At 40.8% G+C, this 107748-nt stretch overlaps 2 protein-coding genes across 2 annotated transcripts; one reads left to right on the top strand and one right to left on the bottom strand.

The window, feature by feature from the left end:
* Nucleotides 1–6455: 6455 nt before the first annotated feature.
* Nucleotides 6456–24401, bottom strand: PPP1R14D (protein phosphatase 1 regulatory inhibitor subunit 14D). The gene is made up of 4 exons (XM_060760560.2): nt 23936–24401; nt 16470–16571; nt 15822–15854; nt 6456–11168 (listed from the first exon to the last, which is right to left on the bottom strand). The coding sequence occupies exons 1-4, from the start codon at nt 24176–24178 to the stop codon at nt 11100–11102; spliced, it is 447 nt and encodes a 148-aa protein (XP_060616543.2). The 5' UTR covers nt 24179–24401; the 3' UTR covers nt 6456–11099.
* A 10546-nt stretch (nt 24402–34947) lies between these two features.
* SPINT1 (serine peptidase inhibitor, Kunitz type 1) lies at nt 34948–81598 on the top strand. The gene is made up of 10 exons (XM_060760485.2): nt 34948–35676; nt 63861–64015; nt 69135–69270; nt 70993–71163; nt 73219–73245; nt 73562–73687; nt 75201–75251; nt 77006–77176; nt 79203–79259; nt 80149–81598. Exons 1-10 carry the CDS (start codon nt 35238–35240, stop codon nt 80355–80357), a joined length of 1542 nt encoding a protein of 513 aa, XP_060616468.2. The 5' UTR covers nt 34948–35237; the 3' UTR covers nt 80358–81598.
* The last annotated feature ends 26150 nt before the right edge of the window (nt 81599–107748 follow it).

Raw genomic sequence — 107748 nt, 5'->3', positions numbered from 1 at the left:
ATTTCTAAATAATTGTCTATAATTGCATCGTATTACAGGGTGATTGATCTCAAAATCTGATAGTAAAAGTAGTTTTGTGTCTTCTTTTCCCTATGTCAGTCTTTTGCTGAAACAAGAGCTTACAGTAATTGTTTTTAACATTCAGACATTTAAGAAGACCCTGTTGAATCTTAAGTTTAGGAAATAACGTTTGGAACAAAACTCTTTTGTTTTAGATGCATGCTCCCCTCCTTCCACTGTAAAATTTTGATAGAATGGTTCCTTCTAGAAATTCAGTAGGCCTAGTCACATATCAATAACTTGTGGTTTGTGTTGCTTCAGCTACAAATTGCACTAAACAAACCATGTCTGTCTTCCCCGTGCCCACTCCACCATTTTTGTCAACTTCTGCCAAGATGGGCAATTAGAAAGCAGGGATAAATAGCAGTTTCAGTTTTGAACATCATGACAAGCCAGCATTTGACCAACAACAACTTGTGGGCTCAAATTGTGGTTTGTGGCTGGTTAACAAAGCACAGCTTGACATCAGTAGAGGACTCAAGCAAATTTCAGCAGACTCTGGCTTGTTTCAGTTCCAAATAAAGTGTTTTTCCAATGTCTTTTTATTAGAATTAGCCATATTTCTGCCTTACTGTGAATAAACAAATCATAACGCAGTTTATTGATTGGCTTGAACTGGTGCCCTAAATCTAGCACATTCTTTTTGTTTAATGTAAACCCAACCTTGTACTCGTGGGCCAAGTACATGTCTGAACTGAGAACAAGGAAAGTCACCAAAATGGAATTTCTTCCAGATCTATATGCACAGATGCCTAAGCAACTTTGTCACCCCTGGTCTAACCAGTATTTTAAGCACTAATGATTTTGTCCTACAACTCCCTGAATCTTCCAGCCACTGTGGCCTTCAGCACCACACTATATCTGTCACCCAAATGTGATGTATTCTATTGTAAGCCATGTGCACTAATCACTGTAAAAATATAAATAAATTAAACTAAAATGAAATGACCCAAGCAATTGAAAGGGTTGCAGGGTTTTCTGCAAAAAATAATACATTTTCAGGTACAATCACAGTACTGTTTTAGATTAAATATTTGCCCTTTGCATATGTCTTCCTCAAAGGTAAATGAAAGAACCTTTTCTTTTGGGTAGCCAGATATTTATCAGGAGTCTTTGTTCAGGCAAGTGAGCAGACAAAACATTACATTACAACCCAGTCTGCCTGGTAATTTGTACGTCATTAGAGCTGGAAATAACCTAGCGCTTACCAATGCTATTGTAATGTGTGCATCATCGAAATTTGTGTACCAATACGTCCTCCTCTTTGCAATGGCCTTATTTTAGGGAATTGCCTTTTGGTTTATATAGCTATGAGCTAGATTCCTTTCAGTGTAGTTTTCTGTTTTGCCAATAAGAGGAATTTTTTGGAGTGACAAGCAGTTTGGGCAGGGAATTGGAAGAGAAATCAATCTCTTTGGGCAGAGAAAGTTGCATTGTTGGTTCCCAAGCAGCTCAGGAACAGGCAAGACAGGTTTTTCTCTTGACAGAAATCTGTCAAGATACCATTCCTTTACCTTGCTGTAGCCATTTTACCCTTGTCTCTGCTCCACTGCCTATATCACCTCCCAAACCAGTGCATTTATACTGGCAAATAGGATTGTAGACACAATGTGTTAGCGAGTAGCAGGATTAAAACAAAAATAAACACTTACTAGACAATGCTATGACACTGTAGTGGAGTTTAGCTTTATTTTTGAAGTTCTTTGTTTAGTTCCATAAGTTGCCTAAATACTTGATAAATTAAAATGATTTTATTTATTTTATCAGAAACAAACTGAAGGTACAGTTGTAATGTAGTTAAAAAACACAAAGTTGAAAAAAAACTTGGCATTATACTAAATGTCCTTTGACCAGTAGCTGGCCACTTGGAGTGCCTCTGGTGCTGCTATAAGAAGGTCCTCTATTGGGCATGTAGCAGGGCTCAGGTTGCATTGTAGTAGGTGTTCTATGGTTTGCTCTTCTCCACATGGATGAAACTTATGAACAAACTAGAAAGTTCCATGGAAAAGTTCCAGGACAAAACTCCAAGGTGACCAACTGGTAGACTCTCTGAATAAATTGTTGAATTGTGACTAACCTTTATATAAATGCCATTAATTAAATATTCTTTACTAGGAACAACAAATCAGATTTAGGCTTTGGGTTGCTTTTTAAACAGTTAACTGCACCTCCCTATTTTTTCAATCTGTCTGTGAAGGAGTGACAATCAATGTGACATCAAGCTTATTGTTCCATGAATGGTTTCAATAACCAGCTTTTCAATTTTTATTTTTAGCCATCTTGGGCCTTGCCCTTGGGTTGAAGTTTTTTTTAATGTCCACCTGTGTGTTTAATCTTTTTGATCATGAGGTTTTCTTAACAGGTGGAAAGGGAACAGGCCAAATCAAATGACTCATCAAAGGCTTCAATTCAAGATAAGAAAAATAAACATTGTTGGAAGAGAATAATAGAACAATAGAGTTGGAGGATACCACATGGACCATCTAGTCCAGTGGTTCTCAAACTGTGGGTCCCCAGATGTTTTGGCCTTCAACACCCAGAAATCCTAAACAGCTGCTAAACTGGTTGGGATTTCTGGGAGTTGTAGGCCAAAACACCTGGGGACCCACAGGTTGAGAACTACTGATATAGTCCAACCACCTGCCATGCAGGAAAAACGCAATCAAAGCACCCCCAACAGATGGTCATCCAGCCACTGATTGAAAACCTCCAGAGAAGTAGTTTCCACCACACTCAGAGGCAAAGAACAGCTCTTATTGTCAGGAACTTCTTCCTAATGTTCAAGTGGAATCTCCTTTCCTGTAATTTGAATCCATTGTGCCGATTCCTAGTCCCCAGAGCAGCAAAAAAACAAGCCTTATCCTTCCTTATGACATTCTCTCAAAAATTTAAGTATGATGATCATAACCTTTTCTTCTGCGGGCTAAACATACCCAGCTCTTTAAGCCACTCACCGTAAGGCATGGTCTCATTTTAGTTGCCCTCCTCTTGACACATTCCAGCTTGTCAATATCCCTCTTGAATTGTAGTGCCCAGAAATGGACACAGTTTCCCAGGTAAGGCCTGACCAAATCAGAATAGAGGAGCACCATGACTTCCCTTGATCTAGACACTATACTCATTTTGATGTAGCCCAAAATCCCATTGCCTTTTTAAGCTGCTGCATCACACTGTTGGTTCATGTTCAACTTGTGCACTAAGACTCCAAGATCTTTTTCACATGGACTGTTGTTGAGCCAGGTGTCACTCATTCTGAATCTGTGCATTTAATTTTTTCTGTCTCAGTGAAGTATTCTAAACTTCTTGTTGAAACTCATTTTCTTAGTTCTGACCCAGCTCTCTAATCTGTTGAGGTCATTTTGAATTCTGATTCTGTCTTCTGGAGTATTAGCTACTCCTCCCAATTTGGTGTCATCTGGAAACGTGATAAGCACGCCCTCTAAACCTTCATCTAAGTCATTAATATAGATATTGAACAGCACCAAGCCTCAGACAGAACCCTGCCACACTCCATTGGTCACATCTTTCCAGGATGAAGATGAACCACTTGTGATCACCCTTTTTATTTGGTTGCTTAACTCAAGGGTTCTCAGACTTTTTCAGTTGTGGAGCCCTTTTTGAAACGAAGGTTTCTAGCAGGGCTCCAGTAAATGTTTACATAATATCTATAATATTTTTAGTATAATGCTAAGTTTTTCAACTGTTTTTTTATTTTAAAAATACATTACAACTGTACCCTCAGCTTGCTTCTGATACGATAAACAAATAAATAAAATCTATTATATAGTATATATGATGTGTGTGTGTGTGTGTGTGTGTGTGTGTGTGTGTGTGTGTATATATATATATATATATATCTCAGGCATGGGAAAACATCTGGACACGGGGGCCGCATTGCCCCTGAGAGTTAGAACCTCACTCAAGCAACTTGTAAAACATATAATACTTCATGTTACATAGCTGGTTAGAAAAGAGACAAACAATTAACAAACCGTTTTTATGTACTTATTCCAGTTTACCTGAATAATTGTGTTGCACTACAGTACATGCATCTGCCTTATGCTTCTATCCCTGCTTTTCTGTAGTCACAAATCCGGTGCCCTGTAAATGTGCTAGACAATATCCCATGTCCCCTAAGCCACCCTAGTTGTGGATTCCTGCATGCCTGGAGAGCACAAAGTTAAACAAACCTGCCCAGGGTGTTTATTTACTTAGCATATATTTATTAAAGTGATTAACAAGTAGAACTTAACAGTTAAAGGAATAAACACAGTATTTCAGCACCTGCCTTTCTCAGTTGTTTAAGCAGTTATTCACCTTCAGCAACAGAGGAAGGCATCACTTGAAATGTTTTACTTAACAATTGAACAATTATGTTCTGTTGATTGATCACTTGTGTGTTTCCCTCTCTCTAAATAACTAAAATGGTATTTACCTGACAATGAGAAGACTATTAAAAATGAGCAAGTCTCTCTAGGATGTCTGCACAACTGAATGCCACTACCAAGATGGCTCTCCTTAGTAACTGCCAGCCTTGCTTCATATTTCTCTAGCAAAGTACCAATTAGAAAACATGCTCTGAGAATAAAAGCCCAGGAATGTCTTTAAAGGAGAGCCAGTGTAGAGTAGTGATTTGAATGTTGGACTATGGCACAAGACTAGAGTTTGAATCACTGTTGTGCCACAGAAACTCATTGGGCGACCTTGGGCAAGTCACCTTCCAATCACAGAGAAAGGCATTGGTGAACCCAATACCTTTCTCTAAACAAATCTTGTCATGAAAACCCATTGATAGGGTCACAATAAGTCAGAAACTACTTGAAAGCACACAACAACAGCATCTTAAGAGTGTGTGCTACTGTAATCGTTGCATGAAAGTTCTGTTGGAAGCCATTACTTTGAATGTCTTACCCCTTCACCTCCACATCAGCTTTTGTTCCCATATGTAAGCTAGGAATAACGAGCCCTGTTCAGAGTTGTTAGAAAGGCAAGTAAAGAAGTGAGCATTTGGCAAATGCAAAGTTTAAAACCCAGCATAAATGATAAATGGCCTTTAGGGAAGAGAAGCAGCCAAGAGGCATATTGTATGCCAAGTGTTTGGAAATCTGTCCACACCTGTGCAGCATTCTTTTGCAAATAGATGACATTAGGTTTTCCTTTACTTGCTGTGGAAACAAAAAGACACTTGGGATTTAATCAACTCCAAGAGTCTTCAAAGTGAATCCAGCAACCAGTCACACGTATAAGTAGTTGCTAGGAGAGGCACATAAACCACACATAGCTAATAACTTGGGTCTATTTTGATTTCAATAGAAAGATAAGGTATGTATATTTCCCCTTGAACATCAGCCAGTGTCATACAGGCATCCAGTATTGATTTATGAGGACAGGGGCCAACGGAGAAGCTCTGTAATTTGCTAAACATTTCTTTGGCTTTAGGGGTAACCATTTTTTTCCTTACGGGGTGACTTTTCCTTTAAGGGCACTGAAGTATGGCATGTGTTTTTCTTGTTGTTGTGCACCTTCAAAGTGTTCCTAATTTTTAGTGAGCCTTAGGGCAAATCTTCGGGGTGAGAAAACCGGTTTACAAATGTTGTAAATAAATAAATCTGTCATGGGACTTTCTCGGCAGAATTTGTTCATAGGGGGTTGCCTTTGCCTTACTCTGAGGCTGAAAGAATATGAATTGCCCAAGGTCTCTAGTATTTCCCTGTCTGATTAGGGATTCGAAACCTGGTCTCCAGAATCCCTCCATGGTAATGGTTCATTCAATCCATTACACTAAGCTGCCTGTCATATTTTTCTTACTTTTCTTTTGGTCTCTGTATCAAAATGACAGTTAACTTGATAACTGAAGAGTTAGAGTCTTATGACACTTCGAAGACTATCAAAACGTAAAGACTCTTTTTGTCTTGGTGTGTTAGCAGTTAAATCACATTATGACCTTATTTTATCTCAGTTTATGTAATAGCCTTTTACAGCCCCAGGATGGTATTAATATCAGTGATGGGAAATGACTGGTACTGTTTTTGTTATTCTGGACTTCAGTTACCAGGATTGCTCACTGCTGCTCAAGTTGATGAAAAATGTGGTCCAAAATATCTTGAAGGGACTGACATAGGTTTCTCTCTATTCCCAGTATAACAGGGCAGGCAAGAGAAAAGAACAAGTTATTTTCCTAGTCACAATCCTTTGTCTGGTAAATGACGTTCGAAAGGACATGCTTGAGCCATAGAAATTGAATATCTTAAGCAACTCTTGAGAAAACAGGACATACGTAATACAAAATGATTGCAGTAAAACAACCTATTACTTTTCAGTATTACTTTCTAACACAGCATGAACAAACACATTTAGGGGATAAAGAATGAAAGACAAGTCTCTAGAAAACTTAACCATTTTGATCACATTTATTGCTATAGATAAAGAGATGGAGCCAAACCTAGAACACTGGCTTTCAGGAGAAGCTGAACTTGAAAAAGTTATTTTGGGGACCACAGCTCCAGAATCCCACATCTATTGGCCACACTTGCTTGGGAGTATGGAAGTTGTCATTCAAAAAGTAACATTTCAAAGCGTTGGCTGGTAATTTAATTCTCACTGTTCAGGGAAAATGTATCCTGAACACTCAGCCCCTTAGTCATGAGTGTCTATTCCTTCTCATAGGAAGTGAAGGGAGAGGAAACCCCACCTTGTAATTACCTGAAGGAACATGTGCCACTAAGGAAGATTCGCACTTCTAAAGCAACTTGTTGGGTTTTTCAGCCTTTTCCTCTTTTTTAAGTTTTACACATATCTACACTAAAATGCCTTTGAATTCAAAGCTCTGGTACCTCTTTTTATAGAGCCACATGTGAAAGATAAGATTATTTCATCATAGAGGATGGAAAACCTATTATAGCTTAAGTTATTCGCCCATGTCTGACCAACTTTTTTTTTTTTTTTTTGCTGAAAGATGACTTGTTTATTCCATGCTTTGTGCATTTGATCCATAAACTTCTGGAAATACTAATCCATATGGGTATGTGTTTTGAATGATGTGGTGTTATTGTCATTATCAAATAATGAATACCAACAGTGATTATGAATAACAACATTGGGTTTTTCTTTGTTATCTTCTCTCCTCCTTCTCCCTCTGCCCTTCTCCCCAAAATAGGGGAATCTTATGTCATGTCCATTTTTTCTGAGTGGACAAGGTTAGTAGAGGAGTTTGAGGGGAAATGGCAAACATCCTATCTTGAGCACATGGAGGATAGTGGTCTGCCTTACACTTTGGTGTCCTTCAATCACTGCATGCACACACACACACACACAAACTCAATACACCACTTGTCAAGCTGTGGAAGGGACTCAGATTGTGCTTACATATTGGTATGGGAGGTCTGAAGAACAGCTGGTCTGAGTTCAACAGGGGAAGAAATAACAGTGTGCTCACAGATGATGTGCACCCTTCTTTTCCTCTCCCAGGGGCCCTGGGAAGATTCATTGTCTGAATTATTTTCTTTTATCCCCCTTTCCACTAATAATCCGGTTTCCCCTAAAATAAGACGTACTCATAAAATAAGCCATAGCAGGATTTCTAAGCATTTGCGCAATATAAGCTATACATAGTGATAGGCATGGCTACGCAGCGTACTAGGGCAGCTTCCCCGTCAGGTCCCGGTCATTCTGTGCATGCTGCAAGCTGAGATACAGAGGGAGACATAGAAAGTGAAAATAAAAGTCTCAGTGAAGTGAGGAGCTTTATGTATTGTGTGTCCTCGGGGAAGAAGTAAAGATGTGGCTGCCATTTCAGCATTGTGCGTTTCTCTCCCCCAGCACCAAGCAGCAACACTCTGTGGTCTCTCTCACCCCCCATAAACACCAGTAAAACTGCTCCTCCCCAGCACTGACCAGCAACAGTCTGTGGGTTTCTCTCACCCCACCCAATCACCAGGGGATAGGGGGAAAGCTTCAACAAGCAGTCTGCTACTGAACCCAGAAAGATCATCCCATAAATGCAGATTGCTGTACCTTACTTAATAAAAATAAAACATCCCCTGAAAATAAGCCACAATGTGTCTTCTTGAGGAAGCATATAAGACAGTGACTTATTTTGGGGAAAACATGGTAAGCATCAACAACATCAATCGGTTCTCCTGTGGTTTGACAGCCACTTGAAGAGGAAACCTTTCTGTGGAACATGAAGGACTAAAGGTTAATTTGCTGTGCCTTGCCCAAAAAGACACACACACACACCTACACTCACACACGTGTATGTTAGTAACAAGCTACTTCCCAATTAAGTGTTTTGACAGATTAACCAACCAGAATCTGAGTTATAGTATTGTTAATGAAAAAATGTGGAAGCTTGGGGAACTGAGACAAATGCCTGATTATACTCTGCCAAATGTCCAGGTCAATTGCATCATACAATTTTTTTCAGTTGGTTTTGATATGTTTCAGTTTATTTCACCTCCAAATTTGTCCCCAGTTTATTTCCATTCTTAGAAACTGAGTTCAAAATACAGAAGTAGTTTATACTCAGTTACCCAGGACAGGGGCTGAATCTTGTTTTTCCCAGTATTTCTCACCCACACTCTCCCTGGATTCAAACCTGTGACCTGTCAGTCTTCAGTCCTGCTGGCATGGGGGTTTAACTCACTGCGCCACTGAGGGCTACTGTGCAAGTTACTGCTGAGGCGCAACAAGAGAGAAGTTGGAGAGGACTCCTCCTAGCCAAGGGAAACATTATTTCCAAACCCTTTTTATGTGTAGTGGTTGTTTAAGTAGTCAATCATGGTCTGATAATATAGAGTTTGGTGCTGTGGTTTCAGCCATCTGTCAAGGCTGCTTTGATTGAGCTTTTCCTGCATGGCAGGGGGTTGGACTAGATGGCCCATGTGGTCTCTTCCAACACTATTATTCTATGATTCAGGCATCTCTGTGTGTGTGTGTGTGTTGGAACATATCTCCCATGGATAAAGGTGGTTAGTGTATAAGACATTTTCTTTTACTGTTATCTCTGTCCAGAGGCAGACATTAGGAATGTGCAAGATAAGCAAGGACTGAGAAAAATGAGGCAACACCAGATAAAGTCAAAGCATAGAACTGCAAATAAATGATTTTGTTCCTATTCACCAATGAAAATACAAAGCCTTGGTGATTTCTGAAGGTGTCCAGTGTCATATCAACAATGATTATGTTTATACAGATATATGTAAATGTCAGTAATAGTGAACAACATACATGTACACACACACACAAAACTAATTGGAGGTCTAACGAAATGCAAAGATGACACAGCTTATGTATTAATATGCGGGCAATGCCTTTCTATATAAAGCAGGACTGGGAATTATTTAAAGCAGAATTCTTTGACTTGCTCTTTCCAGATGTTCCTTACCTCAGCTTTCATAATCACTGGCCATTGACCATGTTAGCTGGTGGCAATTGCAGTTGAAAACATCTGGAGATCACCAAGATGGGAATAATTGTTTTATGGTAAGGAAAAATGTTAGAATGAGGTGCTGAACCCTTTTCCCAACTATGCTTCAACAATACATGATGTTTACTTCCTAGCTGATTCCTTAGCTGCTCTTCAAATAAAGGGGCTTACTTTCAGCCTTGTGAACCTAGCTAGGAAAGGGATTGAGGAGGCAAAGGGTGATTCCAGACCAATTTTGCATAAACTTTGGCCCACAGCGCTATTTCAAGTCTCTCAAGGTACCCAGAACACGTCAAAGCATATTTTAAACAAACAAATCAGGTGAATTTTTCTCTTTAAAATGCACCTAAAACTGAACAACCATCTCCAAATGTTGTGGTTTTCTCTTTTTTTAAATCTCCCCCCTCAGCTCTCTGAAAGTGGATGCAATGATAACAGATAAGCACAGTGGTGCTGTCCCAGGTGTTACATTGGGATGAAAACCTGGGCATAGTTTTCCGCTTATTACTTTGCACAGCCAGCTCCTAGCACTACTAATCAAAACAATAAGAACCTATTCTGTCTTATCAGAATTTCCTGTGAAAAGAAGAAAAGTGAAAGAAGGGTGGAAGAACATAGAAAGTTTATATATATATGAGTTGTCTGGAAATTCCTCTTCAATAAAGTTCTGCAATTGAGGCTAGGAGGCTGTATTGTCTGAAAACATCACAGAAACTTCTGACAGAAGAATAAGGTGTGGGGATTCAGAGCCCCATTCAGGAATAGGGCCCCCTAGTGCTGCAGCAGGTTAAACCACTGAGATGCTGAACTTGCTGACTGAAAGGTCGGCCGTTCAAATCCAGGGAACGGGGTGAGCTCCTGCTGTTAGCCACAGCTTCTGCCAACCTAGCAGTTTGAAAACATGCAAATGTGAGTAGATAGATAGGAACCGCTTCTGCAGGAAGGTAATGGCACTCCATGCAGTCATGCAGGCCACATGACCTTGGAGGTGTCTATGGACAATGCTGGCTCTTCAGCTTAGAAATAGAGATGAGCACCACCCTCCAGAGTTGGACACGTCTAGACTTAATGTCAAAGGAAACATTTACCTTTACTATTTGGGAATAACCAACATTTTCCTATTTTATTGGACTATAATTCTCACAGTCTCTTACCAATGCTATGCTGTCTAGGACTGAGAGGAGTTGTAGGCCAAAATTATTGAAGGGCCACAGTGATCCAGACCTTGTTGATAAGGTGTGGTCTTCAATATGTTGTTTGGAACTCCACAATTAGTCTAACCATTAGTGTGTTTTACACCATATTCTGCTTTGATAATCTGCAATAGCTTTCCAGAACTCCACACCCTGTGCCATGATTACCAGCTAGAAATGTTCAGGTAGAACTGAATGGGGACTTTGGACAGGACAGGCATCTGATGTACCACTAAGCTATAGCCTCTACCTCACACATAGACCATTGCTAGCAAGTGGAAATCCAAAAGGGAAGCACAATGGTGGATTCTTTAAAATATGGAGGCATCTTATCAAGCAACGTTGCTGGATTTCCATTTCTATTGAGAGTTCTCTTCAGTAAAATAAAGCATTTTGTGGGGTTTGTTTGTCCTGTTGAGTCATTTCTTCTGAGGATTGGCCACCTTCCTGAGACCTCTCAGCCGACTGAGCAGTTCTGCAACAAAGTCCTAGATTAAAATGCAGAGAAAAGGAAATTTGGACTCAGGCTGCGAATTGTGTAAGATGTGCATTTTCATCTAATATCACTTTGCTCATTCCACCTCACATTGATGATGATCTTATAGTCCAGCGGTTCTCAACCTGGGGATCGGGACCCCTTGGGGGGGGTCACCAGGGGGGTCTCAGAGGGGTTGCCAAAGATAATCAGAAACACAGTATTTTCTGTTGATCATGGGGGGTTCTGTGTGGGAAGTTTGGCCCAATTCTATCGTTGGTGGGGTTCAAAATGCTCTTTGATTGTAGGTGAAATATAAATCCCAGCAAATATAACTCCCAAATGTCAAGATCTATTTTCCCCAAACTCCACCAGTGTTCACATTTGGGCATATTGAATATTTGTGTCAAGTTTGGTCCAGATCCATCGTTGTTTGAGTCCACAGTGCTCTCTGGATGTAGGTGAACTACAACTCCAAAACTCAAGGTCAATGTCCACCAAACCCTTCCAGTATTTTTGTCCATCATGGCAGTTCTGTGTGCCAAGCTTAGTTCAATTTCATTGTTGGTGGAGTTCAGAATGCTCTTTGATTGTAGGTTAACTATAAATCCCAGCAACCACAACTCCCAAATGACAATATCAATCCCCCCCAACACCACCAGTATTCTAATTTGGGTGTATTGGGTATTTGTGCCAAATTTGGTCCAGTGAATGAAAATACATTCTGCACATCAGATATTTATATTGCAATTCATAACAGTAGCAAAAATATAGTTATGAAGTAGCAATGAAAATAGTTTTATGGTTGGGAGTCACCACAACATGAGGAACTGTATTAAGGGGTCACGGCATTAGGAAGGTTGAGAACCACTATTAAGTCCATCACAGTATTTCTCAAATGCTGTTCTTCTGTGTGTTTTGGACTTCAGCTCCCAGCCAGTTAACCAGCTATTAGGAATTGTGGGAGCTGAAGTCCAAAACCTCTGGAGAAGTCTGAGAGACAATGGTCTATCACATTCTTCTTGCATAAGCTTTGGAAGCAAGTCAGTTATGAATAGGAATACATTTAGGTAAAAAAAAAAGAAAGAAAGAAGACAAGACTGAGGTGTTCAGAACCAACAATACCTCAGCTGACTTCCATAGTATTGGGGACTTTGAATTTGCTCCAAAATCAGAAGAAACAGTAGAAAAAGCTATCAAAGGAACCAAATCTTTTTTTGGATGTAGGAGCAACACTGTAAGCAGCTCTTCTAATGTTCATAGTGAAACCTAGAACCGAATTCATCACCACACTGGTATCAAAGCTGCTAGTAGCCATTAAAGAGAACTGTTATATTTCTAATAGTTGTGCAAAAAAGGAAGCTTAATGGATTTGTTCTATTCTCATCCATGCTTTCATTAATTTTATTTCCAAAACCAGAACTCAAAGTGATTTACAAATTTAAACAGATGCAAAATTGTTTTTCAAGTATATAGATATTTAGGAAGCAGGAGCCCTGTACTCTATTGACTCTGCTCATCCTGCTCATCATGATAGTATTAAACTACAGCACCTTTCCTTTTTCTGAGTTACATTACAACTACCACGCTCTTGTTACACTCAGAACTGATTACTGCAATGCACTCTACATGGGGTTGCCTTTGAAGACTGCTTGGAAGCTTCAACTAGTCGAGTGGTTGGCAGCCAGGTTGCTCACCAGAGTAGAATGCAGAGAGCATACAACCCCTCTGTTATGCCAGCTCCACTGGCTGCCAATCTGCTACCAAGCACAATTCAAAGTGCTGATTTTAACCTTTAACGCCCTGAATGGTTCTGGGCCGGCCCATATTACCTGTCCGAATGTATCTCCCATTATGAACCATCACAAAGTTTAAGATCAGCTGGGGAGGCCCTGCTCTTGATCCCACCATCATCACAAACGCGGCTGGTGGGGAAGAGGGACAGGGCCTTCTCAGTGGTGGCCCCTTGCCTATGGGACTCTCTTCCCAGTGACATCGGATTGGGCCCCTCTCTCCTGACCTTTAGGAAGACACTCAAAATTTGGTTATGGGTTAAGCATTTGAACTGTAGAGGAAGCCATTGAGAATAAAACTCAAGTGATATGAATGATAATGGACTGACCTGGGCTCTAATTTTAAACCTGTCTGATTTTAAACAAATGTTTTACGACTACGTACGATCTCTACATGCAAGTAGAGACTGAATTGCTGAATGAATTGGATGCATGATCTTTTGTACAAAAGGAAGAGCAGAGGATATCACACTCCTCTTTCTGCACTGTACCATTTGGACTGCAGATGGCAACTCACATTTAGTAGATGATTCCCTAAATGAAGAAGTTAATTGCTCAGAAAATTTATTAGAAGATATAAGTAAGAAGGTATTTGGAATAGTCTGTCTCTTGACCAGAGTTTGGGAAAGTGATTGTTTGCATAACCATTATCCAGCAGTGTGGATGGTGGCCATGCTGGCTGTATTATCCTAGGAGCTGACATACTTCGAAGTACCTTTTCATTGCTCTGCCTTTGACACCTACTACTACTACTACTAATACTACTACTACTACACACACACACACATTATTATTCTTTCTAATAATCAGATTAGAGAAGGAATTGCACATACTGTTTTTCAACTAACTCAGGATAATGTCCAGCTAAAAGCTGCGTTGTAGGCAGGTCAGATGAAGGACTTTTGGTGCGAGCACTTGTAAAACTTTTAGAGCACATAGCTACAGGTAGGTTTATGTATGTTCTTATGTACAGGACTGTCATATCTTTGTTATTTGCTGGTAAATCATTCACCAGCCCATGTTTTGCTGTATGTCTTTTATGAGGTTTGGTCAGGTAACTATGGCAATAAATGTTAATGAGGCAAAGGTGATCAGTTGCTATGTGAATGACGGTAGGGGAAAAGCACATTTCGTAATCGTGGAAAAGGGGAATTTTGCCTCCTTTGTGTTCAGTCTAAATCACCCTGATGGTACCAGATCCTGTCTGATCCTGGAGGGTAAGCAGGGTCATCCATGGCTAGCACTTGGATAGGGGACTGCCAATATATACTGTGTCTTTTAGACTAGATTTCAGAGGAGAGCACCACTTTCAAATATTCAAATAGGTTGCTGTAAGTTTTTTCGGGCTATATGGCCAGGTTCTAGAGGCATTCTCTCCTGACATTTCGCCTGCATCTATGGCAAGCATCCTCGGAGGACCTCACTACCTCTGAGGATGCTTGCCATAGATGCAGGCAAAATGTCAGGAGAGAATGCCTCTAGAACCTGGCCATATAGCCCGAAATAACTTACAGCAACCTAGTGATTCTGGCCATGAAAGCCTTCAACAATACAGTATTCAAATAGTCGCACATCCTGCAGTTTATCCCATACCCCTCTTTTCATTACTGCAGCTTGCACTTATTTTATTCCTAATATTTAGAACTCGGCCATGGTTACAGTAATTTACCGTTATGGTTAGAGAATCGCAGCTTGATTGAGTTTGAATTGATGATTCTATATGTGTATGTATTTTATATTGTGCTCACTTGTATGTATGTTTTTAGGCACCTTGTGCCATTTGTAAGCTGCCACAAGTCCCTTTGGGGAGATGGTGGTAGGATATAAGAAGTTGTTGTTTTCTTTGTTGGAGTATGCAAGCAATCAGTGAGTGTGTGTGCCAACTGTAAAATAAGATGCATGAAGCTGATTGGTCAGGCAATTCACGGGTTGATGGCTGAGCCTGGAACTTTTGGATACTGTTGCATTTTTGTTCAGGTGCGAGCTATGCATGTGCAGAGAGATGAAGAGAGAAGCAGAGAGAGTGAGAGAGAGAGCGGGGGGGGGGGGGGGGAGAGAGACTGGTTTGTTTCTTGGCTGCTGAAATGATCGTATCTCATATGGACACAGAAAGGACCATTTTAAACCTCTCATACAATTTAGTGAGTTGATGCAATTGATCATACTGTACACATGTTGTTCTGAACTAATAAGAGTAAACTACTTGTTCTTTATTGTTCATCTGTGTGGTATATTTTCTTTCCCTGGCAAGGCAGTGTGTTGGTTGATCCAACGTGAACTACACATGGTTTATTTTATATTACGCCACATTCTTTGCCTAAGAAAACTATGAAAAAATCATGATGTCACCATAAATTAACAGGTGACTTAAAGACACATGCACACACACATTTGTAGCAAATAAAAGAAACATAGGAAGCTAACATTGATTTAGACTAGCTCAGTATAGGCAATTCTAATGGGCATAAATGCCTCTCCATTGTTTCAGGCAACCATTTTCTTTAATTTTTTTCATTTTCCTTTCTTCCCATTCCTAGAAATCCTTAGTGTTCTCTTGAGGTCCTAGGTGTTCCCTGGAAATCCAGTCAAAACCAGGCCAAACCCTTCTTAGCTTCAGATGGGATTAGGTATGTTGAAGGTGGCTAGGTTAAGGATAATGTTTCACAAATAACAGGTATGAATTTGGATGTTTGCCCTCCTATTATAACTACATGTTGATATACAGGGTTAGTCAAAATGCATAGGCCAATAAGCCATTCAATTGAATGGCTTATTGGCCTATGCATTTTGACTAACCCTGTATTTCCTCTGATATGATTTCTCTTATTCTTGTTCATTTGAGTCGAAATAGTCATTTCACAAACTCTGCTTACCTCTGTAGGTCTGGAACACTCATGAAGTATTCCCTAAAAGGGAAAGGAAAATCTTTTAATGCTTTTATTCTTCATTTTATTTTTCATTGTGTTTCATTAAGAGTCAGTTGCCATGTATTGAAGGCTTTCATGGCCAGAATCACTGAGTTGTTGTAGGTTTTTTCGGGCTATATGGCCATTTTCTAGAGGCAGTCTCTCCTTACGTTTCGCCTGCATCTATGGTAAGTATCCTCAGAGGTTGTGAGTTCTGACCAAAAAAACCTACAACAACCCAGTCAGTTACCAGTCTGCTTGGCTTCTGGACACAATCTTGTATTTCGCCTCTGACTGCCAAATGGGTCAGCTCTGCTCCCAGGCTTGATGGACTAATGCCATATTCAGAACTCTGCATCGCCAAACCACCTTACACTCCATTTGAAATGCAATGCCAAATACCTTAACTCTCTGGTGGAACCACTTTCAAAATGGGTCTAATATTTACCCTCTCTCACAGCATTTGGATAAGTTATGATGAAAACCTGTCAAAACAGCTTGTGGGTGAGGTGGGGTTTAGCTATAGATGTCTTGCTTATTTGCATGATCTGGACAGGCACATTTATCCTGCAAAAAAATGTTCTCCAAATCCCCCCCCCCCCCCCCCAATCCAACCTGTAATTTTGATTTCTGCTCCTCGTTTGAGATGTCAAGAAGATCTTCAATGTCAATCTCTGGTTCAGGGGCTGCTGTTGCATCTGTCTCCTCCTCTTCCTCCTACAATTAGAACACAGTAAGCCATAGTGATTTGGGTGTTGGATAACGACTCTTGAGACCAGGTCTTGAATCTTCCCTTAGCCATTAAAACCCATTGGGTGACCCTGAGTAATTCACACAATCTCAGCCCCAGAAAACCTTGTGATAGGTCCTCCTTAGGGCTGCCATATGTCAGAAAGACTTGAAGACATACAAAGACTATCCATTCTCAAATTACAGAGCCACACCTTTATTTTTGGTGCATAGTAGTGGTGTGGTGGGCAGCGAATGTGGCCCTTTGGATGTTGTTGAACCACAGGTCCTGTACATAATGGGGTTAGAGATTTAAGGGCCTGCCCCCCTTTTCCATTTCTCAGGACAAAGAGGAAGAACACTGGAGTGAAAGAAGCATCTTGGAAAAAGTGTGTAAATACTGTATATACTATAAGCCGAGTTTTTCAGCCCTTTTTAAAGGCTGAAACAGTCTCCCTTGGCTTATACTCAAGTCAAGGTTATTTATTATTTTACTCTGTTGTTGTTATTATTATTACATTTATTATTTTACCCTATTTATTATTGTTATTATTACATTTATTATTGTACTCTATTATTATTGTTATTGTTACATTTACATTATTGTACTCTGTTATTATTACATGTATTATTTTACTGCATTATTACTGTTATTATTACATTTTAATTATTTTACTCTATTGCTTTTATTTTTATTACATTTATTATTTTACTCTATTATTATTGGAAGGATACAAAAACACATTTACATTGAAGAAGGTTAGAATAATGGTTTAATCAGACTTGAACAGTCTTATTTTAAATTACAATTTTATGTAAATATTCAAAAACATTTGACCTATGGATGCCTCAGTTAATGTAATTTTATTGGTATCTATTTTTATTTTTGAAATTTACCAGTAGTGGCTGCATTTCCCACCCTTGGCTTATACTTGAGTCAATACGTTTTCCCAGTTTTTTGTGGTAAAATTAGATGCTTCGGTTTATATTTGGGTTGTCTTATACTGGAGTATATATGCTTAAATTGTCATGCTTAATGACATCACCATGGGCAACCTTCAGTGATAACACAAGCTATCTCAAGTTTTGGTCCTAAAATCTACCCTGGCAAAATTCAAAGGCCTGGATAACTTAAACCTACCATGTGTTCTGTGTGTCTCTTTGCCTGCCTGAGGCAAGTCCTCAGTTTTGCATTGCTTTGTTCACTTTGCTAGATCCAAAGATTTTCTGCTTTCCGCACTACCAAGAAAGAAAAACAAACTGCAAGAAATACACATCTGGAAATTATATGAAAGGGCAGGACAGTCCCTTTCCAGCTCCAGGCCTGATTTGTCAGGTCTCTAATTGTAAGGGACAGCCTACAACCGACTTAACTTTTAATAAACTTTTAATGAGCTCTCTCACCTTCCTTCACAATCTTTCAAAATCCCTTTTACTCATGCTTCACCACTTCCTTTTGGAGCAAAGAGAAAGAGCTATGGAAATAGCAGGAAATCCCTTCACAGTGAAAAACACTTGAAGGGCACAATTTCTACACACCTCTGCAGTAATTTGACCAGACATTCATTAGAGATTCCTTTGTATTATCCATGTGGCTGCTGTTTGGTGTCACTTTATATAAGTCCAGTTGGCATAATTACAGATGCAGGAAAGAGGAAAATATCCCACGGATTTTCAGGTGCAACATTTGCTGACTCACTTTATGGAAGGAAGAAATCCAGTCCAGTGTTCTACATTGGAGAACGGCAGTGCTGAGAAAAGCTCTTTTTTTTTTTGACAATAACCCCCAGAAGTCCCCAGCTAGTATTTGAATTGTAGTCCAAAAATAATTTCCCCCAAGATCCTTGTATATTGGTCTTGTTCTGTAGAGAAGGAAACAGGGTGTAAGCCTAAAGCAGAAGTGGGTAACCTGGGTGGGTCTTGGAAATTAATTTTCTGCCCCTTGTTGCCTCCTTTACCTTCTGTACAATGAAATAGTCTACAAGGCTGGTGCGAAAATGGTTGGACTTTATATTCTTGCAAAATGCACATACAAAGCCCTCCTATTGGAAGACTGTATAGCCATTTTATCTTATAAGTATGCATGCGTGCACTTTCAGGTCATCTGTCAACTTACGGTGATGCCATGAATTTTATAGGGTTTTCTTAGGTAAGGTGGGGAAAATAGAAGGAAAAAGAGGGATCGACCAAGGACAAGATGGATGGATGGTATCCTTGAAGTGACTGGCTTGATTTTGAAGGAGCTGGAGGTGGTGACGGCCAACAGGGAGCTCTGGCGTGGGCTGGTCCATGAGGTCACGAAGAGTTGGAAGCAACTGAATGAATGAACAACAACAACAGGTAAGGTAAGGTACAAGAGTGGGTCGAAAAGTAATGCCTCCATCGCTCTAACTTTTATTTCTTTCACAGCTACTGGTCTATCTATGATATGATAGAAGTAACCTTACTCTACTGATATAGTTTTTTCTTGTTCAGATTGACTGATTAGAACCATGAATCTGAAGCTCAATGAAAGAGTCGTCATTGAATTTCTGGCAAAGGAAGGTTGTGCACCCAAGGAAATCTATAATCACTTGAAGAATTTTTATGGAGATGCTGTAATGGACATCAGCAATGTGCGGCATTAGGTGAAGAAGTTTGAAAGTTTCAGATTCAATAAACTGAATGACCAAGAACAAGCCATGAGAGTAAAGACAAAGATCCACCCAGAGGAAAAGTGTTCTTGCCATACATCAAGGGAACCACTGACCGCATAGGGAAGTTGATGAAGAAACACAACATACAAACTATCGACAGACCCACCAAGAAAATCCAACAAATTCTACGTTCAGCAAAGGACAAGAGGGATCCTCTCACTTCTGCAGGAGTCTACCATATACCATGCAGCTGTGGATAAGTCTACATAGGGACCACCGAACGCAGCGCCCAAACACGAATCAAGGAACATGAAAGGGACTGCAGACATCTCAGGCAGAGATGTCAGCCATAGCAGAGCACCTGATGAACCAGCCTGGACATAGCATATTATTTGAGAACACAGAAATGCTGGATCACTCTAACAACCACCATGTTAGACTACACAGAGAAACCATTGAAACCCATAAGCATGTGGACAATTTCAACAGAAAGGAGGAAACCATGAAAATGAACAAAATCTGGCTACCAGTATTAACAAACTCTAAAATTACAACAAACTCCCACAACAGAGAGGAAACAATCAGGGACAGCTAAAAAAATTGCCCCAAGCACTAACAAGCCGCACCAAAAAACCTCCAGGCCATCAAATGCTAATCAAGGTCAGTTGAAACATTCACACCTAGCTCCAACAGACAAGAGTTCTTTGTCTGGTCATTCCACAGATATATAAACCCAATTTTCCTAGCTCCAACAAACCTCACTACCTCTGAGGATGCTTGCAGGTGAAATGTCAGGAGGGAATGCCTCTAAAACATGGCCATATAGCCCGAGAAAACCTACAACAACCCAGTGATTCTGGCCATGAAAGCCTTTGACAAGACATTAAAACAGCTTGAAAATCATGCGTCACAAAGCAAAACTGAATTTTTCCAAAATGGTTTTGATGCCTGGGTTAAACGCTGGCGCAAATGTGTACAAATTGATGGCGACTATGTTGAATGATAGTTTTGTGTAGAGGACAGTTCAGGCTATAATCTGTAGCAACATCTTCTATTACATGTTCATTTATAATGTTTTTAATGACACAGGAGGCAAAACGTTTTGACCCACCCTCGTATATTCGGAGGTGGTTTGCTAATTCCTTCCTAAAATATAGCTTACATCGTTTGGTATTCCTCAGCAATCACTCATTCAAACACTAACCTGGTTTCAGGATCAGATGGGATCTAGTGCCTTTGGAGTATTTTGGCTGAGATGTGTAAGTTTAAATAGTTGAATATTCCTTACCCTGAAATCTAAAATACTCCAAAATCATCCTCATAGGTGGCTGAATTATTTATCATCACCTTCTTCATTTATATTGTGCCTTTCTCCCCATGAGGACTCAAGGCAGCTACCAAAATCATGACACAACCCACTACACCTTTAAATCAAGGCAGATACATTTAAAACAATGCTTGCATTATGACTACAAAGTTAAAATACAGTTAAAACACAGTTAAAATTTCATTTAAAAACCAAACATCTAACCCAACACCTCACCGACAACATCCTGAGCAGCGTGCTCCTCATCCTTCCCCAAATGCCTGATGGCAAAGAAACATATTTACGTGCCTGCAAAAGACCAGCAAGAATAGGGCATTCTTGGTCTCTTTTGGGAAGGAAATTCCAAAGTCTGTGAGTAGCCACCAAAAAGGTCCTCTCCCTTGTTCCCACCAAATACACTTGACAGAAAAAAGGCCCTCCCCAGATGACCATAGATTTCTAAAAGGTTTGTAACAGTAGTGACACCTTTGCTTTCCAATGGCTCAATGTACACAGGTTTTATTTCACACCCAAAATATTAAAATATTGTGCATAGAAGTACTTTCAGACTATGTGTATACGAAAGATAAATGAATTTTTTGCTTAAGCTTGGATCTCATATCAAGTAGAGTAGAGTCTCGCTTATCCAACATAAACGGGCCAGCAGAATGTTGAATAAACAAAAATGTTGGATAATAAGGAGGGATTAAGGAAAAACCTACTAAACATCAAATTACATTATGATTTTACAAATTAAGCACCAAAACATCATGTTTTACAACAAACTGACAGAAAAAGCAGTTCAACACACACAGTAACGTTATGTAATAATTACTGTATTTACAAATTTAGCACCAAAACAGACAAGGATTCTTTCTTTCCCCCAGCCTGGACATTATTCCAGGCGGGAGGCAGACTGCGTTGGATAATACAAAATGTTGGATGAGTGAAGGTTGGATAAGCAAGACTTTACTGTATATGCAAGTGTTGCAAAATCCAAAAAAATCCAAGCCCTTCAGGTCCCAAGCATTTTGGATAAGGGATACTCAACCTGTACCTGTGTGTGTGTGTGTGTGTGAGTGCATATATTTGTTTGTGTGTATAATTTATATTCTACCTTTCTGCCAAATGACACACAGTGAGGTCTGCTGTTGCCAATGGGCACTTCACAATAACCACAATAATCCACTGAGCTAAGTTTGTTTGTGTGCCTGCCTACCTAAGTTCACTTATAGTGAGCTTAAAAGCTGAGTTGGGTTTGACTTTGAAGACACACATTTAATCACTGTGTACATGGTCTTTGTTGCATCTGCTGCATATCTCTGTGTTACATTGATTTTTCTTTATCTAATGGAAAGTAGTTATGTGTTATGATGGGTTTTAATTGTTTAAATCAAATGGCTATCAAATGGTTGCTTGCAGACCGAATCAGGTAAAAACACAAGAAAGGCAGAATATGAATTGTGTGTGCCTGGATTACTTTGTTGTGTAGCAGGATCAGATGGGATCTAGTCTCATTTCCTCATGTTACTCCATGAAATGACAGAGAGCTCCAATGCCAGTTTAGAACTGGTGCCAGCTGTCCATCTGAATTGTCTTATAGATGCATACAACGCAGGATTCTGTTGCAGCAAGCTTCATTAATGGACCATAGTGAGGGTGATTTGATATTTTCTTTCCAATGAGGTATCCAGGACATTGTCAGGTGAATAGAAGTCATGGTTTCTGAACAGGGATTGCCATGTGCACAGAGGCAAACACTAGCAATCTCACATTTCTGTACTTGCAAGACTTGCTGCTCTGGTTCCATTCAGTTGATAGCTAGAATGGTGTAATGGTTTGAATACTGGTCTACAAATCTGGAGGCTAGTCTTCAAATCCCTCTTAGCCATGAAAAGTTGGGCATGTCATACCCTCCCAGTCTCAGAAGATAGCAAAGGCAAACCTCCTTTGAGAAAATATTGCCAAGAAAACTATGATAGGGTTGCCTTAGGGTTGCCATAAATTCAAAATGACATGAAGGCACACAACCACCATTCAACTGGATCTTGGCCTCCATATCCCACCATATGGTAAAATCTCTATCTGAAAATTGGTTCAGATTTCACCCCCACATTAAACAATATACTTTTGTTAATGTGGGCCTGTCAAGATCTTCACTGTCTTCTGTCTTTTGCTTATTTTCAACCTTAAAAATTCTTTATGATGCTATAGAGCAGGACTCTGCTCAAACAACACATCAAGCCAGAGACACCTCACTGGCCTCTATGTTATCTTCCTGAGTCTATAATAACAGGTGTATGTGTGTACATGTGTGTGCATGTGTGACCAACCTATAATATATAACTCACAATTTAGCAATGCATGAACTTTCCAATGAATCTCCTGTCAGCCCTAGCCAGCTTCGTTAATGGTGAGGGATAATGTTATTTGGAGTTATTTAGTGATACTTGGAAGACCACACATTTCCTACATCTGGCTTAATGGTGATCATTATTGTGCTTGGTTCTGTTCTGTTTTTCTCCCTTGGCGTCACCCAAGGAAGCTCTTTTTATAATTTTTTGTTTTTGTTTTATTAGGCTAATGCATTTATTGTGAAGGAAGACTGACCAAAGGAAAGTATAGAAAAGTAATGCTCACTATGAGTAACACAACAGAGTATTTTTCCAATATTGTTTCAGTGACAATAAATTGCTTTTCAAATACTGTAGCAGATAACCAAAAAGTCGTTTTTAAAACAGAACCATTCCAAGTTCTGAACAACTTTTAGACTGGAGTGGAAACTATGATGCCTTCCAGATATTGTTGTAGCTTCCTGTAGCTTCTACCCAGCTTGGCCAATATTAATGAATACTAGGAGGTGTATTCTGACAACATCAGAAAGATCACACAATTTCTCCTTGATTTAGACAGTGACACATTACAGAAATTTACAAAGATCTCTGGAAGAAAAGATGGGCATTCCCTAGATAACAACATAGTCAGGTGCCTGGCAGGAATGCAACAGCAGGAGACAGATGGCAATGGTAGATTAAGAAACATTTGCTGAGGGTAAGAACAGTTCCTCAATTACAGGAGCTACTTAAGAAGACTGTGGTATCTCCAGCTTGGAAATTTCCAATGGGCAGGTGCTTCCAAGGAATTCTTTGGATAATGGATGTCTTTGCTTCGGGGCAGAAAGGTTTATACCTCTTCATTTCTAATCACTTCCACTAATCACATGCAGACACAATGGAAACAAGAGGACCGGAGCTGATTGGAGCTGATGGATGGACCTAATTTCCTTACTACCAAAGCAGACACTGCTCCACTCTACTTTTGTATCCTTTTGCCATGTTACAATCACACAGCACAAATAAAATGATTCAGATCTGTACACCAATCCTTCATTTTCCTTGATAATTACTCACCTGATATAGATACAGCTTCTGCAGTTGGGTGTCAATCCACTCCTCCAGGTCTAGCCACCTTTGAAGATCTTTTCGGTTATATTTGACTGTTAACTTGGCTAACTTTCTATGGGGTGGTTCCTCTTCTGATTTCTCCGGAGCGTTAAAGGTGACCCGAGGATGGTTACCTGACCCCTGAGCTTTGCTCACTAAACTTCCTGCTTCCTCTGTGCTCTCTGGCAACAAAGTTCTCTCTTCCAACATGTCGCTTCCCTTGCACCTTGCCTATTTCTTCCAAAAAGTGATCATCCTTTCCCTTTTTGCAGATAGAAGAATAAACTGCCTGGGCTTATTTCAGAGGAAGTCCCTAGATGAAAGAGGGGGAGAGGGAAAGGTAGAAAGAGAAGCAGTCATTCAACTGTTACAGGAAAAAGCAGCTTCGGTTTCACTGTGGGAGGGAGAGGAGGCCGTTGTTAAAAGCGGCCAAGCTGCCTCATAGGCCTGGCGGACAAAGTCCATTAATGTTTCATGCAATTCACTTCCTGAGAAGAATGGACTAAGTGGGGATAATTGAGAGCGAGGGGGCAGGATTGCATTCCATTTCCCCCTAAATAAGCAGTCACACACCACTGGTGCATTTCTGGCCTGTACGTTCTGTTGTTATTTCAAGTATACAGGTATACCTCAAAGTTAATGAAGCAGATGCGCTCCTGGGCATTTCCTCTTTAGGAAAATACTTAGTACCAGAAGTAGAAACAGAATGCAAGGATAAGAACATGGTTCTACACCTTGGAAGTAAGTTGCAGTTAAATGTCTTTAAGTTGTCTCTGACTTATGGCAACCACATGGATGAGAACCCTCCAAGTCATCCTGCCATCAACAACATTATGCACCAAAGACATAGCTTCCTTGATTTGGTCTATCCATCTGGAATTCAGTCTTCCTTTTTCCTACTGCCCTCTGCTTTTCTAGTGAGCACTTCAAAATGTTTAATCAAACGATTTATTCAAAACTAAAAATATTTATATCTGAAATGAAAGGTCTGATAAGAGTTTTTCCAGAATAATATGAAGGACGCCTTTTTCTTTCACCACCCTCCACTATTTTATTGTTTCCATGTTGGTGATCAAACAAATAGAACAATGTCTTTTGACATATTGGGCATAGGTGGCCAGGTAAGGTCACCTGCTCTCACCCCTTTCTCTTCTTTCAGCTATTCATATTTGCTCAGTAAGAGATTTTGGAGGCAGCTGTTGTTTACCTTGAATGTTGTTTATATTGCTACAGTAGGTTTGCCTACAGCTGAATCCTGCTCTTTCCCAGTGTAAGCTTTGCTTATTGCATTGTTTTTCATGGACATGCTGCCTTAACCCAACTCTGAAAGTCTATGTTTCTCCAGCCTTACATCTCCATTCTCCCAATGCAAAAAAAAAATGCTAAAAACTCCAACTAAAAAGAGGCTGAGAAGAAAAGCAGGAGTAAATGATTTTACAATGTTTATGTGTTATAATTATTCCATGACCCACCTCGAGCCACAAGGAGAGGTGGGTAAGAAATAAAATTATTATTATTATTTGGTACACAAAAAGATTAGTACACAGCAAACAAGATCATTATGCTGGCTTTTGTACTGGATCATACATCGGACACTTCCCAAGCACTATGTGAGGTATCGGAGAATAATGCATGCAGATTTGAATAGGGTAGCCTTTTGCAGCTGGCAGATGGTAATTCTGTCAGCGCCGATTGTTTTCAAGTGCAGGCCAGCAGTATTATGCCTCTGCTTGTAGTCCATCTGCACGATCTTCTTGCAGCAACTGAGGATGTGATTCATTGTATCCTCTTCTTCCTTGCAGAATCTACACTTGGAATCTATAGAGTTTTCAATTTTGGCTTTGATGGCATCTTTTCTATTTGCTTGTTCTTGGGCTGCGAGAATCAGGCCCTCAGATTCCTTTTTCAAAATTATTATTATTATTATTAAATGACGTAAATCTAATATTAAGCACTGAAGAGGAATCAGGTTTGACAGCTACGGTGCCAATTAAATATTTGTAATACACTCAGCAAATATTTACATAACTAGAAATATAATCCAGAGAGCATTTGACAATATTGCTCAAAGAACAATACTTATAAAAATGTGTATGTATGAAGTAGTTTCTGTTTTACATCATATATACGTGTGACTAGACTAACAGTAAACAGATTGGTTGCTTTACTGTATTGCCCTGCTATACCAACTCCAATAGGAAGAAGTGTAGATAACGGAAAACAGAGTGTTCTTCAACTTCTTAGTTAGACAGTAAAGAAACATACTGCTGTGAACTTTCTTCACTAATGTACCACAAATGTTAATGTTTGAACAAAAAAGCATTAGGAATCATACTGACTAATTAACAAACTAGTACAGCATACAAATATAGGTTATGTCTTCAGAATTTATTAAAATCGGATCTAGGATTTGCATTTTCTATAGATACAAACCTGCAACTGTCCTTCAGGCACTTTAGAAAAGAAAGTTTTGTTTTACTGCACTTTGCAGCAAACAGGACCATCTACCAGTGACCTTCATTCATTTCTCTGTCAAAATGGACAGCTGTTACATGCACACTAAATAATTCAAGAACCTTTCTAAAGAGAATCCGGAAATTGCAGTTGCCTACTGTTGAACTGAAAGACACTGCAAGACCCATGTAAACTAGGTTCATTATTCCTAACTTAACAGTTTAGATAGAGTGACAGTTCTTTCAAAACTTGGCTCCACAGAAACAAAACTCTGATATAGAATTCATATTGTTTGTAGCAGATGCCATCCCTTAGATACAGTAGAAAGTAAATACCTCTTTCTGTTCCTTCTCATCCTTTTTTAGTGACACAGTTAAATAGTGGGCAAAGACAGGAAAGTTACTCCTCCCATGTGAAATTCACTGCTCAAGTCTCAGCAAAGCCATAGCATGTAAACCTGGATTGACCATTGGGTTGATTGATTTTTATTTATCACGTCATCAGCAACCAGACATTGTATTACATTTTTAACAAAAACAAACAAATAAACAGACAAAACACAGAATTTGCAAGCTTGGTAGTTGATGAAATGTCCTTTGACCAGTAGCTGGCCACTTGGAGTGCCTCTGGTGTTGCCGCAAGGAGGTCCTCCATTGTGCATGTAGCAGGTGGTCTGTGGTTTGCTCTTCTCCACACTTGCATGTTGTGGATTCCACTTTGTAGCCCCATTTCTTAAGGTTGACTCTGCATCTCGTGGTGCCAGAACGCAGTCTGTTCAGCACTTTCCAAGTCGCCCAGTTTTCTGTGTGCCCAGGGGGGAGTCTCTCATTTGGTATCAGCCATTGGTTGAGGTTCTGGGTTTGAGCCTGCCACTTTTGGACTCTCGTTTGCTGGGGTGATTAGATGGGTGGAATATTTGGCTGAAAGTGGGCTTTACTGAGTATTTAATATACATGTGTTATTGTGATAATGTTATGCTTATGTTGTTTTGTTAATTTTATGTTATGCTGTTTACTTTGTATGTTTCTGTGATGTTACTTGGAAACCGCCCTGAGTCCCCCTCGGGGAGATAGAGCGGTATACAAATCAGGGCCAGCTAACACCTTCCAACAAAGGAATCCCCAGATAGCAACCAGCTAGGCTTTGAAGCTGCAAGACCATTAAATGCTAATCAAGATGGCCAATTACAACATTCACACTTGCCTCAAGCAAACAAGAGTTCTTTCTCCCACCCTGGACATTCCATAGATATATAAACCCCACTTGCCTAGTTTCCAACAGATCCCTCAAACTCTGCTAATGCCTGCCATAGATGTGGCCGAAACATCAGGAGAGAATGCTTGTGGAACATAGCCATTCAGACTGGAAAACTCACAACAACCCAGTCATTTATTTATTATTTATTTACTTTGCTTATATACCACTGTTCTCAGCCCGGGGGCGACTCATGGAAGCCTTCGACAACACATAAGCCAAAACATCTGCATAATCTACCACTATTTTACATTTTAATGAGTTTTAGACTGATCCTCAGTCTCTGCAAATGACACATTTTTCTACCCTGTTATTGGCTGTTTCCACGTTGTCTTACACAATATCAACTTTGCTCCTAAAGAGTAATGGGAAATCGTATTTCTTCTCTGCCTCCACCCATCAGGTTAATTGCCCTGGGTGTCAGATCACCCAGGCTGAAGAAAAGGGTGCGGTTGTCAGCCAAGACAAAGAGGTGGCACAGGAAATACACTGAGGAGGGATTCCAGAGTTCAACAGAAAATGACTAACACTCAAGTAACCAGTACTGTAAAATGGAATAAAGGAATGAGTATTCCAAGTGCACAGAGAAATATTTTGCAATGGTATTTTCCAAAATGTTTCAGTGATTTGTTCTCTAGATTTGCTTTCTAATGAGCAATTGTCTTTTGAAGTTCATCCGTAATAGGTATTTAATATATTTCAAATGAAGGAACTAGCAAAGCCATGCATTCCTTGCCTAAGAAAAGTCTATGAAATTCATGGGGCCACCATAACTCAATAGGTGACTTCAAGGCTTCCATAGTGTCCCTTACCTCATGTTCTGATGCAGAGGCGACCCTAGGTAATTTTCAACGGTAAGCAAACAGTATTTTGGCGCCCCACCCAACCAATCACTGGTATATATTTTCTGTTCGTCGTGGGAGTTCTGTGTGCCATATTTGGTTCTATTCCATCATTGGTAGAGTTCAGAATACTCTTAGATTGTAGGTGAACTATACATCCCAGTAATTGCAACTCGCATATGTCAAGGTCTATTTTCCCCCAAGAGTGCCTCAAGAGTGCCCCTGGGCAAAATCAACTGTACTGCAAATGCTTACTTTGTGTAATGGGTTGAGCCGCCCCTGTTCTGATGTCATAGTGACCATTTCCTGCCAGTGGCAGCCATTGATTAATGTGCATTGTGGGTGGGGAAAAATAAAAGTAATAATGTCAGGGTGCACAGTAAGTTGTGTTACGCCTAAAGGAAGAGAGAACCAAATAACTCAGTTCAGACCTTTAGGAAGTTGCGCATTTGGACAAATGTTTCCAGAATTTTCCAGACCATCTGGCTGTTGGCTGTGCTCCTTGGAGGAATGTGGGACTCATAATATTTTTGTTCCTGCATCCAGTCCTTCAAAACAGAGTTGTGCTACAAATAGTATGTGAGAGGATGGCAAATTGTGTAAGCAAAGGATTTCCATAGGTTTTTGTTCTCTAGAAAATAACATGGTTTGGCTGAAATACAAAGGAATTCTATACGAGTTTATGTGGAAATGTACTGTGCCCAGTATTTCCTACTACAAGTTGGGAAGATTTCAGACTCAAGAATACAGGGCCCAAATTTCCTCGGTTGTTTCAAGAAGCATTGGGGTTCCTGTCTCTATGCAAAAAGGTTATTATAGTCAATTGAGCATTGGGTTGTTGTAGGTTTTTCAGGCTATATGGCCATGTTCTAGAAGCATTCTCTCCTGATATTTCACCTGCATCTATGGCAAGCACCCTCAGAGGTTGCGAGACCTCTGAGGATGCTTGCCATAGATGCAGGTGAAACGTCAGGAGAGAATGTTTCTAGAACATGGCCATATAGCCTGAAAAACCTACAACAACCCAGTGATTCCAGCCATGAAAGCTTTCGATGATACAATTAAGCATTGTTGCACATTTTTCTTAGTCAACCTATGAGGAAACGGTGATTGGGGGCGGGGGGCGGGCACTGACCCAACTGTTCTCAAGACATCGCATTTTCTTCTGATTTCTAATAACTGGTAACACCTGTGGAGTTCACTGCCTGCCTAGCATAGATAATAGATGTGGAAAGTCAAGCAATGTAATAAACCCAGTATTTATTCTTGATAAGAATGTGTGTGTCATTCTCCTGAAAGAGCAAACAAAGAAAGAGTTAAGAGAGGGAAGCAATACACAGATGAATTGACTTTAGATAAGTCAGCATGCTGGACTTACCGATGCCACCCTTATTAAGATGAATATCAGATGTTTATGTTTTGGATATAGTTATTTCTTCTTGCAGCCCTAATCTCACCAGTAATGCTCTTTATACTGAAAGGCATCACATCCCAACTGATCTTGGAAGCTAAGAGTGAAGAGGGGGAGCCAGGAAGAAAGAGTTCCACCATGTCTCCTGAGTCATCAGTTGGAAGCTTCCCCCCCCCCCCCCCCGCAACAATATAGTAACATATAATACTAATATTGTGCTGTGCTAATATTATAATATATTTTATACACATATAATATTGATAATAATATTACAATGTAATGCAATATAATACTAATAATACAATATAATAATTATATATTTTATATTACATGTAATATTACTAATATTAGAGTATAGTGGTATAGTACAATATAGTAATATATAATACTAATATTGTGCTGTGCTAATCATATAATATATACACATATAATACTGATAATATTATAATGCAATACAATATCATACTAATAACACAATATAATAATTTTATATTTCATATTACATGTAATATTACTAATAATATTAAAGTATAGTGGTATAGTACAATATAAGGAAATGGTAAAGGTTTTTCTGACATTAAGTCCAGTCGTATCCGATTCTGGGGGTTGGTGCTCATCTCCATTTCTAAGCCGAAGAGCTGGCATTGTCCGTAGACACCTCTAAGTTCATGTGGCCAGCAAGACTACATGGTGTGCCGTTACTTTCTCACTGAAGTGGTACCTATTGATCTACTCACATTTGCATGTTTTTGAACTGCTAGGTTGCCAGAAGCTGGGGCTAACAGCAGGAGCTCACACCGCTCCCCGGATTCGAACCTGTGACCTTTCGATTAGCAAGATCAGCAGCTCAGCAGTTTAACCCACCACACCACTGGGGGCTCTCATATTACAATATAGTAATATCTAATACTAATATTGTGCTATTAATAATATAATAAACCACTTGTAAACCACTCTAAGTCCCCTTTGGGGTGAGAAGGGTGGTGCATATAAATGTCATAAATAAAATAACAATATAAATATAAGCAGCGTTAGGTCCTATTCATACTTGGGTTGCAGATCGTCAAAGAACATCAGGTACTGTAAGCTATATTTCAGAGGAAGAAAATAGCAAACCCACATCTGACTGTTCCTTTCCTAAGGGAACCCTATGAAAACCTTTATGGGGTCACCATACGTCAACAGGCCACTTGAAGACACATATGCACGTACTCATATCCCTTGATGGATGTGGTTGACAGTTCTGCTTTGTGCATCAGATCAGTATGCTGATAAGTTTGGGGAAGAGATCTCAAGTTGTCCCTGCATGCCTGGTATTTTTCTGCAGTATCTTGTGTCAGGGCTTGGACAGGCTTCAGGCTCCTGCAATCTACTTTTCTGTTTTTCTTTGCTGAGACTGAGCAGCAAAATAGTGGTTACGAGCAGATTAAAATGCAAGCAGGATTATAGAAAAGTGGTGCCTCCAAGCATAGGTTGAAGATCAATTTGATTTTGGTATACAAACTGAATTTGTCGAACTTTTTACAGAAAAATCTTTTAAATTTTTTTTCCCACACAACCATTCCTGAGAGTTTTAAATTTTCAATCAGCTCAAGAAAGGTGGGGAAACAATTTTGCTATTGGGTTAGTGTAAGTTTTCTGGGCTGTAGGGTCATGTTCCAGAAGCATTCTCTCCTGACATTTCACCCACATTTATGGCAGGCATCTCAACATGTCAGCCTCTAAGGATGCCAGCGAAATGTCAGGAGAGAGTGCTTCTGGGATATGGCCATGTAGCTCGGAAAACTCACAGCAACCCAGTGATTTCGGTCATTAAAACCTCCAACAATACAAAATTTCTATTCCTGTTGTTAAACGGTGTTGTTGTTCATTCGTTCAGTTACTTCTGACTCTTCGTGACTCATGAACCAGCCCACACCAGAGCTCCCTGTCAGCCGTCACCACCCCCAGCTCCTTTAAGGTCAAGCCAGTCACTTCAAGGATGCCATCCATCCATCTTGCCCTTGGTCAGCCCCTCTTCATTTTTCCTTCCATTTTCCCCAGCATCATTGTTTTTTCTAAGCTTTCCTGTCTTCTCATGATGTGGCCAAAGTACTTCATCTTTGCCTCTAATATCCTTCCCTCCAGTGAGCAATTGGGCTTTATTTCCTGAAGTATGGACTGGTTGGATCTTCTTGCGGTTCAAGGCACTCTCAGAACTTTCCTCCAACACCACAATTCAAAAGCATCTATCTTCTTTCGCTCAGCCTTCCTTATGGTCCAGCTCTCACATCCATAGGTGACTATGGGGAATACCATTGCTTTTACTATGTGGATCTTTGTTGCCAATGTGATGTCTCTACTCTTCACTACTTTATCGAGATTAGTCATTGCTCTCCTCCCAAGAAGTAAACTTCTTCTGATTTCCTGGCTGCAGTAATCTTTGCACCTAGAAATACAAAGTCTGTCACTGTTAAAAGGTAAGGAGCCAGTAATGGTCATTGGTCTGCTTCCAGTACATTGCAACTTACCTTTGTCCCATCTCATTTTAGGTCACCATGTTGTAAAATGTTTGAAAAATACTTCCGATGCTACTTTTTTATTATTACAGTTAATGCCCTGTGGTAGGAAAATAAAAGAAAGTAATCATCTTGGAGTTTGTTTTGTACTAGCCATTGTCATTTGGTCACTGCCTCAAAGGGCGGCTGTAAGGAGGAAATGGAAGAGGAAAATAACTCACATCACGTTGAGCTCCTTGATGAAAAAGGATGGGATAAAATGAATGTTTTAAAATAACCTTCCCTATTCCTTCTGAGCTCTTTGCAAAGTATAGGGGATTTTTTTTGTTCCCACTTTCTTAATGATAAGCTTGCCTTCTCTTTAGTGATGATGTTAGGAGTCCCCGGTGGCACAATGGGTTAAACCTTTGTGCTGACTGGACTGAAGACCAACAGGTTGTAGGTTCAAATCTGGGGAGAGCGCGGATGAGCTCCCTCTGTCAGCTTCAGCTCCCCATGTGGGAAGAGAAGCCTTCCACAAGGATGGTAAAAACATCAAAAACATCTGGGTGTCCCCTGGGCAACATCCTTCCAGACGGTCAATTCTCAAGTCGCTCCTGACACGAAAAAAGTAATGATGTTGACTAAATTGGAACATAACTCCTATAATTTAGTTACCAACTGTGTCTAAAGTATTTCATTCATCCTTACAGGCATGGAAACTTGTCTGTGAAATGGAGACAATTATATATGTGCATGTTACAAAGTTTCTGCTTGGGGAAAACAACCCATCAGAAATTTTGTAACATGGATCAGTTACATGATAACCATCTTTAAATATCAGAAGAGATATGTTAAAGATGAGGTGAGTTTGTTTTCTGTTGCTCCAAAGACCATAAAAACAAACAAATTCAAATTACAAGAAAGGACATTTAACCAAATATTGACATGACCATCTCAGACAATGTATCTAGTGCAGGCATGATCTATCTATCTATCTATCTATCTATCTATCTATCTATCTATCATCTATCTGTCTGTCTGTCTGTCTGTCTACCTACCTGTCTCTCTGTCTATCTATCTTTATCTAATCTATCTGTCTTATCTATCTGGAGGATTGCTGGGAGTTGTGGTCCAGAAATAGGAAATATGCAGGGACTGGGATGCTCTCAAAGAAATCCAAGGAGAAGAAAGCTTGCATTTTGGAAGCAGTACATTTAGATCACCCTCCTCTCCTAAAGGGCCTGGTCTAGGGGATGCTGGGAGCTGTAGTCCAGAAGAGAGTGTGGATATGCTCTTGTGCATTTTGTTTGGCAGGGGGAGTTGTTTTTGCACATGCACTGTAGCTGCTATTGCCTTTTTTGGCTTTTAAAGTCCTTCTGCTGTGTTTTTCAGTGAGTGATGGTCACTCATTGGCCTGATTGCTGTATTGTGTCCAAATTTGGTGTCAGTTCGTCCAGTGGTTTTTGAGTTATGTTAATCCCACAAATGAACCTTACATTTTATTTATATACTAGCCCTCCCCTGCCATGCGTTGCTGTGGCCCAGTCTGTGTATATGTGTTTTGTGTGTGTATGTATATGTATATATATCTCCCTGTGTGTGAATCATATATATCTATCTATATCTAGGGCTGGATGGCTCTTTGTCAGGAGAGCTTTGATTACATTTTCTTACCCTGGTGAAGGGAGTTGGACTCGATGGCATTAAGTGGGTTCTGTGTGGGAAGTTTTCCCCAGTTCTGTCATTGGTGGGATTCAGAATGCTCTTTGATTGTAGGTGAGCTATAAATCCCAGTAACTACCACTTCCAAATGTCAAGGTCTATTTTACTCCATCTGTGTTCATATTTGGGCATATGGAATATTTGTGTCAAGTTTGGTCCAGATCCGTCATTATTTGAGTCCACAGTGCTCTCTGGATGTAGGTGAACTATAACTCCCAAACTCAAGGCCAATGCCCACCAATGCATTCTGAATTTTTTTTTTCTGTTGGTCATGGGAGTCCTGTGTGCTAAGTTTGGCCCAATTCCATCATTGGTGGAGTTCAGAATGCTCTTTGATTGTAGATGAACTATAAATCCCAGCAACTGCAACTCCCAAGTGACAAAATCAATTTTTTTAGTGAAGGACATACATTGGGTTGTTAGGTGTCTTGTGTCCAAATTTGGCGGCAATTCGTCCAGTGGTTTTTGTGTTATGTTAATCCAACAAACGAACATTACATTTTTATTTATATAGATCATCATTTTTAGTGATCTTATAGTTTGACCCCCCCCCCCCCCCGCTGTCTCCCAACTTGGGGATGGAGTCATCCGCCCAGGTAAAGCGGAAGAGGCAGGGCGGTGGGGTGGGTTCTCCCTTCCTCTCCCTTGGCTTTTCTTCCTTCCTTCCTTGGCTCACCTGGCGCGTCCGGCGGCGAGGAAGGAGTTAACCAGGTGTCTCCTTCCGCCCGGGGAAGGGCCGCACCCGCTCCGGCTGCAGACGAGCCGATGAGTCAGTTTCACCTGAAACTCTCCGCCAGGTAAGGAAAGGGACGCACAAGGAGACAGGCAGGAAGAGACGACATACACACACACACACAAAAGGAGGAACACTCGGAAGTCCCCAGAAAGAGGAAGAAGAAAGGAACTTCGACGCCTTTCCGAAGCTGCGGTAGAAAAACCTCGCACTCTCTGAAGAGCAGGCAGGCAGGCCATTGCTTTTGTGGGCGAGTCATCGGAAAACGCTCCTGAATCAAAGTTTGGGGAGTTGAGTTTCCTCAAAGGAGGGGATCTTCACGTCCGGAGGAAGAAGAAAGCCCCCCGAAAAGTCTCTCCTCTGCCTCGAGGCCATGGCTGGCAGTCTCGGGGGCTATCTCCTGGCCGGGCTCCTGGTGGCCGGGCTGTCCCTGGGCCAGGAGGAAGGCGCGCCCGAAGGAGGCCTCCCCTTCGGGGAGCAGTGCCTGGCCCACTTCACGGCCGGCTTGCCCGAGTTCGTGCTGGACCCCGACGCCTCGGTGCAAAACGGGGCCACCTTCCTGGACTCCCCACCGGCGGAGAGGGCCCGCGACTGCGTCCGCGAGTGCTGCAAGCGGCCCCACTGCAACCTGGCCTTGGTGGAGGAGGAGCCCGGGCAGGAGGGCCAAGATGGCATCCGGAGCTGCTTCCTCCTCGACTGCCTCTACGACCAAGCCTTCGTCTGCAAGTTCGCCAGGAAGGTCGGCTTCCTCAACTACGTCAAGAGGGACGTCTACGACGCCTATGTGGCCATGAAGGAGCAAGGCACCAACGGTAAGGAAGGGAGGAAGGGTCGGGACCCTCCAGGAGGGGGCCAGGGAAAGGGAAGCTGGCCATGCATTGTCTCCCTCTGGATCAAGGCCTCTCTTGGGGTTCCATGCCTCCATCACCAAGGTTGCATCTACACCAGGCATGGGCCAACTTGGACCATCCCTCCAGGTGTTTTGGACTTCAACTCCCACCATCCCTACACCTCAGGCTCCTTTCTTTTCTTCCTCAGCCACTTAAGCCCAAATGCTTGGCCCCAAAGCCAAGACCTGAGAGATTCTTCCTGAAGGAGAGGAGTGAAGGAGTCTCCCTGATTTCACTGGGGAGTGCATTCCACAGATGGGAGGCCACCACCACTAAGGCCCTGTCTCTCATCCCTGCCAATCATGCTTGCATTGAGAGCAGGGCCTCCCCCAAAAATTGTAAAGTGCAAGGTGGGCCATAGAGGGAGATACATTCAAACAATTGGGTTTATATATCTGTGGAAAGTCCAGGGTGGGAGAAAGAATTCTTGTCTGTTTGAAGCAAGGGTGATCAATTGCAACATTCACACTTGCCTTAAACAGACAAGAGTTCTTTCTCCCACCCTGAACACTCCACAGATATATAAACCCCACTTGCTGAGGGGGGAAAGGGCTAGAGGCTGTTAGGAATGCTGGGAGTTGAAGTCCACAACACCCAGAGGGAGGGCTCAAGTTGGCCCATGCTTGATCTGCACTGTAGAATGAATGCAATGCATTTTGTCCCAGTACATCCTGGAGTAGGGCATTCATTGGGGTTCCATAACCACATCCACACTGGGAAACTAACTAATTTTGGTACCATTAACTCCCATGACTCCATACCCCATGACCTTCAACCTCGATATGAAACCATTAAGAGGGATTGTAAGGGCTTTTGGAGTATGTGGCATAGACAACAGCCACCCTTACTTATCCTTGAGGGTTTTCACACTGTGGAATGAATGAGGCTTGATCCAACATGAACTGTCCCAGCTCAATATCACTCAACATCTGTGAAACCACTATGGCTGGATCTACACTGCCTTATACCCCAGGATCTGCTCCCTGATTAGAATAATATTTATACCCCACCACCATCTCCCCGAAGGGACTTGGGGCGGCTAACGTGAGGCCAAGCCCAAGTAACTGCAATAAGACAAAAATAAAATACAGACAATAACATCAAATATAATGCTTAATAACAAAATAATACAATAAAAGAATGCCAATAATATAATAACACAAAATAAATAAAAATAAAAATGATAAAAGAAATTAAACAAGGCGAGCTGGGCCAAATGCAAAGGGTAAAATTGTAAAACATCTGGGTGAGATAGATAAATAGTATCCTGATTATCTGATTATCCCAGATTATCTGGCAGCGTACATTCATAAAATCCAGTTCAAAGCAGATAATCTGGGATTGGATCCTGGGACATAGGGCAGTGTAGATCCAGCCTACGAGAAGTCTTAAAACAGTGGTTTTCAACCTGTGGGTCCCCAGGTGTTTTGGCCTACAGCTCCCAGAAATCCCAGCTAGTTTACCAGCTATTAGGATTTCTGGGAGTTGAAGGCCAAAACATCTGGGGACCCACAGCTTGAGAACCACTGTCATAAAGGCCTTTGGAGGTGTGCAGCATAAGTATGCTGATGGCAGCCATCTCTAGTTATCCTTGGGTGCAACTATACAGTAGAATCAATGCAGTTAAACACCACTTTATGTGTCATGGCTGCAGCTGTGGAAGCATGAGATTTGGAGTTTGGGGAGCATTCTTTGATAGAAAAGGCAAAAGATCTTATGAAACTACACTTCCCATGATTCCATAGCATTGAGCCATAGTATTTAAAGCTGGGATCAAACAGCATTTTAGTAGCCCTGGTTAGTGGATCTGAGTATTGATTGGATTGAGTTTTAATGCTACTGTTCTATACTTTTATGTCTGTTTACTTGTTGTTAACTGGAGTCTTATGGATATTGGTTCCATGTAAGTTGCCCTGAGTCCCTTTGGGGGAGATGGTGGCGGGGTGTAAGAATATATTATTATTGTTATTATTATTAATTCTACAGTGTAAGTGTACCCCCAAGTCAATTTCACTTGCACCCTGCCCTAATATGTCATAATATAGAGTGGGATAATGTAGCATGGAGTAGCAAATTAAGTGCCGGAGAAACCTCTGGAGACCAGGATTCAATTCTTCACTTGGCTATGGATCATGGGCATGCCCAACAATCTCAGCCTTAGAAAATAATAATAATAAATTTATATCCCACTTTCCTTTTTTAAACATGACTCAAAGCAACTCAGAACATCAAAAACAATGCAATTTACAACCTAAATAGAGGTAAAGGTTTCCCCTTGACATTAAGTCTAGTTGTGTCAGACTCTGGGGGGGTGGTACTCATCTCCATTTCTAAGCTGAAGAACCGATGTTGTCTGTAGACACCTTCAAGGTCATGTGGCCAGTATGACTGCATGGAGCGCTGTTACCTTCCCGCAGAAGCGGTACCTGTTGATCTACTCACATTTGCATGTTTTCAAACTGCTAGGTTGGCAGAAGCTGTGGCTAACAGCAGGAGCTCATCCCACTCCCTGGATTTGAACCGCCAACCTTTTAGTCAGCAAGTTCAGCAGCTCAGTGGTTTAACCTATGAAGTATAAATATTAAAACTAAACCTAGAATTGTTAAACCAGTTGAAATCACACAAAACTGTAAAAATAATTAAAACACTACAAAGAAACTTCGTGCTAGTCATGGAGTCACCATAGGTTGGAAACACCTGGGAGGCACACAACAACCTTTTTATAACAATAATTATAGTTTGCAGCAGAAGCTCTCTTTATTGCTCAGGGGGTGACAAGTCACATTAAGCAGCATAGCCTACAAATACAGGAGTAGAAATACTCCGACCTCTATCCTATGATACTATCCCAACCCTTGGCAGGGGCAATACATTCAGGAGCTGTACAGCCTTCTGAAGGACTGAAACCAAATACCATTAAGCTGACTGGTCTTTGACTGGAAAGGGAACAGATATGTACAGGGTGGCCAAAGCTATTAATGGCTATTAGTCACGGTGGAGGCGCACAGTCAAAAAAGTATGGTGGTTGGGCCTTAAAGCTCCAGAGCTGTAAAATACAGCTCAGTGATCTTGGGCTGGTCTCTATTGCTCTTTCTCTGCATGACCTTTCTCACAGGGTTGACGCTATGAGGACTAAGTAGGGAGGAGGTGAACCATGTGTGTTGCCTTGATCTCATAGGAAGAAAGGAGGGATAACAATAAATGGATAGTCTCCAGTATCAGAGGCTTTTTGTATGCCTTTGAATGCCAATGGATGGGGAACAACAAAGCTCATGTTCTGTTTATGGACTTCCCACATTTTGGTAGCCTCTGTGGGAAATGAGCTTCTGAACTAGATAGACTTCTGTTCTCACTCTTTAAGGCTCTTGTGCATCATTTACTACAGTTGTCACTCCACATTTGCAGTTTTGGCTTTTGAAGATTTCATTATTCGTGGATTTGATTTAAAATGTACTCTTTGAATATGTAGATCTTCCAGTGTGACTCTGTGATCAATTTATCCCAGTCATGTTGGAGGATCACTAGAGAAAACACCTCTTTAGGGATCTCCCCTTTCTCTAATGTAATTGTATGATCAATTTGCGGTTGACGTTGACCATAGACTTCAGGGGAGAAAATTGCCATTTAATTTGCAGTTTTTCACTTTCACGGGGTTCTATGCCTCTAGCCCAGGCATGGACAATCGTTTTAACTTGAGGGCCGCATAGTAGGCCAGAGTGGGGTTCTTCCAAAGTTCCCTCTCTGTCCTTTCCTCTCCTTCCTCTTCCTTTTTTGGAGGCAAAAAGTGAAGGAAAGATGGGAAACATTTGAATCTTGAAAGGGTTGGTCTTGGCCAGGATGAGATGGTGGATGGGAGAGAAAAAGTGTATCCATTAGACCCCATATTGCCTATTCCTGATATAGAATCCTAGAGTTGGAAGAGATCGTCAAGGGCCATCTAGTCCAATCCCCTGCCGTGCAGGAAGGCATAATCAAAGCACTCCCAATAAGCTCCTGCAGAAAAGGAGGCTCCACCACACTCCGCCAGCCTATGCCACTTTCCAGGAAGTTTTTCCTAATCTTTTCAGTCAAATCTCTGTCCCTGCCCTTTGAAACCATTGCTCTCTTGTCCCCTAATCTCTAGAGCAGTAGAAAAATCACATTTTCCCCTCCTCCTCAATGGGACACCCTTTAAAAGGGTTCTCATGTTCCCTCTCTAACTTCTCTTCTCCCAGCTAAACATCCTTCAGGAGGAAAGGAGGAAGGAAAAAGAGAAGGAAGGAAGAAAGGGTGAAAGAAAAGGATGGATAGAATGGAATGGAGGGAGGGAGGAAAGAAGGAAGGAAAGACAAAACAGAAAGAAGGAAGAAATTGTGGAAGGGAATGCAGGGAGAAACAAGGGGGAGGAAAGAGAGAAGGAAGGACAAGAGGGTGGAAGGGAAGGAAGGAGGAAGGGAGAAAGAGGAAGGGTAGAAAGAGACAGAGGGAAGGAGGAAGAAAAGACAGAAGGAAAGGATAGGATTATGTGAGAGAGGAGGGCCTGAGAAAAGAGGCATGCGGCCCCTGGGCCTGGGTTTGCCCATACCTGCTCTCGCCTCAACAAATACAGAGGGATGATTGTATTTCAGCTGGTCCTGCTGAGGTTCTGATGGCTGTCTAGAAAAGGATTATATAAACATGAGAAGGACATGAGAAGGACAGATCTGTTACCTAGATAGTTAAATAAAGCCTCTGTGTATAGGAGGAGCATACCTCCTCTTGGGTACAAACTATAGGAGTAATGCATTGCTTTCATGAAAATGAATGTCAGGAACTTAACATATGCTTATCACTATTGATAATAGAATGTTGTATCTGATGGAAGTTGGTCAGATCTAGCAAGACAGTTGATCTGTATAAGTCAAGCATGACTGTTTAACCCAGGCATGGGCAAACTTCAACCCTCCAGGTGTTTTGGACTTCAACTCCCACCACTCCTAACAGCCGGTAGGTTATTCAAAACACCTGGAGGGCCAAATTTTGCCCATGTCTCGGTTAACCTTTGCTCTTCATTAGTTAAGAAGGTCCCTTGTTCCTCAAAGCATGGTGCTAACCATTGTTTACATGTCTTTTTGTGTACTAATACAAATAATTCACATGAAGAAAATCCATCCTGCATCCCTATTCGATCTGGAGGGAAGATCATGTTGAAGAGTATTTTCATGAACAAAAATGTCTTAAGGCCTTTCCGTGCAGATTATTTTTACTTCACAAATGAACAAATTTTGAATGCATTCTAGTGACTTGTCCCTCAGGCCCTGCTTGTATTCTGGAGATGTTACATTTTCGGTGGACAAAAACTGATGTAATTTTTGCTGGGAAGTAAGCTGGACAAAAATCAAATGGCACCTCAGGCAAAGGGCATCTTTTGTTTCTCCCTACTTTTGTTTGTTTCCATTTTCATGGATCAGAACAAAACTATTCAAACATATACAGTTTGAGTGGCACAAAACTTATATCATGTCCCCTTTGAACATTCACAGTGACAAAAAACCACAAAGCAAATGTTAAAGCGGTTTTCCCTTGCTAGTTCCCATGTTTTAATCCTGGCAAAAGTTTGTTTTGAGAGAGTACTTGAGTAGATAGTCTTGAGTTCTTTTTGGGAGTAGAAAAAGCACATTATAAATAGAGTAAATAAATAGGGAGGAGGGAGCAAGCTTGTTTTCTGCTGCCCTGGAGACTAGGACACAGAACTATGGCTTCAAACTACAAGAAAGGAGATTCCACCTAAACATTAGGAAGAACTTTCTGGCTGTGAGAGCTGTTCAGCAGCAGAACTCTCTGTCTTGGAGAGTGGTGGTGGCTCCTTCTTTGGAGGCTTTTAAACAGAGGCTGGATGGCACTCTGTCAGGGGTGCTTTAAAAGCGATTTTCCTGCTTCTTGGCAGGGGGTTGGACTGGATGGCCCACAGGGTCTCTTCCAACTCTGTGATTCCATGATTCTAAATAAAATAAATAGTCTTCATTAGTGGGCCCCAGGCTATGGTGATCTAAGTATTTTCTTGGATGCAGGTCCCTAGACCAAAGATAAAGTGTTTGTGGCTCTTCCAGAGCTTTCAGAAATTAGGTTTTTGGACAGCAGTTCCCAGAATACCCCAGTTAACATGCCTGTGGACATGCTGACTGGGAATTCTGTAAGTTATATTCCACGAAAACAGCTTTCCCAACTTTTGGGACTGAGGAGAGCTGGAGCCCAGTATAGGTTGGGTATGTAAAATGCTTGGGACTAGAAGCGTGTTTGATTTTTCTGGATTTTGGAACAGCTGTATTTGCATATATTTGCATAATGTGATATCTTATTATAATAAATAATAATAACACTTTATTTATAACCTGTCATCTCTCTCCAAAGGGATTCAATGCAGTTTCCAAAAATAACAAAAATGGCAAACATTCAATGCCCAAAAGCAGACAAACAACAGTAAAGGTGAAACATGAAATAAAATGAATTCAGTAAACAACAGAAAAATAACCGAGGATTAAACTAAATAAACATAATATAACACAAGGAGTCAAACCAATATAGATGGGATGCAGGTCTGATCACGAAATTCATTTATGTTTCATATACCCCTTATACACAGTTAAAAATTAATGTATATATCACAAAGTTTGTGTACATGGAACCATCAGAAATCAAAAGTGTCACTGTCTCAGCCACTCATGTAAACATTTTTAGATTTTGGAATACTTTGGCTTTTAGAATTCCAGAGGAGGGATGTTTAACCTGTATCTGGCAGGTTAAGCGTTTCCTATACCCCACCTCCCAATAGTGTGGTGATTTTTATGATCCAGTGGTTCTCAACCTGGGGTGCCCAGATGTTTCTGGCCTTCAACTCCCAGAAATCCTAACAGCTGGTAAACTGGCTGGGATTTCTGGGAGTTGTAGGCCAAAAACATCTGGGGACCCCAGGTTGAGAACCACTGGGCTAGGCTATAACAATGGCCAACTAGGCATAGACAGGCATTAGTTCTCATTCAGTGTGTTTTTCTGGTGATGGTGAACTACTTTTTCAAAAAGAATGAGGAACAGCTTGATTACCATTTGCTGAACCACAAGAGCTTACTGTCTGTTACGAGATTCCATTAATCTCATCTATGACACAGTGATGTGTTATAATGCTACTTGCCCTAGATCGAGGTTATGGGAGTGTCATGTTAAATATAAACCTGGACTGCTTCATAATCATGTGGAAATTCCCCAAGAGGTAGAAGAAAAGAGATCTTGTCGAAGGCTTTCATGGCTGGAATCACTCAGTTCTTGTGGGTTTTTTCGGGCTATATGGCCATGTTCTAGAGGCAGGAGAAATGCTTCTAGAACATGGCCATATAGCCCGAAAAAACCTGAGAACTGAGAAAAGAGATCTTCTTTTGTTTTATATCCTTTGATGAAGAGCAGCTTTAAAATAGTGCTCAGGGAAGGGTAAGTGAGGCTAGATCTACACTGTCATATAATCCAGTTTTTGAATCCAGATTATCTGCTTTGAACTGGATTGTATGAGTCTGCACTGCTATATACGCAATCCAGTTCAACCCAGAATATATGCTTTCAGAAACCGGATTATATGACAGTGTAGGTGGGGCCGTATCGCTGTCTACGAACCCACACGCTCACTCCGGTCATCAGGAGAGGCCTTGCTCGTGATCCCGCCCGCGTCACAAGCGCGCTTGGTGGGGACGCGAGACAGGGCCTTCTCTGTGGTGGCCCCCCGCCTCTGGAATGCCCTCCCGAAAGATCTCAGACAAGCCCCTACTTTGGCGGTCTTCAGAAAGAATTTGAAAACCTGGCTGTTCCAATGTGCCTTTTCAGATTAGGAACCCCACTACCAAATCCCAGAAGCACTTTAGTAGAACCAAGATCTCCGCACACTGCACACCGCACTTATATTTTAATCCCATATCCCTCTGACACATCAGCACTTTTAATCCTGTACCCCTACTCCGGCCGGCTCAGTTTTCATAATGTCTTGTTGTATTGCTATTGTTTTTATTGTTTTTCTGCTTAACTGTTTTATTTGCTATGTGTTGTATTGTTGTATTGTGTTGGGCTTCGGCCTGTTGTAAGCCGCATCGAATCCCTTGGGAGATGCTAGCGAGGTACAAATAAAGTAATAATAATAATAATAATAATAATAATAATAATAAGAGGTAGTGTGACCATCCTTCTGAATCATCTAAGATACCTGTTGAACTGACCTCAAGTTTGAGAAGGGTTTCATTTTAAACATACTGTTACGTTGAAGCCCATACCTTCTGTTCAATATGTTTAACTTGCCTCCAGCGTGACACAGGAATTCCAAGAATTTTCAAAGAAATTTAAATGTAGGGCTGGAAATGCCATTAGACTCAAGTCTGAGCTTTCTGGAATAGCTCATCCCTGGGAAATAAGGGATAGCTTTGTATTTGAAGGGGACACTCAGTGGTAGAGGACGTGCCTTGATCTGTGCGGAAGAAATTGTGAGCAAAACATAGCATTGTGTTGCCAAAGGTTTTCATGGCCAGAATCACTGGGTTGCTGTGAGTTTTCTGAGGTACGTGTGAATGTTGCAATTTGCCACCTTGATTAGCATCGAATGGCTGTGCAGCTTTAAAGCCTGGCTGCTTCCTGGCTGGGTGAATCCTTTTTTGGGAGGTGTTAGCTGGCCCTGATTGTTTCCTGACTGGATTTTCCCTGTTTTTTGAGTGTTGCTCTTTATTTATTGTCATGATTTTAGAGTATTTAATACTGGTAGGCAGATTTTGTTAATTTTCATTGTTTTCTCCTTTCCGTTTTAGCAAAAAAGAGGCCATGAGACTAGCTAGGAATAAGAAAAGGGTGGAGTCATCTACTGTAATATTTGAATCTTAACCACTTAGTTTTGTTACTAAAGTGTATTCATTAGAATTCCTTTCAGTGTAACCCTTCCCCCCACCTTTTCATTTTTAACACTACTCCCTCCTTTTGGGGATTGAACATTGAGAAAACTGAATACTGGTTGATGAATTCACAGGGAAGCATGAAAAATTCCTGTAGACGTACTACACATTCCCCTTGCATATTCAAAATCACCCTAGAATTCCCCAGTGATAACCAATTCAAATGTAATTGCCACTCTTATAGTGGGGAAATTCCATGAAACTGTAACAATGGTGCTGGTGCCTACTAATACATATAATGAAATTCACAAGTTTCATTTATGTTGCTGGAATTTTGTTGTGTTGTTATAAAGACAGAGAATAATTAAGATTTCTTATATAATAACATGATTTAATTTGGAAAGATGGTATCTAGATGTTTCAATGAAGTTAGATTATAATCTCAGATGCTGTGTTTTCTGTCTGTTGGGTTCAAACCACCCTTGTTGTTTGCACAGATACTGTTGCCAAGCTTGGACAAGTTACTTTTTGGACTAAAGCTTCACAAATTGCTTTGCTAGCATGACTGTGTAAATCATGTATTCCAAAAGGATTACTGGTCCAAACTCTGTATAGTGGAATGCCTTAAAAAGACTGCTTGAGCCTGCTCTTTGACCTTTAATCATGAATTGTGTATAGATGGACCTCTGAGCAAGTGTGCAAATGATAGCTTGATTTTAGCTTCTTATGATTTCAATTTTTTGTTTTATGTTTTCATTCCTTTTATGTTTGCATGCATGCATTAGGTGTTTTGAAGCTGAATGGTGGATGTGTATCTGAGAAAAAGAAAATAATTCTAAAATTGAGGAAAAAGGATTTATGTTTATCTTATAAATGAATTTTAGATCTATGATGTAGGAACTAGGTCAGGATGTGGTAGTTTTCTGGAGAATGTGAGGATTGTTTCAGCAGGGCAGGTGAGTACATTATTTCCATTGAGTGGCTGAAAAGAGTGAGGCTCTACAAGGCCTGTTTCCAGGGCCCCTTCCACACAGCGGAATAAAATCCCACATTATCTGCTTTGAACTGGAATATATTGCTGTGTGGACTCAGATAACCCAGTTCAAAACAGATACTTTGGGATTTTCTGCCTTGATATTCTGTGTTATATGGCTGTGTGAAAGGGCCCTAGGACACAGAATTAACGAAGTCTCTGAACAGTGACTTTGTTAATTCTTGGAGGATACTTCAGCATTAGTGCCTTCATTGCCAAGTAGAGGAGTGGCTCTGCTGGCATTGATATCCTTCACTAGACCATCCTGTGACAACAGAAATAACATGTCAAATATAATGTGACTCTACTATAGTATTATCACTTTTCTTCTCCTGTATGATTTTTAACATCTTTGCCTGAAGAAGCATCCCATGAAGCTTTGAAAGTTTGGCTGATGTGTTTTCCATATTCTGCTTGGTAAATAAGCCAGTTATGTGGATTTTTCTGTATTCAGTGTTACTCCCACTTACCTTTTGTCATGAACTTCCAGCAGGCCTTCTCCTCTGCTGTATCATAGGGAATGAAATGGGCAAAGCTTCAGTGTTTTTGTCAGAATATGGACAAAATATCTTGGGACCACCACTTCCAAAAAGCCCCCAGCTGCATGGTTTACATTAAGCACCCCATTTTCCTTTCAATACCAAGGAAAACAGTGTGCTCCTAAATCGTTCTTACCTGTTGAAATACAACTGAAACAGAAGACAAAGGAATATTGTGATAGATCAATTCTCTATCTAGTCTGAGGGCCAAACAAACTGTTGCACTAATTGCCCAGGTTTTGATTTTAATTGTGGAAATGGGATTAATGTGATGCTTGGAAGTCTTGAGCACCCTCAGACCATAGAGGAATTGAAGGGTGGGGGAGTTATTCCTCTCCCCTTTTGTCATGAGCCTAAGATGGGGGTGGGACACAGACATTTCTACATGAGTTGTGCTTATTTTGAACCAATGGGAAACGGAAACAGCCTTGGTCGCCTTGGTAGATGATCTTCGCAGAGAGCTAGACAGGGGGAGTGTGTCCCTGTTAGTTCTGCTGGACCTCTCAGCGGCCTTCGATACCGTCGATCACGGTATCCTTCTGGGACGCCTCACAGAGATGGGACTTGGGGGTACTGCTTTGCAGTGGCTCCAGTCCTTTCTGGAGGGACGGTCCCAGAAGGTGTTACTGGGTGACACCTGTTCGGCCCCACAGCCATTGTCATGTGGGGTCCCTCAGGGATCAATTCTGTCCCCAATGTTGTTTAACATCTACATGAAGCCGTTGGGGGAGATCATTCGGAGTTTCGGACTGCGATGTTATCTCTATGCAGATGATGTCCAGATCTGTCACCCCTTCTCACCTGTCACCAAGGAGGCTGTCCAGACCTTGAACCGGTGTCTAGCTGCTGTGTCGGACTGGATGAGAGCTAACAAATTGAAATTAAATCCAGACAAGACAGAGGTCCTACTGGTCAGTCGTAAGGCCGAACAGGGTATAGGGTTACAGCCTGTACTGGATGGGGTTACACTCCCCCTGAAGTCGCAGGTTCGCAGCTTGGGAGTGATCCTGGATTCACCGCTGAGCCTGGAACCCCAGGTCTCGGCGGTGGCCGGGAGAGCTTTTGCGCAATTAAAACTTGTGCACCAGTTGCGCCCGTACCTTGGGAAGTCTGATCTGGCCACGGTGGTCCACGCTCTTGTTACATCCCGAATAGACTACTGCAACGCTCTCTACGTGGGGTTGCCCTTGAAGACTGTTCGGAAACTTCAACTAGTCCAGCGAGCGGCAGCCAGATTGCTCACCGGGGCGACATACAGGGAGCATACCACCCCCCTGCTATGCCAGCTCCACTGGCTGCCGGTTCAGTTCCGAGCACAATTCAAGGTGCTGGTCTTGACCTATAAAACCCTGTACGGTTCCGGTCCAGTGTATCTGTCCGAACGTATCTCCCGCTACGTCCCACCTCGGAGCTTGAGATCATCTGGGGAGGTCCTGCTCTCGACCCCACCACTCTCACAAGTGAGGCTGGTGGGGACGAGGAGCAGGGCCTTCTCAGTGGTGGCCCCTCACCTGTGGAACTCACTCCCCGGGGAAATCAGAGCATCACCATCCCTCCTCTCCTTCAGGAGGAGGGTGAAAACTTGGTTGTGGGACCAGGCCTTTGGGCAACCAGGCAATTAAAGACCAGCAGGATGGACAAAATGGTATTAAAAACGGAACTATGAGACAGCAAACACTGACAATGTAAGGGAGGAATTTAGGTTTGTATTGATTTTATTGATTTTATTGATTTTTACTGGAATAATGCATGAAGCTGTTAGTAATTGTGAAATTTTACTGTAAGTTGTGATGATTGTTGTGATGCTGGCATCTAATTGTTGCCTTTACTGTGTAAGCCGCCCTGGGTCCCCTTCGGGGTGAGAAGGGCGGGGTACAAGAACCCCAAATAAATAAATAAATAAATAGTCCAACTCTTGCAGCGGCCATTACTACATGGAGCATTGTTACTTTCCTGCCGAAGTGGTACCTATTGATCTACTTACATTTGCATGTTTTTGAACTGCTAGGTTGGCAGAAGCTGGGGCTAATAATGGAAGCTCACCCCATCTGCAGATTTGAACTGCTGACCTTCTGGTCAGCAAGTTCTACAGCTTAGCAGTTTAACCCGCTGTGCCACCGTGCCTAGTACTCTCTGTTATAGTCACACAGTGAATCTCCTGGCTAGTTTGAATGGAGGGAGGATAGACATTGCAGAGAGGATGGAGACAAAACATTGAAGCAACTGGAAGAAGGTACCTCTGGCAGGAAATAAAACAGAGTCTCCTTCTTGCTATGCAGCCAAACCTGTGTGTGGGCTGGGCCACTTCAGGCTGCAAGGTGCTATGGCTGGCAATTCAGAGTACAGTATTATCCGCCTGCCACCTGCCATTGAGGATCAAAGGGCGGTGTGACTGTAGGCTACAAGAAAGAATTAGAAAGCTAGCAGGCTGCATACAGATCCTATACATTTTGGCATACTCTACAAAAAACCTTATTCGATTCTCCTTGAAAACAAGTTGCACCCCTGCAGATAGTTCTAGTAAAAGGAATTTCCCTTGAACCTGAAGTAAATGTTTTGTCACTTCTGTTGAAAGAATGTGGTAGTGCAGGATGGAAGTTGTTGCCCCAGCTGTGCACATTAAACCACCAGAAAGCTCCTTCCTATTAAACATAGACTGGATTGCCATTTTTCATAGGTGTAGGACTAGATGCCCCATGTGGTCTCTTCCATTATTCTATGGTTCTGTGAAAGGTGTCACTATCTCAACCACCCTTTAGATAGTTTTGGATTTTTGAATATTTTGGATTTTTTAATGTTTAACCTATACAGTATATCTATTTATTGTCTTCTGCCAGTTCTTATAATCTCAGAAATGAAGGTAAAGTTAAATAAGAACATGATTGTGGAAGCCCAGATAAAAACATGTATCCAGAATGTCTTTGTGGGGTAAGAAGTCTTGCAGTTATTGTACTTTTATTAGAGAATGGTAGAGGGATTTAGAAATGGGATCAGAAGAGACCGTATGGAGAATAGTGTTTTGAATTAGGATTCAGGGAGACCAGGATCTGAAACCCCTTTCAGCATTGAAAACCCATTGGGCAATTTACAGTAAAAGGAAGGCAATGGCAGCCCTTCTTTCATTTACCTTCTGCCAAGAAAATCCTACGATATGATCACCATAAGTTGGAATGAACTGCAATAACAACAGAAACAATTAGAAGTTAATGAGTACAAAGCAGATAATTTTAATTTGCCCTCTTTTCCCAGTCAAGCATTAACTTAAAGTTCTGATTTTAAGGTACAAACAAAACGATTGCAAAGGACTTTGAGTGTACAGGCAGTTTCCAGGTTACATAAAATATAGGTTCTGTAGGTTTGTTTTTAAGTTGAATTTGTATGTAAGTCAGAGCAAGTAGATTTTTAAAGTTTAACTCTAGCCATATGTATGTGTGTGTAAAGGTTTTGAATGGTATAAGAAAGGGTTAACACCCTCATGGTTTTTGTTTTCTGTCTGTGCCTCTGTTCAGAAGATTTCACCTCACTTTCTGTCCCTGTGATAATTGGATTTTGAAAAAATTATCTTGTTGTAGAAGTAAGGATAGGTGAGAAAGCTTCAGTGGAGCCACTTTTCCCCCATGATGACAGGAGTGAATTTCCCTCCAGAGTGTAGATTTCTCTCACTTCCTATTGTCTCACCCTCGTTCTTAACTATGTCATATGAGTCAGGTGTCTGTAACTTGGACTGCCTGTACTTCAAAAATAATTACTAATAATAGTTTATGTGACAAACTGCTACTGGTGCATATTGGGAGAGTGGGGAAACCTAGCAGGCTTACCTGGGTTAGTAGAACATTAAAAATATAGATTTAGGATGAGGAGGATGATAATACCCATATTTACTTGAGTCTAATGTGCCATCAAATCTAATGCGCACCCTAATTTTTAAAACCCTGAAACCAAAAAAAGAATTTGCTGACAAATGTAATGCACAGCAGCAAAAGGTGCACTCTTGGTAATTTGGCCATTACAGTTGCTTCGTGCTTAGAATTCCTTCTTTAAAAACAATTGTGTTGCAATGCCAAAGCTTTCAGCAATGGAAAACAAACCTTGGGGTGCATCTATACTGTAGAATGAATCTACTTTAAGTGCTTTGGTTCAATGCTATGGAATCATGGGGACTGTAGTTTGACAAGGCCTTGAGCCTTCTCTGCCAAGGAGTGCAAATGCCTCATCAAACTACAAATCCCAGAATTACATAGCATTGAGTCAATGCAGTTACATTACAGGTGACATCCCTCAAATAGAAACTCCAGATGCTCCTGAAGCAGCTTCCCCTATTGCTTTGGCTCAGCACTAAGATTGCCCTGTTACTTCAATCGAATGCGCACCCTAATTTTGGTAAGGTAATTTAGCCCCAAAAGGTAAGTGTTAAATTTGAGTAAATACAGTAACAATAACAATAGCAAGCAATGGACCCACGGTGTCACACAGAAATTGGTTTCTCAGTCCCATTAATTCACTTTGCTTCCCTTTTCCTCATTCTGTAGGCCAAACACCTCAACTGGTATGTCCAGTGTGATTTCTCTGAGCCCTGCCCAGTTTTGGTGTCAAGCGTCTACCTGTTTCATGTAGAGTACTGTTGACCAATCAGGTCACAGAACATTTCCACATCTCATTGTTTTCTTGAATTTGCTGTCAAATATACACTCTACTCAAGCTGTGATATAAAATTACAATACTCTTAATGTTGTATCTATTCTGGGCACAGAAACTCAATTTACACCTGGAATTCTTCAGTTTTCTGTCAATTGCCATAAAACAAAGGTGGAACATCTCTTTCAGTCCTAATTCAGTTTCAGAGAATTCTTAGGGACCACATTCCAGTAGGAGATGGAGTCAGCCAGGATGATCCAGTCAGGATGTCACGGAGGGAATTTATGATGTCTTCATGCCGTCAGAAATTGACTCCTGACACCCAGTGCCCTTCATACACTCCCGTCAGTTTTTCTCCAATTTTCCACTTCTAGAACCTTGTAGGGACAGTAATTTTGCAAGAAAACAGGGTGTAAACTAGAAGTTGATTCTTTAATTCCCCACAACCATTTTCAATACATTGGATGTTTGAATATTGACCTTTATATCCCTTAATTTGTCCATCTTTGTTTTAGCCTGCTTAGGTATTTTGTACCACAGGCTAGTAGCTTTTCAAGATAATAATAACAACAACAACAACAACAACAACAACAACATTACTGGGATCTGCATTATTCACCGATACATCACACAGTCCTAGACACTTGGGAAGTGTGATCCAGTACAACAGCCAGCAGAGCGATCTTGTTTGCTATGGATTCATCTTGTTGTGTTTCAAATAACAACAACAACAACTTTATTTTTGTACCCTGTCTCCAACTTCCAGAAGGGACTTGGGGCAGCTTACATATGACACAAAGTGCCTAAAATAATGCATAAAATGAACACACAGTGCAATACAAAAGTAAAACCAATCTATATAAACAAAAATGTAATGTTCGTTTGTTGGATTAACAAAACTCAAAAACCATTAGATGAATTGACACCAAATTTGGACACAATAAACCTACCAGGCCAACAAGTCATCATTCATAAAAACACTGAAAAACACAGCAGTAGATACTTAAAAAGCCAAAAAACAAAAATTACAACACATGCACAAAACCACACACACACACACACATTTATATATACACGCAAACACACATATACACATATTCACAAATATACACACACACACACACAAAACACATATACCCAGACTAGGCCACAGCAATGCATGCCAGGGGATAGCTAGTAACATATAAAACCAAAATTTAAAACTCAAAACAACGCTCAAAAAACCTATGATGACAACTGCCATAAAACGTGGCCAAACTGTAAACTGACAAGGGAATGGGATGGTGCAAATTATAGCTAAGGAACAAGGGCATGGAATGAACGTGCAACCATGGCTGTGTCTCACTGCTACAGTGTTTCTGTCATATCCATAGCTCTCTCCAGAGGGTCCCAGAATGTTAAAATGTTAGGCCCTACAACAAGAGTTATTAATTTTGGTGTTTTTTTTCTCAAATATTTTTATTAAATATTTACTACGAAATTATCACATGTGTGGGACTTTAGTCCCCACCATCCCCCAACATGAGTCATACTAGCTAGTGTTCCTGGGAACTGAAGTCCAAAAGAGATGGAGGACTAAAGGTAGAGAACCATTGTTTTACAATGTCAATCTGCTTGTTACTATAAGCAGTTGGTGCACTAAAGGTGCACTTTGAAACATCTCTTGATAAGGATAATGGGATTCAGTCCAAAGACTGGGTTTTTCCTGAGTTGTTTAGTTGTTCTCCTGCTTTGTCATAGCTACTACTAACTAGATTTTTTTGAGAATAACTGGCTACCATTCTGAAGAGTTATCAAGGCTCTAGCATAAGCATAGGCAACTTTCCTACACAACAGTGGCTGTACATTGCAATCCTATCAGCCCTAATCATCATAGCCAATGAAATGGGATTATGGGATATACAGTTCAACAGTTATCGAGGGCCATAAATTGCCTATCTATTTCTTCTACTGTTTCTTCTAGTTTTCTTTGTAAAATGGAAATACTGTATTGTACCTCTATGTAGAAGGGCAGGTCACATTTTTTTTTACTGGCAGCACTGTGACCTGCTGTTCAAATTATGATTTCATGGGTTTACTCAAGGTCTAGGCAAACCAGTTCAGTGGGAGCAGAACAATAACATCCTTGAATGTCTGCCTGTTTTTAGAACTGCTCCTTCTTCTAATATTGTGAAATACTTGGACTCGCAGTCTACTTTTTAGTTTATGTCATAAATGTTATGGGCAGGGAAGAAATGCTGGTTAGAATGTTAGACTATGATTTAAGTGGTCCGGGTTCTAATGCTTACTGAACCATGACACTAGGCAACCTTGGACAGCCTGTGTTTCCACCAATTATTACAAGAATAAATATGTGGAGGACAAAAACATTCAGTACCTTGGAAGAAAGGTAGAATGTAAATGTATTTAAATATTTAGGTGATCCCTCGTAGCTCGAAGATGATTTTCTTCCAGATGTGATGTCTTGGCAGTGGGTCCATGGGTGGCTGTGGAGCCCTATTCTTGATCTGCATGTTCTCCTGCAGTGAGGACATTGGTTTCCAGATGGAAGGTGGTCCCGGTCAGGGTTGGCTTGATGTGCCTTCCTCTTGGCACTTTTCTCCCTTTTACCCTCCATTTGTGCCTCTTCAAATTCTGTAGCACTGCTGGTCACAGCTGACCTCCAGTTGGAGCACCCAAGGACCAGGGCTTCTTAGTTCTCGGTGTCTATGCCACAGTTTTTGAGGTTGGCTTTAAGCCCATCTTTAAATCTTTTTTCCTGTCCACCAACATTCCATTTTCCATTCTTGAGTTTGGAGTAGAGTAACTGCTTTGGGAGACAGTAATTGGGCATTCGGACCATGTGGCCAATCCAGCGGAGTTGATGGCGTAGGAGCATTGTTTCAATGCTGGTGGTCTTTGCTTCTTCCAGCACGCTGACATTTGTCCACCTGTCTTGCCAAGAGGTTTGCAGGATTTTTTGTAGGCAGCACTGATGGAATAGTTCCAGGACTTGTGTATGACGTCTGTAGACAGTCCATGTTTTGCAGGCGTATAGCAGGATTGGGAGGACAATGGCTTTATAAACAAACACCTTGGTATCCCTACGGATGTCCCGATTCTCAAACACTGTCTGCTTCATTCAGAAGAATGCTGCACTCGCAGAGCTCAGGCGGTGTTGTATTGCAGTGTCAATGTTGACTTTTGTGGAGAGGTGGTTGCCAAGGTAGCAGAAATAGTCAACATTTTCTAATGTTACACCATTAAGCTGTATTTCTGGCATTGGAGAGGGATTGTCTGGTGACTGCTGGAAGAGCACTTTGGTTTTCTCGATGTTCAATGACAGGCCGAGCTTCTCGTATGCTTCTGTGAAGGTGTGTAAAGTGGCTTGTAGGTCGTCTTCTGAGTGTGCACTATTTAAATAAATGGGCACTGGCTAAGGAAACACATTCTACTAAAACAAAGTAGGGATTTTCCTAAAAGTAAATATCCTAGCACTGGGAATGTTCTGGTGCTTTGTGAATCTGTACTCTTTCCATCATCAGTATCAAAATCATTCCAAGGGAAGGTGATGTATGTTACAAATAGAGAACTTGAAACTTTTCTGACAGGTGATTCATCCTTAGTGCCAGTAGCACAAGATGCAGAACTTGAAGTCATACATTTTTTCAGATGAATCCAGACTTGAAACTGAGGCAGAACCCCTTTCCATATCAGACTTATAGTTTCTGTTTCTCACCTTGTCATTTTAACCTCAACATCTTTCCTAGCTCTGGTACTCAAGCCTCAATGTGACCATTATATAGGAGAAGTGGCTGTGTGGTCCAGTAGATTCAGTATGATACAACATGACAAGTTCTCTCTTTCCCTTCTCAAATGCCATACACAGCTGAAGATAATAAAGCCTGTAAATACTCATTATAAAGCAAATAAGTTAAATGTGGACTCCTTCAACTATTTCCACATTCCCATTTCTGAAAATCCTGTACAGATCTTCACCTTATCTCTAGCCGCCCTGTCTCTTTTACAGAAAATCCTCTGGTTTTTAAAGCGGTGGCCCTGTTAGTCTCTAACAACAAAAAAAGGAGAAGGGAAAAAGCGGGAAAATGAAACATGGCAGCACTTTTAAGATATAGTTGGTTTTTATTTTAGCATTAACTTTCATTGATGTATAATCATTTCTTCATTGAATACTGATTTTTTTTTTGCTGGCCACAAAAGATTTGTTATTGTTGTTGTTCATTCATTCAGTCATTCCCGACTCTTTGTGACCTCATGGACCAGCCCACGCCAGAGCTCCCTGTCAGCCGTCACCACCCCCAGCTCCTTCAAGGTCAATCCAGTCAGTATCAAGGATCCCATCCATCCATCTTGCCCTTGGTTGGACCCTTTTCCTTTTTCCTTCCATTTTCCCCAGCATAATTGTCTTCTCTAAGCTTTCCTTTCTTCTCATGATGTGGCTGAAGTCCTTCATCTTTGCCTCTACTATTCTTCCCTCCAGTGAGCAGTCGGGCTTTATTTCCTGAAGTATGGACTGATTGGATCTTCTCGCAGTCCAAGGCACTCTCAGAACTTTCCTCCAGCACCACAGTTCAAAAGCATCTATCTTCCTTTGCTCAGCCTTCCCTAAGGTCCAGCTCTCACATCTGTAGGTGACTATGGGGAATACCATGCTTTAGCTATGCAGAACTTTGTTGTCAGTGAGATGTCTCTACTCTTCACTATTTTATCGGGATTGGACATTGCTCTCCACAAAAGATAGTATTCCCAAAAGGTTTTCATTTGTTTTTTAAAAACAAGGATTTTGAATGGTCTCTTCTTTGCCCCTCTAAACACGCATTCATTCTGTTGTTGGAGTCATAGGTTTGAATTTCATCATTTATTGTTTAATCTGATTCATAGTCATGGCTGACTAACCTAAGTCCAACTGATTTTCATCAACCTGCTCTGATTCAGTTTGCATCCAGCCCATAATCATTTTAATTACAGATTTTGCATAATATTTTGTCTTTCCCAAGGGAAAGACAAAAGGGTTTGTTTTATTTTTATGTTATATTTTTTGACCACATAAGTCCCTAAAGCAGGAATGAAGAACCTACAGCTGTGGGGTCAGATTAAAAAAATTCTGCTCACATTTAGTGCTGTGATTTTGAAGCAGCACGTTTTGGCATCAAAAATTGCAAATAAATTTCCATGACAGGTTACAGCTACAGCTGTTTGCCTTTCCATCCTCATTCCCCTTTCTTAGTGAAGATAACACATCCACACTCATCCAGTCATGGAGGTAAGAGAAGGGGAGGATGAGAAAACCGGTTTTGCCTCCTGCTGTTGTTTTGTTTCCTCAACCTTGTTTCCCAGCAACTTTGCCTTCCCAGCAGGCTCATACTCATTACTCAGCAAAGACAATACAAGAAAGATCCAGGGAAGAAGAGGACCCTTGGAAAGCAAAGCAGCAGTGACAAAAAATGCATGCATGACCACCCCAACACCTAGGGATATTTTATCTGTGGTTCATTTCATTGCCAAAGGGCCCGCTATAATAATGACTGAGTAGTATGATTGTCTTCCATAAGTAGAGTTTTGGCAATGGGTCCATACATAACTGTGAAAATCTGTTCTGGATCAACACGGACTTTCACAACAAGGACATTGATTTCTTGGAGGTTAGCTGTTACTAGTGGTATATGGATGAATAAAGGTTGAAAGGAAGAGACATGCCAAGAGGAAGGCGTATCAATCAAACAATTGTGGTGTGTCAGAGTGGAAGGATAATGATATACAAATGCTTTAAATAAACTATAACAACAAAAATAAATAACTCGTTTCTCTATTCACTTGTTGAATCTTTTTGAAACCCTAGTAAGTCAAGATTGAAGGGCCGTCATATAAGCTAATTTGAGAAACATTGCTCTAGGGCAGTGGTTCTCAACCTGGGGTCCCCAGATGTTTTTGTCCTTCAACTCCCAGAAATCCCAGCCAGTTTACAAGCTGTTAGGATTTCTGAGAGTTGTAGACCAAAAACATCTGGGGACCCCAGGCTGAGAACCACTGCTCTAGGGCACCAAGCTATCTTATCTCTTTTGCTTGACCTTACTGTGAGTGAGGGCGTCTACATAAATTAGACATTTCAAGATGTTCAGTATAACAGTTCTGATTACTGTGAGTTGTTCTCTTCTCTATTTTAAAACCACACAATGGATTAAATCCTTGTGCCAGCAGGACTGATGACCAAAAGTTTGGAGGTTCAAATCTGGGGAGCGGGGTGAGCTCCCATCTGTCAGCTCTAGCTTCTTATGTGGGGACATGAGAGAAGCCTCCTACAGGATGATAAAACATCAGGGCACCCCTGAGCAACGTCCTTGTAGATTTTTGAACTCCACCAACAATGGAACTGAATGAGACTTGGCACACAGAACTCCCACGACTAACAGAAAATACTGGAAGGGTTTGGTGGGCATTGCTCTTGAGATTTGGAATTATAGTTCACCTACATCCAGAGAGCACTGTGAACTCAAACAATGATGGATCTGGACCAAACTTGGCATGAATACTCAATATGCCCAAATGTGAACATTGGTGGAATTTGGGGGAAAATAGACCTTGACATTTGGGAGTTGTAGTTGCTGGGATTTATAGTTCACGTACAATCAAAGAGCCCCTGTTTAATGATCTTTGGTGACCCCTCCCCCCAAAAAAACCATTCTCGCAAACCCCCCAGGTTGAGAAACACTGACTTAGGTTTTACTTCTATCATCTCCAGTTCTTAAGTGTTGGGACAGTGAAACCATTATCAGATACCTTGTAATCGTCTGGAGGAGCCAATAACATCTTGAATTTATAACTTGACTGTATCTTGGGGTAGGATCTAAAAGCATTACATCAGATGATGTTTAATTGTAGCTCCTTTGCCATGCCGGCTGATAGCGAAGAAATGTGTAGTCCAGCAACATCCAGTGGACCACATGTTCCTGCCTTGAGGAACTGTTGTTAGAAGTAAACAAATGTTGAACAAAATGAGGCATAATATGATTTTATACAAGACTGTTTAAAAGAAACATACAACGTCAGATTTTGAAAAGACCACAAGGGGCCATCCTATTCAACCACATTCTGCCAGGCAGGAACATACAAACAAAACACTTCTGACAGATGACCATCCAGCCTCCAGAGAAGGAGACTTCACCAAAATCTGTCAGCATATTTCATTATCAACCAGCTCTTATCATCATGAAGTACTTTATAATGTTTAGGTGTTTCTAATGTTTCTATGAGGCTTTCTTTGTGCGTATTTCAGCTACAGACATTAACTTGGGTAATCCAAGCCCCATGAAGGAACTTTTGGAATGGGCGTTCTGTGATTAGGCTAAGACTCTTTAATAGAACGAATTCCTTTCATCTTTGTGAAACTGAAATTACAGGTTCTGAAAATAGCATTGTTTAATGGCCCAGCAGCCTCCCTTTCTCCAAGCAACACATTTCTGCATATACAACATAGGTGTGCCCCATTTGTTCTTTTAATGTCACTGTTGCAGATGAACCCTTCTGAAGGAGCAAAGGTCAGTGTTGCGGGGCTTTTTAAATGTTCTTTCTGCAAAAGTGAACTTTGTGCACTCAACTCCAGTGCTGTCAGTGCTGTAAAAGTTGAGCCAGTTCTAGTGATTCTGCCTTTTGATTGCTTTTCTTCATGTGTGGCTTAAATAAGATGTGTTTGAAACAGAATAGCTATATATAATAGCAATACCATATACTTCTTTTCCCACCTCCCCCAACAACAATCCTATGGCCACCGGGCATGCTCAGTTAGCATTGGGTTTATTTTTTCCCCCTCCCTCTTAGGGTTTTCCCCCTATAAAGTATTTTGAAGCAAACTGACATTTCTACTAGCCTTTTTATGCCTCTCTTTTATGGGTAGGTGGTATTATTCTGGCTGCTTAAGGATTCCTTCATGAGCAATTGTATTGTACAGAGGAGAGAAAAAACAACCAATCACATAAAAACATGCAAAAGTGTTTTGAAAAAGTGGTTAGTAGTAGTAGTAATAATATTAAAAATAATAACAATTTAATGCTCAGTCGGTATAAGCAGCTTATTGCCAAATGCAGAATTGCTATAGCAAGGTCAAACGACAGCAAAAGATTACTACAAAGATAGAATAGGTTGGAATGTGTAGAAATGATTCATATGGCCTATAAATATGAACTTGATGAACCGACCTGGACACAGCATATTATTTGAGAACACAGAAATGCTTGACCACTCTAACAACTACCATGACACAGAGAAGCCACTGAAATCCACAAGCATGTGGACAGGAAGGAGGAAACCATGAAAATGAAAATAATCTGGCTACCAGTATTTTTTTTTTAAAAAACCCTCTAAAATCATAACAGTCAATAAATAACAACAATCGAAAGCAAGGGAATTCCAGACAAGAAACAATCAGGGTCAGCTAATCACTTCCCAACAAAGGATTCCCCCAGGCAGTAAGAAACCAGCAAGGCCATTAAAAGCTAATCAAGGTGGCCAATTGAAACATTCACACATAGCTCCAACAGACAAGAGTTCTTTCCCTCCCCCTGGACATTTCAGAGATATATAAACCCCCTTTTCCTAGTTTCCAACAAATTTCACAACCTCTGAGGATGCCTGCCATGAATGCAGGCGAAAAGAGCCATACATGGCCATACAGCCCGGAAAACTCACAGCAACCCACTGATTTTGGCCATGAAAGCCTTTGACAATACATGTGAATTGTTTGTTAATACCAAATCTTGAAATCATCTTCCATTAGGATAAATTTAAGTAATAATGATGTCATATTTAATTATCATTCCCTACCCTATTAGTCATTCTGTGTATGCTCCAACTTGTCCCTCTTGGTAGCTAGTGTGACTGATATCAATATGAGGTAAGTGTCTAGCGGGAGCTAGCATTTTTGCAATCCCAAAGTAAAGGTTGAGAAAGATTTGAGCAATTTTTTGCTGTTCTCTACAAATTTTAAAAAAGTATCTTCTGTTATTTTTTGTTTGTTCTCGATACTTCATTATTTTTTGTTTCCTTCAAAATAGCATTACAAAGTGTAGCAGACTTTGAACATTTCCTATTAAAATGTCTTTAAAAATAAAAGTAAAATAACAAAATTATCTCTAGTTTAAAATAACTAAAATGTTACTTGCTGCACACAACTGGAGAGGGCTCCTGTAATGGTTGCATAGAAAAGGTATAGTGGTCTAAGTGTTGGACTAAGGCACTGGGAGGCAAGGGTGTGAGCCCCCCAGTCAACCAATGGAAACTTAGCAGTTGGCCTTGGCAAGAAAATCCTGAGATAGGTTCCCCACAGGGTCTCCATAAGCTGGGAATTATTTGAAAGCACATAACCATAAAGAAGAGGGAAATTCAGCAGGTCTTGGGTTGTTGTACGTTTTTTGGGCTATATGGCCATGTTCTAGAAGCATTCTCTCCTGGTGTTTTGCCAGCATCTATAGCAGGCAACCTCTGAGGATGCCTGCCATAGGTGCAGGTGAAATGTCAGGAGAGAATGCTTCTAGAACATGGTCATATAGCCTGAAAAACCTACAACAACCCAGTGATTCCGGCCATGAAAGCCTTTGATAATACATTCAGCAGGTCCTGCTTGTCACTCAACAATTGGTGAAATTCATTCTCCACATTTATCAAAAGTGCAGCAGCTCCCTCTGATTCTCAGTATGTCAATACTCAGGCATGTAGCCGGGGGGGGGGGGGTATTCTCATGGTGGTCCGCGAAAAGGCCTTACTGCTACATTATTTAAACTGTTATGTTTATTCATATCATGATCTGATCACCATGCTCAAAATATCCCATATGCATGGGGGGGGGGGTATTGGGGTAACGATACAAAAGGTTTGCTAGGGTAGATCCTCTTTCACTCAGACTCAGCCTCCCCCCCCCCCCGAACCAAACTCAGCCCTCTCCCCCCCGAAACAAAATCCTGGCTACGGGCCTGGCAATACTGGTTCCCACTCATTGGTATGCTTTTGAAGTGTTACTACTTTGTTCTTTGTTGCTCTCCTCTCCAAAATGTGAGCTGATTACACAAGACGACAATCCTTATTCTTTCTAATAGTTCTTCGGGGTTTGCCTGGTAACTAGAAGTGTGAGCAATGCCCTGGAAGGAAACTAGAGAGGATGCAAAATAACAAAGGATGCATACTGGGGTTGGCAATTATTTTTTCCCCCAAAAGCTCAAGTTCTAATTTCACCAACATCTCAAGGAACCAGTTGGAGGGTGAAGGTTATGGAAGTCAAGGCAGACCAAATTGTATAGCAGAAGTCGGCAAAGCACAGCACAATTCTGTACACGATTACTCAGATGTAGCCCTAGTCCAATGTGTTGTCGAAGGCTTTCATGGCTAGAGTCACTGGGTTGTTGTGAGTTTTTCGGGCTGTATGGCCATGTTCCAGAAGCATTCTCTACTGACGTTTCACCTACATCTATGGCAGGCATCCTCAGAGGTTGCGAGGTCTGTTGGAAAGTACGCAAGGGAGGTTTATATATCTCTGGAATGTCCAGGGTGGAAGAAAGAACTCTTGTCTGTTTGAAGCAAGTGTGGATGTTGCAATCGGCCATTGAAATCCACAAGCATGTGGACAATGTCAACAGAAAGGAGGAAACCATACAAATGAACAAAATCTGGCTACCAGTATTCAAAACCTCTAAAACCAGGACAGTAAATAAAAAACAACACTTAAAAGGGGGGAATTCAGGACAGCTAATACCTCCCAACAAAGGATTCCCTGGGGCAGGAAATAGCCAGGCTTTGAATCTGCAAGGGCATTTAATGCTAATCAAGGTGGCAACTTGCTACATTCTATCTGAGGAAATGCTGTAAGTTGTCTCTCCATATTTGCAGCTTTGACTTTTGTGGTTTTGCTTTAAAATGTTCTCTCTATGAATGTATATGTCCCCCAGTGTTATTCTATGATCAATCCCCTCCAATCATACCTCTCTAAACATCTCTAGATCCTCCAGTGTGATTCTATGATTCTAGTGGAAATTGGCTATAAAAGAAATATGGGAAGACCTATAAATCCCTAGAGAGGTAAAACATTTTTTTTATTTGTGGTTTTTATTTGTGGTTTCTCTCTCTCATGGAGGTCCTGTGCTCCTAAGACCAGCAAATTTGGAGAGTTGTCTGTAGTTTCCCCCCCATCCCAACAAGGAACTAGAACATTCAGGAGTCTTATGAGTGCTCTTGTGATTTGTAGAATTGTCCATAAAACTTTGGGCCATTTTAATGGTCATGTTTAATTCTGAAACTTTGGGCCTGTACAACTTGATGTGTCAGTGGTTGTTTAGAATTCAATCCCTCTGTTTTTCAGGTGACATCTTACCCTTATTCTATCAAACTCATTGAATTGGGCTGTTTGAGTATAACTTTCTGTTGGACGTGGTAGGACTTGCTCACAAATAAACGTGTTCAGAATGTATTTATAAAGTGCCAAGTTTTGTTATTATATGGAATTTAAATATTTTTTAAGCTTCCTGGCTTCAGTCTTATAGTAAATTGCCTTGGGCAGGATATAAAGTGAATGAAAGAATTAACAAACACAAGAAGGAGGAACAGGGAAGGAAAACAAACAAAGAGACACTAATTCTTTATAGTTAGGCTTTCAGAGCTAAGATGGTAGATAGGTTCCCTTGAAGTAGTCACTTCTGGGAAGGGAGAGGAGGAATTCTGGTCCCCAAAAGTAACTTTTTCTGGCTGTACATTCAAGCAAATGTTTACCTGTGTTCAGCAAGTGATTTGCCATTCAACTTGCAGCAAGCTCCCTCAAAGTGTAAGTGAGCTTTTCTTTTGAAAAGTGCAGAAATCCTCACCCCTGAAGAGTTACACCATGTTATACAATATTTGCTGAAGAAAGTTGCCCCCACAACCCTAAAGGCAATAAAAGAAAACTGCTCCCTCCTTTCTTTGCCCAGTATTATTCTGAACATATTTTAATGCATATAGAGATGCATTAAATTAGTGAAATGAAAATGTGAGTGCTGGTGTGATGCTTCTGTTCCAGGCAAGTTGCTGGAGGATTGCTGATCTAAGAATGGTGTTTCCTTCATTCTTGAATAATAGTTTTAAATGACTTTGAATTAGAGATGGAAAGAACACTTACAAAGAAAACCCCACATTATCTGAGTGTGAATTCAGACAACCCAGTTCAAAGCGGATATTGTGGGATTTTCTGCCTTGGTATTCTGGGACATAGGGCTGTGTGGTAGGGCCCTATGAGAGCTTATCTCAACACAATAGTGTGCTTTGCTGAGAAAATGGTTACCCATTGTGATACTGTATGGCAAATCCCAGGAGTTCAGTTGTGTATGAGAAGTTGTATTCAGATCCATATATATATATTTTTCAAGCTAAAGTGTGATGTCTTCACTGTGGCACATTATTATCTTGCATCTGATGGGCTTCAGAGTTCCAGTAAAATTGTAGGTGAGATAATGTGGCATGTCTCATTAAGAGCCACATCCACAGTTTTAACATGGTACTCTCTCATGACACTGCTTTACCGCTATAGTTACTGGGGCTCATAGTAAAAACTGAAAAGGTATATTGATTGTCCACAAGGCACTCCATTAACTGAAAACAAATGTATATGTATAGTATGCAGGTTCTCTTGGATCTATTTAATCTACATTTCCCAGGCTGTACATGGGGCATATTCAGCTCCCACAATTTTTAAAATAATGTGTTCTTTTGAGAATTGGATCTTGTTTGCTTTAAAATTGTTTTATTTGTACACATCTAACAACATATAACATCTCTAGGTTGGCATATGTTTCTTGGTTCTCCAACATGACTCTATGGTAACCTAAAGTCCTTCATTTTAATGGGGTTTGCTATTTTCCATAGTTCTGTGTATCAGTGTGAAGTCTGCGAACATATCACCCTCAGACACAGGGATTGTACTGTGTTGGTATTTGTATTTCCTGCTCTGAAACCTACATACACAGAAATGGAATATCCATGGAAATAATATGCATTTCTTTGTTCTTTTCCCTCCAGCTGATGATCGGCCGCCTGTGGCCCGTGCTTGGATGGACATGAAAGTGCAGCCTAATGAGCCTGTGACACTGAAGGGTACAGAAAGCTTTGATGACAATGGAATTGTGAATTACGAATGGACGCGTCTTTCTGGTGATGAATCAGTGGTGATGGAGGTAAGACAGGACACACTTTAAGGCACAATCTCTTTATGCATGTCTCTACTAAAAGTAGTATCATCTGCAGTATCTTGTGTATATGTGAACAAGTTTTCTGCCCAAACATATATCACCCTTCCCTCCGTCCTTCACATGAACTTTGATCAAACTAAGAGATGTAATCAGTTTGTCTGAATCAGTTTCAGAAAAGGCTAGGATATGTCATCAAGAATTCTCTCAATCAAACAAAGATTAATTTTTAAAATGATTTCCTCTCTCTCAATTTAAGTAGCATATGAGAAAAATGTAAATCCAGGGATGGATTTGTGTCAGAAGAGGCCTACAAACTCACTTCTAGTGATGGACAGTAGTTTCTATGTTACTGGGATTGAGTCCATTCTGCAGCCAAATGTTTGTAAACTTGGGGATTGTATACTTAATGTTTTCCCTGCTTTGCATGATATTTGTCTGCGAATCATTGGTAGAGTGATGCAACTTGACATTTGCTTCTTACTTTAGAATGAGCACACACCCTTTAAAATTGTTATTTTTCTTGGTGTTTCCTCTTTAGGGGTCTACAGCAAAAGAAGTTATATGGTCTATGTATAGTCTGATAGTTGTAGCAGTACCTAATTACTAAGATACATAGTGTCATTCTCTCTCCCCCCCCCCCTTTTAAAAAGAGTTCACAAATTCTGAAAATGCCCTTTTGTAGGTGGTAAAGAAAAGTCTTAGCTGAATAAGATGGGTATAATTAGTGGTGGTTTGAATGTGTATGCCCATTTTTTCCAAATTACCGAATAATACAGGCATCCCTTCACATTTGTGGTTTTGACTTTTTGGAGATTTGATTATTCACAACTTTGATTTAAAATGCTTTCTCTGGAATCTCTAGGTCCTCCAGTGCATTTCTGTATTCCATTTTCAGCAGACGTTGATCATAGAGTTGTGCTGGACAACCTAGAAAATCCTAGAAAATCTGAGGTTAAAAAAAATCAGTTTTCACTTTCTTGGGGGGTCCTGTCTCCCTAATCCCAGTAAATGTGGAAGGCTGACTGTAACTCGTTTATTGAAGAATAAGCAAACCAGACGTTGAATATGAAAATGAAAGTACAGTAAAGGTCCAATCATAGAATCCTAGAGTTGGAAGAGACCTCGTGGGCCATCCAGTCCAACCCCCTGTCAAGAGGTAGGAAAATCTCATTTAAAGCACCCCTAACAGAAGGCCATCCAATGCTGGAATCTGTAGCTTCAACTCAATATAGTGAAGATTTAGGCTATAAACCTGTTATTTCCCATTTCTGCTCTGCTGACCCTATGTTACATTATTGGCTCAGGCAGATTTCTGTTTGACTACTTCCAGAATGGAAGTTAGCTTCTTGAATGACAAATTGAATGTAAATGGAATGTAATCAAAATGGTATACAAGTTTGATTATGTAAGGCCTCACCCAGTTCAAAGTTAATTCTCTCTTTAAGTTTACATATATTAAATATGTGGTTTGGATACTTTATGTATGTTCTGAATACTTGGAACCAAGTAGGTTAATCCAGGTTGGGCAGATTCCAGTAATGGCTACAAGCCAATACAAAGAAAGGCAGGGCTTCAGAGACCTAATATGAATTATTAATCGTAGATCAGCACTTATGCAAATTCCATTGCTTCAGTGGAGATATCCTAGTTGGGACTAAGAACTGGTTTTAGGAGCAATGTTCTGGCATTTAGTCTTTCAGCAATCTTTTGTTTTTGTGGAAGCAGTTGTTTCAACATCATAATGACTTGGTTAGATCATTATACATTTTCTAGCTTTAAAAAGATGGCAGTGAATATGTAATCTTTCATTATATGTTCATGGTTTTAACTTTATCAATTAAAAATAAACTTGTATATATTTATACTTTTTACTGATGTCTTCAATAGAGTGTAAACTGTCTTGGTTCTCTGTTTTGGGAAAGTGGTGAGATATAAAAGAAGAAAATAAATAAACATAAATAAATAAATACAATTTGCATGTAGAAAGGTCCAGACTTAGTTCCTGCCATCTTCATAGAGCTCTCAGACATTTCATCTTCAGTAGAAAGGTCTGAGAGAGATCAATACACTGCAGACTTGCTGCTAGACTGGAGTAGACAGAATTAGGCATGATAGAGCAAAGGTCCAAAACCTATAAAAAGAGCTTAATATATTTTAAAAGAAAGTCTCTTGCATATAACAACAACAACAACTTTATTCTTGTATCCTGCCACCATCTCCCTGAAGAGACTCAGGGTGGCTTACACATGGCACAAGGTGCCTAAAAACAGAACATAAAATAAAAACAATTTAAAATACAATTAAATAAAACAGCGAGTGGAGAGGGGAGGCCTGGTCTCTGAGAGGTACCCTCTATCTTGTGGGGTTCCTCAGGGGGCCATTCTCTCCCCTCTGTTGTTTAACATCTATATGCAACCACTTGCTCAGCTGGTTCGAGGTTTTGGGCTTGAGTGTTATCAGTATGCCGATGACACTCAGCTGGTGCTGAAGATGGAAGGCCGACCGGACTCTGTACCCGATTGTTTCCATCAGTGCCTCGAGGCCGTTACTGGATGGCTGCGTGCCAGCAGGTTGAGGGTGAATCCAGCAAAGACGGAGATCCTATGGCTGGGTGGACCGGGCAGTGGGGACATCCATCTGCCCACCCTGGATGGCGAGGCGTTACGCCCGTCATCATTGGTAAAGAGTCTGGGAGTCCTTTTGGACCCTCTGCTGACAATGGAGGCCCAGGTCTCTGCCGTGAGCAAAACCGCCTTCTTTCACCTGCGGCAGGCTAGACGGCTGGCCCCCTACCTGTCCAGGGACGACCTAGCTACGGTGATCCAGGCCACGGTCATCTCAAGGCTGGACTACTGTAACGCCCTCTACATTGGCCTCCCTCTGTCGGTGATTCGGAAGCTCAAGTTGGTACAAAACGCAGCTGCTCGGCTTCTTGCGGGAATTCCGATGAGATGCCACATAACACCAATCTTACTACAGCTGCATTGGTTACCAATTGAGCACCGGATCACTTTCAAAGTGATGGTACTCACCTTTAAGGCCTTGCATGGTCTGGGGCCAATGTATCTAAGGGATCGTCTCACCCCCTACCAACCCCAGAGATCCCTCCGCTCTGAGGACCAAGATCTATTGGAAGTCCCCAGTGTCAAGACCTTGCGTCTAACGGCAACCAGACGCAGAGCCTTCACAACAGTGGCGCCATCAGTCTGGAATGCTCTGCCACCTGAAGTTCGTGCCCTGCGGGACTTACCAGCTTTCCGCAGGGCATGTAAGACATACCTGTTCCGACAGGCTTTTAATGTTTGATACTGTTGTTTTTAAATTGTTTTAAATTGCTTTTAAACTTTGTTAGATTTTAGCTATTCTTGTAAGCCGCTCCGAGCCCCAGGGGAGTGGCGGCATATAAGTTTAAATAATAAAATAAATAAATAAATAAATAAATAATCCTATAACCAACAACTGACACTCAATTAAAAAAACACTCATTATCAGTGGGCAAGCTACTATAAGTGTGGCCAGGCTGTAAACGATCGAACTGGGAATGGGATAATATACTCATGTATAAGTTGAAAAGAATTTGATCCCCCTGCCCCCCCCACACACAAAAGCATGGTTGACATAGAATCATAGAATCATAGAGTGGGAAGAGACCTCATCCAGTCCAACCCCCTGCCAAGAAGCAGGAATATTGCATTCAAATCACCCCCGACAGATGGCCAACCAGCCTCTGTTTAAAAGCTTCCAAAGAAAGAGCCTCCACCACACTCTGGGGCAGAGAGGTCCACTGATGAACGGCTCTCACAGTCAGGACGATCTTCCTCATGTTCAGATGGAATCTCCTTTCTTGTAGTTTGAAGCCATTGTTCCGCGTCCTAGTCTCCCGGGCAGCAGAGAACAAGCTTGCTCCCTCCTCCCTGTGACTTCCCCTCACATATTTATACAGGTCGATGCTAAAATAGGGAGCAAGAGTGAAGGCAGTGATGAGAGGCAGTGGCAAGAAGAGCTCCCATCCCATTACTCCTCCCTTGTTCAAACCTTGTTCCCCTTCCCTCCTTTTTTTGGCATGAGCAGTATTTATCAGCAATGTTTTGGTGCTGCTTGAGGTGGACAGGAGCAACGGTAGCCATTTTAAAGAAGATCTTTAAAAAAAGGCAGTGGCCATTTTTAATAATGGCTTGCAAACTTTTGCAATAAGTGCAGAATGCTGAATGGAGATCAGAGGACAAGGGATCTCTTCACACAGGCTTATTTTTGGCAGTGACAGGTTTTTAGCAGTTTTGCTATGGAGACTGATGGCTCCCACCACACCTCGGAGAAGCCTTCCGGGGCAACTCTGTGGCGAAAAGCACAAACCCCCTGCTACCACCACATAATTGTGCACAATGGGATACTTTCTGTCTTTCCAATGGAAAAGATGGGTTGAGCCGGCATAAAGAGGCTTCCCCCCAATGTGATGCGGTGGATAAAAGCCGGGATGAAGCGGGGCATGGGGCAACAGGTACCCACACCCCCTGGGTGGGCGCTGCTGGAATGGTCATGATTTGTAGTGATACTAGGCAATTCTGACGGTGAATGTGAAGAAGTCCTAAGATGAGACAAAGGAAGACCAGTAAAAAGAAATTTACAATAATCAAAGTGGGAAATGCCCCGGGTATGAACTAAGATCATAGCAGAGGAAAGAGAAATAAAAGGTCAACATGATAAATAATATTCCATTTTCTTTATTTTTTGCTTTAAATAAAGTAAAGAGGAACATCCACTGGCTGGCGATGAAGCGACTTCTAACTGTAGCCCAATATATTTGGAGAATCAGGATGGAGAATGTTGCATAGTAGACACTCCCACCTTCACAACAGTGTTCCTTTGCCCCATGATCAATTTTAACCATGAAACTTATATTGCTCCCCTTCCAATTCTTTTGACGACTTCCCATAATAGGAAGTTACATATTAATACCAAAAGATTTTAGATGGATCTCTGTAGCTGCTGTAAAGAGAGGAATTACATTTATTTGAAAGAACGCAAGGGATAGCTGAAGCACATCGTTTGTGCCATTATCTTCCATAGCGTTAATTCCCTTTTGTTTTACATTTTGTATTTTCAGCCACAGAATGATCACATGGCACTCACCAATCTTCAGGAAGGAGTTTACGTCTTCCAGATGACTGTGAAAGATGCTTCTGGACAACAGGATTCAACAGACATCACTGTCACTGTCCTGAATCCTGAACAGACTATAGGTGGGTCATTCATAAAGGTGGGTCATTTCAGAGATGGAAACTAGAATTGATAACTTGATCTTTATTGATTTTATGGAATAAGATTGTATCTTGAGCAGGACCAGGGAAGTATGAGTAGAATTTATTGTTCTACAGCTCCAGAATCCCTCAGCCAACTATTCATGTTAACTGGAGGGTTTGGGGAATTGTTCAAAAAGGAAGCTTCAATGCTTTGGGGAAGACAGGCTTTACTATTACTACTACTACTAGTAATAGTAATAATAGAAATAAAAGTTGACACGATATGAGTATTTAAAGATTAAACTGCAAAGACTGTGGCACAAGCCAGTCAGGGTGGTCCCAGTGGTGATTGGCACACGGGTGCAGTGCCTAAAGATCTTGGCCTGCACTTAAACACAATTGGCGCTGACAAAATTACCATCTGCCAGCTGCAGGCCACCTTACTGGGATCTGCATTCATTATTTGCTGATACATCACACAGTCCTAGACACTTGGGAAGTATCCGACGTGTGATTCAATACAACAGCCAGCAGAGTGTCTGCTGTGGACTCATCTTGTTGTGTTTCAAATAATAATATTATTATAAAATGTTTATTTGTATAACTCCCTATCTCCCCAAGGGGACTTGGGGTGGTTTCCAGCATATAAGGCAAAACATTCAATTGCCCCAAAAGAAAGCCATACAGATAAATTAAGATAAACATCATAAAACATAAAATCCTACTAAAACATACACAAAAAATTGTAAAAACTCAGTTTCATTTTAACTTCCATCAGACCCCTCCATCTATCAAAGTTTTGGTTTTGATTTACAAAGTTTTGATTTCAATATGGTAATTTTCCTATTGCTGTACCTCCTTCTCTGCCTCTCAGATCTCACAAATACACACCTGCACCGCTTCACTGCAGTCTTCAGGAGTCAGATCTGAGAGGCAGAGGAGGAGGTCAGACAGGTAAAAGAGGTGTGTTTGTCTGGGCCCAGAGCCACTCTATCTCGTTTTTCCATACCCCGGGCACTCTGGACGCCTGCAGCTTGCTCCGCCCTTCACTTACACCTTCCTGGTGAGGCGCCCCTTCACCTCACCATTGGGACCACATTAAGTCCACAAATCCTGATGAATGGATTTTCTTCTACCGTACTTGTACAGCGTCGCCCTTAATGCTTTCATACAGTCGCTGCGTACGGCAGAGACGCGGCCACTGCCATTTTTTAGCTCCCCCCACCATACGCGGAAACCACAGATTCTCCAATCCGATTGGAAGTTTCAGCACCCGCTTTATAAGACTACTCCCGTGTATAAGAGTACTCCCATGTGTAAGACTACTCCAGCGTATAAGACTACTCCCGTGTATAAGACTACTCCTGTGCATAAGATTACTCCCGCGTATAAGACTATTCCTGCGTATAAGACTACTCTTGCGTATAAGACGAACCCTGACTTTTGAGAAGATTTTCTTGGGTTAAAACGTAGTCTTATACACCAGAATATATGGTACCCATTTTGCACATTTGTATAGTTTTGTTTTATGTTGGATTTTAAATGTTTGTATGTAAATTATTTCCAAATTCCTTTAGAAGTGAGACTGAAGTTTAAAAGTCTGACTGAACGCTTTTTTCCACTCTGAAACCAACTGATTTTGAAGCAGCTTTATGAGCAGTGTTTTCTCTGCCGTCTTGTGTATTGTGCAAGCATGTACCATTTTTATTTTTTTATTCCCAGACCACTGTTTGGCTCCTTATAAGGTGGGTCGGTGTCGCGGTTCATTCCCTCGCTGGTATTACAATCCAGCAACCCAGGAGTGTCAGCAGTTCATCTTTGGGGGCTGCAGGGCTAACAAGAACAATTACCTGAGAGAGGAGGACTGTAAACTTGCTTGCAAGAATGTCCAAGGTGGGTATGTTGTTCAGAAAATAAATGTTCTGTTGGGCTTTAGAGAGTCATTTGAAGATACTTTGTCACTTGATAAGTAGAGTGAAATTTGGAAGAGTAACTACCAAGTGTTGACTTGAAGCACAAATTGCTGCTTTCTGAAAATGATGAGATTTATAATCCCTCACACAGTTTAGAACAGGCATAGGCGGACTTGGGCCATCCAGGTGTTTTGGACTTCAACTCCCACCATTCCTAACAGCCTCAGCTTAAGCGGCTGAGGGGGAAAAGGAAGGGACTTGAGGCCGTTAGGAATGGTGGGAGTTGAAGTCCAAAACATCCAGAGGGAGTGCTCAAGTTGGCCCATGCTTGATCTACACTGTAGAATGAATGCAATGCATTTTGTCCCAGTACATCCTGGACCCAAGTTTGCCCATGCCTGGCTTTGAATGTTGCTTGCTTGTTTTTTTAAAGAATAAGTTATGTTATCTGTTAATGACATGTTACTTTTTACGTTTCAAAAAATGCTTGCCCGGGTTCCTTTAATGTGGAGAGATTTTGAAAGTTGCAAGTAAACCTTATTTGTTACATCAAAATTGTCATAACAAAATGTCATATTATTTTTTGCAAACAATAATATTGATAACATTGTTACCCGAGCCGTAATGCATCACAAAGTGACATCATTATTAGTACTGTTTTATTTCCAAGCTAGTTCATGCCCTCCCTTCCCCCGGTGGCATAGCCGGTTAAACCACTTCGCTGCTGAACTTACTGACTGAAAGGTTGGTGGTTTGAATTTGGGGAGCGGGGTGAGCTCCCGCTGTTAGGCCCAGCTTCTGCCCACCTAGCAGTTCAAAAACATGCAAATATGAGTAGATCAATAGGTACCGCTTCTGCGGAAAGGTAATGGCACTTCCTTCAGTCATGCTGGCCACATGACCTAGGAGGTGTTTATGGACAACGCTGGCTCTTTGGCTCAGAAATGGAGAAGAACACCAGCCCCAAAGTCAGGCACAACTAGATCAATGTCAGGGGAAACCTTTGCTTTACTTTTTAGTTCACGGGCATGGAAAGGAATGGGGCATTTCTGCAGTTCCCACGAATCATAACCTCCATAGCTGATGGTAAGGAGTGTATGGAGTCCCATTCTAGCAGGACTTGGAAACTGAAGGATTCTCAGTCCTGCTTAGGTCCTGCATATCTGCAGGGCAGCAGAGTTAGGAACGGCTGAATCCGTAGAACCAAACAGGATGGTTTCCTGTTTCAATAATCTAGGGATAATATTTTGGGAAGTTATCTTAATAAACATTTTTAACTTCTGTGTCTCTACAGTTCTTCTAGTATAGGAATACAGGCTGAGTGTCCTCTGTCTGAAATATTCAGATCCAGCGGTCTTCCTTATTTTGGAATTTTTCTAGTTTTAGAATATTTGCATATATATACATAATGAGAGATCTAGGATCACAGAATACTGGAGTTGGAAGAGACCTCATGGGCCTTCCAGTCCAACCCCCTGCCAAGAAGCAGGAAAATCGCATTCAAAACACCCTCAACAGATGGCCATCCAGCCTCTATTTGAAAGCCTCCAAAGAAGGCGCCTCCACCACACTCCAGGGCAGAGAGTTCCACTGCTGAACAGCTCTCACAGTTAGGAAGTTATTCCTAATGTTCAGGTAGAATCTCCTTTCCTGTAGTTTGAAGTCATTGTTCTGCATCCAGGGCAGCAGAAAACTGGGACTCAAATCTAAATGCAAAAGTAATGTATGCTTCATTATATATCTTCTATGTATAGCCTGAAGGTAATATATTTTTAGTAATCGTGTGCATGAAACAAAGTGTGGATACATTGAAACACCAGAAGGCAAAGGTGTCACTTCTCAGTCACCCATCTGGACAATTTTGGATTTTGGAGTACCTTGGATTTTAGAATTCTGAATAAGGGGTACTGAAGATTCTATGTCTGCCTGTATTTTAATTTTTCTCTCAAAATGTATTGATTTTCCTAAATCAGAAACAATAATTGTAGAATGGAGATATGCAATGTAGTCTTACAATAGTCTCTCTTCTTTTCAGGTGCTATCGAAAAACGGCAAGAACCAGGTAGAAAATTCTGTACATTTCTGTGGTCCTTTCTTCTCTCTTTTTCATTCCTTGCTTACTTGTGGCTTTTTAGTAAATCTTTCTGATTGGTCTCTTACTTTCTGTGTGCAGCATTGAAAAGAGACAACTTTCTTGGTTTTGGAAAGTACTTGAATCTTCTCTATGCTGCTTTTCTTGGTGCAGTCACTAATCTTCTGTTTGTGACCTATTACTCTGTCTTCTGCATCTCGAGAACAGTGATCCAAAAGAAAATCTTATCAAAAGATATTTTGCTTTTGCTGGTAACTAAAAGGATTAATCTATTTTCCTCATACAGTGTGCAAACAAAACTGCCGGCCCTTTGATTTCCAGTGTAGTGAGGACTGCTGCATTGATGGCTTCCTGGAATGTGATGAAACAGCAGATTGCCGAGATGGATCAGACGAGAAGTTCTGTGATTCATGTAAGTAGATGAACATTTGTCTTAAAATGGGTCTGAGTTATGAGAAAAGTCCATAGACTTGTCACAGAATTGCCTGTTTTGCATGCAGAAAGTCACCAATTCTAGTATCTTTAGTAAAATGGATTGCAATGTCACAGTTATTGGCAAGTAGCACTGCTTTTTCGTATCAGGAACAACTTGAGAAACTGCAAGTCACTTCTGGTGTGAGAGAATTGGCCATCTGCAAGGACATTGCCCAGGGGGCACCTGGATGTTTTGATGTTTTACTAACCTTAGAATCATAGAATCATAGAGTTGGAAGAGAGACCTCATCGTCCATCCAGTCCAACCCCCTGCCAAGAAGCAGGAAAATTGCATTCAAAGCACCCCTGACAGATGGCCATCTAGCCTTTGTTTAAAAACCTCCAAAGAAGGAGCCTCCACCACACTCCAGGGCAGAGAGTTTCACTGATGAATGGCTCTCACAGTCAGGAAGTTCTTCCTCATGTTCAGATGGAATCTCCTTTCTTGTAGTTTGAAGCCATTGTTCTGCATCGTAGTCTCCAGGGAAGCAGAAAACAAGCTTGCTCCCTCCTCCCTGTGATTTCCTCTCACATATTTATACTGTGGGAGGCTTCTCTCATGTCCCCGCATGGGGAGCTGGAGCTGACAGAGGGAGCTCATCTGCACTTGCCCCGGATTCGAACCTCTGACCTGTCGGTCTTCAGTCCTGCTGGTTCAAGGGTTTAACCCAAGTAGCATTGTTGATCCCAGCAAACCATTCTCTGGGCAGCTAGCCTTAACTATAACCTAAGTCTTGTACTTGCACCTTACTACTTTTCTATCCAAAGTTTTAATTATCTAGTTGTAATTGCTCTTATCCTTTTGCTGCTTTGTGACCTATGCACATTGCTCATTAGACCTACTTTTAACTTGTGCACCAGACTGTCCTCCTACAATGAGACTTCAATTATACTATTGGTGGTTGTTCCTGATGCTTGTTTTATTGTTGTTATAATGTTGCTTACGTTGTTTTTTCTATTTATTATTTCATTTAGTACATGTTATATTTTAGCTGTCGACTGAGCTTGGCCCCATGTAAGACGCCCCGAGTCCCTTCAGGGAGATGGAGGCGGGGTATAAAAATAAAGTTGTTGTTGTTATTATTATTGGTATTGAAAATGCACAGGACACTACTAAACTAGATGGAATAGTGGTTGCATAGCTGCATACATACCTTTGCATAGAGCTTGGAAAAGTTATTTGGGGAACAACATCCCCAAATACCCCAAGCCAATGGTTGTGCTGGTTGGAGAAATCTGGGAACTGTAGCCAAAAATAGTATTTTTTTTTTCAAACTTGAGTCTTGACTAGTTGACTATAAAAGGAAAATGGGTGGAGGAGGTAAAGATAAGGACTTAAAACAGCAATCAGCAATGATCTAGAGAAGACTTTATGTCAGCCAGGGAGCTGCCCACTTCCATAAAAACTCCTTGTAAAGCAAAAACCCTCAATTTTCCCTTGTTTCTTGCAGATATTCAAGGATTCAACAAATTACGCGGGATCAATGTTACTTCCAGCCAGGGTAGGTCACGTATGAATTGGTAATATTTCAGACAAAATATTATGAAGCAATGAAACTAATTATGTTTTTGAAACCAATTACTATAACTTCTAACAATGATTGACACAACAACAACAACAACAACAACAACAACAACAACAACAACAACATATTAATGGCCACTATTTGCAGAACTGCATCTCCGCTTACATACCAGCTTGAGCACTGTGATCTCCTTCTTCTTCTCCTTCTCCTTCTCCTGCTCTCGGTCCCACCTCTGTCTCAAGTACAGCTGGTGGGACCGAGAGAGGGGACCTCTGGAACTTCCTCAAAAAGCCCTCAAAACTGCCCACTCTCTCCTGGCCTTAAAAAAGCTGCTAAAAATACATCTGTGCATTCTGGCATATGGAGAGTAGGAAGATTAATACATCTTGACATATAACATCATCTAGATATACTAATTCCTGTCTAGAAACTGGAATTGATCTCAGCCTGTTAGTTATTGGCAGCCATTTTATTTCTTAATAGGTTTTAGTTGTTTAAATTCTTACTCTGTTTAAATTAATATTATGTGATTATGTCAGGATTGTCGCATTTTATTTTTGGGGTGGTTTTTTTGGTATTAAGTTTATAGTAATGGCTGTTCTATTTTCTGTGATGTGTCATGTTTTTATGTAATTTGTCATATGTCTCTTTGTTGGCACTGAATGTTTGCCATATGTTATGGAATCCGGGAAGTTAGGGCAGTCTACAAATTTCTCCTTCTCCTTCTCCTCCTCCCCCCTCCTCCCTCCCTACTCCTCCCTCCCTCCTCCTCCTCTTCTTTTTCTTCTTATTTGAAACACAACAAGGTGAGTCCACAGCAAACAAGATCACTGCTGGCTGTTGTATTGGATCACACGTCGGACACTTCCCAAGTGTCTAGGACTGTGTGATGTATCGGTGATTATTGTTGTTGTTGTTGTTATTATTATTGTGTCAGTCATTGTTAAAAGTTAAAGTAATTGGTTTTAAAAACATAATTACTTTCATTGTTTCATAAAAGGCGAGGTTCACAAGCCTGCTTTTAAAAAATCAACTTTTACATCTCCTCAAATATACAACTAAGGTAACTGAAACTCAGTTCCAGTTTTATTTGAATGACGTTATGCTCCTCAGATCAGATTTAAGGAGGATGGAGTATTTGCCCAGTCAAATGTTTGGTCAATTGTCTTAGTTGTATATTTGAGAAGATGTAAAAGTTGTTCTTTTTTTTTTTTTTAAAGCAGGCTCATGAACCACGCCTTTTATGAAGCAGTGAAACTAGTTATGGTTTTGAAATCAATTACTATAACTTTTGACAATGATGAGCAAGGTTTATCTTTATGTTAACTACTCTGTTCATTGGCTATCTTTGCTTATTTAAAACATTTTTAAGTGAAACAAATTAAATAGCAGCTACTTTTTAAAAGCGATTTTAAGTAATTGTTTAATTGATATGTTTTAACTATGTGATTTTGAATTATATATTGTTTTATTTTTATATTTATTCAGAGCATCAAATTGTGCCTTTGTTGTAAGCCTCCCTGAGTTCCCTTCGGGGTGAGAAGGGCAGGATATAAATGAGATAAATAAATAAATATAACTTATTACTGTGCAAAATTAGTTGAAGGCCCATTTTTCAGGCTCCTTGAGATCTTTGTGGCTTCATGAAGTCTTTGCTTGTAGTCAGACAGGAGGTAACATTAACAGGAATTCCAACCATAATTTTCACTTCCTGTATTCTCTTTTCGCAGCTCACTGTGTGGATATGCCAGAGACAGGATCGTGTGAAGACAGTATACTTCGTTGGTTTTACAACCCATTTACTGAAGCGTGTGATCGTTTCACTTATGGAGGCTGTGACGGCAACAAGAATAACTTTGAAAATGAGGAGGCGTGTATGAAATCCTGTGAGGGTGTCACAAGTAAGTAAAACAGCTTTAAGTGAGGAATTGAACACAGTCTGCTCTCATTCTGAATTTATCGTCAAATGTAATTTATTAAAACTTGGGAAATCAGAGAGATCTGAAAAATGTGGCTCATTGATCCAGGATCATGTATGTTTTTACCATCTGGGTAGGCTTTAAAATGGGTAAAAATGGTGTGATGGTTCCTACAGATGATGGGAAATTGTGTTCTCCACAATACTTCAGGGTGTGAGGTTAGTTTATGGTGGAGTTTCTCAAACTCCGCTCCTCCAGATGTTTTTGGACTTCAGCTCCCACTATTCCTAACAGCTGGTAAGCTGGCTGCGATTTCTGGGAACCAAAGTCCAAAATACCTGAAGGAGCAAAGTTTGAGAAACACTGGTTTAGGGGACACAGTGTTGACCATATGAATTACATATAAATCTCTGTTCCAGTGGAGGAAAATAACTAGGTAATTTTTCTTCTGCCTGAGACCATTGCCTCGTTCTTCTATGTGGAAGGCTTGCCCTGGGTTTAATAAATGATGATGCTGATTGCTTGTCTCCAGATTTCTTTAGGGGTTCCCATTTCTGTCAACAAGAAAGAGTCACGAGCTGAGCCAGGCTAGTGCTCCTATGTTCATCAACCTTATGGGATCTTAATACAAAGGTAGACAAATGGTCTATGTAGCTAAATCCCATTGGCTTCTGGCTAGAGACAGGTTCTGAATTAGACTCCCCAGAACATCCCCTACCCAGAAATCCCAGCTTGAAAGCTTGGGTGATTTTAAGGGGTGGCACGCTTGCTAAAGTTCCTGTGAACCAATTTCTTCTCCTGGGTTTCAGCAATTGTATGTTACACTGCTATGTAGCTTAGTCTCTGCCATAAAACATGTCATTTGCTCTTGAGTTCTTTAATTAGAAATGCCAGGACTGAAGCAGGGCACAAAGACACACAGTCCTTCTAAAATGAGATGGTGACAAACAAACACTCCTGTTTGGGTTAAAAGCAGTGTGCCATCTAGTCCAACCCCCTGCCAAGAAGCAGGACAATCGTGTTCAAAACACCCCAAACAGATGGCCATCCAGCCTCTGTTTAAAAGCCTCCATAGAAGGAGCCTTCCCCACATTCCGGGGTAGAGAGTTCCAAATAATAATAGCAATAGTAATAGCAATAGTAATAGTAGTAATAGTAATAATAATAATAATAATAATAATAATAATAATAATAATATAAACTTCATTTGAAAATACATCACACAGTCCTAGACGCTTGGAAAGTGTTCAACTTGTGATTTTGTGATACGAAATCCAGCATATAGATCTCATTTGCTGTGACATACTGTGCTTTTATGTCAATATAAACTTTATTTATAGACAGCCCTCTTTTAGAATGCTGGTTGGACCCTGCATATTAAAATGTTATTTCCCTTTTTAAAAGGAAACCCCCCTCTTTTTGTGGATAAAAGGACCAATAAAGGCAGTCCATGTCAAGGACTTGTGCCCTTGACATGCAAGCTTACTGCTGGACAATTCATGGATATGATTTCTCCATCTATGTGCTGAATTGGTACAACCCTAAGATGACAGTTATGACTCCCTTTTTTGGACTGATGCATTGGTGCTTGTATCACTAATGCTAAGAGATTTCAAGTACCCTGCCAACCATCTCCCCAAGGGGACTCGGGGTGGCTTACAAAGGAACAAGCCCAAAAATTACAGATAAAAACAGAGACACAATTAAAATCAATGAATAAAATAATAAAACAAACATAGTCATAATAACATCACAAAAAACAATATGTCTGAGTTAAGGAACCATAGCTGAATTCAGGGTTAGAGTTAGGGTTAATAATGTATGATCCCATCTTTGAATTCTGAAGAAAACTGTGAGTCCCTTCAGGGTATGCTCTGACCACCACTTTCTTGAGTCATTTTGCGTTACCAGATTCTTTGGTAATATGAGGATGTCTCTTTGAGGAATCTTTCCACTTCAAAGAGTACTCATTCATGACTTTTGTCTTTTCATTTTCTCTCTCTCACAGAGGCTGATTTGATTGGCCGAAGATGGGGCAGCTATGAATATCGGCACTCAGGTTTAAGTATGTAACTGAAAAACCATTCTGTTGCCCTCTTTGGTTTCTCCCTTCTTGGCTTTTTATTTCTAAGATTCCTTTGTTTTTAGGAGAAAGGGATTTGGGTTTGTAGAGAAGAATCGTGACATCCGTGCCGAAATGGAGTGAAGCATTTCTGTTCTTAACAAAATAGGAGTGGCAAAGCAGAGTTGAATGTTTTCCATAGACCATTTTTTAAAAAAGAAATGCATTGTTCACATAAAATAGTTTCCATACTTAAGTCTAATTACCTGTAATTCACCTGAGTATATGAGTATAATAGAAATCAAACAGCAGTTTTCTCAGTCAAACCTGAAATCAAAAGATATATTTTAAAAGCCAGCTTTATAATGTGTATTCTGAAGTTAACTTGTTTTAACCAAATAACCAAATATTAACCAAAGTTTGTTGGATTTGAATGAAATAGCAGGCAACAAATTGATTTCAATCAAGGTAACTGCTTCAAAAGGAAATGGCAATCACGCTTTATTGCTAGATAATACAGGGTTAGTCAAAATGCATAGGCCAATAAGCCATTCAATTGAATGGCTTATTGGCCTATGCATTTTGACTAACCCTGTATTTTCTGGTTCAGTAATTATTCCAGATTTTTTAGAATTCAAGTGACTAGATATGAAATTGAAAATGGTAATATAAATTCATTGAGGAAAATATTACATTCTCATATTAAATTACTCCTCTTAAGAGTTCTCTTTTGCTCTTCCCCATGATTTGAATTTTTTCACTCCTATTGGGGGGGGGGGTCTGTGCCCCAAATGCGAGCAAATGTAAATGTATTCTTTCAACAGCACTCCCTTGTATTTTGTTACTGAAGTTGCTGGTTTGCTTAAACTGTGATTATTTTCATCTCTCACAGGCTCTTTTGAAGTGGCAGTTGCCGTGCTCCTTTGTGTGTGCATCCTGATAGTACTGGCAATTATTAGCTACTTCTTCCTGAAGAATAGAAAATCGTACCGACGGCGACGCCAACCGACTACGGCAGCCAACTCCACCCTGTCTTCTGTTCTCTCCACTACAGAAGACACAGAGCATTTGGTCTACAACAGCACCACAAAGCCCATTTGATTCTGAAGAGCTGCCCTCCACAATTGGGAGTGGAGACAACTGTGTTAGTTTTGTTGATACAAGTCCTATCAGTTATCTTGGATTTGTGACAACTGTTGCAGAAGAGGAATGACAAGATTATTCTCTTCACCTTTCCCATTTTGAGCATATACTAATGACTGTTCATTGGTGTTTTTCTTAGTTTTTCAAAGGGAGGGGAAATTGATTAAAATATAAGGACTTGCTGTAGTTATTGAAGGAACCATGGTTTGATTTGGCATGGATTTTCCATTGTCCCACAAATCTAGTGAAGTCTACATTTCTTTCTTTGTTTTTTGTCATATTAATGTTGGCTATCCCCATCTCATAAATCATGCCCAAATCTAAGTGATCTTAAATCTAAGGAAGAAAGTGGTTCAAGCAAGTGATACCTTTTGAGTAGCTTTACCCATGTGAACTTGCACATGGCAGTCAGACATTCGATTGGCCACTGGAATGAGATTGCCCCAATTTTTCTAGTGCCTGTAGTGGCAAACTAATGCACCTTAAATATCAGTGAGTGGCTCACCTTAAATACCAAGCTACTCAATTATGAAATAATGACACAGTGGAATAAATAGAGCATTATATTATGATCACTGGGTTTAAATTTAGTTTTAACCCATGAAGCATTTTCACAAATGATTGGGAATTAGGATTTGCATCTGTTCTCTTCTTCATTGTTCTATTCCCCGGTCTACCTCTACCACCAAAATTGCCATTTCTGCTTTTGGAGTTAAATGAGTAGTAGTTTAGTGGCCTGAGTGTTGCATCTGTATGTATTTATTTTTAGAACCAAAATGTGACTGTAAAAATAATTATTCTATTATTTTCAGCTTTTCTATGAATGTACAGTGAATCTTGTAGAATTGTAACTTCTTCCCTGCCCTCTACTATGTAAAATCCAGCGTATCCTCTTATTAATGTAATGCTATATCAGAATTCCTCTTCAGAAGTCCGTTTTCAAAAGAGTTTCAGAAGGAAGGAGAATCTGAAGACCACAAAACTGTTTCTTTAGGAGCAATATAAGGGAAGTAAAAACCAAGCCCAAAATTAATGAGATTGAACTGAAAGAAGTACGGTTCCAGCTTCCCCATTATGATCAGTCCTCGATATTAGTACAAAGAAGCTGTGCCTGTAAGCATTTTTCTGTCTTGACGTTGCTGATCCCAGCCAAGCCACAGAAATCTCTTTTCCCTTTCCTACTATCTGGGTTTGATAGAGTCTTGCTTCCAGCCTCTTCTACAGGTGTCCTGTTCACACAGGCAGAAACATATGATGGATGTAGGGATGTGGTCGACCCATATGGAATTTATATTTATCGGATGTCTTAAGACGAAGCTTACACAAGGGTAGATCAAGTGCTGGTGCTCCATCAGAGTTCAGAAAATATATATTTCTGGACTGTAGTTCTCAGAATGCTCAGTGTGTCCAGTTGGCTGACAGATTCTGGAAATTATTCAAAAAAAAAGCTTTTTTCTGAACACTGGGTGCTCCACACAATCCAGACACTTATTTTGTCCCCTCAGCCTACGCTTTCCTAGACTCATGTAGTAACTTCCAGGCTCTTATGGAAGGGTTCCTATGTGGCTGCTGAACTGTCCTGATGGCCACATGGATGCTTTTCTTGAGATTGGGAGGTTGCCCATTGCTAGCTTCTACCTGGAGCAGTGGCTGCTAGGGTACTCTTTTCATTGCTGTCAGAGTTGTATGAATGGACTTTCCTTTAAATTATACTATGAGTGATGGGCAAATTCTCATCTTGATGCACCTGAGAACTCAAATGATGCTTTTGAAACTGGACCAAAAACTAGTTGTCTGTAGAGAAACAGAGGGAAGGTTATGCTCTGAAGTCAATGCAATGCCTTCTCTGAATGGAAATGTACATAGCTCTATCTGTTTTGGAAATTCTTTCCATTATGAAGGCGAGGGACAGAGCAGAAAATGCTTCTGTATTTCACCCTTTTGAGGTGGCTGTATGTGATTTTATTTTCTGTGTGCTTGTGTATGTATATAAATAAGGATTTTTTACTTTGAATGTAAATCATTGCTGGCTGGGTTTAACAGTTTGCGAGTTCCAGACATATAAAGTGTGGAACTGCCAATGTGAACTCAAGAGAAGTGGCAAAATGGAGTGGGGAAGGTAATGATGGAATTTGCAACTGTACCTTTAAATTGTGCCTTTAGCTGGCGGATTATGTTATATATCTTGTTTGTTTTTCCCTTCTGCCCTCTCCCCAACCTTCATTGCTCTCTGAGCCCACAAAGTCTAGATTTCTCTCCTTCAGTAAATTTTAATAAAATGTGTTCTTTGTATCTAACTTCCTTAAAAATTGGCTCTTTTTTGTGACCCGGGACTCTGAGCAGCCTAAAAATAGTGAGGCAAATTGCTCACCATGGGGAAAGGAAGACCTTTCATAACAAAGGCGACTTCATTCGTCACACAGCAGTGCAAATGGCGAATTCAGCATTGCTTAGGTAGCAATTAAGCTGGAGAGATACTGGTTGAAGATCATTTCTCTGCATTCAGACTCAAGGGCGTAGTCTGAAACCAGGTCTGCTAGACAGACTCGTTTGGAACAATGAGAAAACCCAACAAAATGTGCACTTCAACAGGATGTTGAATTATACTGAGCCAGACCATTGGTCCATCTAGCCCAGTACTGCCAATTCAGACTGGCTGAAAGTCTCTAGTCTTTTAGCAAGGATTTCCCCCACGGCCTATGTTTACCTTAAAATTCCTTATTATGATACCTTCCATCCAAGGAAAGTAGGCTTATCTTCTAAAATCAGATGAGAGTAGAGAAGGTATGATGATATAAATGGTCCAACGAGCAGCAGCCAGGTTGCTAATGGGAGCGGCGCTCAGGGAGCACATGACTCCTCTGTTGCGCCTGCTCCACTGGCTGCCAATCTGCTACCAGGCACAATTCAAAGTGCTGGCTTTAGCATATAAAGCTCTAAACGGTTCAAGTCTGGCTTATCTATCCAAACATATCTCTCCTTATGAACCATCTAGGACTTTAAGATCATGTGGGGACCCCTGCTCTCGATCCCGCCTTCCTCGCAGATGCATTTGGCAGGGACAAGAGACAGGTGGCCCCTCGGCTATGGAACGCCCTTCCCAGGGCTATAAGATTGGCTCCCTCCCTTCTAACATTCTGCAAAATGGTTAAGACCTGGCTCTTCAAGCAAGCTTTTACTACTGGAGCATAATTAGATGAAAACAAATATATGGAACAACCGCTGATGCAATTGGACAACAATTTTAGTAAGGAGACACCAAAGATTTTGTTTTTACAGACATTATTGTTTCTTTTATATTACATTTTAAATGTTGAATTGTTTTTATAATTGTTTTAACTGTATTTTGATAATTGTTATGGCATTGAATCACTGCCGACTGTGAACCACCTTGAGTCGCCTCTGGCTGAGAAAGGCGGTATACAAATGCAGTAAATAAATAACATGAGGAGCAGCTCATAACCTATGGCAATGATATATTTTATCATTCCTTCTGTGTATGTATGTGAATACGCATATTTTAGATTGAACAGGGCCCACTATTCTACTTATGAAGCACCATGTAAATAGATGATGCTGATAATAATAAGTATTATTTTAGTAGCAGTAGATCTGAGCAAAGCAGGGTTGTAATACACATTAGTACTTGGATGAGAGACACCAACAAATATCACTGGATGTAAGCTATATTTCAGAGGACTGAACTGGTATAATCACTTCTGAGTATTCCTTTGACTAAGAAAACCCTATGAAATTTATGGACATACTTATGGCAACAACATTCTTCATTGGTGTGGATCTGGACATAGTGAGGAACATTACAAAGAGTTACTGGATTCCCTTCAAGGGTGGAGTGGGAATAATACAACCCTCCAGATGCTGTTCAACATCTTTACTAATGACTTAGATGAAGGGTTAGAAGGCATGATCATCAAGTTTGCAGACGACACCAAATTGGGAGGGATAGCCAATACTCCAGAGGACAGTAGCAGGATTCAAAACGATCTTAACAGATTAGAAAGATGGGCCCAAATTAACAAAATGAAGTTCAACAGAGACAAATACAAGATACTCCTCTTAGGCGAAAAAAATGAAATGCCAAGATACAGAATGGCAGACGCATGGCTCGATATCAGTATGTGTGAAAAAGATCTTGGAGTCTTCATGGACAATAAGTTAAACACGAGCCAACAATGTGGTGCAGTGGCAAAAAAAGTCAATGGGATTTTGGCCTGCAAAATTAGGTGTATAGTGTCTAGATCCAGGGAAGCCATGCTACACCTCTATTCTGCCTTGGTCAGACCACACCTGGAATACTGTGTCCAGAGGAGGGCGACTAAAATGATCAAGGGGCTGGAGAACATGAGGAGCAGCTTAAAGAGCTGGGCATGTTTAACCTTCGGAAGAGAAGGCTGAGAGGAGACATGATGGCCATGTATAAATATGTGAGGGGAAGTCATAGGGAGGAGGGAACAAGCTTGTTTTCTGCTGCCCTGGAGACTAGGACATGGAACAATGGCTTCAAACTACAGGAAAGTAGATTCTACCTGAACATTAGGAAGAACTTCCTGACTATGAGAGCTGTTCAGCAGTGCAACTCTCTGCCCTAAACTGTGGTGGAGGCCCTTCTTTGGAGGCTTTAAAGCAGAGGCTGGATGGCCATCTGTTGGGGTGCTTTGAATGCAATTTTTCTGCTTCCTGGCAGGGGAGTGGACTGGGCGGCCCACAAAGTCTCTTTCAACCCTATAACTCTATGATTGTATGATTCTATCCTTGACTACAAGTTCTAGCACCCCTACCTGAGAAATACTGGGAGTTGTAGTATAATAAGCAAGACGGTTGCTTGATTCCCAACCCTGCTTGATAGCAATGACTATGAAGGTTAGAAAGTCCTACCCCTGGAAGAATCTGGATAATATATCTTCAGGGAAAAGAGAACGTGCCAACAGGTATTAATGTCTCTATAAGATCAATGATAGTTGTACATTCTTTAGGGAAGCATATATTACAAATAGCTTGAGGACTCAAAAGAGGTACTTACAAGCAGGACCTGCAAGACACGGTTTTACTTCTGGCACACTGTTCAAAATGTCAGTGTTTTTCCAAAAATAAGTGGGGGGAAACTGCCCCCCCCCTTTTAGCTCAGGTATGACTCTTGAAGACGAGTTCTGCTTTTTACTCTAATTTTCCTCTAACAAGCAAGCATAGCTTTGTAAACAAAGGAAGGAATAAGATAATAGTACTCTTCCTAATGCTGCAAGGAACTGGACAAGCAAGACAGCTACACAGTATTTTTAACCTAAGACATGCATAGCTTTAGTGTTTTTTAAACCTATTTTTAGGGGGTAAAGACTGAAGTCTTACATACTAGAAAGTTGTTTTTTGGACTAGGGCACATGGAATATGGTATGATAGGACTCTGCAAACCCCCTCCTTCCTGCAGTATATTACATAGCTTCAGGGCTTTTTTTTTCAGCTGGTTGTCCTCTCTGTATGATGCTGTAAATCACGGTGTCTTTGGGGGCATCAACACCAGTGAATTAATGCAGTTTGGCACATTTTAACTCCCATGGCCTAATGCTATGGTTTGTGCAGAGAAGGCTGAATACTAGGCATGGGGAATTCATGGTTCTAAATACTTGTAAGGTACTTACAAAACTAGGGGGCACTGGAGCTTTTCTTCTAAAGTGTTGCTAAAGTTCTGGTGGGGAAAATTTCAGAACTCTAACAAAACTTCCAAAATTTCGTTATAAATGGCAGCTCCTAATTGGTTCTGTCAAAAAAATTGCCAATAATGAAATAATAATGAAATTTTGAAAGTTTTGAAATTTTCACCATCAGAACTTTAGCAACACTATAGAAGCAAAGCACCAGTGCCCTCTAGTTTTCTAAGTACTTTAGAACCATTTAGAACCATGGATTGCCCATGCCTACTAAATACCTTGTAAAACTGCAACTCCCATTGCCACAATTCCATGGCATTGAGCCATGATAGTTACAGTAGTGTCAAATTGCATTCATTTTACAATGTAGGTACAGCCTTTGTCAGGAGTGTATTAAGAGACTCGACTCAGTCAAGGTAGAGGCTCAAAACAGAGATGTCAAGCACGCTTGCAGAAGAGAACTGATAGTTTTAACGGTGAGGCATCTGTGAACTACATCTGAATATCTTTCACCTCGAATTAAAAATTGCTAGGAACAGTGACCCGGAAAAAGAATTCAAGACTAGTGTATGCGTATGGTAAGAGAGATGATGTAGTAGGTAGTGTGTTGTATGGATCCACCCTCAAAGAAGAAACTACAAAGAGTCACACTCTTCCCAAGACATTTGGTGATGCTTGTAACACCAGTTCAGCCTGTTTAAAGAATGAGGTTCTCAGACAGATATTATTAGTCACATATATTAATATATTTAGCATCTTAAGGGTTATAAATAACCTGTGAACAATAACTCACCATCTCATGTGAATCTAAACTAGAACTTTGTCATGCAACTGATGAAGTGCATGGTAGGTACAAAAATCTGAGTCTTAATAAATTGCGAACAAATTTGGTTTGTTTTTAAGGTGCCTCCAAATTCTTCATTGTTTTTGCTGCAACAGACTCTAGCAAAGGGCCACCCTTTGATAAGTGTTCACGAGTTTCTTTGTTGTGTTTTTTCCTTCAAAACAGTGCATGTTACATTGATTGTTGCCCCACCATTAATCACAGTAGAGAATGAAAACAGGCTGTTATAGGAACAAAATCCTTATTGATAGGCCAGATAGCAGTCTGAAAAGCACATGAGGACAAGCCTATATATGGGTTGCTGTGAGTTTTCTGAGCTGTATGGTCATGTTCCAGAAGCAATTTCTCATGACATTTCGCCCCCATTTATGGCAGGCATTTTCAGAGGTTTTGAAGTCTGTTGGAAACTAGGCAAGAGAAGTTTATATTTCTGTGGAATGTCCAGGGTGGGAGAAAGAACTCTTGTCTGTTTGAGGCAAGTTTGAGGCAGAAGACTCAAAATTGGCCACCTCGATTAGCATTGAATGGCCTTGAAGCTTCAAAGCTTGGCTGCTTCCTGCCTGGGGGCATCCTTTGTTGGGAGGTGTTTGCTGGCCCTGATTGTTTCGTGTCAGAATTCCCCTGTTTTTTTTTAGTTTTTGTCTTTAAATACTGTCCTGATTTTAGATTTTTTTAAATATTAGTAGCCAGATTTTGTGCATTTTCTTGGTTTCCTCTTTCTGTTGAAATTGTCAACATGCTTGTGAATTTCAGTGGCTTCTCTTTGTAGTCTGACATGGTGGTAGTTAGAGTGGTCCAGCATTTCTGTGTTCTCAAACAATATGCTGTGTCCAGGTTGGTTCATCAGTGCTCTGCTATGGCTGACTTCTTTGGTTGAGTTAGTCTGCAGTGGCTTTCATGATCCTTGATTCGTGTTTGGGTGCTGCATTTGGTGAGTCCTATGTAGCCCCCGGTGGCGCAGTGGGTTAAAGCACTGAGCTGCTGAGCTTGTTGATCGAAAGGTCGCAGGTTCGATTCTGGGGAGCGGCGTGAGCTTCCGCTGTCAGCCCTAGCTTCTGCCAACCTAGCAGTTCGAAAACATGCAAATGTGAGTAGATCAATAGGTACCGCTCCGGCGGGAAGGTAACGGCGCTCCATGCAGTCATGCCGGCCACATGACCTTGGAGGTGTCTACGGACAACGCTGGCTCTTCGGCTTAGAAATGGAGATGAGCACCACACCCCAGAGTCAGACATGACTGGACTTAATGCAACATAGGTCCTACCTGTTGCTTATCACCTAGAGTGATTTTGGCCAAAGAGATGGGGAAAAGGGATGGGGAAAAGAAGGTCCGATTTCTCCTCTCTCACTTCCCTTTCCTCTCTTCCCTTGTTGCTCTGTGCCCTAGTTTATGCCACTTCAGGAGATCAGCAGTTGACAGGACTCAGGTTGCCCCCATTGACTGGCGTGACAAAGACAATGGGAGGGGGCGGTACCATGTCTCCATCTCCCTAAAGGGACTTGAGGCGGCTTACATATGGCACAATGGGCCTGCAACAACGAAAAATAAACACACAATACACTAAAAGATACTATTATTATTATTATTATTATTAAATGATAGGTGCATGAAGTTGTGGCAAGGAGTCAGAAAGAAACACAAAGAGGCATCATTTTCTTCATCTTGTACTCATTCCAGCCTCCATTCCTTTCTTGCTGTCTCTCCCTCTTTCTCTTCCTGTAGCCAAATATACCAGAAATAAAAACCACACAAAATCAACTAACCCAAAGTTCCTCAAAGTGAACAAGAGCAAAGCAGATAGTGACCTTCCAAAGTGGACAAGAGCACGAGTCATGGAGGCAACTCCCTTGAAGCCCTTAAGCCCTGTACCTTCACACTAGCACTTCCTCTAGCGTTCTCTCTTAACTCAAAATGCTGCTTGTATGTCAAAGTGAAACCTGGGCTGAACAATGTCTCTTAACTCAAAATGCTCTTAAGTTGGGATGCTCCTAAGTCATGTTTCCACTGTACACAAGTAGTTTGCCCTGAATTAGCTCAGCAAGAGGAGGAAGAAAGAAAGGAATTTTTACTCTCCTCCTTCATTAACTCAGTGTATACATTCCTGAGTTTCTCTGCTTAAAATAGCAGTTTGTCCTCTTGTTGCCTGGCCACACCTTTTGACCACAATTTGATGTGGCTTGGCCACATGTGTCCCAGATTCCATCTGTGAAATAACTATGAGTGTGACAGCAACAAGGCAGATTTGTAATTAGAAATGAGCCAAGTTCAAATCTTCATTCCACTTGTGTTCAAAACTGGTAACTTAGTTGCGCAAAGTGTGTTTTAGTCAATTCCCATGCAAAAAACCCCCAAGAGGAAACAAACAAGAGGAAAAAAGAACAGAAAACCTTTTATCAGCAAAGGCATAAACTTGCAATGTTGCATACAAAATCAAACAGTGCAACAAACTTACATAGTCCTTGTAAGTAACACAGAATAAGGCTTCTTCATCTTCATTCAAATGAGAGAGCAAAACATAAACCTTGAGTAAATAGCTATTCCACCATAGCAAAGAACATCGCTGTTGAGGATAGCATTACAGCATATTGCTTCTCTTCCTCAGAGTAACATATTGCTTCTCCAAAGGGTATTATAAAATCCATAGAGTTATACCCCACCGGGTGTGGCTCAAACATGCTGGCTGACCTACATTACCAGCTGTACATAATAGTTAACATCATAAGATTTTTCTTTAACACACACTTGATCCTGCTACGACTTACTGTAACAAACTTAACAAAAAATCCTTTGTCTGGAATCACCAAAAAGGAGACTGTCAAGGAGTAAGATCCCAGTAGTAAAACCCTAGGTCCTGTTCCCTATATCCTTCATTTTTGCTATTTGAAAAGCAAGAAAAGCAGACAAATGCTATTCTAGTTCTAATCCATTCACCAGTCATGCTCCTCCTATAATGTTTTATATAGCAGGTGCTCATTTTTCCAAAACATTGAAAACTCTCCATCTGTGATCTCATTTAGTGTTGATTCCTTTAAGGGAAACACAAAGAAACATGACCTGTCCTATGAAAACCATATGAACAGAGAAAGAGCAATGGAATGAGGGAGAAATAGGTTCAGGTAGGCACTTCAGGTACTTCAGTAGGATTCACAGAATAATGGAAACAGAGAACTGAAAAGAAAATCAAGGGCTCTTGAATATGTATTCAAAGTACTCCTGACAGAGGGCCATCCAGCATCTGTTTAAAAACCTTCAGAGAAGGATACTCCACACTCTTAAGGCAGCAACATATTCACTGTCAAGCAGCAATTACTGTAAGGAAACTCTTCATAATGTTTAGGTAGAATCTCTCATCCTGTACTATCAACTCATTGCTCTGTGTCTCTGGGCAGCAGAAAACAAACTTGCTCCATCTTCAATTTAGCATCCTGTAAAATATTTAAACATGGCTATCAGTCCAGTCGAACACAACTGAACTTAATGTCAGGGGAAAATCTTTACTTTTATCTTTACTATCTTATGCAGGCTAAACATGCCCAGCTTTCCAAGAATTTGCTCTACCAGTTATTTGTTTATTTTGTTTTTGTTAAAATATTTATCTATGCCAATAGCTTATTAACTAAGAGGAGGAAGAGGATATTAAACTAATTAAATTACAAGGCTCATAATTTCAGGCTTTGTCAATAAAAACAATGTATAAATATGCTGTCGAAGGCTTTCATGGCCAGAATCACTGGTGAGTGCTGTGAGTTTTCTAAGCTGTATGACCGTGTTTCAGAGGCATTATCTCCTGACGTTTCACCCACATCTATGGCAGGAAACCTCAGAGGTTGTGAGGTCTGTTGGAAACTAGGCAAGTGGGGTTAATATATCTGGAATGTCCAGGGTGGGAGAAAGAACTCTTGTCTGATTGAGGCAGATGTGAATGTCACAATTGGCAACCTTGATTAGCATTAAATGGCCTTGCAGCTTCAAAACCTGGCTGCTTCCTGCATGGAGAATCCTTTGTTGGGAGGTGTTAGCTGGACCTGATGGTTTCCTGTCAGGATTTCCCCTATTTTTAGTTTTCCTCTTTATTTACTGTCCTGATTTTAGAGTTTTTAATATACTGGTCTCCTGATTTTGTTCATTTTCATGGTTTCTTCCTTGTTGTTGAAATTGTCCACATACTTGTGGATTTCAATGGCTTCTCTGTGTAGTATGACATGGTGGTTGTTAGAGTAGTTCAGCATTTCTGTGTTCTCAAATAATATGCTGTGTCCAGGTTGGTTCATTAGGTGCTCAGCTATGGCTGACTTCCCTGGTTGAAGTAGTCTGCAGTGCCTTTCATGTTTCTTAATTCGTGTTTGGGCAATGCTGCATTTGGTGGTCCCCATGTAGGCTTGTCCACAACTGCATGGTATACGGTAGACTCCTGCAGAGTTGAGAGGATCCCTCTTTTCTGCCTGAGGCAAATGTGAATGTTGACCGCTTTGATTAGCATTTAATGGCCTTTCGGTTTCAAAGCCTGGCTGGTTGCTGCTTGGAGGAATTCTTTGTTGGGAGGTATTTGCTGGCCCTGATTGATTCTTGACTGGAATTCCCTTGCTTTTTGAGTGCTGCTTTTTATTCACTGTCCTAATTGTAGAGTTTTTTAAATACTGGTAGGCATTTTTTGTTCATTTTCATGGTTTCCTCCTTTCTGCTGAAATTGTCAACATGCTTGTGAATTTTAATGGCTTTTCTGTGTAGTCTGACATGGTGCTTGTTATTGAGTGCCAGTCCCGTAGCCAGGATTTCAATTCGGGGAGGGGGGGCTGAATTTTTTTCAGGGGGGTTTCAGGGGGGGAGGGGCTGAGTCTGAGTGAAAGAGGGTCTAGCCTAGCAAACCTTTTGTATCATTACCCCAATACCCCCATGCATATGGGATATATTGAGTATGGTGATCAGATCATGATATGAATAAACATAACAGTTTAAATAATCCACCAGTAAGGTCTTTTCGCGAACCACCATGAGAATTGGGGGGGGGGGGGGGGGGCTGTCGAGTGCCCCAGCATTTCTGTGTTCTCAAATAATATGCTGTGTCCAGTTTGGTTCATCAGGCCATTGAAATCCACAAGCATGTGATCATGGTGTCTCCCCTGCCAGGTAAGAAATCCACAAGCATGTGGACAATTTCAAAGGAAAGGAGAAAACTTCGACAACATAGTTAAACATGGCTACCATGTTACCAGTGGCGCAGTGGGTTAAAGAGCTGAGTTGCTCAACTTGCTGACCAAACTGTCACAGGTATGAATCCAGGGAGAGCTCCCGCTGTTAGTCTCAGCTTCTGCCAAGCTAGCAATTTGAAAACATGCAAATGTGAGTAGATCAATAAGTACCTCTCCGGTGAGAAGGTAATGGCGCTCCATGCAGTCATGCTGGCCACATTACCTTGGAGGTGTCTATGGACAACGCCAGCTCTTTGGCTTAGAAATGGAGATGCACACCAATCCTCAGAGTCAGACACGACTGGACTTAATGTCAAGGGAAAACCTTTACCTACCATGTTACCTCTTCTCCATAACATACCTATTTTCCCAAGAATTTGCTGTACCAGTTATTTATTGATTTTGTTTTTATTAAAATATTTATACAATAGCTTATTATCTCAGAAGGGGAAGAGGATATTAAACTAATTAAATTACATGGTTCATAACTTCAGGCTTTGTCAAGAAAAACAGTGCAAAAATATTCCCTCCTGCAGAGAGAGGGCAGCATTGCATAATTTGAGAGGGAAAACCTACTGTGTTAAATTTCTGTTTTTATGTATCCTGAGAGTGTGTCTCTCTTCTTATCACAGGTGATCACACCGTGACTTCAAGTTAAACTTTCCTATCCCATGTCTTTCCAGGCTGGATCTACACCGTCATAGAATCCAGTATCTGATCCCAGATTATCTGCTTTGAACTGGATTATATGAGTGTACATTGCCATATCACCCAGTTCAAAGCAGATAATCTGGGATCAGAAATTAGATTATATGGCAGTATAGATGGGACTCCAGTGAGTTGGGCTGCAGCTCATATAGCTTCTAGCTAATGAAAGGAAATGATAATGGGAGCTATAATATAACATTTGGGGGGGGGGGGGGTATTTATTTATGACATTTAGATGCTGCCCTTCTTACCCCGAAGGGGACTCAGAGCGGCTTACAAGGTATATATACATACAATATATTATATTATTAGCATAGTACAATATCGGTTTTAAATATTACTATTTTGTACTATACCATTATATTGTAATATTATTAGTAACATTACATGTAATATAAATATATAATAATAATATTTATTTACTTACTTACTTACTTACTTACTTACAAGGTTGAAGAAGCCTGCTTTAGATGGATGTATGTTCATTAACAGCCAGAGATCATTCTGTTTAATGATGAATGTAGGTGAAGCTTAATTAAAGTTTTGTTTCTCTGGTAAATTCTTGGTTGTTGTTCAGTGAACCTTTCATAGATTATAGATTCCACTTTAATTGCTATGGTTCCATTCTATGAAATCCTTGAATGTGCACTTTCCAGAGGTGTACTTAGAAATCTCCAATAGCTGCAAAGTTGTTATTTAGAGAAGTGAGCTAGAGGTATATAGGTGAGGTTTCCAAATCACCGAATTACACGTCCCTGGTTGCCATAGGAAAAATGGCAGTTAAAGTGAAATCACGGTTCTATGACTGTGAATTGTGAAGAGGCCTCAGGTTGTTTCCATTCAGAATAAGTATCATTATCCTTGAGTGTATATGTTCAGGAAGAAGCATCAGAAGGTATTTTCCTCCCTGAGCACCACAGCACAACACAACCCTAGTGATAATAATGTAATAAATTGTTGGGTGCCCTTTAATGGTGTCTCAAAACCTATGGTCACACCACCTACTGCTGGAACCTTTCCTATGAGCTGAGGCAAAGGATGACCTTTTGGAGATTAATTGGCATTCACACCATTTGGAATAATCATAACCTTTTTGCAAAGTATGATCTTCCTGAGTGATAAATATCCACTACCATTCATGCAAGACAATTTAGGTTTCTTATATACCTGTTTTATCTCTTTGACCTGTTAGGAACAAAGATTATGCCAATGCACAAAATAAATAGCAGATCTTCAGAAGTGTTATTGCAGTTGCCCAAAAAACATCTACTCTCCCATAAAATATATATTGTTTTTAATCATGCTCTCCAGAGACAAAATAAGTAGTCTTCATTAAAAGTAACATAGTTGATTTACTTACAAATTTCGTGTATTCAGCATACAGGTACATTGCTTATTTGTTGTAATAGAGCCTGTTAGTAACACTGCAAGTGGTAGTATGAGTGTCCGGAGAGGGAAAAGGAGTGCTCATGAGCCGGAGCTTGATGAAGAACAACAAAGGAAAAGGATCCGGGATATACTTTTGTCACCTACTAACGAAGACTCCTTCGAAGGGTTTTCTGAGAGTGAAGGGTCAATGAGTGAGGGAGAGGAAGAAGATACAATGGATGTGAATAGGGGAACTAAGCGGGTTACTCGGGAGCAGGAATCGGATGAGGAGAGACAAAGGAAGAAGATCCGGGATATACTTACTGCTCCCACAGATGAAGAATCTTTCATCTGTGGGTTTCTCTGGGAGTGATGGGTCTGGGAGTGATGGGGATGGGGGTGATACACTGGATTGGACTAAGGTTCAAGAGTTTGAGATGTATGTACTCAGCCAACAGGCAGCTCCGGTGACTACTGGGAGTCATGTATCCACTCACCTCCATTGCTTATTGAGAGCACAATGAGAAAATCAGAAAGTTACTTTTCTCTTTTCTTTCTGCCATGGTCCTGATTCAAAACAGATCCCTGCCAGTTCTTACAATTATTTTTACTAATTCGCAAATAATATTGCAAGTTATGCCATGAATATGATACACTAAGGCCCCTTCCACACAGCTGTATAAAATCCACATTGAACTGGATGATATGGCAATGTGGACTCAGATAAACCAGTTCAAAACCGATATTATGGATTATCTGCCTTGATATTCTGGGTTATATGACTGTGTGGAAGGGCCCTAGGAGTTCATTTCAGGTCCCATGATGGTGGTGATGGAAATGAAGGGTTTCTGCCATTGTTGCAACTGCTCACCACCAGCCAATAAAACTATTACAAGTTGTGGGGTGTCTTCTTGTAAAATATGATCTGCCAGATAGTCTGTAAGATATAAATGGGGACCACAGTTAGCACAACGGGTTAAACCACCAGCTACTGAAAATGTTGTTGACCTGAAGGTTAGCAGTTTAAGCTGCGGGTCGGGGTGAGCTCCCGCTATCAGCCCTAGCTTCTGTGTAACTAGCAGTTCAAAAACAGCAACATAAATGGATAAATAGGTACCGCATTGGTGGGGAGGTAAAAGGCGCCCCTACAAAACATGCTAGACATCAGCCTTCTCAGCAATGAAAATGGAACAATAGCACCTCCCCATAGCTGAGTCGAGCACAGCCTCCAGATGCCAGAGATGAAAACCCAGGAAGACTTGCCTCTATGCATTGTCTGTCTGTGTTATTAATTGTGACTGCATTGAACATTTCCCTTGTATGTATTCTGTAATTCCCTCTGAGTTGTTATTATTATATTACACCACTTCTAAATATTCCTCAGTTAATTAAGTAGATGTTTTCCTGAACATTATTATTTCTTCAACAAAATTTGGTACCAGAGTTAGAAATAACATGGGAGACAATATAGGTTCCTACAAAAAAAGGAAGAGCACTTCAACATGTTTCAGCAAACCTTTTCTTCAAAACTAACAAGATGCAAAACAAGGAAGTCAGATAAGCTTTGCATGAATAAAGAAATACATTCTGAAACTTCCCAGAATCACTGGAAGGCTTCTTACAAAATGAATTGACTTTTCACCAGTCATTTTTGTTATGCTTTCTATTTGGGTGGTCAGACTTTACATATGATACCCTAAAGCAATGCAGTACTGAAAGTCTCTTTTTCTTTAAAATTTCTAGATAAGGGCCCTTCCAAACAGCCCTATATGCAGAATATCAAGGCATCAAATCCCATAATATCTGCTTTGAACTGGGTTATCTGAATCCACACTCAGATAATGTGGGATTTCCTGCCTTGTTATCCTGTGTAAAGCCAATTTGTAAAGATGCCACCAGTTTGTAAATGTTTTTAAAGGAGACACCACTTTGTAAGGGCTTACTAAATTGATAACACAACTAATAGCTTGTAATGTTGATTTGGTCTTTCTTGAATGTGTAGCGTGGCTTAACTTGAAAGTATTTGTAACAGAGACTTGGCTTTAGAAGAAACTGTAACAAGTTTATTGAAGTATAGAAGAAGCTTGATGGTTTCAATGTTTCTTAACCCTAAAAGGCACATTTCTTCAGAGGTTACATTTAATACATTTCATAAAACAACTCTTAAGAGGACTATTCCTTTCAATAAACAGGTTTTGAACTTATTTTCCTTCAAAATGTGTTTCTTTCCTTAACCAATTATTTCAGGTACAAGCTTATTCTTTCTGTATGTTATTTCTGTTGCAGTAAAAATGCTTACTGGGTTTCTCTCACCTTTCTACTCATACACTAACTACTAGCCTAAATAAGTCAACTTGACCTATCTAAACCTCACAGGCGAAAAGCCTAAACCCTCCTGATTCTCAACACAGTAGAATCAGCCTTTCCCTGTAGTTCTTAGACCACAGACTTCTTTTTGGTTCTCAATACACAACAGAACCAACCTTCCCTGTAGTTCGCTAACTACAGACTAACTGTTTTTAAAATGGCTGCCCTGCCAAGTGGCAGTTGGCTCCGCCCCTTTTTCCATGGCAACCCAAATCAAAGTGAGTGGAGCTGGTTACCACCACCCCCCCCCCCAGTTATGCTAGTTTAAATATTTACCCTTTTAAACACCTGTCTATTATTATATATAACTGTAAATTAAAATTCACACTTCACCACATCCTGGGATATAAGGCTGTGTGGAAGGATCCTAAGCAAAAAGTAAGAAGGAAAAAGGAGGCATAAAAAGACTTTGTAAAATGAAGCTTTTCTTTGTTATGCCTGTAGTATGATATAAGTTCACCTGATATCCTCTGGGGTGTCATACAAATACTTGCAAATAGGTTAGTGGTTAAACATGCAACTAAAATCAGCCTGGAGTCTCTCCAGACACCTCTTTGTAGGATTCTCTAGCCACAGACCAAAAAGAAAAAATCCTTGATTTTGCCATTTTATATAAAGGACACCTTTGTATATAATGGAACTTGGAGCATTGGTGGATTTTGGTATCCACAGGTGATACTGGAATCAAACTACAGTGATACCAAGGGCTTGCTATGCATCCTTTTGCTGGGGTGTTGTTGGAGAGTAATTACAACATAAGCTGTGCTACTGGCTGAGACAGGAGAACATGTCCAATACCTGTTCTTTCAGTTGCCCTCTCCATTGTTCCTGTTTACAATCTCATTTTGGAGATTGTCAACTGTAAGGCAGGAGTTAAGAGTGGAGACCCTATGGTGAAAGACATAGGCTAAAATGGCAGTTCTAAGGTGCTAGTTCATTGTGTGCAAGATATGCTCATACACTATGTACTCAAAATATATGATCTCCAAGGGTACCTTGCCCATAGTGCCTGGCTCTTAGAACTTCAGAGCCAAGCATCTGACCCTGGTCAGCTTTTCAGTGACCCTGAATTATTTCTCAAGGCCCTCTATGCACAAGACATAAGATACGTGACTGTATCAGAGAGTGAACCTGCCTGATGCTATCTCTGAGAACTGCTTCTAGGGTTGCTACGGCAGACTATTCCATGCTTTAAGGATTCAGGGCCAAAAACTGCAACCTAGGGATGACATCTCATGATGTCAGTGTGGTGGGGAAACCCAGATGGTATTATGAAGCTTAATACATTAAGCATAGACTACTGTTGCACAGAATAGGCCATTGAAGTAAAAAAAAAAAACACCATAAAATCTAGTAAATCTACACACACTCACTCCCAAGGCAGCACTCTCACTTTGAGATTCATTCCCGTACCCTATGGAATGAAGACGAAGAAGGGACAGGCACTATAATAATCTATATAAATAAAAATGTAATGTCCGTTTGTGGGATTAACAGAACTCAAAAACCAGTAGGCGAATTGACACCAAATTTGGACAGCATACATCTAACAACCCAATGTATGCCCTTCACTCAAAATCAGAGAGCATTCTGAACTCCACCAATGATGGAATTGAACAAAAGGTGACACACAGGACTCCCGTTAGCAACAGAAAACACTAGAAGGGTTTGGTGGGCATTGACCTTGAGTTTGGGAGTTGTAGTTCACCTACACCCAGAGAGCACCAAACAATGATGGATCTGGATCAAACTTGGCACAAGTATTCTATATACCCAAATATGAACACAGATGGAGTTTGGGGGAAATAGACCTTGACATTTGGGAGTTGTAGTTACTGGGATTTATAGTTCACCTACAACCAAAGTGCATTCTGAACCCCACAAACAACAGAATTGGAGCACATTTCCCACACAGAACCCCCATGACCAAGAGAAAATACTTAAGGACATTTCACCGGGGCAAGAAAATCTAATCAAAGCCCTCCTGACAAAGAGCCATCCAGCCATAGATATAGATAGAAATATATGATTCACACACAGAGAGATATAATATCATAGATTTGAAAGGGACCCCTAAAGAAGGACTATGATATGTTGCAAATTCCAGAGTAGTAAACCAGACAATCTCCACATCAACTGACAAAGAAACAACAAAAAATACTGTTTACCCACAAGCAGAAAGAAATTACATAGATTAGAAACCATTACTTTATTTTCCAGATCACCAGACTGGGCCACAGCAACACGTGGCAGGTGACAGCTAGTAATAAGACCTAGGAGTTAGACAGTGTTGTGGTGGTGGTTTTTATCACCAAGATCAACCACAGCAGGAAAATGGGCCCAGCAGGGCTGTTTTGGATATCTTTTATAGTGCTTCCTTGGCCCATTGAAAGAAGAGTCCTCTTGTGGCCTTCCACATGTGTGCGTGCTCAGTTCACTCCTCCTTGCTCTGTAGCTTGAGGCAGAACAATTCCCCTACTTCTTGTAAGACAGTGGGAATGAACTGTTGCTGAGATGTCTTGTTTATGATTTTCCTTAGCAGTATTCACGTGGAGTAAACAGGATGTTGGACTAGATCAGAGCTGAGGAAAGTAGTAGATGGGAAGAATTACAACTCCTAGAATAGGATGGATGGTGGCCATACTGGATGGAGATTCTGGGGATGCATCTGCATTGGAGAATTAATGCAGTCTGATGCCACTCTAACTGCATTGGTTCAATGCTATGGAATCACAGTAGTAGTTTAACATGGTTCAGTCTTCTTTGCTAAATCCCAAGATCTCATAGCATTGAGCAATAGCAGCTAAAGTGGTGTGTAACTGCTTTAATTCTACAGTGTAGATGGATCCTGGGATAGAGTTGCTTCAAGATACTGTAGGGGCAATGTCTTCCCAACCCTGCTATATGCCTGCAAGACATGGACTATCTACAGACGCCACATACAACTCCTAGAACGATCAGCGTTGCCTCCATAAAATCCTGCAAATCTCTTGGGAAGACAAGTGGACAAATGTCAGCGTGCTGGAAGAAGCAAAGACCACCAGCATTGAAGCAATGGTCCTCCACCATCAACTCCGCTGGACCAGCCACATTGTCCGGATGCCCGACCACCATCTCCCAAAGCAGTTGCTGTACACCGAACCCAAGAACAGAAAACGGAATGTTGGTGGGCAGGAAAAGAGATTTAAAGATGGGCTCAAAATTAACCTTTAAAACTCTGGCATAGGCACTGAGAACTGGGAAGCCCTGGCCCTTGAGTGCTCCAGCTGGAGGTCAGCTGTGACCAGCAATGCTGTAGAATTTGAAGAGGCACGAATAGAGGACAAAAGAGAGAAACTTGCCTAGAGGAAGGTGCATCAAGCCAACCCCAGCTGGAACCACCTTCCACCTGGAAACCAATGCCCTCACTGTGGGAGAACATGCAGATCAATAGGGCTCCACAGTCACCTACGGACCCACCGCTAGTACACCAATTTTGGAAGACAATCCTACTTGGACAATGAGGGATCACATAAGTAAGGAGCAATGTCTCACTGGCACTCCTCCAGCTCTCTGCACGTTGTCAGGGGTCCTCTGGGCTCAAGAGAGTGATGTAATGGAAGACACACCACAAATTCCCAACAGCAGAAGCGGCCCAAAGCAATAGGGACAGAATGCATGGAGGTTAAAAAGGTTTGACACACCCCCAAATGGGGCTGCAAGGCTTTTATCACTTTGACAGAGAATTAAAGACACATTATTTAATTGGCTTCAAACTACAAGAAAGGAGATTCCATCTGAACATGAGGAAGAACTTCCAGACTGTGAGAGCCGTTCAGCAGTGGAACTCTCTGCCCCCGAGTGTGGTGGAGGCTCCTTCTTTGGAGGTTTTTAAACAGAGGCTAGATGGTCATCTGTCAGGGGTGCTTTGAATGCAATATTCCTGCTTCTTGGCAGGGAGTTGGACTGGATGGCCCATGAGGTCTCTTCCAACTCTATGATTCTATGATTCTCATTGGTGTGCTGTAATCAATCATTTCATTGGTCTAAGCTATACAGATGTTCATTGGCTCTCCATAACTAACAGACAGGAAGGCACACGTGAGATCTCAACAATGGCACAACTATAGTCTATTGTTCTCCGGGCACAAACATTCAGTTGGAAAGTATCTATAGGTCGATACTTCAAGCGGCTGAGAAGTTAGGGGAGTACAAGCTAACTAGATCTGTCCTGATGTACTTTTATCCTTGAAAAGTAACTTCCTCTCTGCATCAATGTTTTCCCAAACTGTCAGCACCTACTGCAAAAAAAAGGCCTCTGCAAATAGGACATATGGGATTTGCAGTCATTTAAAACTACGTCTCCCTCAATACAGAGTGGGAGGGGGTAATTTTTTTTCATGTACAGGACTAAATGGGTTAGCTTTATTCTCATGCAAGAAAAAGGTTATTCTTATGTAATGATGATTAGATGGGTTACATTTTGTTTAACTCTTCTAGTCCTACCCTATTGGTATTTTGTTTGTAGTTGTTTGTCTTGGTCAGCCTTATTTGTATAAGAATCCTTAGAAGTTTATGCACAAATTCTTGTTCCCACTGTTTTTGGTCCCTTAAGAATGACTCAGATGACAACAGGAGCTTTGAAAACCACATTTTAATCTTTGGCACACCCAGTGTTTGTATTATTAGAGCTATTTTCTGCTGTGAAGACAGCACCTGCACTTTTAAAATAAGCTAATCAAGGGAAAGATTTGTTTTAACTTCCCAAACTCACAGAGCCAGAAAGTTCCTTTTCAAAGAAAGGACTTGTCATTCGACACACTGATTCTATGCAAACCCATTACTAAACCAGTTATACCTGTGTGGGATATTGACATCACCACCCAGGTAAGTCTGACAGATCTGGTTTAGATCTGCTGTCCACTTTTTTGCATTTCTTTTTTTGTTCCCAGAAGTTCTTTATAAAAGGTTGGGGGGAGGTTTGCAAGATTACATCTTTTGACAAGAAAAAAAGCATAGTAGCGTGCTTATATCTTATGCAGAATCTATATGTCCTCTAGCAAGAAAATGTGTATGTATGTGTGTATATACAGTATGTACCTCTCCGTTGTTGAGCGATTTATGGCAACCTTATGAATATGATAGGAGCAATGCTTCCTTGGTTGTGGTTTGCCATTGCCTTCCTATGAAATACATTTTACAGCACTTAGTATTCTCTGTTGGTCTTCCATCCAAATACTAACCCAATCTGACTGTGCTTAGCTTCCAGTATAAGACAACATGTAGTGCCTTCAGTTATTTTATTTTTTTAGTCAGGAGTGACTTGAGAAACTGCAAGTTGTTTCTAGTGTGAGATAATTGGCTGTCTGCAAGGATGTTGCCCAGGGGATGCCCAGATGTTTTACCATCCTATGGGAGGCTTCTCTCATGTCCCCGCATGAGAAGCTGGAGCTGACAGCCAGGGGCTTACCCTACTCCCTGGATTCGAACTGCTGATCTTTTGGTCAGCAGTCCTGCTGTCACAAGGGTTTAACTCATTGCACCACCAAATGTATCCCTCTGTACCAGAAGTATCAAAGTTTCTAAAAATGATGCAGGAAAAACGATTCCTTCACCAATTTCAGGTTTTTCTGGAGTAGTTCAGTTCCCTACTTGGACAAGGAACCCCATTGATAAGGTAGCCATAAGTCAAAAATGACCTGAATGCACCCAACAACAGTCACACAGGTATAATGAATTCTTGAACTTAGGGCCCTTCCAGACAGGCCCTATATCCCAGGATCCGATCCATGTGTTCACCTTTAAATTGGATCATATGAGTCCACACTGCCAGATAATCGGGGATAAACAGAAAACCTGGGATCAGATCAGATTGACAAACCCTGCTTTAGGCTCTGTTTCTTAAAGGTTGGTTCTCCAGATACAGGTGACTCCAATTCCACAGAGTAGCCCATGTTAGTTGGGTTTTCTGGAAGCTGAAGTCCAAAATATTTGGAAGACCAGAGTTTGAGAAACACTGCTCTAGGAAAATGGGGTGAGGTGTTCCCTGTGAGATATTTGGTGAGGTGGACCCAGTCAGATGTGAACATAAATTGAGCAATTACTCCCTCTCCTATCTATCTAGGTCAGTGGTTCCCAACTTTTTTTTTTTTAACCAGGGACCACGTTGACTAGGGACCATTCTTAACATTAGTACCAATAGGGTTACGAACCAGTTTTTGGTCAACTTTAGATTGGTTTATTTGGACGGCTGATTCAGACAATTGCATTGGATAGATCACATCAGCTCTCGTTTCTGATATAGAACATATACTATCCAGTAGTTGCCATCTGCTTGCCCACAGAAAACCATATTTAATAAGCCTCAGCACTATAAGGGAGTTTTGTGAGACCAGTGACTCTTATTGCAACGGTGAGGCTGTGGAATTCTTGGGGACTACTGGTGGTCCACGGACTACAGGTTGGGAACCACTAATTTAGGTGCAGGTGATGCTTCACTGCCCTCCTTTCCACGAAAGAAGGGAAAAAAGGGGAGAGCAGAACAGGGATGTGACACAAGTACACAAACATGCAAAAGGGACTTTACCATAGAAGTGAAACTGAAAAGCTCAGCATTTCCAACCTGAAGCACATTCAGGAGTCCTGTTTTCTTGAGGAGAAAGAGATGTTCATCTCCCCAGGCTCACCTTCCTTTTTCCCCTGTAGGCAGAGAGGTAGGAGTCATGTGAAGACAAAAACATCCTTCTCAGAAAAAAGTAAACAAGCCTCATATAAACACACACAAGGCATACAATAGCAAATTCCTTTATTTAGAACCAAAACTCAGATAATAGTTTCCTTCTGCTATAGTTCCAATATTGCAAAGCGGAGTAAGGTCTCAAGAAAACACCAAAACTGTCTGATTGCACAATTATGGCAAAATAGAAGAAAAAACCCACCCCAAAACAAAATGTACATGCACCGCAGTTACTACCCTCAGCTAGTCACAGAGATCCTTGCGAGCTCCTGGTCACCGCAGGCACCCTGTGCTGACATCAGCAGAAATGTCCACATGACCATGAAGAAGGAGGGAGCTGAAGGTTTCTCAGCTTATGGAGCAAACGTTTGTAATATATGGGTTGATGGAGTTGAGGAAGGAGATTTCGCCACTCCTGATTTTCTTGGGTGACACTATTCTGGGAGTGGGTGTCCAGCCCATTTTTACACCTATATTTGAATATACATACACATTGAGATATTTTGGGTGATGGGACTCAAGTATAAACAGAAAATTCATTTATGTTTCATATATATTTTAATATGCTTAGTCTGAATACTTTCAATATTTTTGTGTATGAAACAAAAGTTGTGTAAGTTGAACCATCAGAAAGCAAAAGTATTACTATCTCAGCTATCCATATGGACAGTTTTAGATTTTAGACAGTTTTGAATTTCAGAATTCGGGAAAAGGGATGCTCAACCTGTATTATTATTTCATTATTGCTTTAAAATAATAAATTGTATTTTATTTTGTGTTTTTCCCCATTTACTTTTTATTATTATATTAAAAGTACAATTCAAAAATACAAAAATTGCCCACAATTTCCCAAATGGCTTTCTTAGCACAAAATATTATTTATTATATTATTTTAATTATGTAATATCTCCTTGTTCTCCAAAAGCAAAATCTTATAGGCACCTTCTCAATTTACTACGTGTTAGATCCATGTTTTGCTCCTAAAGGAGTATATCTTAGGAAACATGTCAATGCAGACTAACTAAGCCAGAAAGGTTAGGCAGTGAAGTGGCTATTAAAGCTTTTGAAAATGCACATATGATTTTGGTCTTTCAAGGTCCTGTCCTTAGGATCACAGAGTAATAAATCAATTCATTTCATGTGATACTCATTATACTTTTGCTACAGTTTGTTAGTGGGTGGAGTTTCTGTTAGGCTGGTTTCAGCTTGATAACTTGATAACTCTACTTGTAATGCCGATCTGCCAGGTGTTTACCTACATGCATTTCTGCCTGGCTAATACATCTTTTATCAGGAAAATCCAATTTAAAGAACTGGATTGCAGTCACATCTATACTGGCATCTCTTGTCATATATATACCATTTAAATTGTTGCTGCTGCATGCTTTTAAGTCATTTCTGGCTTATGGTGACACCAAGGTTACCCTATCACAGGCTAAAAAGTTTTTGTTTTTTCTCTCTCTGCAGCTGAGCCTAAGGTAACCCATTGAGTTTCATGACTAAGCAAGGATTTGAACTTTTGTTTCCAGAGTTGTTGTCCAATACACCATGCTGGCTCCCATTCAGATACAAGACTTCATCAGACGGAGCTGGGGGAAATGAGGGAAATTGTTTTCTTTACATGTAGAATTGTCTTCTTTGCATGGGATTCTGTCTTTAAAGAAGATGGAGAATTAGCTTACTCCCATCCCATAAAATTACCTCCTCCTGCCTCTAGGTCAACCATCCACTTAGAGGAAATAGAAAGCATCATTCTTAAGATAGTCATCCCTTCTCTGGGCTCCTCTCTTTTCCTTCCAATCTTCTTACTCTCAAGGAGACACCATTTCTTTCTATGGGCTCCTTTCCTTTCCCTCCTAATCTCCTAACTTTCAATTATGGAAGTCCAAAACTTACTAGGCACTAGAACTTACTGTAATTGGTTTTTGAAAAAGGGAAAACAAAGTTTAAAAGCTAGCAGTAGCACAATTTCGAAAACCAAGATTGCTATGGAGGAGGAATGACTGGAAAAATAAAATGGTGATATCTTGAAATTTGGGTATTCCTAATGATTAAATTAATTTTAAAATATTACTATGCCAGGCTCATGCAGCAAGATTTTGGGAGAGAAATGTCAATGCTTGGTAGGAGACCGCCCATAGGAACACCCATTACTCCACATCACTGAAGTGATTCATCATTAGCAAATTGAATAGAGCCCATCCCACATGTTTCCCCCACTTGCTCTCGTTTCCATGCGCATTGGGACCTCAGAAGATGCTTTCTAAGGACCTCTTCACATGGTTCAAAATTTGGTGGTTGCAGTGCATTTTTTTTTACTTCAGGCATGGAGCTCGATGGTTGAACTGCCGCAAACACCCTACTGCCACTGCAAAATTGCTGGCAGCAGTTGACAGCAGGCTCCTCATCTTGGAAAGATGGGTTGAACCTGCTTAAAAAGGCTCCCCCCTCCTGTGTGATGAGGCAGGAGGAAAGCTAGGACAGAGCAGGGTGTGGGACAATAGCGCCCCATGCCCCTTGCATGGGCACCACCGGGATTGCTGCAATCTGCAGAAATACACAATGATTCCAGTGGCATGTGTGAAGAAGTCCCAACTGGATCCAGTTCCTCCCTGTTTCCCAACACTTCAGAGAGAACTAACAGATGAAGCAGAATGGGCGAGAGGCAGAAGTCCTCTTGCGTTGTATGATAAGGTCCACATTGCTTTGTCTATGAACTGTTTTAGAAGTGCGTGGAAACTGTGCAGAACTTGCATGTGATGAGGTCCATCATTTCTAAAAAGCCCTGCAGCTTCCTTGTGTTTTAAATTTCTAGCTGTTTACCCCATTTCAAGACAATCTCAAATAAAATGGTACCCATTGTTATCTTTAGTGTTTTATGCATGCAATTGTGTACCCATGATGTCTTCCCAACACAACAGTATGAAGAGGTTTACAGGCCATAATTTGTCTGAATACAAACTTTATTACACAGAAAACAAGAAAAGAAGACACACAGTGTAAATTTGACTGAAGTTTAGTATTTCTTAAAAAATAGTGATCTATTTTGGCAATGTTGGAAAGTCTCCTCTTCCCAAGAAAGCCTTCACACTCTTGGTAAAAAAACAAAACGCTTGCTTAATCATGTGTTGTCTTCTTATCCCGACCTTCATATGCCATCACTATTTTTCAATTATGTCTTTATATAGCCAAATCCCATTTGTATGACATCAGTCGCAATGACTGTTGCAGTTTACTGTGTGAGCCCTGATCGCATAATATTGATGGATTGTGACTAATCCAGACTGCACTAATCTAAGTCTTAATTACTCTCAATAGTGTCACATTGCCAAATCTGTTTCAGTAAGGGTTGTAATGATATCATCCTATCCAATTGTTGATTAATAAAATTAACCCAGAAGGAGGAAGACATAACAATGGCAGTTGCAACAGTGAAGTGGTTGGTTGGATTAAATATGGCAGGGAAAACCATGATATCAAACAGGATTGAACACAAATTATGACTACTGGCCACAACCCAAGTTTTCCAGACAATATTTCTATAACACCAAGGCTGATATTTTTCAAGCTGTAAACCAAAACTAGAGAAGAGTTTTGTTGTTGTTCAGTGACTTTGTCAATCTGTGCACAGTCCTGTAAGGAATAACATCACATGGCTGGTGGCCAGTGGCGGCATTCTTCTTAATGACGAGACGATGGCTTCCATGCATCGTATGACAAGGTTCTATATAAACAAACAACACTAGTTCCATTGAGCTTCTAACCCTGTTTGCAAAATACAAATTAAGAAATGACAAAGGAGACAAACTTCTTAAAGAATGTCAATATAGTATATATATCTAATTATGTTCTCATCTGTGGGTGCTTCCATGCAGCCCGTTACCCCATGAGCATTCGCATTTTAAAAACGTGAATGTTCCTGGGCCCCTATCCACCCATTGCCAAGAAAGTGTGTGCTTTCTCGAGTGAGTGTCCAGATGTTTCTGAAAACTTTCCGGGAGAACACCCAGACACTCTAACCCAGGGATTTTCAAACTTTTAAAGTGAGGGGCCGGTTCATGGTTCCTCAGACTGTTGAGGGGCCAAACTATAGTTTGGGGGAAAATGAACTAATTCCTATACACACTGCACATATCTATAATGCAAAAAAAAAATCAATGAAAGACAAAACAATATTCAAAATGAAGAACAATTTTCACCAACATAAACTTGCCCATCTTTCAATGGGAAGGATGGGCCTATTTTTGGATGATGACATAGTCAAGTCAATTAGGATTGTTGTTGTGTGCCTTCAAGTAATTTTAGAATTAGGGCAAACCCAAGTCTAAAGTTTAGGACAGGGGCCAGATAAATGACCTTGGAAGGCCACATCTGGCGCACGGGCCTTAGTTTGGGGAACCTTGCTCTAATCCTCTCCCCAAAAGCCCTTTAAAAATCAAAAGAACTTACCCGGCTTCCATTAGAGGGCTGCCGGAGCTCTCCTGGCATGTACAA

The sequence above is a fragment of the Anolis sagrei genome, chromosome 1 (assembly GCF_037176765.1).
Source record: "Anolis sagrei isolate rAnoSag1 chromosome 1, rAnoSag1.mat, whole genome shotgun sequence".
Taxonomy (NCBI): Eukaryota; Metazoa; Chordata; class Lepidosauria; order Squamata; family Dactyloidae; genus Anolis; species Anolis sagrei.
The sequence above is the reverse complement of the archived record's forward strand: the minus strand, read 5'-3'. Positions and strand labels throughout refer to the sequence as shown.

What these genes read in the sequence shown, in the direction of transcription:
- PPP1R14D (XM_060760560.2), bottom strand. Translation starts at nt 24,178, where the DNA reads ATGTTGGAAGAGAGAACTTTGTTGCCAGAGAGCACAGAGGAAGCAGGA. An exon ending in AGAAGCTGTATCTATATCAG is followed by an intron (nt 16,572 to 23,935) that starts GTGAGTAATTAT and finishes TTCTAATTGTAG; the next exon opens with GAGGAAGAGGAGGAGACAGA. An exon ending in AGCAGAAATCAAAATTACAG is followed by an intron (nt 15,855 to 16,469) that starts GTTGGATTGGGG and finishes TTTCCCTTTTAG; the next exon opens with GGAATACTTCATGAGTGTTC.
- SPINT1 (XM_060760485.2), top strand. Translation starts at nt 35,238, where the DNA reads ATGGCTGGCAGTCTCGGGGGCTATCTCCTGGCCGGGCTCCTGGTGGCC. An exon ending in ATGAATCAGTGGTGATGGAG is followed by an intron (nt 64,016 to 69,134) that starts GTAAGACAGGAC and finishes TTGTATTTTCAG; the next exon opens with CCACAGAATGATCACATGGC. An exon ending in CGAAAAACGGCAAGAACCAG is followed by an intron (nt 73,246 to 73,561) that starts GTAGAAAATTCT and finishes TTCCTCATACAG; the next exon opens with TGTGCAAACAAAACTGCCGG.